A 142,349-nucleotide genomic window follows, 5' to 3' on the forward strand; every position below is an offset into this window, starting at 1 on the left:
TTTGTTTGGAGCAGATTGGCTACCGATCGAATTATGGTTATTTACGACTGATGTTGTATTGTGTTGCGTGTTATGTTTTCTCTCACCAAAATCAGCTGTCGTTAGGAGATTTTTATACACGCGTGGAATGTGTGTTATGTTGCGCTTGTTGTTTTCGCATGTTGCGCGACGTATCCCTCCGTTTTGCGTAGCGCTGTGAGAACGCACGAAAGAAGACGATGATGTTGTACAGGTGCTTTTTTATCCGTCTTTGTGTTGGTGGACGCATTCAAGAGACCTACAGCGAGAGAGAGCGCGTGTGTTTGCATCGTGGAAGAGAAGACATTTTTTTCTCTCTCGCTCTCACCATTAACACACGCAGAAGCATTGGTGCGACTAGTACGGAGCATAGTTGAAAACGATACGACAAAGAGAGAGACAGTCTACGTTCTCCCGATTATCCGTGGAAACGCATCAAGACAGGGGGATGTTTCTCTTCTACAGCATGCAACCGAAACGCGGCTTCGAACGTACCGTCGATCGCGCTGGAAAATGCATTCGAAAATCGACCCTCGAACAACACGGCTCGTCACTCGTTTACGGGGTTGCGGATTCTGGTATTCCGCTGCTTCGCGTCGTGCTTTTGTTGGTGCGTGTTGCTGGTGTGTTGGTATTTGTGGTGTGTAATTTGGTGAATGATGAAAGGTGGCACCGGACCGTCGTCAGGTGTGCTCCGGCACAACAGTTGAGAGAAAACGATCGTTTTGAAAAGCCTTTAAGCTTTGCAGATAGTGTTTTGCGTACTCTTGTTTTCATGTTTGCATGTAAGGCAAATCAGTTAAAGTTAATTTCTGTGTGAATTTTATGTTCTTGTTGCGTGTGTGTTTATTTCTAGAAACTGATTCGCGAATCTTTCAAATTAAGCTTTTTGTTTTAGTGAATTTCTTTATTACTTCTAAAGTTTTCTTCTCACTTTTCGTAAAATGTGACTTTTGTGTTTTATTCAGTTATGCATTGGGTTGAGTTTTTTGTTTGCTGTGTGTTACTTACCAACGGTTCTAAAATCCCATTGGTCGATAGATTGATCCGCCTTTCTTGCGTGTGAAAAAAGCTTTTACAGATGCATTAGCTCCATGGGGTAGGATGCGCCTTTACGAGTGTAAATTTTGCCAAGTAATAAAATGAGTAATTAAAACCAGTTTACGTACGCTGTTTTCTGAAACGAAATTGTTCAGCAGCACGTTGCGAGTGGAGTAAAATATTCATTACGATTTCTCTTGACATTTTTTTTCACCGCGATTTGAGTCCGTATTTCAATGAATTTATTGCCCAGCAGAGTGTGCAGAAAGTAGTTTTTATTAAAGTCATTGTTTTGCAAAAGGAAAAAAAGTTTTGAAACATAAGTTTTCATTGCCATCTTTTTTAAATTCAAAAACCATGAGGTGTTACGTTTTCTTGGATAGGGATGTATAAACTTGAGGCTTGTTTTTTTATGCTGCAGTACATAAAAATTGCTTTAAAAGCATCTACCAGCCTCACACAAACATACAATCATGGCTACCTCCGGGTGTGGTGTGGGTCACTAGCCACGCGGTAAAGAAAATGAAGAACTGTCGAAAACGTCGAAGAAGGCTCCCCAAAAATTAAACAAAAAACGAAAAACGTAAAACGAAAACTATCAAAAAGTAAGCTCCAAAACTGTTGACTCAGGTGAAGAACCGTGCCACATACAGGAAGGCAAGAATGAGAAAGTATGCTTCGCCTGCGAAAGAGGAAACATAAAAAGTGGTTTGCGTGTGCGCGCGCGTTCGCGACGATGACGCGTATTTCAATGCTTAAGCTGTGTTTTGCTTTCCTTCCTTTTTTTTGTATTTTCTTCAATTATTTTTCTTTCTCCCTGTGCCTTTTTTTTGGTATTCTTTTCGCATCTTCTACCTGGTAAGATAGTAGAGAAAAAACCCTCCCCACACGCATCATGCGGCAGGTGTGTGAGAAAGTGTTGCGCGCGTGTGTGTTGCGATGAAAACACCGGTCTACAAAACAACGTGAATAAGAGGAAGAATGCAATAAACATGTTAAAAGAAAGGGAAGGAAAAGAAAACACGAAAGATGATAAAGAAAAGGAACAGAAGCAGTAAATCGAATTCACGGTTAGGCTACGAATTTTTATTTTCAATGCACGCTGCCAAACATGCGGACAGCGCGGCGAAACGCTTTCAGCTTAGAAACAAGTGAAGAAGTTAACAGCATGAGAAAAGTGAGTGGGTGAATGAATTTAAAATCAGGAATCGCTGTGTACAGCGCCATGTTAAAGCGTAAAAATGATGGTTTTGTTCGTGCTTGATAGAATTAAAAAGTGTTTAAATGTATCAAACAGTATTTGATTCATGTGTGTTTGTGTTAACTAAAGTTAAGAAAAATATCCTTCAATTTGAATCTCGTTTAATGTGCATCTTGTGTGTGTTTATTTTTTTAAGCTCCTTGATAGTGTTTGAACAGTGTTCGATTTGAGTCTTTTCTTCGTCTACGATACTGAAACAGGTGAAAAGCAACCATACATAACCCTACGCGTGGAGCAACAGTTTAATCCTTACAAAAAGTGACCAGTGGAAATTAAAAGGGGAAATTGTAAAGAAACAGCAACAAGGATCTGACGGACAACACGCGGCGAAAGAAAACAAAAAAGGATTCCGTTGAAGTAGATCCATTTCATTTCCACCACCAACACTGCCGTACAATCCCAGGGAAAAAGGCGGAAAAACACATCGTTGAAATAATCCTTGCGAGCGAGCGAGAAAGCTGACATACTATTGCCATTCCCTGTTTGTTGCCATTCGGGTTTGGGAAACTCGTGGGAAAACGATGAAAAAGGCGTTCATGCGGATGTGCTAAAGCGGTGGAAACACAACCGAAAAAGGTAACATTTCTTTCACCACATTGTAGCTTATTTTAGTTAAAGCCAGTTTTCTTCACGTATTTTTGGTGATGGTATAAAATAACAGGGAAAACGGGGAGGGGGGTTGGATGAGGAGGATTTCGGTATGCATTTTCCTTGGTACACGAATATTTTCACCCTTGACCCATGGTGTTGGTGTTTTCCACATTGCTCTTGCTCTCGTACTTACTGTACAAGGGAAGTTTTCCCTCGAGTCCTTTTTACTTCTCTTTCTCGCCTACCGCCGTTCTCTTTCCTTTCTAGGTAGTGCAAATATTTTTGAAGGTCGGGATTTTTTTGACCGAGTTTTGCATCGTACAAACTAACTTTATCCATAGCCAAGCTGTTTGCAGCTTTCTGTATACCACTAACACCATCAGATTTTTCCTATTGTTCATTTTTATTTTGCTTTTCCTCTGCTTAGGGTAAGAATTATGTTTTCTGCGGGGTTTGCGCTTTGTTTCTTGTGGAAGTATTTTGATGAAATACAAACCTAACCTCTTCTTCGTTCGGGCTGTATGGCAGCAAAATCAGTCTTCCCGAAGGAAACATGCTGCAAATACTTTTCAAATTCTTTTCGTTTGCGTAAGATGCGTTAGTTTGGCTCCTAAATATATGCAATTTCGGGACATGTGTTCCTAATAGCGTTTCCTTCCTCCTACCAGCCAACGCGAACGTTGTTTTCGATTACATAAACGGCTATGTTTACCATTCGCGCCATCCCATTTAAACAACCCCCGGGGATGCCAATAAAGCAAAGTCTCGTGATGTTTTGCACGGTGTTCAAGTGCCAAAAAATCAAACCAACCATCTGACTCTGGCGTGTATATATGCCTCGTTTCGCCGAAACGAACAGCTGACTTTGTTGGCCTTCGCTTCCACATTTTGCCGTGCTGCCACCCTCAATCGACACAAAGTGAGAAAAAACCCGGAGGGAAAATCCGCTTATTTTCCGATGGTAAAAACTGCACGTCCGGTTTTTTTTTTGGACACCAAGAGAATTTTTATCTGTATGTGTGTGTGTGTGTAGGGGGGTTTGCGAACGAGATTGAGAGCTCGTGTGAGAAAATGATTCTGTATATGTGCACCGTTGTATCGAACCCGGTTGGAAAGGCCGTTTTTCCTGACCGTGAAAAGAAAATTCCCATCTGGCCGCTTGATTGTGGCCGGCTGTTGCGCCGTTTGTATTTCCGTTCGATACGTTCTTGAGGCAACTCAGCTGTTTGTTGAATGGTCGGGGGATGTGAATCTTTTTTTTTGCGTGACGCTGAAATGAAGTATTTTTCGCTGTATTATTTTGCTGTAACTAAGCAAAATCGAAAATAAGTTTACCAAAAAATCGGATAGGGATCGGGGTGGTACGAAATTTGAGAATGAAATTTTGCATCTCTTTTGTACACTTGGATAGATTTTATTAGTGCCCGTTTCCTTCCTACCCTACATTTTACACACGTGCATGAAAGGCTTGGACGGGTTTCGATCCGCGGGCATGATGGAATCGATTGTCGGTGTTATGAAAATTTAATCCAATACTCATCGTATCGATTTTTTGTGACGTTCTGTGGCGAAGGAAAATGAACGATACGGTTTCGTTCTTCACATGCAGCATGAAAATGAAGAAGAAGGAAAAAAGATGTTTTGATAGGAAAATCAAAAACGTAGAGGAAAAAATATTGCTTTGCATTTTGATTGTTCGCCAGATTGGATCTAATATTGGATGGATTAGTTTTGTGTGATGGAATTTTTTTTAACTTTTTTTTGAATTTCCCTGTGTGATGGAAATTCTTGTCAGTGTGTTTTACTCTTCGAAATATTTTCTCTTTTTTAATTGTGAAATTAGATATTTTTGTACTGTAGCATATCTGCTAAACATTAAAATAACCAACATATTGGAAATCTCAAATAACACATAAAAATTCAAAGTATAGAATCGGTTAACAAAATCGCGTTGGTCCTTTCCTATTTTCTTCTATTCTCATTCTGACACTTAACATAAAACACATGGCTAGGGTTTTACGACTTTTCTAAACACATCTTTTTTATCCCTTTCAAGTACCTGAAAGTTGACATAATCGAAGGTCACTCATTACGTTGCCTATGCAATACTTTCTCACGCTGAGAATTGCACTTGAAAAGGTTACCTAAATTTCCATTCCTTAACCCTCCTTCGCAAAGACCAACTCGACGCATGATTTATAGGCTAATGCGCATCAACCGAAAATTACAGAAATGCATTAGGAATTTTTACAAGCAAATAGAAACACAGAAATAGAAACATTCGATACATAAGCCCTTATGTAAAAACCATGTACACCTACACAACTCAGAGTATAAAATAAACCAAAATTGTTAGAACGCGGTCAGTCTCCAGAGATCGATCGTGAGTTGACAGTTGTCAAGGATCAGATTCAAAACTGGGATTCCAAACCAAATTCTTCGTGTTATTATTTCAAGAGCATCGAGAGTCCCCCTACCCAAGGTAAGGCCTCGATGACTCCAACGATTAAGAAAGAAACTTTACAGTGTAAGTAAAGTAAATTACAGTGTAAAGTCGAAGTCCGCTAAGTGGGTAAAAGAAAACTAACTTTGTATATTACAGTACAATAAATTATGTGTGACACACTCGTGTTTAATTGGGAATTTCCCACTGATCACCGGTGGGCTTTTGACAAGCAGTCGGAAAAACCGAAGTATAATTAAAATTTCCCATAATACGTGTACGTATTACAAGCGTACAATTATTTCAATTTCTACGTAGAACCACAAAAATAGTTAATAACTCTTGTAGATTTTATCAGAGGAAAAACTTTGTTTTCATACAGCATACATAGAGAAACTCTGGAAAAAATGGAAAACATCTTAAAATAATGATGTTTAGGAAAAAATCTCATAACATTGCAGAATTTTAATAAAAAATTATTAATCTAATTTCAACTATTTTTTTAAAATTTATTTCGTCTGCTGTTAATTATGTTTTTAAGTAATCATAAGTTGTTCACAAAAAATACTAGATTAATTTCAACTATGATTAAACTGTTGCTTCTTATACGTGGTTTAAATTTATTCGATCTTTTTCAACAAATCCCGACTGATTGCTACAGTGAAAGCAATTTTTAACAATCAAAAGCTCTTTTTCGATCCCATTATTGAGAGCTTATCACGTATTTTGTCTATTCCTTACATCCAGTTTTTTTCTCTTCTGAACCGCTTGTCTTACGCATGCTGGCCACTAACCTGTGATTGGGTCCTGCGATATGCGTTCTAATCTTCAAAGTCCCGAGTGCTACATCGCTAGCGCCAGTAATCCTTCTCAAGCTGATGTCTTTCTTTTCGAGTGTGTAAAAAGACACCCACCAGCAGGATGACTTTTTGGCTTATAATCCTTTTCTTGGGATATTTGTCTATTTTCGTATGTGTTCTTATTAAATTCTAAACCACGAACGGTATCAAGGCTAGAAATGAGCATCCGAAGGGGTGTTGGCGAGTGTACGAAAAAATGTACCATCCATCGATTGGAAATCAAACACCATTACAAATTGAGGGTCAGCTTTTGACTGGTAGAGGCCAGAGCTAGAAAAATATTTAAGCCACATCGAAAGAAGGTCAAGTGTATATTTTTGGCGACAGCGACAATGTCGACATATTCCAATGTCCAAACCGGATGTTGCTGGAGAAAGGATGCAGATGAGTAGTAGCGTCGGTCGATTCTCTCCTTTAGCAGTTTTTCCCCTCTCCATGTGTACGTGTTTATTTTGGTTCTCTTTTTTCCACTAATGGTGGTGGAACGTTGTCGCCAGGAAAAAAAATCTGCCAATGTCGCATTCCATTGGCACGTCCAAAAAAAAAATCTCAGTCTGTTTGATCGATTCAAACGCGGCAAGGTTATGACTTTATTTTCCCAATTTTTTTTTGTTGTTATACGGGATTTTTTCGTTGTTGTTGTCTACTATAAAACTATCTCAACGTGAAATTTATTGCACAACAGATGAAACACTCTCCCAACACACAAGCAAAACTTAATCGAATAATGAAGCTGGTAAATCGTCCCCTTTACCTATCCAGTCGTCGAATTAAGTCGATTTTAACGATCCAACATGATAGCCGACGATGAGGTAACGATGATAAGAACGCGTGTGGAAAAACGTTCCCCATAAACCGGCTGTAGTTGAATAATTTAACCTCACCGTAGCATATTATGAAATGACAAAACGTCACGCAGCGTTGACGTTAAGCTGAAGTTGTCTTTATAACCATAGGCCGTCGGTTAGAATTTCCTTTTGCACCCAGCCTGCGAGTATGCGAGGCTTCTCGATGTAATTGTAAGCGGTTGCGTTTGCGAGAGATTGTGTCACTTGTGTGACGTACGGGTTGACGTTTTTCGGTAGTCAAGAAGCACCAGCTGGATGGATGATTTGGCTTTGGCAGATTAAAAAAGGGCAAAGGTGAATGGGCTATCGTACGTAAATATCAGGCGTGTGTGGGTGGAAAAGTTTCTCCCTCCGGAAACTCATTTGGTTGAAATGGAAATTGCAGACGAAAAGGTCATTAGTTACGTTTGATTGGAGATTTGATGCTTGGAGATAATGAGATCAATGGCAGTATTAGAGTGTCAAGAATTGTTATCAAAACAGTTTAATCAGCTTAACGACATGTTACACCCGAAGGCTTTGATGTAAAGGCGTTCGAAAACCGAAAGACACTAACGACAATTTATTTACCTAGTAATCGATGTAATATCATCAGACAGGACATTAAATATTGTTCAAGATAAAATCGACTTCATTCCTCATTTTAAGAGTTAGCTCAGTAATGCCTTCATGATCAATCGCATCGTCTAGCATAGTTTCCATTTATGGTCATTCAATGTTGATACCGTCGAAGGAAGATTTCTTGCCAATTCGGTTAAACACGTTCTACAAGACCAGACCTTCCTAACATGGACATATCTTTTCGTCTTGCCTTATGTGTATTACTGTGATTTAATACTACACGGTGTACGTCAACCAATAGCCTCATGATCTTCTTGCTATCAGTATAAGGTATAAAATGTTAGCAATTTGCTTCACGTACTGTTCCCATTTTATTTTTTTGCCTGTAGAAGAAAAAAAGCACACTTTGCTCTAGCAATGATTCCTTATTCGGAGGGTGTAAAGCACACTGGGAAGGTGAATCAATGTAATAACGGTTGAAGACGATACTACTTTTGCGTATGCAATTGACAGCAAAGCAAAAGGGTTGGGTGCCTGTTGCAGAGCGCCGGGCTAGCTGTTGATAATTGGGACGTCATGCGCATGAGGATGCAATTGCTGATTTCAATTATTATGCTTATAATTTTGCTGAACCTGCTCTGCTGCAAGTGAAATTGTTAAAAGGGTCTGTACATGAAGATTTGTACATTTTTATTTCAAAAGAAATGGAAAACAAGATCCAATTAATGGAGACAGTAGAAAGGTGGCTTTCAGAGGTGTGTTCACACCTTAAAACTATTATCTCTTGAGGAGGTTAAATTCAATGACTATTTTTTTGCAAACCATTTCACAGGGGAGAATGCTGGAATGTGCTGCTATCGGTGTGAAATCTGGGCAGCTTCCTAATGAGTGCAGTGAGCTCATTAGCATCATTATGAAACGTATCGTTGTATGAACTCTTCCTATTTGTCTAATTCCAAATAACAGAAGAAACGGATTTTTGAGATGTTCGATAAGACGTGCCTTGTTATGCTCTTGTTTATGGTTTGGCTATTGTGTTTTATAGTGAAATTTGATGAGATTTTATCTGATGAAACATATGTTAGGACTCTCTTATCATTTGGTGTCAAAAAATCTTTTTAATGGCCCTTAGAAGCCTCCCAATTCTAATTCTCAAATCTTTCTACCACGCGTAAATATTCCTCTGAAAGTGATTATTAAACCAACATAGAAGTTAGCACCATCTGCATTTGAAACCTGGAAACATTCCGCTTCTCCGAATATCTCAAGATCTGTTATTGATATCTTCATAGTAAATCATATTAAGATCTCCAAAAACGGACTGTAAATTGTTTGAAAGCCTTGAAACATTCAAGAATTCATCATCAACCTGAAAGAAAAGAAAAGCAGGTTAATGAGCTCTAGAACGGACCCAGATCATGGACGTCCTCATGAATCACATGTTTCCAGTGCCGCCAAGACTTAATTTACGTGGGTCGCTAGTTTGTGCTGGTGGCGATTTTCTAAAGGCGATGACTCTGCGTCATAACTTCAAAGAGATGGATGGATACGGTCAGCGGCAGAGATTTCTGTAGAATGTGTTTCTTTTTATTTGCCATCTCCCTTAACAATGGGGACCAAACTTCTGGCCAAATGATTAATGAAAGCTGCCGTGTCCGGAGCGGTGAGGCACAGATATTTCAGTGTTTTATTTTCTCTTCCCTCAAGCACAAGGAGATTGGAATGGGGAGACCACACATCTTCGACGGCTTTCGAACAATTCTAGTAACTTTTCATCAACTTTTTTTCTTTGCTTTTTCATTTCTTGTGCCATTCTTTTGCTCAACGAAATGGATAAATTTGCCAAATCAGTGCACCGCACTCTCGAGCTGGAGTGCGCCGCACGATACAATCACTCCACATCATTGTATCAATTTGTGTAACTGATCGACGAACGACCAAAACCCACACTTGTAATGCTTAATGCCGCGGTCCGGTCACGTTAAGAAAAGCGGCTCGCAACATTATCATCGCGAGCTTTCCTCTTTTGCTACACCATTTCCATTCCCCGACCGGCCGTCAGTTTCGCCAATTATGGCAAGTGAATTGAATGTAGTGCTTCGTCGCAAAGTAAGTAGCGCCACAGTGTTATGGCTGACCAATTAAAGTTAGCATTATCAAACGGAGCTGTAGTTTTTCCGCCACTTCCAGTGTGGAGCAATGCTTTCACTTGGATCGATCACTACTGCTGGAAAGGCACCGTCACGTTTTCTGTTTATCACGAAGTTCTGACAGTAGTTGAAGCGAACTCTTTCGCCTGATTTGAATACTAAGCTGCACGATAAAATTCCTGCCCAACATTTGGACGGGGTGGGTAGTAAAGTTTCACTGCAGACTGCCGACATAAGACAAAAGCAGCTTTCTTGGTGAAGATCTCGCTGAGCCCGGCTTCTGTTATATCGTTACTCGCAAGAGTTGGATTACATTTTACAATCGAATTAGATGACGAGCGTGATCTACCTAACTTTTTTTTTCTCTCTCTCACCGTACATTCGTATCAAACAAACCTCCATTTGCCACATCAGTCTCTCTATCAAAGGCAATCCGAATGCAGAAATTGAGCCACAATTCGACGCGCGAAACATTCACCCTTTCGCTCAAAACGGGAAAGGCGAATAAGGAAGGGGGTTTATTTTCGCTACCCGAAGGTGGCCCCGGCAAAACATTCTTAGCTGAAGCGAATCGTGCTACCATGTTGCGAATCATCAGCGGCAAAAAGGGTGGCTGCAGCCTTTTTGGTCTGCAGAAGCAATCGCCGTTTTCGCGCGGATGGACATTGCGAAAGAAAGGTAATTAGCAAGTTGGGTTCGTTCTGAACGTAGCCTGATATTGAGGGTTGTGTTTGTGGGGCAGAAGTAAAACGAACAAGTTTTTTGTTTTGCTATGCGTTAGGTTTCCTTTATCAAATTTTAGATGTTTTTTTCTGTTGCAATTTTTATTTTCCTTGGTCTTTGTTGGGTAGATTTGGAGAAGATATTAAACACTTGGAAATATTTATTGTTCAGCAATTATCTACACGATAAACCATTAAGTTAGTGGTATAATTACAGAATTAATTAAGAATGAGATTTATTCGCCTTTTTTCACTGTACAAAAGACATGAAACTTCATTATTAATTAAAAAAATTAAATTAAAACATATAAAACAAAGTATAACAAAAAACGTTCAAGTCGTCTCAAAATACTAAAAACGCAGTTATTCTAAGAGTAAAACAGAAACATGAAAATATTTTACTATAACCTGCCAAAGGTTGCGTCTTCCTGTATATCTCGCTCGAATACATTTTAACAGATCTACATTGAAGGAGTAATACACTAGTCAGTAGATGTGTTCCACGGCGTTTAGTTGGCTGTAGCGGGTTAGAATTCATTTATTATTATCACTGTCTTTATCGCTTTGTACTGCTCGACGCCGAGCACTGAATCGTGACGGTTTTTATCTAAGCATATTTATGCTTCATTTGAAAGGATTACCTTATTTGCCTTTTGAAAGGGAAGATATCAGCTACGACAGGGAGATGGAGCAAATAAAGTAGGATCTTGAGTTTTTCTCCAAGTATTGTATTGAAGTTTCTTTGAGGCTACTCAAGACCATTAAGCCTTGCGAGAAGTCTCTAGTGGAGTCTCTGTAATATCTGTAACCGCATCTAAACCGTGTCTTCATGCGTTTCTAGCGGGTTGATGGTAACACCGATGGGTACAATTGTTAACCTCCCCAAAGATGCCTTGTGTCATCGAGTTGGAGGGGAGATCTTTTCAGTTATACACTGCTTGGTCTCTGTTTGATATCGACGCCTGGTATTACCCTCCAGGGTGACACACTAGTGGACTCATAACTCGTTCTAACGTTGCCCCGGGGGTAATAGTTGTGCTGTGAAGGTTCAGCTCATTGCATGTTTATACCAGACGTACAACAGCATCCCAATTCAGTGTCTTAATATGTCCGACACAGCGGCTCCACATCTGGCGAGAACGATCGTTATTATCATCATCATCAGTTTTGGACTCCTTGGACCCGCAGGGTGATCTGAGTGATTGTGGAAAATTTGTATCCTTACGAAAGAAGCTCGGACTAAAAGAAACCACGTAGTAAAGAATGTGACATAGTAGAATTAAAAAAAAAAGTAATCTTCTCTGTCACGAACAACGGTTAACAGAGATGAAGGAATGGAAGGCAGGAAAAAAGGGCCACATAAAAATAATTCCTTCCTTCCAAATGCTCTTGCACAGCCGGGAGCAAAATAAGACCAGACAAGAAACGTACATATTTGAGTGATCTTTGATTCATTTTGTTTTTCTTTGCGTTGCGGTTTCCTTGAGTTGTGCCATTGAACTTGAGACAGGCGGCACGCTTGTCGCCCGGCCGAAGTGTCGTGGAGTGGTGCGATGACACATTCATCATATGGTGAGAGTGGTGAGAAATTCAAGGAAATGAGCATGATATGGTAGTGTAAATTTTCGAAAGTATCTTGGAGATCTGGTGCATCGGCCGATTGATGAATCAGTTGCATATATAAAGTTTTTGTTTGATAGAGAAGGAAGTTGCTACTCGAGATCTCATTTGGAAGGTAACCAACCATTGGACAAAACAGATAAATTCGTACAAGAGGAATAAAACAAACAACATAAGCACCAAACCATCCAGAGGCAGTCACTTTCTGTCGTGACTCAAACACATTTCAGAGGCAAGTTTCTGAAATAGGCTAAAAAAAATTAACACAAAAAGGTTCACCTTATACTTTGATTTTTTTTTTTGGTGACGAAAACCGACAATTTATGTTCCCATGGTGGAGGGACATATAGCATGTACGAGCATCAACATGCAGTCGCACGCAAATTGGATGAAAGTTTTCGTTGCATATGCACTTTTAATTCGGGCATACAAGTAAGACGACTGGGTTATGAAGGGGTGGAAGGGAGTGGTGGAGACTGTCAAGAAGTAAAGGGAAATAAATGTCTACAATGCTGCAAACAAAATCGCTCAATAGAGTTAGCGACTATGGGAGGCTGCTGCTGTATCTTGGTGCCGGTACTGTCGGGCGTTGTCATCTTTGTCGTCTAGAGTGTTGGGGATACATTTTGCTCGTTTTAATTTACTCCCTCCTCGCCCCTCCCTTGTTTGGAGACTTGCGATTGACGTTGCGGATGGTGTCTGGTGTCTGGTGCTTAGATGCTGCCTGTGGCCACAGTGGTGAGAACTGCAAACTGCTCAACGTCTCATGAGTTTGGCCGGAGTTTGGAGCTCGTTGCCGAATGCGTTGTGGTTGTTGTGGGCCGGCAAACGAGGTGAGATGTAATGGTAATTGCGGAGCACCAGGGGCTGATACGGCGGCTCTGCAATGTCAAGTTTGCTGTCTTTGGCTTCATTTAGGCAAGTTGATTTTAGTGGAAGGAAGCGGAGTCACCACGACACAAAAACCCGGGCGCTATTTACGGAGGTCTTGTGAAATATTATGGGAACTTGTTACTTGCCATCCTTGTCGGAGAGGGTAGAGTCAATTTTCAATTTTCTCCCGGGGGAAAGTTTTGTGAAGAAATGGTTTCGAAATTGTGATGAGATTTGGTGATGTCAGGAATGTCTTTTTGGTGACTTAGAAAATGGTTTTGTCAACATCCAGACAATAAAATCTAAGGCATATTGAATTAAGTGTTTTATCATGTTATAGTTCAACCTTCGTATGAGATCTGACGCTTCGATTCTGATCTCTTATAACAGCCTTCCAAGAAATCTGAAGTACATTAGAAGGAAATTATTACAAGGAAGTTGTTAAGTGATACTATAAACACTTACCAGTAACTCGTCGTAACTTCTAAGTAAAATCAATTCCGCACGACTTCTAAAATGCAATGAGACCCTAGTTCAAGAATAACTAATTCCTTCTTTACCGTTGTTTTGCATCCACTTACCCGGAAGGTTAATTGTACAATTTGCCATTCTTGTCCACAAGTCTTCATCCAGGTTGCTGGTCGTATTTAGAATTAGCAAATCAAATTTACAGCAGTAAAACAGCAAACACAGAACGTTGAAACCGCATTTGAACAGAGAAGTATAGGCGAGAAATTATTCCAAAGTCAATCGTAGCTAAGGGTTTGGGTCATCGATTATAGTAACATTTTTGCTCTGCTGCACTCTGAGGTTTTTGTTTATGTGGTACGTAATGGTTCTAGCGTGGGGATGATGGCAACCCCGTGCGGTTGCCCTAATGCTTGTGGTTTATGCATTCCGTCAAATCGATTCTTTCAATCAATTTTCCTGTCTACTGAATTCGCTAAAACTAGTCATCCTTCACTGGCAGAGTTGGGTGTGTAATAGGGAGGTGGGATGAATTATGGAGAAAGGATCTTAACGGAGGAATAATATGTGTGATCTCACCCGCTTCGACATAAGTTCACTGGAATAGATGGAGGTCGATACGCTCATTATAATTCTTGTCGAGACCCATGGAAGATTTCTTCACCCATAAAAACGATCACGCAATAGTGAAAGAGGTTGCTCTTTCTGAAACAAAACTGACACCGAAGGCGGTTCCATTTGGCGTCACGATAATAAAAAACCTTCCCGTACTGAGCTGTCAACGGTTTTGGGAAGGAAAAACAAACACCGTCCGTTCTGGATTAGTTTGTTTGTATTTATTTATGTTAATCCTTACCATTTTCTTCACTCATCGTTACTTGCCTCGGTTCGCACTGTACCGTGGCTATGTGTGCGCTAATGTTTTTGAACATGGGTTTTTGTTGTTTGTGCACAAACTTGTCCGTTTGTTAAACTTTTGCTGCTACCTATGCTAATGCACACGCCGGTGTGGCGCGATTCTTTCTCCCTTCGCGGAATGCTGTGATTGACGTTTTGCTTCCACTTTGAGCAGGTACGCAAGGTGAGTTTTTGTGTGCTAGCGAGCTAAAAAGTTTGCTGATATCCAACGGAATCTTTAGCATTTCAGCCGGTTTTTGTTTGTTTTTTGCTGCCATGACCGAATGGTACGATTGATTGTTGCAAGAGGCAAATCTGCAACGATGCGCTTTTTCTCCATGGAATGGAAATGTAATGCACCTAGCAAGGAAAACGAAAAGAAAAAGAGACACAAAACTTCGTTATAACGAACAGCAATCACGGAGCAAAACTTATTTGTTATTTATGTAGCCCGAGTACGATTGATCGGAATTCGATTTTTTTGTTGGATAGTAAGTGAGGTGCGTGCCAAACGTAAATTGTAGCCAAGGGTTCAATCTGCGCTGTATATAAAATATTGATCTCATCATTTGTAGCGGTTTCGGAAACCGATAACTTTGACTGATTCTTCGATTAACCTTTATGCACTTTACATTTCCCTTCTTGGAACTGATACTGGACTGCTGGAAGCCTCGTAGTTATAGCTCTAACGATTACTTACACAAATTCTATGTAGAATACTATAGCCTGGACTTGGACAGCATCAAATGCACTATAAACACTATGTATCTATTTGGCTTTTGGACGGTATTAAACAATTAGTGAAATATGCATATAAAAATACATTTCTCGTGTGTTTATAAATTTTGCAGGTTGATATAGAAAAACACGTTCTCGTCCCTTCCCCAGTTGCTCCATGATGTGTACCATCGACGATTATTGGACGGCAGGGAACGACACAAGACCTTGCTGACACTGACAAGCAGTGTGTGCACTAATTGTTGGAACTCTCACAACAAAGACGCAAAACAACCAAGAACTCTCGCGATAAAAGACTATATCATGTATGCTAGATAGAGTGGATTGGTGTCTGACTGATTTGTTGATGGTTGTTCTGTTCTATGTATTTTCTGTTGTCTTTGTGTCGTTATGTGTGTTGTAACTAAACCTTCAAGTGGGAAAAGAAAATGTTGGACGATAAATAGAAATCAGCGTGAGGAGTTTCTCGTGAGAATGTTGAAGATCTCCAAACTTTGGAGATAGTGTACAAGATCTAGTAAGTTCTCGGGCACATACAGCAAAGGTACATTGAAGAATCGAACCATTCTCAAACACATCGACCAAGACACTAGCAGACACATAGCTCACAATGCTAGAGGAAGAGCTAGAGATAGCGCTGAAGGTGATCGTAGTCGGGAATGGTGGCGTAGGCAAAACCTCCATGGTTCAGCGATACTGCAAAGGCATCTACACGAAGGACTACAAGAAAACGATCGGGGTGGACTTTCTCGAGCGGCAGATCGAAATCGATGGCGAGGATATACGGATAATGCTGTGGGATACGGCAGGACAGGAGGAGTTCGATGCCATCACGAAGGCGTACTACCGTGGTGCACAAGCGTGCGTACTTACCTTCAGCACCACCGACCGTGCCTCGTTCGAAGCGATCCGCGAATGGAAGCGTAAGGTGGAGAACGAATGCAGCGAAATTCCGACCGTACTAGTCCAGAACAAGATAGACCTGATGGATCAGGCCGTGGTGTCGTTCGAGGAGGCGGAAGCGCTCGCGCACGCACTCGGCTGTCGGTTGATCCGCACGTCCGTCAAGGAGGACGTTAATGTGGCGACTGTGTTCCGATATCTGGCGACCAAGTGTCACCAGATGATGAAGCAACAGTACAGCCAGTCGGCCCCAATCAGCCAGCCGACGATCAGTGCCTTTAGTCCGACGTTTCAGTCGAAAGCTGCCAGCAACACGATCACCCTGACGAGGCCATTGGTGAAGCGCAAACCGTTACAGAAGCGTTGCGGGATATTCTAGCGATCTTGTAGATTTAGTGTATGTTACGTTGTTGTTCGTTTTTAGGTATAGATGAATATTGACTGTGTAGTGGAAGATGTACCTCCAAGCATCGTTGGATGCAGAAGACTAAAAATACTCACATGGAAGACTATATACCAACGAGTGCCTCAAAACATGTACGTGTACGTGCTGTGTACTAACCTTGAGTTGTAGACCCAATAGTTAGAGCTTATTCAACCCTTAGCTTTTCGGCATTCATAAATGAAGGAACTCGTGAAATAATTCACTATCCCGCTTCTACAAGTTCCATTCACAATTTTAATTAATCATCTCAATCTACAAAAAACCGGCTCTGCTTTATATTCTGCTCCGAAATGTATAATTATCTAAAGAAACTATTCCCATGCGGCAAACCGGCTCCCGGGGGAACTAACCCACGAAAGGCCTCGTGAGTTGAAAGCGGGTCGCAGATAATCTTCCAAAATTAGCGGTCTTGCGGATAACGGTCATCATTACATACCATTTTCGCGATGATCCCGATTAGCTAAACAGCCATGCCGGTAGGTTGAAGGTGGTAAAGCTAGCTAAAGCATTACACGAAAGGAGTGATAGGGAAGGAAAAGCGACAAACGCGGTGACAAATTTAATCGAAATAGCAGAAGCGTGTTTTCTTCTGGTGGTGCAGTTTTCTCACACAGAAATAAAGTGAACGGCCTGGAGCGGGTAGGAGTTTGCAATCAAGCGCTGAAGTGTGGTGTGGGTTAATTAAAGGCTCGAAAATGCGACTGTAAAACAATACTCATAATTAGGCGTTTGTATAGGAGGCGGCAGTTGTTGGTGTGCAAAAACATATAAAGGAAAAAGGGGAACTCCATTAATTGTTCGATCGAGCGAACAAGGAAAGTAGTCGAGACGAAGTCAATCATGCTCAAACGTTACGTTACAGCTTAGTTAAAGAAAATAGTAACAGCAGCAGTAGTGAAAAGGTAACCAATTGATAGGGAATTATTATTGTAAGGGTAGTGCGAACGGAGTGGAGCAGAATAATAATGAACATAACGCAACCATATGTCAAACGCAAAAGTTTTCTGTGTGTCGAGCTCTAAAAGGTTTGTACCCTCAAAGGGTTCTTCTGGGACGTGAGAAGAATACAGAAAAAACGTAATATAATGGAAAGAAATATAATAAAAGAAATGAAATCTGAATTTCTGATTACAATAAGTAATCTAAAAGAGAAAAGATAAACAGTAAAGAAGTAGAGCAGCAAAGTGGAAAATAAGAACGGTGGAAAGAATTCAATCAATATAATTATTGTTTGAAAAAGTATGGCATAGCTGAAAGAAATATTTCAAGAAATGAACCGATTTTAAACTCCACAAATAGACAAAACAAGGGTAGGAAAAAGAAGAAATAATATTTCAATATCTTATTAAAATGGACGAATTTCCTTTCCAAAAGAGTCTGAAAAAAGAGATAAAAACAGCTCGAGTGAAGGTTTTTTAATTATGATCTCGTTATCAGACCCATCTGGCAGGAGTAACTCAAAGTAACTCAAATTTCACTCTCAAGCCAATCTCAATGCACTCTCGTTGGGCGAACGCTTGAGAGTGATCCGATCGGTTTATATACCGAACAAACCCGATCGTTACCGAAGCGACCCGATCGTGCGCCTGCAAGATTACAATGATACTTTTCTTTCCAACGTATCGTACAGTCACGTACACAAAATTTTACTCGTATAATATTTTTTTTATTTTATGATTTTTTTTTTCATTATATTTTTTAAATTACAATATTTCATTCGCGCTTTCACTGTTTTTTAACTAGCACAAATATGTGAATAACTCACATTTATCACTAAATAACTTTAAAACACATGCATGACGGAATCATGGCTGTTGGTGATCAACCTTGCTGCACTGTTCACTGGTACACATGCCACTGACGATGCGTTTTTAATCCAGCCTTGAATGGTCTTCTGAAATACTTGAAATCGAAACACAATAACATAATTAGCAACGAATAAATGTGCTGTATATTTTTAAACACTTTTACTTACCTTTCTGGCCAAATTGCGTTCATATTTCACAATTTTAAACCTCCTGAATTCAACACGTCCATTTTGCACTCTCTCGGATCACGAAGTCCGACAACGCGGACTGTGTGCATGTGCGTGTTCTTCGTTTGCTTCTTCCTTTTGTCTTTTTAACTGTTCAAAAATCACTCTCGGGTCGCTCGGTCGGCACGATCAACACCAACACATTGACAAAACCGCTCACCACAGGGCACGAACGGCAAAAATCACTCAAAAATAGCGAGATAGAATGATGAAAAAGGGAGAGGTCAATATGAAATCTTCGGAAAATGTCATGTGGGGAATCGTTTTCTTCCGCTTACGGGTTATTTGCTGTTTCTTTTTTTCTTGTTTTCGTTTTCATGTTTAGCCTGGCAACGTACGTTTCTTTGGATTTACTGGTGTTTTTTTCTGTTTATTACAGTGTTTTCAATGTATTTAATTGTGTATGTTTGATATTTCCTATGTGTTTTTTTGTTTTTTTCCCTTCTTGGAACAATTATCAATTTGTTATGTTTTTCTGTGTTTTCTTTTTTAATTCACATGTTTTTTGTTGACCCTTGTTGTGGTTTTATATTCGTTATTATGCTAGTTTTGGTATTTTTAAAACTTTTTTTCAAATTTCCATTATTGCTTATGCAATTTAAATTTCCCTTTTCTACGCTTACGATAATGATGATCACAATAAATAAAAAAAGACTCTCCCAATAGCCAAACGGTTAGGTGTGAGAGAGATTTACACCCGAACATTAACATCAGTCATTTTCTCACACACCTTCACTTTCCTCGATCTGTTTTACTTGATCGCCGACATGAAAACTCGACCATTCGATGCAAAGCTTCAACACTTTCTCCTTGTGCGGTGGCATCGCGGCACGTCACGGCGAATCGAAAGCATTTTCTTTCCCAATTTACCTTCCCGGCACCCGGTGGGCATGATGATTGGAAAAGTGATCACAAATTCCAACTTTGAGCTGAAGAAGATAAAGAAAAAAACAAAAGCTGGGGGGTAAATGTTTGGGGGGTTGTTTTTTGCCTGGTTTTTTTTTCTCACTTCAAACCCTTTCCAATTGATAGGCAAATTCATTTCCCAAAGGGTGGGGCACTTTTATTTCTTTCAGCATCCCGTTCCCAGGCAGCCACAGCAGGGGCTACCATAAGGAAAAACTATCGATGAAGCGTGTGCGGTCGTGGTTTGGGAATTCGCACGATTTGTTTCGCTTTCCGCCGCTGTGCTATAGTTTTCACGTCTCCGGGTCGCAGGTGCTGAAAGGGAATCAGCGTTTTGCTGATGGGAATGGTTGAGGATGAAAGTAAGAAAATGTATATTGCCAAAGGCTTTTCGCACCGTCCGGTGAGCGCCTTTCTGCTATGGGTGGGAAGGCATCAGGGGCGGATCGCTGATTACTTGCCAAGCTTATTGCCCAACCAGGCACACAGGGAGAAGTGTACGGTAATACGATGGAATCGGCTCGGATCATCATTCCCCCGAACCGTGGGGGAAGAACAACGAAACGGAAATTTCCCGTCCCATCGACGAAACATGGGTGGCGAGCATTGGCAGGTGAAAATGGATTCTTTCTTTCTTCCCACACGGGTTTGTTGGTTTGTTTCGGTTTTTCCTTTCGTCCCATTTATTGCACTGCCACCGTAACCGATCAGATGGATACCATTTTTCGGTGGCAAGGACGGTATGGTGGTGAAGATTCAATCTTGCTCCCATTGTCTGACTGTTTCGATTCCGCTTGGGAACCCCTTGGCTTTTGGGGGACGTACCATGCTGAAGCTTCATTTCATGAAGGCCACCCCGGAGTGCGCTGCGAATTGGGTTCGATTTTCCACTTATTGAATGTGGAATCTGCACGAATGAAAGAATGAATCGGGTGGTAAGAGTCCGAATGCGATTGGCGTTGGGGGGGATGCAATTTGTTGTTGTTTTTATCCCGCACTATCACCACCATTGACTCAGACAGCAGACATGCACCGTGGCAACGGACGTCAATCATAAACATGTTTTATGGCGAATTGGTTTCATGCCGAGTTTCTGTCTGGGTTTGAAGTTTCGTTTTGATTTGTGAGACGTCAGTTTTGAATGTATACAGGGCCGGGCAATCCCTGGGGAAAAGGGAGCAGTTGAAAGATGGATTTTGTAAAGCTTAATGTGTGTGTGTTTTCACTTATAAAAGCTTTATGCACAAGACACTCGACTTGAAGGGAATTGGGTTGGTCCGTGAGTTCTGAAGGTTTTCATGAAGCTAATTTCAAACAAATTTGGGCTAAAGTCTGAAACACGACCCCCCCCACTCACGGTCACTCATCTGCGTGTCAATTTTTCGTACAGGGTGGTTCGGAGACTATGCGATGTGGGCTGAATTTGATTTTTTTTTACAATTACTATTAAATTGTAAGGAGGTTTTCGCATAGTGAAAAGTGATTTATTCATCGAGGAACCATGTTCCATACGCTGTTTGTGAAACCGTAAAATTTTCCTCATTTTTTGGCCCAACTTTGCCCCATAGCTCCGCCGGTATCCAAGATATCGCCAAACTTTCTTCTGGCCATGGCTAGATGGCACTTGTGGCTAGATTTCGTCCATGCACCACTAATCGCTACCATGTCTGTGGCCGGAGCTATTCGCGAAAGCTCCAACGGATCGCCAATCTTTGACCTGTGGTCGATAGATGGCACCAATTGCTACATTTTCTTCTTCGACGGCCATGCCCTCAGGTGTCTGTGTCTCGAAACATAATTAAAAAACACGCAACCGATTTCGAACCACCCTGCACGAAAAAAAGTCACTCAAATGAGTACCCGTGAGTGGGGGGGGTCGTGTTTCAGACTTTAGCCCAAATTTGGGCTAATGTCTGAAATAAGGAGTCCGTCTCTCACGGTCACTCATCAGCGAGTAAATTTTTCGTACTGGGTGGTTCGGAGGCTATGCAATATGGCCTGAATTTGATTTTTTTTTATAATTACAAAAACATTGTAAGAAGGTTTTCACATAGTAAAAGGTGATTTATTAATCGAGGAACCAAGTTCCATACCCTGTTTGAGAAAATGTAAAATTTTCCTCATTTTTCACCAATGTAGCAAAATTTATAATTGTGATATATTTTAATGCGAATTTGTTGCATTAAGTTTCTTTTCACTCAAATAATGCCTTAAATTAAAAAAAGAATAAAAAAATGTAAAAAATCTATAAATTTGTCAGTCTACTGAGGCTCATTTTTGCACCAAGTTTTGCCTATAACTCGGTCGGTATCCAACGGATCGCCAATCTTTAACCTGTGGTCGATAGATGGCAACAATGGTTACATTTTCTTCTTGGACGGCCATGCCCTCAGATGTCTGTGCCTCGAAACATAATTTAAAAAACACGCAACCGATTGCGAACCACCCTGCACGAAAAATAGTCACTCACGTGAGTAACCGAGAGAGGGGTGTCCTTATTTCAGACTTTAGCCCAAATATGGACTTTGTTAAGATTTCAAGAGAGATAATTTTAAATTTGTCGCAAAAATTATGGAAAAAACATTATCTTCACTCTCAATCAATTTTTAGTAATTCAAAGAAAATAAATAAAAATCTTAAAAAAGACTCCAACTTTTGGAAACACTCAATAGAAAGCACAATGCGTACGGTGTTACCATTTAATTCCATCTTCACTTTGTAGCTGGAGCAGAAACAGCGAACAGCGATCCAATAACATTCCCATTTGCTCGTTTGAAAAACCGATTTGAAAACGATATTGCTTTCCCAGGTTTCATTTTCGTTTGCCGTTTGCAATTGACCGCAGCAAACTCGCAAAACGATTCAAACACCATTGCTTTAAATCACAATCGCATGTCCGTCGCTCCTGCTGCATCTTTATCGTTTGATATGAATTGGATCGTTGTGCAAAATTTGCTTTGCGCCAGTTAACACCGTATCATCCGTAATGATGCATGCAACATAATCTTCCCTCAAAAAAAAAACCCGATGGAATTGGGTATTGTGTCGGTTACCATTTTTCGTTAATTACGAATGCATAATTGAATGAAATTGTCCGTTTGTCTTTTGCATAGTGTGTTTGTAACGCGGGACCTTGGATGGGAGGAGTGGATTCTCTTTTTCTCTGTTACATATTCATGTTAAAAGGATGATGCTGAATGAAGTGAACAAACGTCTTGAGACTGTTCGGTGTGTTTTGCTTTGAGCAATTTTGCGTAAGTCACGTACAAAATTGTACCTTGGTTCACGCTTAAGAAAAGTGTTCGGTAATTACCTTCGCTTGGAGACTTTTTGGCTTTTTCGTGGCCAAGCTGTTACCATGCATTGCCATATGTGGTCTCTTCCTACTCGCCAGCAATTATCTTAATCCATATAATTATCTTATGGGAATCGTTTACGCACAGAATAGTGTTTATAATTTTCTTCCAATATGCTTTCTTACTCACACTAAATCGCACCGTATTTCATAAAAAAAACAAAACATATGTCCGTTGTGGAATAATGTAATGATATGGTAGAATAATAAGCTCAATTTTGGAACTGCTTTGAAATCTTTGTCATTAAAAGTTTCGGTCCCAAGTTCCATGATCTCTTAGGGTGGTGATCGTTTCTTTAAATAGCTGTTCTGAAGTCGTACCGAAAAAATAAAAGTAACATAAAAGCACATCCATATGGGCGTTTGAAAGGAACTGCCCATGAAGGTAACATTGGTAGCAAACGTTTGTTTTTCGCATGTTCTCCTACTTCGCATATGAATAACGCTGCCAAAAGTCCACCCAAAGTACCCACCACTACTCTGTAGTTGGAAGAGGCTTCAACATATGTTGCATACACTCACGGTACGGGTGACCTTCGTAAATGGCCACTGTGTTAAAGGGGGGGTCTATCGATAGGAAGAAGGTTCTCGTTTAAATTGGTCTGAAAATTTCATTTTATCGAAACCATTTTGGTTGGCTGTTGTTTTGGTGTGTGCATTTGGAAGGGGGTGCCAGAACCGAAGAGTTGGTTTGGTAATGTTCGGATGGTTATGTTTTTTTTTGCTCACCTGCTTGGGCACACGCAACCCATGAGCCTTCTGTTGGGTCATTTAGAAGCAAGCGAGTGAATGTTGTGTATTTGTGTGTACAATCAACAACTACCCTTATTGAATTTTTCTTTTACGTTTGTAAAGAGAGAGAGAGAGAAACCAAAAAAAAAAACAAAAAGGTTCTATTGCCCTTCTACTTAGTGTGTTTTTTGCCTTTGGTTGAATGAAGACAGAAATATATATAAAAAAAAATGATATTTTATTTAGTAGGCAATTCTTGGGGTAAATTGAATCATGCCACTGTAATGTTCGTGTAATGAAGGTGAAAAGAATGACCGTAACCAGTTTGTATCAATAAACTAACAGATGAACAATCGAGTCAGGATAAAGGTGTTGTACAAAAATATATAAAAATTTGTTACTTGCTTTTCAATTTGAAAAATAAGAAAATATAATGATTACAAGTGACATAAACCGACCATAATTAGCGGTGATAATTGTTGGTGATAAACGCTTGAAAGTATGCAATTACTTTTTTACAATTCAATACAATGTACGGTTAATACACTTTGAGCCGGGATCTAGGACATTCCCAAATTATCTTCGGTTGATTAACGATTTTTTTACACACAATGCATACCTTTAGGCGTTTACAGACGGCTTTTAAAATGTCAGACGAGCTTTAAGGATTTTGAATTTCTTTTATAACAACCATTGCTTATTGCTTGTTTCTTTATTTTATTCACAAAGAACGGCCTGGCCATATTGCTATTGCTTGTTTCTTAACTTTTTATAAAATCTATGCATAGATGCACAAAAGATATTTATGATAGTTTGATTTATATTCGATTTGGCAGAGAAAAAAAATTCTTGTTAACATCATTCATATAATATGTTTTACATCGGACTCCAAGGCATCAGAACGATTTCTTACATGATTATGTAGTTTAGGATGATTTCTTCATATTCATTGTTTCAAACTCTCGTTTATTCACTTAAAGTCTGAAAGATAATTAATTGAAAAGATATCACTTATCGTTATCCACCACTAATGATAATTTAAAATCGATCGAATATTTACATCGTTTTTCAATATTACATACTCAAAGGATAAAGTGCCTAATTTTATTGATCAGTGATCTTGTCCACGAGCATTTGTGGTAATTGAGGATTAAATACCTCCTATGGATAGGTTATCGACAATCATTTCCTTCAACCACTTAAGCAAGGCTCTCAATCGATGAGGGATTAATTGTAGACAGTAATGGTAGATACAGAATAGCAAGAATATCCCACTCTATAATCCACTTTACGATATGCTCTTTTGATCGGTGAAATTGCAACATTCATGGTCATTAGTGTTGTGCTTAAAGAGTCCTGTTTTTTACCCTCCCCATGATGACGATCACCTTCCCCATTGTACATCTTGTGTCTACTCTTTACCGGACGCGATACTTCCAATGCTGATGACCTTCATGCGAACGCGACGGGTTAGCTATGGTTTTGAAATTCTTTTCAACAAGGTTTACAAATCGTTTCGCTTGGACACGTTTGCCGCTGTCTGTATAGAGCAGAGGTAACAAAAGCAAAACCAGAAGAAAGCTCACGATCTGGCCGTCATGCGCCTGTAAGTATAATGTGAGGTTATAAAGAAATCGTGTTTCTTCACGCATCTATAGAACCAGATTATACACCACAAAACTGCTCTGGATGCAGGAAATTAATGCTTCCCCCCCACGGCCATTCGCGGGACGACTCTTAAAAGGTGCGATTTTCTGCACTTCTTGGGTGCCGTTATGAAGCTTCTTCGTCAAACCTGTTGCAGCAGTTAATGTAAAATTGGCAAAGTTCCAAAGAATTTCTTAATTCTTTTCCGAATGATTCTTGGCAACTTTTTTTTCCATTCCAGATGCTTTCAATCGCGAATAAAATGATCTTAAGCCATCTTTTAGAGTGAGTTTTTAACTTTAACTTGATTTCTGTCTTTAATGTCTGTTGAAAGTAGTGTAAAAATGAAGAAAACGTGTAAAAAATAAAACAAATCCAGCTGACTGCCTTCAGAGCTAAAAATTTGCGGTCAAGAGGCATAAAGAACTCATCATATAAATCGCCCATTAACACGCAGTGAAAAAACGACGAATGATCTCGGGAAATGAAGGAAACCAACACCCGCCTTCCTAATGGTGGCCTGCCGTGTAGGTGGTAGTTTAAAAATCGTGTTCTGCGTTACATTACCTTGCGGAACTCTTTTGGGAGGCGGTAGTTTTGTTATATTTTCCACTCCACTGAACAAAAACCCATCTTAAAAAACGTAATCTCCAAGGCTTTAACTGTGGACGCTTACTGGTGCACATCTTCAGCGTCGAAGAGTTCAGTGGCTTTTTCGCGGCCAAGCTTTCCCTCCTCAGGCATTCTACGGAGATAGTGCAATGCACTAAAGGTGCTCGGTCACTTTTCTTTATCTGCCCGCACGCCACCGATTCGGGCTGGAAATCTCTTTCGGTGCCCAAAAATTAACGATCGTAACGCTGCTGGACGAAAACGAAAATTAAGAAGCAACAGGGTAGCTTGATTCGTAAAAGTTGCGATCGAATGGAAGCAAAAGGTACAAATGTCGTTAAATGAGTTGCACTACATGTTTTTTTTTTCTTTTGGATTAGTTCGGCGAGCTGAGCGCGTGATGCGTAATGCTCCCCTCGAGATTGGTTTGATTGGCTAGCTGTTTTTATTAGTGTGTTTATTCGACGAAAAAAGGCCCAGAACGAAAGCTGAAGACATTAGGAATTCATTGTTTTATTGACAGAGCATTAATATTGTTTTTTTTATTGGAGAAAGAAAAGTACGGAGAATCCCAAAACTTCGATATAACTGTACAACATGGTGAGAATGTAATCAGGCAAACCTATTCTTTTGAATATCACAATCTTTAAGATGTACGATCAATAAATGTTTCACCTTTAGTCCAAGTCTTGTCACCGTGTAAAATAAGATCTACTTTCCTTTCCTTTCCTTCACAGGTACGTCCACGGTTGGAAGTTTAACTGATTCTTGCTGGTCAGACAGCTGGAATAATTAAACCTGACGGTAAGTGAAACCCTTTAGGGTATTTTGGGCTCCTTCATCTTTTATCGTTTAGTCCAAGATTTAATTAGACTGAATTTGATTCGTTGTTATCTAAAACCGTTCTTCGTTTTCGATTGCCTTAGCCATCGCGATTGCTTTTAATTACCACAGTAATGGAGATCACAGACAACTGCGTCACTGCTCCAATGATACCCTAGTTTCAGGCATTATGACCACTTGAAGACAAATGTAAATCTGACGTCTAATATTTGGGTCGGAATATTTTACACTTCAGGCTTATTTTACAGCTAAGAAGGGATAACGAGATCGTATCGGTGCCGTTAGAATGATTTCACCAATTTCCCAAGAGGTAACGTGCGAATGATGTGCAATGGAAGTTTCTACACATTACCGCATGGTAAAATAGTTGTGAGTCAAATTAAATACTCGAGTAAGTTTATCTTAAGTGGAAGAAGTACTAAGGACAAAGAAAGATATTCGTCTGACATTAATAGGTCGCTGACATTGTTTATTTATCACTTCTCCACCAGTATTTGTACAACGCGTTCGGAAGCTACCCCATAACGGACTATTTTCTTCGCAACCGAAGTACAAAAGGGCATTCACCCATATGTGTCAATCGATTCGTTTTTATTTGTTTTGGTGACCAGGCAGTGTCCAGCAGGTTCCCAATACATTCCCGCACTGTTTCGACTGGAGATGTTATTTTCTTTACACACCATCACACCACAAACCGGATTATGGCTTGCATGTGTCACGTCAATTGCAAATCAACAGGCACCCTTTTCCCGGTCAAACCGTTTTCAAATGTCACCGAATGATATCGGTTGACAACCCTGATTCTGTACGCTAACGTGAAACCCACGCTATTAACATACATACGCAGTTGTTCAATTGACGACGCTGGGCGATTAATAACTCTCCTGAATTCAACAATCGCGCAACATGACAAATGAATAGTTCGAGGGCGAGTGGTTTAAAAGGGGCGAGACTTCTTAGTTCTTTTCTTCCCCAACAAAGTCTGACAAAGTCTAGCGGTTTGCTATGCTTTATTTATTGTACTCTTATTTGTTGGACTTTTATCAGAGGCGTCGAACTTTGTTGGAAATTTGATTGATTAAGTTATTATTGGGTGTGGAACCTTTGGAGATCGTTATTCTCCAAAGGGTGAAGTCGGAGTTGAAAATCAGCTTGTTCCAATATTCGTCAGGTTTTGATGGACTTGTCTCTTAAAGAAAATGAAAATGGCGCAGCTAATTAAGTGTCATCAGGTCCTTTGAGGACGATAGTCATAACATGCATAGAAATATTGAAGCTATCCTAATTATTTGTATTTGTTCCATAGACAAAGCAGAGAGTTTTGCATCCCTGAATAATGTAAAGCTTAATTCTTCATGAAGAATTAATAGATTCCACTTCATTCGTTTTGTTCCGCCCAGACAAAAGTTCTGATAAGTGCCACTTTGCGAACCGGTTTGAAAAACAGGTGGATTTTTTTTTCAAACACTTATATATAGTTTCATACCCCGATTCGGACTGAAATACGGAACGCACAGTGTCGTTTCGGTTTGGTCATCGGATTAGCGTGAATACGGGAATGGCACGTTCTCTGCCTCTACCGGCAGCGAATGCTTAATTGAGTTATAAAAAGTAAGACTGCATGCGACACCGTTTGTCATAGAATAAAATTAAGTTTTCATTTCACGATTGATGGCGCGCTATGCATGTGCTAATAAATCTAAATGCTAAGCATATCCGTTTGTTGCATTTTGAAAGACATTTTGAATGTGAAACAGGCACGTTGTTATCGTTTTACGAATTTTTATCCATTCCTTCTCGATGTATTTTATGGCAAAATGCTTATTTAGGCTTTTTAAACAATGAAACATCATTTAGAGACTATTGCTTTTTCAGTTTTATCACCCTTCTTCTACAGCACAATCGGCAACTGAATGAGATCAACTTGAAGATCGCTACCGTCAGTAATGCCAAGAATCCTAACACATCTAACGAATGACGCTGCAAGAAGTTCATGTCCGCACCGGGATATCTCAGGTGGTGAGCTCCTTTATGTCGTATGACATACTCTGTCCAGAAAACGGCGGTATCCATGGCACTTTGTGGACGATCCCGGAACAACAGTGACAACCGTTGTACATTCTCCCGGTATCGTGGATCATGCAGTACCTCATTGACTGCTTTCGAAAATGATTCCTGTGTCAGTTCGGTATACTGTAACACGTAGGCCCAGCCTTCCTTTTCCACCTGCGCCAGGTTTACTGGTTGATCACCAAACATTGGAATGCCAACCAGTGGAACACCGTGGAACAATGCTTCAGCAATACCACCCAACCCACCATGTGTGATGAACAGTTGAACGTTTGGATGCGCAAGAATATCGTCCTGAGGTAGCCAATCTGTTAACATCACGTTAGCTGGTTTGTTTGGCATATCCTGTGTGTCCCATTTCCAGATAATCCGTTGCTTAATGTTACGAAACGTTTCCAGAATAGCGCTCAACATTTCTGTCGGTATGGAGGAGCTGAGTAGATTCGTTCCAAGACTAAACAAAATGACTCCGTTCTCTGCTCCTTCGATCCACAGGCGAATTTCTTCGGGTAGTGGAGAAGGCTTGTCTTTAATCTGTAAACCACCAACCTCCACCATCGCTGGCACATACGGCCGGGGAGAACCTTTGGTGAAATGATGATTCAAGAATACGAGCGAAACATTCTGTCGTACCGCATCGTATGAAGGGTATTGACCCGGTGGGAATAGCTCTCTGTAAAAAAAAATCACATCAGACGCTTATCAGTGCCGGTTGATTATGTCCGCCCAATCACTGTTGTCACTTACTCGTAACTTTTCCGCTGATAATACTTCCACATCGTAGCAAAAGCTTCGTCAAACAGAAACCCGGCAAGATTCGCCAACCGTTCCATAAATGTCATCGGGTTTGTTAGACCCAGCATCATGTTCGGGATGGTGGAGATCGGTGTTGGATTGCCAACCAACGAGTTCACAACCGCCATGGGTGCATTCGGGCAAACGATTATGGTGGGACAGTTTAATATATGGCTAACACCAAACACAGCATCACTCATGATACCAGTTATGACTAGATCGTATCTTTCAGGTTCTTTCATCAGGCTCTGGAACTCTGGCGAACGTAGCGTTTTATTGACTGGCACGACGCTAAATCGTAGCATCTCAGGTAAAAGCTGGAGCATTGCCCAGCGTGAGTTCGTGGTTCCGAAGATGGTTTTGGTGAAATCTTAATTTTGGGAGAGGAGGATTATTTTGCATAGCTTTAGATGCGTTAGCGATCGTATCGTACCTGTTGCCCACGGATCCATCGGTACCGTAATCTTCCGATAGTTTGGTACCTGTTCCGACTCCTTATACGGGCTCACCATTGTGACATGATGTCCTCGACGTGCCAGCTCCTTCATTAGTGCATCCTGTACGATCACATGCGATCGGCTAGGGCTAGTGTTGATACCCAATATCTTATAGCAGGTAGCTTGCGTGCACAGGGTTACAAGCAAACACAAGGTCACTAGTTTTACTACACTCTGCCTTGACGCCATCTTGATGAATATGACGCACAGACTTCACAGACGAACAGTAGAAACGAAACTAAATCGCCTGGGTGTTTAAAAGGTACACTTTATAGCGTGTAAAACAAACGGGCAGCTTCTCGATATGCTTTATCAGTAGTACTGATTGTTAGATGCGAAACTGCATATGATTGCTTACCCAGAGGGTAAGGTGTGTATTTTATGTAAGCGTAATTTATTCAATTCGCTACAAAACAGGCCTACCGTAAGTACAGCAGGCACTACCAAGAGTGCTGTGATGACTTGCACGTCGTTTCCTCGTCCGACTGATTGTTACTACTGGAGGTTGTGGAAGTACTACTGGAATGTTATCGGTGCGTCCAGCGTGGTATGCGTTATCTTATCGCCAATGTCTCAGAGGTTAACAGATTGATCATTCTTTCAGCCGGAACAGCTGATCGTGGAAGAGTAGATGAGACGGTAGTTTTTTGAGTGTGAGAAGAATATATGCAAAAGTTTGCCAAACACTTCGGAATATTCAAGCCAATATGATGTGATGTTTGAGGACGTACTATATGTCAATGCCTTTGTCAACGGATACATACCATCGTTGCACATCGGGGAACCCTCATGATGGTGTCAAATTTTCATATTCTATCTTATCCTTGTCTGCAAATATCCAATAACCACGAGGAGGCACTCTGTATTCATCGCGCCATCCAGTCGCCGGCGGAAAAGATTTCATCGATCCATCGGTATGAAAGACGAGAAGCAGAATACCCGGGTATATACGTATGCGGTGGGTAGAGTAATGTTTGCTGCATAAATAGCACCAGTTCCTGCCACATGCAGTATCGATTTCACTTTCCTCATGTTGTTGTGTGTGTCGTTAGAGGGAAGGTGGAGTGTTGAATAGTTTTTTTTCCTAAAAACATAGATCTCACTTCATACCGTCACAATAGTTAAGGCGTCCTGAAGATATTGGGTGACACTTACATTCTTAAGAGCTTCTGGAATTTAGGAATTCTGTCCTTCTGACACTATTGTTTTCAAAGGGTTATGTGTCATAAAAATCCGCCTCTCACGGCCACACAAGGGCAATCTGACACACTCACCTAGCCTGTTCGTACAAAGTAAGTACGTGATTTAATTACCACCCTGTTTCGGATCACGTTTAGCACACTTTAACACGGATGATTTGTGAGCCTTTTTGCCTACATTCAGGGGCCATGATAAATCAGTTCGCTTTCAAATATCCTTTCGCACATCTCCGCCACGTATAGGTAGAACAATTATTCAAACAATCGCGTGATACTTTGTCGGGAAAAGGTTACCGATGTCGATCAAAAAATTTCGTACGAAGCATGAAATCGTGCGCTTAATTACAATAAGCGCAACACCACCACTGCGGGATATTCCCGATAGACTCCCGACCCCGACAATTGAACTCCAAATCACGAAACCTTGCCTTTAATTTGTTTGTCCCGAAACTGTTCATTTTTTCCATGTCCCTGACCTGGCGCATGGTGCTTGGTTTCGATTTCAATCAGCGTATCGTTCCGTACTGCGTGTTCGTCGGTCCAAAGGGCCGAAGTGGGCCGTGTCAATCAACGTCAGTATTGCATTAGCAGGCTTCCCGACCAACCTGGCAAGTCCTAGAAAAAAAAAGCTCTCCCGGGCTTCTGGTAGGAATGAAAATGAAACTTTTGCCGGTGAGTTCTTCTGAGGTATATGACGAGCGCGGGCTGGTCGAACACGTTAATTGGATTACGTGATGCACTTTTGGGGAGTCACCAAAGGGACCACCTGCAGAATGGGTTTCTTTTGAAGGCACTAGAGGAGCAGGATCGCTTTCGCTACGGTGTACGGGCATTGTTGGACTGATAAAATTAGACGAGTCGGTTGGCTTCTTCTATTGCGTCGCGGCCACTATAAATGACCAGACGATGTGGTAACTGAATATTATAGCATTTGACGGGCTGGCCTATTTTTACTACTTAACAAACGTGTACTATTAATAGCTGCTCTTTGTGTGCGTGTGTTCGAGGGTAGGAAAATGTCTGCAATTGATTTATTATTCTAATTAATGCGTAGTTTTTGACGTAAGTACCGTTCTAGCATTGAAGTATTGCGAAGTTGGGGAATCAAATGCTCTCGAGCTTGGATGTTTCTAGACCAAAGCTTCATATCGATAGCAGATAATTCTTTCCTGTGAGTTGCTCCTCTCACTCCACATTGCCACATACCGGTTCTAACGGACTTGTCCAAAATATATCCGGTCGTGTTAAAGCCCTTCCTCTTTACTTATATCTTACACCGCCAAGCCATCGTCCATAGCATGAAGAATTGGGAAGAGCGAAAACCTACCAACCACTTGGTTCCGCGCTTTAGTTTCTTGCATTCTTCATTGCTTCCAAGACGATTTCTGTAGAGGGAGAATGGAAATTAAAAATTCCAATCAATTTCCGAACAATAAACACAACTCATTCACACACTCATACAGGCGTGTATTACAATCCTTTTAGCCGAGTTTGCTTTCCATTTTGTCGAAGATTGAAGCCTCTGGGAAGTTGTCCCGTTAATGAGCGAGTGCCCCGACGGTTCGTTGATCTCATTTCAAGCGGAAAGCAGATTAGCAACACCCGCGGTATAGGGCAGGGTCGTGCAGAAATCTCACTGTCGGCGTCCCCTCTCGGCACATTCTCCAGTAAGATTTGTTGTACGTACGGTTGAGTTTCCCTGCCACAATGCTGGTCTGACACGGTTTCTGTCACCGTTTTGTGTCAACCCCGGTTTGCTGTCAGCCTTGTGTCGCTGTGTCCATCATCTTCACCGCGGAAGTAATGGTTTATTTTTGGAACGCCACCAAGTACCTGTGGTTTGGTTGGGTCGTGCTGTCTATCGTTAAACCGAAAGCTGGTTGAATGACACCTGGCGGTGTAAAGGTGCTCATGGCACGGAGGGAAAATGCCTCCCGGGAATAGGCGGAACCGCTTTGAGGACGTACCCTTTGAGTGCAGCACTGCTGGTCCTTGTGATGTTGCGGTCCAATTAGCATGGAGGCGCTTGTGAGTTATTTGCTGACCATTGTAACTAGTTGTATGTTATCTATTCTTATATTTTATTTTACAGACAATCAAATAAAATTCGTCAAAGCAATAGATTTGGTGTACAAAAGCAGTGCTTCATACACGAGTTAAATTCTTGCTTCCAAATTCTAACTTATTCAATGTCACCTGTTGCGAACAGATATTGCATACATTATTATCCCAACATTCATTAATCATATACATCATCAGACATCGGAAGGAGTCAATGAACATTGCGCAGATAAGTTTTTCAACGCGCTACACCGTCTAAAAATGTGCGTACAGTGAGTAACGCAAATGCACAAACGATTAATTTAAACAATCAACTTAGAATATTTTTTTCAGTTTTTGGTAGATCGTTAATAATAGTAAAAGAACACACGAGATGCGGATCTTCTTACAAAAAGCTTGAAAAAATGTTTTTGGTCCATAATAATATATGGTGTGCCTTTTTCGTGTTACGCACTGTTAATTTAAATGCAAGTAAGCAACACACCCCCTAGAACACCATCAATCAAAATGACTACAGTTGGAAGTTTACGTTGTGGGTTTTTTTTTTGTTATTTTCCTGCCATTAATATACTTTAATTTCACTTCATATAGAACGGTCTTAAAGGCTGTACCACCCACGGGTGTGTTTTTAATCGAACATCCAGTAATCGTGCACACACTGCGTACGGTCGGTCACCATCGCCCACTGCGAGCGAGGCACAATTATGCGTACGTCCTGCTTCGCGGAACATTAATTTTATAACCCTTCAGTGTTTGGAGTGTTTTGTATCATAATCTTGTTTTTTCTTGCCTATTAAAGCTTTTCTAGGTGTGGACGGCTTACTGAGCCTGTTTCGCATCGTAAATTGAATGGTTGACGTGATCCGGCAGTTGGGCGCGTGGATTTGGGAGTATTTGGTGATTTGCGTATTAGCAGCAAAACGATAATGACGGCGTAGAGCTATTGTGGTGGTGATTTGTGCGTTGTAATCGTTAGTGGAATGGTTTGTTAGTAATTCAATCGGCGAAAGAAAAAAAAAGGAAACGGATTAAAATACGTCAAAAAAAGCTGTTGCGCTTACCCGAAATGATCAACAGCAGCTTTTATTTTATTTATTATTTCTCTAATCATGCTGCTACTGCTGGCTAATGGTTCTACGGTAAGAAGAACTTCCACTCCCTGGTTGACGTTGGCAGCGAATTTCAGTGGAAGTTGAAACGTTGCGAAACGCGCTTCTCGGAGACCGGTTCCCAAATCCTATAAGCCTTTCGCATCGATCACGCTAGCGGGCCTGTCTAGGGCCGTCTAGGGTCGCATGAACCGCAAACGAAAGGGCAAGTCTCACACACCGTACCCACATCCCTTCCATATAATTCCCAAATCGGCTCGGCGTATCCGTACGGATACACAAACGTGTTTCTTGGAGAAGCTTTTTCCAACCACTCGTAGGTGGTTGGATTTGGTTTTTATGACCCAGGTCCAATCAACAACCGAACCGGTAAGTGAGAGTGCATTTGCATTTCTTTAACCTAACCATGGTGAGTGGTGGTATATTCAGCTTATGGTTGGGCAGCTGCAGATAAGGCAAAGCAACGAACTGCGTTGTGTAGGTCGGATTAGACTGTGCCGTTTTGGGTGGGAGCTTACCATTTGCATAAAAAGTGTCGAAATTGTTGTCGTGAAGGTTACCGAAGCGAATCGGAAAGATGGAAAATGTTGTTAAATAAATTATAAGAGCATTTAGTTGAGTAACATTTTATCACCTTTATCATGTAGTTTTCTTATTCATAAGCCAATCATTGAAAAGTATTTGATTTTTTTTTGTTTTAATTTTAAATGTTTTTTATTTGTTTTAATTTTTCATGTGTGTAAAATTAAATTATTATGTTTTAAATTATTTTTTACTTTCTTATATTTGTTTCACACTTCAAGTTGTTCTATTACAAGTTTTGAAGCAAATCTGCCAATTTTTGTTTTAATGTCATTTGTTTCTGTTAATTTTCTTCGTTTTTTATAATGTTGAAGCAGTTTTGTATTTCTTTTTTTCATATTTTGTATTATTATACTTTTTTTACATTTTTGGTAAACATTTCAGATTAAAGATTGAATTTTCAACATCGCTTCGACAGAACGCGCCACTCACAACCTGCATGTTTGTGGTGTAGACCTAAGCAATATCTCCATAAACCGTGGCCCTTCAAAAACCAGAACTGTGTCAGAACCGTGTTTGCCCTTCACATATGCTTTGCTTCATCGTCCCTCCTCCCATCGCGTCCTTCCCTCTTTACACCGGACACTTCTGCTCCGGCCAATGGTCTGGATGCGATGTGGTAACGAGGGCCCCCGCGAGTAAGAGAGGGCGTTTAGAGGGCTTGTTGCATCATAAAACAAACATGCTCCCGGTTCAGTTTGGTGAACAAACCGGACCGAAGCCCTTTACCGCGCGCGTAGGTTTACCACGTTGCGCAAAAACCGCGCCCCATTTTCGGGATTCGATCCACCAGCGAAGACAGAACCTTTCCTAAGGTGTGTTTTTTCCCGCCGGTGGACGGTGGTCGTGTATGCTGTGGCCGACGCCGAACATAAGCGGTGTTTTTTCTAAAATTAGCTCATTTACGAGCGGTGTATGTTGCCCAATTTACGGATGCTACGGGCACCATTAGAGAGCAGGAAGATATGTTTGGGTTTTTTTTTGGTTTGCTGCTTGTGGCCACCGTTCCGTAATGCAATTTGGTCGTTTTTTTTAAATTTTTGAATATCGCTTTAATGGTTTTTGGCGTGTCGATGTGTGCGTGTGTATACATCCCGGAATAAATGGAAAATATTCGTCATCTGTTCAACAGAGAGGAATCCCTTTTTCATGAGGTTAGGTAAGACATCTTTCAAAAATAAGTTTAAAGCTTAGGAAACCCACTCTACAAGAAGCGAGCATTAAGGGGAAATGTTGTTAATTAAATTTAATTTTATCGATGTTGGGGTTTTTCCTTCAAACTGTCTATTTGTTTACCGGCGTCTGATGGGGACATTGTGAAAGGGCTCGCTTTATTCTCGCTGCACAATTATCACCCCAGGCCCCCCGCGGTTCGGGGTGGAGTTGAACATTAAATGTCAGCAGCATTATCCACACTCCGTGTGCTCCAGTTGCAAGCCTGCGTTAGCCGGTACTGTGTCGTTTGGGTTTATATTATTTTACAACACTGCTGCCCAGCTTCATGCAATAACACACATCACACTCGTGTGTGACTCGGAACGATCGAAGGGCAATAAACAGAGCAGTAGTGGCATTTTGTGTGGCATTTTGTAGCGTTGCGTTTGTACGTTCATGCACGAAATACCATAACTTTTTGCAATGGAAAAAAATGTTACGAATGTTAGGGAAACTGTAAACTATATAAGGAGTGTTTGGGAACTAAAAAAGATGTTTTATTCTTTTTATAAATTTGTTCCCAAATTTTAAGAAACGACAGAACGAACTATTATTGATACAATTTAACACCTTCTTCGAAGGGCAATAGCAATTGATTTTTTGATGCGTTTTGTAAGAGGGTTTCTTGACCGTTAACTAGCTGTGGGCGAGTGATTGACATAACGTATGTCCCTAAATACCTAAATTTGTCTACAAAATTTACTATCCCACTGGAATTGAGGTCGTTTTAGGTCGTGCGCGTGGAAAATGTTTTAATGTAACTCACCAAAACAACAAAAACCTTGACATGGTACAAAACCATTTCTAAACCAAATCCTCCCCCCTCTCTTCCCAGCTTTCCACTCCTCATCCACCCATTTTCTTCGTTTCCCATTTGGGGGGGAAAAGGGTGAAGTGTTGATTTTGCATTTTGCGTGTGAATCTCAACCGAACCCGTGGGAGTACCGCGAAGTGATGGGTTTAATTACTGCGTTTAGTGCCGAAAGCCGGATGGGGTTTGTTGAAGTTTACAAGCGCCAAACCGAGGGTGGATCTAATTATTGACTTGTACGCAAGATTTGCAAAGGTGTGTGTGTCAGTGTGAAAATGTTGTAAAATGTAGGACGATCAGTGTTATAAACTGGAACGATTAAATGTAGTTTAATTTATTCTGTTAAGTAGGTGATGGTTTTTTTGATTTATGAAAATTTTTTACTTACATACTGAGGATATAAAAATATTGATGTAATGAACTCGAACTAAATTATTTCTTTGGAAAATGTGAAATCTAAAATGGTTTTCATACTTCTTCTAGAAAAATTGAAATGGTTCACTTGGCAACAACTTTTTCGTGCACAAAACAAGAGAAACCGAAAATTACATGTCATTACATAACTATTTTACATACAGTTCGTTCCCTTCCTTACTGTATCGTGTGTCCATACCATGTATTTATAATTTTTTCGCTGCCAAGATCATCAACGATTCGTTCGTTCTGGTGATCGTGGGGCGTTTTTGTTGGTTCATTGCAATCAGCCCATCGCGTGTCTGGGAAACATGGCCACGAGCCCGGATAGAGAAGGGAAAATTCACGATGTCCTAATGTGACCAGAAATAGACTAAAACTCTACCATCGATTCACTTTCGCAATGGTCGTCATGAATGTGTTTTCGTTTACCCGAATGCAATGAAAATTAGATTTGGGCTTGGAAAAATGATGTAAAAGGGATGTCCCTTATTTAGATCCCACAGATTGGATTAGATTTGAAAAAAAACGCGGCAATGGCGCTGAACGGCAGAAACCTTTCAAGGGTAGCATAGGGAGGGAGATGAAACAAATGGAAGCAAATGGAAAGGCAGTTGACTTGTAAAGTGGATCATCGCTGTGTAAACGCACCATAAGCGAATTAAGGACAAAACCAATAGCATGTAAAAAAAAAATGTAAACCAAAACAACGCCAAACAAACGCTGGCAAACTGTGTACGGCCGGCTGTGGCGGCCAATACCAACAAACGGGGGCCCACACATAACCATGTGTGCTTCACCTACATTGGCACTGTATGTACGAAAATAACACACAAATCGCGAAACCGTACAAGCGTTTTGTTTGGTAAACAAAACGGTACGAAAATACACACTCGTGTTGTTGTAGGGTGGTTCTTTTTTACTTCTTTTTTTGTTGTTGTTGTTTGGGGCATATCGCATAAACCGACGACACAACCCCCCGCGTCCCCATCCGTCACCGTTGGGGGATGGTGCAATATGTTTCTTTCTTTATTTTTGGTCTTTGCATAGTTCTCACCTTGGGGAAGTGTGAAAATTTGCTTGGCAAGCGAGAAGAGACTGACTGACGCGCCAGTTGAGGTGTACGGTGTATTATGATGTTGTACAGTCTTATCACTTTATTGGAAAATTTTACTTTTATATATCATGTTTGAATTATCACATTTAAATCATATTTAATACTTTTTCACTTATATCCTTTTCCTTTTTTATACTTTTTTTACATTCTTTTTCTTTTTTATACATCCTTTTTCTCATTCTTTTTTATACTTTTACATCCTACACTAACATCCTTTTTCTATTTTTTGTTACTTTTATTACATTTTGTTTATATATTTATGTTTGTTTTTTTTTGAATTTTTTTACAAATAGTGTAATATTACTCGCAATATAAAATTTAAAATCTATTTTATAATATTCAAAATTTCGCCACTTGTCAACCTATATCATTAAAAACGCATCTTGTCATGTTGTTTTTATTGAATCGTTTGTCCTAATTATCTGACAAAGGGAAGCGATTGTGTTATGGCACAAATTTTAAGGTCAGTGTGTCAGAAGCATCTTTTGTTTTTCATAAACGAAGATGTACAATTTTTCAAACGTTTAAAGCTAAACATCACACGCTACGTATCAAACGTCTTCGATTGACGAGCCCCCATTTTAATGAATGGATTGCGTATTTTCCCCCTACTACAATGCGCCATTTTGTTGTTGTGCGTTCAGAAAAAAATGGAAATCACTTCATTTTCAAAACAAACAAACTCAAAACAAGGTAGCAGAAGCGTAGAATCGTATCAAGCGCATGACCGATTTACAAGGGCGTAAAGGGGAAGAAAAAAGTAATTGAAGGTTATTTGGTTTTGTAATGCAAATTGTGCGACGCACCAAGCTGTGTGCGTCGTTCTTTTTCGTAGAAATGATTAATATTTAGAATTTTGTATATACAACGCACATAGTAAGTAGAAAAGATTAGTGTGCAAGGAAGTCAAAAAATTTTTTTTTATCGTCTGGTTAAAAAATATGTCCCAATACGATCGTCCTCATTTCAGCATCAGGCAGCTGATGTGGGCTTCGATTCAGTACAAGATCACCAACATGCACGAACATGTAGCAGCCTCCTTCATACGTGTTCATTCACGCTATCAAGTCAAGGCCAACGCGTCTTCAATCATCCCCATCGGTGGCCGAGACTCTGCAAGGAAGCGGTGGTAAAGAGGTGAAAAAGCGAGGCAACAACAAAAAACCATAACAAGACAACGCGCCAAACGCAAACATATGTTGCGGAACAGGGCCACATATGGACCCGGCAGATCGCGACACGCAGCTGGCTGCCTCGTAGAAAAAAGAAGGGCATCAGCACACCATGGGGCCGAACGCAATCGTCATTGACCCGTCCAGCATGTGTGTGCATAGCGGTGGTTGTGTTGGTCAAATAATGTGCACACGCGATGTTGCGCTGGGTATTCGTACTCCCCCCACCCGAGGCCGTTATCAGACGCATGTGCGCGACATTACGCGTGGGTCGTCTGTCGTCTTCTATTTTTCGGATGTAAACAAAAAGTGTCCGATGAGAGATGACCCCAAATAAGTGTTCCCTTGGCCAGGAATGGCGGTATGAAGATGACGCTTAGCGAAGGGTCGAAACAGAAACATTATAAAGACCAACAAAGCACGGCTGCGCGCTTAGCTTCCGAGATACGCAGTATACAGTGTACTTAGTCGGCTTTTGTTCGTAATCGGTTTTGAGGTAGACTGATAAGGATGCTTCATGCAATGGAGGAGGGAATGGGAAGAGTACTTCTTCCTGTTTGCTTCATCATGCTCTTTTTTTACGGCGTAAAATGGCAAACCGCACGAGCAGCAGCAGGAAAGCGTAAATAATCTTGTCCAGCGGGAAACGCGGACTGCATTGAGAACAGATGATAACAAGGGCAGGTCGTCGGCGAAAACGTCAAACCCGACATGTCGACATTCATGTCAGACAGTGGAAGAATTGCCTTGTTGATGCCGTGTGGCCCTCTAAGTGGATATTGGTGATGCACCGGGTTGTCCCATTTTTCGTCCAGGAAGTTTTGTTGATCAAAACACCTGTTCCTATCTGTCGCTTCTACCCTATCTCTCCCACATGCACCCACATGTGGAGAAAGATTTCTTAAGATCATGCTCGATCTTCGAAAACAAGGACACATGGGGTAGATGATCTTACACTGCACACAAGGTAAGTAAACATAGCTAGCGCTGTATTTACAACTTCCCCATAAGTACTCCTCTTACAGTGTAACCATCGCCGGGATCTATGCCCTTTACAGTGTTTATTTCGCCGCTAAACTTTGCTCGAGTTTTACTGTTGGGGCGCAGAACACCGTCAAGGGGAAGCTTTGTTGGAGACAAACTAGGGGGTAGACTAATAGCGAGTATGCTCTCCGAGCTCGAACGCAACAGGCGCCACAGCCTGAACAGATAGGGGGTAGTACGATCGCCAGTCGATGTGTCTCTTTGTGTTGCTTTGCTGCAGGGTGTGGATGTAGGGTAGGGTGAGCCACCCTTCCGGTGTGTGGCGGGGTAAGTGGTCGAACCCAAACAACCAATCTTTTCTCGTGTACGCTCTGTCGCTATACCAACAGACCCAGACGCTCACAAAGGGGTTGTTGTGTAGTTGTGTTGGATAAAAGGTAACAGTAGAACGGACGGCCGACCTTGCACTATGGGATGTATTGTATGAAAACGGAATAAAAATATCATGAGCGGCTCGGGTTCAAATCTTGTCTCGAATCGACGTCCTGAAATCTAGAACTGATTCTGTACTTGAATCTGAAATTGAATCTGAATTCTAGAACTATTTAGATGTGAGAAATTGAGGTCATCCTCAATTACTGAGGATTTGAGGATCAATTACTGATATTGAGGATAGGTGGACTTCACCTAACAAAAACTTCACCTAACAGAACTTTGAAAATAAAGAGACCCTGATTAATGCTTAACATCTTAGATCGTGTTGAATTATTTCTTTACTACCCCCGGCCCACTGTGCTGAGCTGATGGATCAAACATCGCGAACATCGCGGAATACAAACAAAAGCCGCGACTCGCACGGGGATGGTGTTGCGTTGTGTGTGAATGCATCCCACCGACGCACTAACACACCCATACCGATGGTTTGCGGTCATTTACAGTGTGTGTGGCGAGAAGTCTGTGTGCTTGGCCCTTCACCAGGCCTCCCCCAAGAAACCAGTCAGCTTGATGCTGCGCATCTAGTCGTGGCACCCTTCTAGTCCCTTCTTCGCCATTGTTGATCGTGGTCGTGGTTGGTCGGTGGTGCAGTGTATTGGTGATGTTTTTGTTTGCAGCAACAGCACAGTGTGCACAGGTCGCGGCATATGCGAGAGACAACTGGTCGAAAGAAGCGGTTTAGGGGTGGCACGCAAACACAGTAACGCCGAGCGAACGAACGTATGGTGGTTCCGATGGTTGAAGCGTACCGTTCTGCTACCATATCAGTTACAACCGTTGCCGTATGAGGTACGCAACACCCGTACGGAAAGCGTTCCTTAGCGTGGCCCCACAGAGCAGAACTCTATTTGCTACGTTAGCAAACAGCAGAAAGAAAGAAAAACCTCAGTATCCGCTTTAGTTCCGCGCAAGTTCTTGTCCAGGCCGAGCTGAATGTATTTCATTGGTGGAGCTTTTCTCTAACCTCAAGCGCGCGTGTGTGTTTGTGCGTCCTATGCCGTGTGTTCTACCCACGAGAGACAGCTGTTTCGCGTCTTTTATTGCGTTGCGGTCGACTGAACTTCCGTTGCGAATCGGATGGAGTATGTGAATGCGTGTTTAGTGCTATCGAAAATATCGAAGTGAAGATTTACGAAAGATCGCACCTCCTCAGTACGTGCTGGAAGTTGTTGTAAACTGAGTATTAATCTCCAAGACTTCCAAGATCTGCAGGCTCTCCAGAACTTCCGCTTGCGAACAGTGGACGATGGTCTTAAAGTGTTGCCGTGAAAAACGTGAATCCACCGGAGTTGTCTGCATTGTCGATGGTGTTCAGCGTTACCTGGCAACGTCCAGTTCCGTAGTGTGGCGTTCCATTGCACCACTGTTCAAATTGCAAACGTTCTTTACAGAAGGTGCGTTTCTGCGTGAAAAGTTCGTCCAAAACTCGTGTGCGGGAAGTTGAGTGGCCGTAATTTTTTTTTCGGGGTCAATATCCGGTGCCGGTGCTGCAGTTCGGTGAAGATCGTTCACCAGAGGTGGTTGGTGTACTTTGCAAAGCCTCGCATAGACATTTCTTCGCTGGATGGATATTCTTGGCCATAACGAATGAGCGAAACACTACGAAACACGAAGAACTGGAGAGAAACAGTAAGAGTAAGTTCTTTGCCTCCTAACGAAGTAGTGTTCGGTACGTCGTCCGCTTCCACCCTTTCCAACATCTTCAACGGGATGGGCTGGGATCGTGCTCCAGGAAAACCACACGGTGGGGATGATCTACCAGATCTGCTTCGTTCGGTCCCTCTTTTTTTGCGAAAAGAGGTTCCGTTGGAGTTTGAGTTTACTGGTCGGGTTCGCATACAGACGAGAAGCTTAGGTTCCCTACGATTCTTATGTCGTCTTTATTTGTGGTGTGAAGCAGTCGAAAACGGAGCATATCGATCTTGTGCTGTTTGTGGTGTGAACGTAACGATCGCCTTAAACGAGGGCTCCACATATTAACCACATTTGGTGGCATTAGACTTACAGAAGGAGAACGGTCTTGTTGGTGAAGAGGTGTCCAAGTTTTTTTTGTGTGTGCGTTGTTGTCTTGTGAACGTTTGCCGTACAAAACCACTCGATTTTATTTCGAATCAAACGTTCGGAGGTAAACCAGTCCTCCTCAGACTCCGGTTAGATCTCGGTGTGTACTCGTTTGTGGGGGGCAAGTTTATTTTTTTGTCTTTCTCGCTAGGCTTCCATCCGACAGGGTTAGAGAGGGTGTAGTGTAGTGGGTTTTCAGTCCGAGGTAGGTCGTCCGGTGGGTATAAGAAAATTGTGTCAGGCCTTCTGCGCGAGGCTCGGTTTTTTGAGCTTAATACGTAATTTCGTAGCGGTTTGTGAGCGTGAGGGCTCGCTAGAAGATAGGGGTCGAGGTTGGTGATGGGGAGACCACCGCACTTTGTGTGAGAGTTCGCGAAAGGCAGCTGTATGCGAACATTATACACGATGGCGCAGCTGATGGTTGTTGTTGATGATGATGATGATGATGCCGATGGTGGTGTTCCGTCGTGTTGCGTCGCGTTGTGTGTTTGTTGTTGTTTGTTGTGATGCGGTGTTTCTTTTTTCTTCTTCTTCTTCTTTCCCTTCATGGTGAAAGTTACACATTGTGGCCGTTGTTAAGGTGACGCCGGGTGTTAGTGTGGAGTGGACGTGTTGTGTTGCTGATTATCGCTGCCTGATATTGTGTCGTAAACGGTAGATCCCGAAGTAGATCGTAGTAGCGCCCTGAGGATAACCCTTCTAGCTCTGTACTGCGTCAATGTTGCGTCGCACGACGACGTCTTAAATAACCTCATTTTCTCTACATACGCCAATGATGGGATATCACTTCCGGTCGGCATGGATTCCCCTCTTCAGCTCAGTTGATTAAAAATTGATCCATGTTTTTGTTGAGCGCGATATCAATAACGTTTTTTTGTGATTGTTTGTCAGGTACTGCGCTATGATGGACAACATCAAGACAACAAGACTCTTTACTTTGTTACATTGTTACAGATTTATTGCGTAGCATTCGTGCAACCGGTCGGTCTGGGCAAGACTTCCCACTGGCTACAGTAACAGCTAGTGTAGACATGAGGCTATTCATGAGAACACCCCACGAAGAGCTACAAATGGTCGTACAGACGACTCAACTCAGTCAACTCTTGCAGAACAGTTATGTAGTACGAATACGTCATGCCGAGTTTGATGAACCCGGTTCTCTGTTCTTGTGGCAATGGGTGGGAAGAATTAGAAATTCATTCCATTTCTGCTTCTGGGGGAAACGAAACTTGAAGCGACAAAACTGGATATCGTTGACAGTTAACATTTTGCATTTTTTTTGCGATTAAAGTATGGTACTGTATAAGTTAGTATTCTGGAGATTTTGTAACAAATGGGTACAATGACTACAATGACACGTACTATATCGTGGTTTAATAACATATCTGGTTTAAGATGTGGTTAATTCTTAAGTTACGGAATTACTTATATACTCTATTCGAATAGTCGTCTAAATTGGAATGTTACTGAGCTGTTAAGTATATTTAAGCCAGAGTTCTATTTGTTAAATTCCACACTCAATTACGTTTGCCGACACACCTTGGACAAGGAAGCACTTTCGTTAACACTCGAAACACTGTTTTCTCAGCATGATAAGTCGTTTTAATCGTTTCCAGCAAATTCTTTTACCATTCGTTGAAGAGATAGATTTAATTGCGCACTCACACCTTTCCCTGTGACATTCACTCTTCCTTCAACCAGTCAGCTAACCTATCTTCTTATTATGTAACGTGATTTAACGTACGAAAGTCTGCAAGTAAATAAAACCTTGACACACAGCACAATTTAGCACATGCGGCGGAGTGTCCTACATAAATCCCTATCGTCCAGCGGTTGTGTGCCAGTGTGGGACGAAAACTTTCCCACAGCTTTCGCTGAAGGAATTGGATATTTTTTCTGTTATTATTGTATGTGTTATTTATGGGCTGAAAGGCAGACGAAATATATACCACAGGCAGGGGAGAGAAAAAAGAAAAGGATTAAAGCTCTACCGTGTCCTTGACGAGCATTGAACACTAGTGACAGTCGATGAATGTGCGATTTGTGGAGAGTGTTTTTGTTGTAGTAATTGAAGCTTAATGAAGAGAACTGCCCATTACAATGTGTTTGCAGTTTATGCCTTATCATTGAGTGTTTATGGTAGCTTGATTGCTTGAAAGATGTTTACCAAAGTCGAGGCAATTGATGTCCGAGGACGCGTGTTTGTATGTAAGCAGAAACAGAAACATTACCAGATTCACGAAATGTGATGTAATAATTCCACCCAAGTGCGTCAATGATAATCCTTCCCAGGCAAACTCGCTTCTAACCAATTCTCTTTGTTTTATTTCTCTTGTTTCTTCCTTGTAGATTTCCAAGCCGGTACAATAATACGGACAAAGACGGCTAGTGAGTTTTCCGTACATTAACTACTAACGCAAACAGTAACAGCAGCCATACAACAGTCGTCGATCGAAGTAGATTAAGTGACAGAAAAAGGAAGCAACCGGTACCATTTAACATTGCGCTCAATCTACTACCATCTACAGTCGACTGTGTGTTTTCGGGGCTCGGAAGGAAAAGGTGTAAAAAGTGAGAAAAAGCGAAGGAAATCTTTCAAAGAAAAGCCACAGAAAAGTAGTAAAACATTTTTAAGAGGTGACTTTGGAGCGTGTATGTGCGCAGTATTATGTCTGTATGATCTGCATGTCGATCGTAGTGTGCACCGGCCGTGCGTTGCCTAGAGACGGATTTATAACCTCAACGTATATCAGCTAGCACTGCGAGCACTTGTACGTCGGGTGGTGCAATTTCAGTGGAGACTGTTTTATTTTACGTGCCCCGTTACCCGTACGCAACACTCTCAAGCAAGGAAAGCGTTCCTAAGACGGACGAAGATCTCTCGGTCGAATCCTGTTGGTACGAGTCCTTCATCCATCCCATTCTAACCTGCCAGGAGTTCAGGCGGCAGGAGACGAATGCGAATAACGTTCCTGTTCGATCTACTATTTCAGGTACGATGCCTTATTCTAGCGCTTAAACTTCCAATACCAATTCGTGTGACTATTCCTAACACCATGCAGAAGTCTTCCTAATCTTACCACCCAAAAAGATCGGTATATTCATCGCTAACGTTTCATCTTCATTCTACTTCATGTAACACGTCCAAATTCTTGACATAACATTCGGCCATTGAAGGAGGATCATCGAGGAAGTTGGCGGTTGTTTTTGGGTTGGTGGTGGTGGTGGTGGAAATCAAGCAAAACATCGATCTGCTGCCCAATATCGACAATTGTCGTCCAGTGCGACAAGCGTCTCCTTTTTCGATTGGTTGCAGTTTTGTATCCGCACCGGTGTCCCCTACCGTTTCCGGCCTGGAATCCAATCAAGAAAACGGTCCTACCCAGGTACAAGCAGTTCCTAATGTGCTCGTTAACGCAGTAGATTCTCTACCGAGTAGCTTTATTAGAGGCTTGAGTTAATTTCGATCAGTAGTTGTAATACCGCATGTGATATCACTATTTTAAGAAGTAGTTTTAGTATTATAGGAGACATTCTAAATAGTGGACATAGTTGTTAACGTCACGTGCTGCTTCCTTTTTTTGCTGCGTTACAGGAGGCGGCCAACGGAGGGCACGCGAACGGGCAATCATCATCGGCGTCCTCTTCGTCGTCCGGAAGTGGCACAATGGTGAAAACGTTCCAAGCCTATCTACCGCCGACGAATCGAACGTACTCCTGTGTCCACTGCCGGGCACACCTAGCTAGTCACGATGAGCTTATATCGAAATCGTTCCAGGGCAGCCAGGGACGAGCATATCTGTTCAATTCGGTGTAAGTAGCTCCTCCTCGTTTTTTCTTGATAGTGTTTTAACGTATGTACCGTCTGATGCCGTGCCAGGGTTAACGTAGCCTGTGGCCAAGCCGAAGAACGTGTCCTACTGACGGGCCTACATGCTGTGGCCGACATTTACTGTGAATGCTGCCGAACACCGCTCGGATGGAAATATGTAAGTGTTTCTCGTTGCTGGTGGGTGAACTAAGAGCGAACATACTAATCTTACACCTACCATTGTTTTAGGAGCACGCGTTCGAATCGAGCCAGAAGTACAAGGAGGGCAAGTACATCATCGAACTGGCGCACATGATCAAGGAGAATGGTTGGGATTGATTTGCGTCGCCGGTGCGGCGCACCCGAACCAGCAGCAACAGCAGCAGCAGTGGTGGCAGCTCATCGGCGATAAACTAACCCGAACAATCCAACCGCGCAGATCGTTTCGTCCTCGCCGTGCTCAAATACCGCCATTACAGCTGGCTGGATACGGCTGGTAAGAGAGCCGAGCGATCGATGTTATGAAACAAGCTCTGATGGACCCCAAAACTGTCTGCGTTAGAATGTCGGATTGTTCGCTAGAATCATAGCGTTTAGTTGAATTCCCTTCAAATGCCCCGCCCCCTCCAACTATAGAAGTCTTGTTAAGCTAGTTTTGTAAACAAAATGCGCGAAAAATGGAACATTCTTTCGTTTTATCCCATCGATATTTTTCATCGACACTCCCGGAACGTGTAGCTGTAGGGGGAACATTTGAAAGCTCGGTAGGATTTTAAAAGTGGTTTCCAGAAGAAAAAAAAACAAAACAAAAATTTCTGTCAATACTGCCCTTGCGTTTTTTGGAAGGTCGGATATAACCCCCCCGTGATAACCAATACAACTCCTGCCTTTTGTTTTTCGTTTGTCTTACGGAAGTGACTTTTAGTTCCGGTTCGTGCGTGTATGTGCATGTGTGCCCGGACCTTATGCAGATGAAGATGATCCCAAACAGGGGAAGCGGATTTCCTTTTTTACTACTAGAATAAGGTTGGAAAATGATTAACAGACGAACAAACCATACAGCGAGAAGGAGAGAGAGAGAGAGCATGTAAGGAAAAATAATGTGAGCTTTTGAAGAGATCGTTTTAGAAATGTGCGTATGCATGGTATGTCTGAGATATGTAAGAAATAAGAGTACGGAAGCGAGAGTGATATTAGATTTAGCAAACACGACAAAGGAAAGCAGAACGGCATGGGAGAAAAAGAAATCATGTAACATTTGAAACATTGAACAAAAACTCATCAGATATGCATCAATCTTTGAAATCAATCGTAAAACCTCCGCCCACGACGGAAAAACACCAGAGGAAAAGAGGTTGGGATTGATGCACCATTCGTATTTTAGTCGAAATATACAACAGCAAAAAATCTAATCAACATCGCGATTTAAAGGTTAAGGCTTTAGTTTTTTTTTAAAACAGATATAACTCCTTTATGCAACACAACAACCGGCAACCGGATTTTGCTGTGTGCAATAAGCGTAACCGGAAGGGCAAGGAATGAAAGTGCGAATGATCGTGATAGATAATAAGGACTCAAACACTGTGACATTCGGTCGGAGACAAAAAAAAATCAAAAAAATAACAACAGGAGAAATAATGCAAACCAACACTTCCTCCCCAGAAAACCCTGTTACCATCGGGTACCGAGTTAGCACTGGTAGGAAATCGAAAAGATATAAAAACAATATCGCAAAAAAACCAACAACCAAAACCACAAATCAATCGACAGGACTGGGCAGAAAGGTGGAATACTTTCCGAGTGAATGTGTTTAGCGGGTGTGAAAGAATATATGTGTGAATAGTGTGCGTGATACAACTAACCACCGTTTCGGCGAAGAAAATTTCGGCTTGTGTGCAATCTTTAAAAACTTTTCCCTTTTACCCACAAATATCCTCCCTAAACATCCTTTACAACTGTGAATGTGATCTAAATAGTTATAGGATTTTTTTTTATGTTTTCTTCGTATGTGTTAAAAACGTCAAGCGCAGAGAAATCAATCGAAATGTGAGTAGAATGTAAATGTTTATAAATAGAATGCATAACATACGTGAAAGTGCATCGTACGTGCCCGGTGAAACAATAGAACACGAAGAAATGAACCATACGAGGCGAAACTAAACTAAACGAAGCCACAGAATCTGTCCACAAGAGCAGCTGTAGCAAGTTGTTAAAAGAAGTGATACTGCCCATCGAGAAGATCGGTCACATCATTACCAATAGGTTCTACAATATCAAAGAACAGTAGTATAAAACGAACTATTTTCAATGCAAAACGCAAAGCAAAACAACAATATGGCATGGTTCGGGGGAAAACCATGAACAGGAAAAAAAGAAACAAACAAACAACTACTGCCAATAGAACCAATTCAATATACGGGAAATATGTGTTAGCTTAAAAGCAAACACAGAAACAAAAAACACTTGGTAATCAGATATAAACAGCATAAACGAACATAATCGCCTAAACATTAAGACACATCGTTCTCGTCCTTCTCCAGAGGGTTGATCAATCGATTCGATCGAATCTCTGGTGCATGCGATGCGATGTTCGCTGTTAAAAGAAAATCGTGTCATGTAGCTTGGTCGCTGTTTTCTTTTTCCTGTGCCTAGTGTTAGGGCACAGTTCTTGAAGCGAAAACAAAATTTGTTGAATTTCATAGCGAAGTTACAAACCCCAAAATGATCTCCTATCGTTCTGATGCCTTCTTGTTCCATTTTTCTTGTTTAATCTTTATCGTTGTGTTTTGATTTTCTTCAACACAACTTTAATGGATACGTGTTTTCGTTTCATTTGTGTTCTCCTTTGTTGTCTTCTACTTAGTGACAAACTTTAAGGCGTGAAGTGTAATTTCTATTAAAAAACGCATATAATTTCTTCTGTTTTTGATAAGTGATTTGAATAATGTGATGTGAGCGTGAATCGGTGTGTGATGCTGAATGGTGGCTGTATGCGAGTGAAAACATGACGATGTTGAGCAAAGTAGACGAAAGGAAACGAGCAGCAAGCTCAATACAATTCCTATGTTTGTTTTTCTTCTTTTGTATTAGTTCCAGATTTTATACGTATCAATATGTTTCTGTGTACAATACATTAAAGTACTTTATCATTTAAGCTTAGCCGAAAGTTGCAAAAGAAACGGATTAACGGATAAGCCGATGAGCGAAAAATTGCATCGAAAAATATCGTTTAATTTCGCACTTAATAACGATTGCACCCGATTGTGATCTGGTGTGGTTTTCTTCCCTTCTTTGGTCTTGCTCTGTGCGCAAGGTCGATCATTTTGCACTTTTAAACAGAAGAAAACAAAACTCCTTTCGGTTCCCCAACCACACACACCACCGCCGCCGCGTAGAGGCATGAGATTGAAAGAGAAACAGTGTGAAAGATCGATAGATCGATCTTGCAAACAACTCCGTTGGAGAAATTTTTACTTGCATCGGTTTCAGATTTGTTCTATATCCTGCCTGGTTTTCGGTATTGAGTGCAATGAAGCCGGAAGGTAAAACAGTGAAATGCTAATTTGTAATTTTAAGCCGATATAGCAAACAAAAAAAAGGAAAAGTGATCGAAACTATACGCTAAAGAGGAAAAGGAAACATGAAAGAAGTAGAGTAAGGAAGTGGATATAAAAACGAAAAGAAAATCGAAAAAAATCACCAACACACCTACACATACATGGGAGGAAAACAAGAGAGAGAGAGAGAGAGAAAGAGAGAGAAAAAACAACTACAGAATAATTACTTTATACACTTTGTAGGCTGTAAGAGATATATACAAACGAGGTAAAATTACTAGATAATATGTTGATAGGCTGCGATAAGCGGAACCCCGAATAGATCGATAGAAAACAGGAAAAGGAAAGAAAAAAAGGAGGATGCGCGAGAAATAGTAGAAGTATGTGAGTAAACTATAAAAAAGCACGGAAAATGCAAAATAAGCAAGAAAAAAAAATCTTTAAAAAACTATCAAATAAAACACTTAAATGTTTCAGTATATTTCGTCTTATAAGTTTTTCTATTCTTTATTCCCATCTGCTTGATTGTTGGTGGTTTCTTGTTTTATCTCTTGTTGTTTTGTGATCTTCTTCAACTGTATTATAATTTTATTGAAATCTTCATCGTTCATTCTGGTTTGTTTCTTTCTCGCGTTTACTTTTGTATTGTTTTTTTTATATTTTTCTAAACACTTACAATTACTTTTATCGTGTTGACATAAAAATCTAACGAATTGAAAATAAAACTCATAAACACATTTCATATCGTGCAGTAGAAAACACAACCCAACACATTACCAATAGCTATCGCCTCATTAACACGTGCGTGTGGAGTAGTTTTTAATCACGGTCACACGGTTCTACTCGTCCATACGTGCATATAAATCTCGCCGTTGTACGTCGTACCGTTCGTCGTCGTCGTTGTCGTCGCCATGTTTATCATAATCATTCTCATCATCACCGTCGTCGTCGTAGTGTTGTGCTTGATTGTGTCCCGAAACAGCAGCCATGTATCGTATTCATGTCGCAAAATATGGTAGTTTAATCGAATTGATTAGTGAGAGGTGTAGCAAAAGCTAAACGGGCAAGTAGAACCAAATCAGTCAACGTTAAAAAAATCGTTTATATAGATACAAATGGGTGAATGCCGTACGGTCGCCCATGTCCTTAGCAGGGTGTGTTACGTTTTGTTCTTTTGATAATATTGCTCATAAACGATACGAGCGTATTAGTGAACCAAATAAACCTAACCGATATAGCTTTCACGAACGAAGATAGGCTAGCGATAAATATAACTTTTAATGTGAATATAATGAAAATAATGAAAGTGGCTGAGGCAACCATTGACAAGTGATATTAATTTCTAGATCTTCAACATTTGTTTCCAAACAGCTTTCACCATAATCATCCCACTTGACTGATTATTCTCACTGATTTGCAAAACGTATGTTACGTTAAAGAAAAAATAGTAGCACAAAGGAAACAACTTATTGATTAATTCGTTTATTGCCTAAAACAACAGTGCAGTATAAAACAGATATAAGTATTAGGAAAGGAGAGAAAGTCAGCTAAAAATTGTGATATTTCTAAGACACGATAAAGGAACGAAAAGTAGAAGTGTAGCAAAAGGAGAGAAATTAACAGATTAATACACTTTGATTAATTTAAATAGAGCAAAAGCAAACAAGCAAACGAATCAATAGTTGGTGCTGAAAATAATATGCAAAACGACATCATAAACGTGTTACAGAGACACAGAGAAAGAGAGAGAGAGAGAGAGAGAGAGAGAGAGAGAGAAAGAGGGAGAAAAGATATTGTGTTAGGAGGTCCGTTGTATTATCGGGCCTTAGGAAACACTGTGTGCAGCCATTCTGTGTCGTTTTCGTAAAAGGATAATAATATTACTACTTTACAGCTAGCTTGTAGCGATTTAAAGCGTCATGATTGTGTTTGTGTATGTACTTGTGTATGTATGTATGACAGTAAGAGTTTCTTGGTCTTATTTCCGGTCCAGGGAGGGCATGATTGCAAAAGGATAACGATCGATCGATATTCCAGTAGCCAGTGTGGATGTGAGTTTTCCGGCAGGTTATTATTTATGTTTTTTTCTTGAATCATGCCAGTTTGGAAAGTGAAACAGTGAAAAAGTGAAAAGTGAAAAGGGAAAATGAAGATGGATTGGAAGCTGAGAGTGCTGGTGCCTGGAATGGGTGTGTACTGCGGAAAATTCAAATTTATTTCTATTTTATTTTTCACACACAACAATTATTCTGGACGTGTCAATTGTGGTTACATGGAAGCATTAGATGTTTGAAGAAAAAAAACATTCAAAAGACGAAGGAAAATAAATGAAAAATAAAAGAAATTTTATATAATTTACACTATTTTCGAACATCGAAAAGCAAGTGAAAAGTGGCACAAGTGAACTATAATAGAAGGAATGCAAAGGATTGAGAAGCAAGTGATAAAAAAATGAAACACAAAATTTAATTTTCTCACAACCGATACATGTTAAGCAAACCGACCAAACAAGTAGCAAAACACAGGACATCAGCATCAGTGATGGAAAAAAAAATTAAAGGCATGTTTATAAAGTCATTCGGCAAAATTGCAATAGAAAATGAAGATAACGAGAAATAGTAGCAAAGAAAGATATTTACACGCTAACAGACGAAACATATACCGATGGATTGAATAAAACAAAAAATAAAGAAGAAAAATAAGCAATGAGTGAGCAAACTTAACAGGCAGGAAGGATGCAAACAAAATAGTACACAGTATATCTTTACAAATCACCATAACAAAAAAGTCAGGTTTTAAAATTATATTTTTCTATAAATAATTTCTATTTTCAAACAAAATCACACCGACAGAATGGCAATAGGAGGGCCGGAGTAAAATGAAACGAGGCACTAAATAAATACTCAATAACATGCAAACGGTTGCGAATGGAGCGGAAAGCGTGGAAAGAAATGAACGTATGGAAGTGGACAAAATTACAATCTGACTGCTGGAATCGTTGGAATTTTTGAATGCAGGACAAATCACGTTTATTGTGGAATGTGGGATAATAGGACCAGCATAAAAGAAACCTACTAAAACGGATCGATTGGGTAAAACAATAGTTTTGTAGCTACAAGATGTATTACGAGTTGTTCCGAAATAAAAAAAAATTCTTCAAACTATGGTGAAGGTAGCAAAACTGACCTAAATAAATGGCTTAAACATTTTTCCAAAGGTGGATAGAACAGGGATGGATTTAAATTGTGAATTCCACTCACTTGTGGCAAGCACGTTCGACAAGTGGGATGTGCATTTGTGGTGAAAAAAAAAACGTTTCAAACTCGTCCTATATTAGCAATTCAAGCTTTGAAAGAGATAGTAAGAAGCAAAAAAGTGACAAAAACAGAAGTATTATCTCAACGGACGAGAGGAAAAAGCGATTATAACACTCACGAAACAATAGAACCTTTGTGTTAAAAAAATAGTTAGAAGAACAAACAAATGCGATCAAAAGTACGGTGGAAGTAGAGAATGGTGATGATGTCACTAGCAAATGAAAACAGGCCGAAATAACAAGGCATAAATTAGCACAAGAAACATAAGAATATGAAAAGCAGCCGTTTAGAAATGATACCATTTCCGCCACCGATCAATAAAGCACGGATACAGAAAACCGAGAGAAAATGAAAGAAAACGAAAAGAGGCCCAGACTATTAAGAAACAACATAAACAACGTTTACTTACATTAAACCTAATCAATTTAATGCAAACATGATAATAACATAAAAAGAAAAATAAAGAAAAGGTAATGACAAGACAACACTTAATTTACAAAAAAAAAAACGCTTTTTAGTTGTGTTTTAAAATACTGTTTCCCTTCCAAATTTTTGTGAGCGAAAGAAAAGTAATGCAAAAAAGCATGCAACATGTTTATGTTTATGTTTACAAACATAACTCTACATCGTTGTGTGCGTGCAATCGTGCGTCGATCGAACTGTCAGTTCGGTCGTTATGGCAACCTGCGCTACCACCACAAAACAGGTCACAAACAACGGGAGTTTTTTTTTCACTTGGCACAGTTCCAGACAGGTGGGCTACCGCTTCGATTAATTTTGGGTGGAAAAACTGAGAAAAAATCAGCAAAGACACGTGAAATTAATGATTTAAAAGGTATCTGTAGTGTTTGAATGTCACCGGAACGCAACGTAATCGTGCAAAATGTTTATTTACCTGAGTAAAAAGGTAAGTTTGTCGGAAAAGTGGTTTGTATTCGGAAGCTCACTCTGCTTCCGGGCGCCATGTTTGATTGTCTGATAATCGTAGATTGCCATCCCGAACAACACACGGCTGAACTGTATCGCGTGGAACAAGGATCAAGGATACGTTGCAGTAGGCGGTGAGGATGGATTGTTGAAGGTGTTGAAGTTGGAACAGGCCAGCAGTACGGCGGTGTCAGCCCAGCCGGGAAAAGCACTGCAGGCGAGCAATCTTTCCATGAACCAAACACTCGAGGGTCACAAGTCGGCCATACAGGTGGTAACGTGGAACGAGTCCCAGCAGAAGCTGACGTCCTCCGACAAGGATGGCGTGATTATGGTGTGGATGCTCTACAAGGTTTGTTGTTTAATTCCGAGGCATTCAGGGCGCAATTGTTATACTCACCGCTATTCGTTTTAGGGCTCCTGGTACGAGGAGATGACGAACGATCGCAAAAAGTCAACCGTGAAGGGCATGGCATGGACAAGCGATGGGCAGAAGATTTGCATCGTGTACGAGGATGGTACGGTGATAGTCGGTTCGGTCGACGGCAACCGTATCTGGGGAAAGGATCTGAAGAATGTCTCACTGACCGGTGTTCAGTGGAGTCCGGACGGAAGATTGCTACTGTTTAGCATCAAGAATGGTGAAGTACATTTGTACGATAATCAAGGCATCTTCGTGATGAAGCTTCACATACAATGTGTGTATTTAACGCCGGCCAAGAGTGTTACCGTGGTGGGATTGTGTTGGTTTCACAAAGGTACATCACCCAGCAGACCAGTGTTGGCGATCTGCTACGAGAATGGACGCATGCAGCTGATGCGCAATGAGAATGATGATGCACCGGTGGTGGTGGATACGGGATTGCAAGCTATATCGTGCATGTGGAACCATGACGGTACGATACTGGCCTTGTGCGGCATGAAGACCAACCTGAACAGTGACAAGGACAGCAGTCAGGTGTTGTTCTACACTCCGTACGGTGTGGTAAGTCATCTTCATCGAAACGGTTTATCTCCTATCACCAGTAAATGACCTTTACTTCTCTCCACAGCACATTCGTACTCTGAAAATACCTGGCAAAGAAATAACATCCCTCTCCTGGGAAGGAAAATCACTACGAATAGCACTGTCGGTTGATTCGTTCATTTACTTTGCTAACATTCGGCCGGATTATAACTGGTGCTACTTTAATCGAACCGTTTGCTACCAGGAAGCGGTGGCAAATGGGAGCGGCGATGAGGTGGACACGGTGACATTTTGGGACACGAACTCGAACCAGTGCTATGCGAAGCAGATAGACGCACTGATGTCGATGGCAGCCACGGTAGATCATTGTGTGCTGGCCGTTGAGACGCGCATGACCGGGAAGGAGTTCAGTATTGTGAGCGAAGGCAAAGGAAAGGATCAGATGTATCAGCTGCTGGTGTGCAATTCTATCAGCACAACGGTTGATTGTAAGTATGGGAAAGGGTTTACATATTTGGGGAATTATTTAAACTATGTTTTATGCGTGTTACAGCAAAATATATCGATATACGACCAGAGTTTATTACGATGAACACGACACATGTGATCGTAGCATCGAAGGATCATTTTCTCCTTTGGCATTATCATACACCGAAGGTAATTATTCATTTGCTTCCTCGTCGAAGAACATTTAAAATTTATTTCAGTGCTGATTTCATCGTTATTTGTTAAATGTAAAACTATGTCTCTTATTCGTATACTCACAGGGAGCTTCAACGTTACATGCTAACCTGAAAAGTAAGCGTGATCGTAAATATCACATTGACGATACACCAGCGCTCGAGGTGCTGAACGATCTCGACTCGAAAACGGCCAACGAAATCCCGCCCAAAATCGACCCAAGCCAGGATCCGATCTGCTGTGTAGCTTCCTCGGAGAATCTGTTACTGATTGGACGCGAAAGTGGTCTTATTCATGAGTACACGCTACCGCACCTAGTACTGCGCAATCGACATTATTTGCAGGCACGCAGTTATAAACTCGCGATCAACTGTAACTCCACTCGGGCGGCCATGATCGATTGCAATGGTGTACTGACGACCTTGACGCTGCGTGACGATACGAGTGAATCGGAACCAGCCTCCTCGACACCGCACATTGAGCGGAAAGATGTGTGGGCTATCTGTTGGGCACGGGACAACCCTCAGCTGTTGGCGATAATGGAGAAGACACGCATGTACATCCTGCGCGGTGCCGACCCCGAAGAACCGATCACATGTTCAGGATACATTTGCAACTTTGAGGAGCTCGAAATCACTGGAGTGTTGTTAGACGACATTGTGAAGGGTGGCGCAACACCGAACGTAAAGGAACACTTACTACAGCTGCGAGTGAAGTCGCTTAGGGACACGGAAGATCTACTCGCACATGTCGGCATTGCAGAAGCGAAACAGTTCATTGAGGATAACGCACATCCACGCTTGTGGCGCCTGCTGGCGGAAGCATCACTGAAAAAGCTCGATCTCGAAACGGCGGAAGCAGCATTCGTTCGGTGTAGCAACTATCCGGGCATTCAGCTCATTAAGCGTTTGAAAACGATACAACTCGAGGCACTGCAGCGGGCAGAGATCTGTGCGTTTTTTGGCGAGTTCGATGAAGCGGAGAAACTGTACATGGACGTTGACAGGCGTGATTGTGCGATCCGGCTGCGGCAAACACTGTGCGATTGGTTTCGCACGGTGCAGCTGTATCGGCTCGGGCCGGGAATCTCCGACCAGCAGATGGAGAACGCGTGGCGTGAGATCGGACACCATTACATGAGTATGCGTGCGTGGGACAATGCGAAGGAGTACTACGAGAAAGCCCATCATACCGAAGGGCTGATGGATGCACTGTACGCGTTAGAGCAGTACGACGAGCTGGTGGGCTGTATGCATCGTCTGCCGGAAAAGAGTCCGCAGCTGGCAAAGCTCGGACAGCAGCTAGCCACGGTCGGGATGTGTGAGCAGTCAGTTGCAGCCTATCTAAAGCTTGGTGATGTCAAGTCGGCTGTTTCGACGTGCATTAGCCTGAGGCAGTGGGGTCTCGCGGTGGAGCTGGCACAGAAGTACCGCATGCCGCAGATCAATACGCTGCTTAGCAAGCATGCGGCACAGCTGCTCCAAGAGGGCAAGCTACCGGAAGCGATCGAATTGCAGCGCAAAGCGGGTAGATATCTGGATGCAGCACGTCTGCTCGTCAAGATGGCCGAAGCGGAAGCAGAGAAGCGGTCGGATTACGTGAGGATAAAGCAGTTATATGTGCTCTCCGGATTGCTAGCTGAAGAACATGTCGAAAAGCAGCTGACTGTACAAGCGGCTGGAAGTAGGGCGGTGGTTTTATCGCAGCTAAGTCCAGAAGATGCGGTACTGATTGAGCAAATCTGGCATCACGCGGAGGCATATCATTACATGCTGTTGGCACAACGTCAGCTGCGAACAGGTCTGTTGCATAGTGCCGTCGTAACAGCCCTGCGACTACGCGATTACGAGGATGTGCTGGAGGTGGAGTCACTGTACGCACTGCTTGCCCTTGCTAGTTGTGCTGATCGATCGTTCGGTACGTGTTCGAAGGCGTTCATCAAGCTGGAATCGATTGAAACGATTTCGGAAGCTCGCCGCCAGCAGTACGAAGAGCTGGCTATTGAGATTTTCTCCAGGTACGACCCACAGGACGGAAAGATGAAGCACATCAGTTGCTTTACCTGTGAAACACCGATTGCCGATTGTAGTACGCTTTGTCCGAGCTGTGGCAGTCGGTTCCCACCGTGTGTCGCTTCAGGGCAACCGCTAACGAACCCGACCGGAGCGTGGCAGTGCACCGGATGCTATCATCTGGCGAGCCCACTTGAAATCAGTACCCGCAAAACGTGTCCCCTGTGTCACCGAGTAATAGCACCGACAAAGGCTGCTATCGAGATTTAAAAATCTATCCAAATGCGCGTGTTTGTGTGAGATCCTTACAAATTATATTTGGTAATTGTCTTTTCAAAGTTTACACAGCTTTAATTTGATTTAAAACAAATTATATCATAATGTATCGGTTGACGTAGCTGCTGTAAAACGTACTCTGAGCCTGCGTACTATCGAAGTCCATCCGAAACTTAAACCCATTGATTAGGAAATTTAACCGCTGCAGTTCACGTTTGCTTTTGCGCATACGCATCGGTACTCCACGGCCTTGAAATCGGTCGAAAAATAAAACCCGCACGAATCGTTCGACCTGCTGATCGTCCTCAGGAACATCCTGAACCTTAACGCAGATGGCCGCCTTTTCACACACGAATAAACGACAAGGGCCGGTATCGGCAGCGACTGGTGGATTGATAAGCGTCACACGTTCGCTGTGGCACACCATTCCACAAGCCGGTGCGTTTTCATCGATCAGGAACAGCTCATAATTGACGGCGAGATTATTTCGGTAGGTATTTAGATGTACTAGCACGTACGCTAACCGTTGGAAAAGCTCCGTGTCAATGGGAATGTTGAGCGTACTGTTCTCCGAGTATTTGACGATGAGTACCTCGAAGTAGCGGCTATACTCCTGCATATGTTCGATGCAAAGGAAGGTGAACTGCTTTACCGTGGAGGCGACACGATTGTTGAAGTTCTGTGAAGAATCAAGGTAAGTGATGAGAAAATAGTTCAATATTATTGTATGCTCTGGGTGCACGTTGCTTACCGAAGGCGTTTGGCTATGCTGGATCCATTTTGTAGCCTTCCGAAACTCACGAAGGTAATCGTAGTACGGATCGAAAACATCAGTCTGAAAGGCACGGTAACGTTAGCACTGGTATAATGAAAACGTGTTAAATTTAAAGCAAACCTTTAAGTAACGGTCGAAACATTGACACACTTTATCAGGATCCGCATGTGGTTGGGCAAGATCTTGCAAGATCCCTTGATGAAGTTCCATGATCGCTTCGAAGGCACTTATGAAAGATGTCAACTTCGACTTTACATCCACGCTGAGTGTGTCCAGATAGAAGCGTTGATTTGCTTTTAAGACCTCAAGAAATTGCTGTTGAGCGTCGATCAATGAAGACGTTAGCTTATGCTCGTCCCTGAAATTGTTTTTAATTGTAGGATGAAAACTATGCTGAGCAGTGGCGGATCAAACGATAGGCCGAGTAGGAAGTTGCCTGGGGTAGGATGGGGAAGGGGGTTGCAGAAGAAAAGCTTTTTTCTAGCCACGGTACACTCGTCAGCGCGGAAGTATCCTTTTCCCGCTTTTTAAAATAGTATAAGGGGAATCCTTTTCTAACTAATTCTTTGTCGCATGATCGAACCAATGCCCATTTAAAACATTTTTCTACTAATCACATCAAAAGTGTTTTATGATATTAAAAAGTATTTATCTGCCTACATTTTTAATACCGCAAATGTAAGAACAGAATTGAACGAGAGGAGCGAAGCGTTGTTCTTTTTGCACTGCTTTTTTACGAGGCTTTTTACATTCGTCTCCCGAAGCAGGATCGAAGTGCGTGCGAATGAGATGCGAGAGATGAGTTCGGGCGGCGCAGCTTCGCCAATCATGGTTGTGTAGGTGTGTCGCGTGATAACGAAGCAGAAGAGATCACGATAATGAGAGAAGGAGAAACAGGGATCAGTAGTGATCGGACCGCGATAGATTATAGTTATTAGTGCTTTCGGTAGTTCGGCGTCCTTCCTTTGTGCTTAATAAAAAAATGGCAAAAGTTGTTTCTCGTTGCCAAAAAGATGATTTTCTAGGATATTATTCCATAAAAACAATCGTTAGAACATTAATTCGTGTGCTAATGTTGAATATTAAAGATTCTTTTGCACGTGTTCAAATTCTTCATGGCGTCGGCTTGGGTTTGTGTCGGCGTGTGTGCGTGTCGCGTGTGTGCTCTAGTGATGCCCTGCTCCTTTTTAACTAGTGTGGTAATTTCTATACACCAAGGCGTAAGTGAAAGAAGGATGCTGTGTGCCAGGAAAAGATTGTAAAAAAACAGTAACGCTTGATAAATGATTAATTTGCTCTTTATCAAATCGTTTGATGTTTCATAAGCCATGATGTATCCAGTTTCGGATCTAACGGTACCTTGATGATTGTGGTAAAGCGATAAGAAGATTTTTATTTCTATCTCGCTCTAACCTACGCTGGCAATGTACGCTCGGGCGTTCGCGCGTTTTTACTCCAACGCTAAGATCAGTGCAGCTTGCTGTACGCTAATGCCGGTCGGTACGAGTGTGTGTGAGAGTGATCAAATTAATAATCAGTGCGTGTACTATGCGTCCACTAAGCTTGCAAATTATTTGCATTTGTGTTTGTGAAGTGCGTTATGAAAAGGTGTTTTTTCAATCGTGTGGTGCTTGTTCTTTTTTCTCTACTTTCGTGCTAGCTTCGGCTAGTTAATAAAATTTAAAATTAATAAAAAAAGGGCACAGGCCTTTGTGGCCAGAAAAAAATTAAGGTGTTGGTTTTTTTGTGCCAAAAAGTTATGTAAATTCTTTGAGGAGCTTTTTGCGTACAATGCGCAATCTGTGCATTGTTTTAATTTGTGCATAGAAAAATGTAGCAATTGCGGGCGAGGGTTTTTTATGTGTTTTTAAAATGTGCCAAAGTGCATTTAAGTGTGGGTGGGGAAAAATTGTGAAGTGCAAAAGTGAAGGGTCGTTAGAAAGCAGTATTGTCTTCCGAGGCGTCCTGCGTATAAATCGGGTAAGTTAACCAAATTAAATTAGAAATATTAGAATTAAAATGGAAGCAATTGATAGGATAGTTTTTGGCAGCCGTTTATGGCTAATTATGACATTAAAAAGTGTTTATCTGCCTACATTTTTGATGCCATAAATGTAACATAAATGTAAGAACAGAACAGAAGAGGAGCGAAGCGTTGTTCTTGTTGTACTGCTTTTTTACGAGGCTTTTTTTTATTCGTTTCCGAAGCATGATCGAAGTGCGTGCGAACGAATGAGATGCGAGAGATGAGTTCGGGCGGCGCAGCTTCGCCAATCATGATTGTGTAGGTGTGTCGCGTGATAACGAAGCAGAAGAGATCACGATAATGAGAGAAGGAGAAATAGGGATCAGTAGTGATCGGACCGCGATAGATTATAGTTATTAGTGCTTTCGGTAGTTCGGCGTCCTTCCTTTGTGCTTAAAAAAACATGGCAAAAATTGTTTTATGGTGCCAAAAAGATGATTTTCTAGGATATTATTCCATAAAAACAATCGTTAGAACATTAATTCGTGTGCTAATGTTGAATATTAAAGGTTCTTTTGCACGTGTTCAAATTCTTCATGGCGTCGGCTTGGGTTTGCGTCGGCTTGGGTTTGTGTCGTCGTGTGTGCGTGTCGCGTGTGTGCTCTAGTGATACCTGTGGTATCGTGATACTTGAACGCGTAAAGCGTGTAAGTAAAAGAAGGATGCTGTGTGCAAGGAAAAGATTGTAAAAAAAAAACAGTAAAGCGTGATAAATCATTAATTTGCCTCCTTATAAAATCTTTTAATGTTTCATCTGACATGATGTATCCAGTTTCGGATCTAATGGTACCTTGATGATTGTGGTAAAGCGATAAGAAGATTTTATTTCCCGCCTCGCTCTAACCTACGCTGGCAATGTACGCTCGGGCGTTCGCGCGTTTTTACTCCAACGCTAAGATCGCGTGTGTGTGAGAGTGATAAAATTAATAATCAGTGCGTGTACTATGCGTCCACTAAGCTTGCAAATTATTTGCATTTGTGTTTGTGAAGTGCGTTATGAAAAGGTGTTTTTTCAATCGTGTGGTGCTTGTTCTTTTTTCTCTTCTTTTTTGCTAGCTTCGGCTAGTTAATAAAATTTTAAATTAATAAAAAAAAAGGGCACAGGCCTTTGTGGCCAGAAAAAAATTTAAGTGTTGGTTTTTTTGTGGCAAAAAGTTATGTAAATTCTTTGAGCTTTTTGCGTACAATGCACATGTTGTGCGTTGTTTGAATTTGTGCATAGAAAAATGTAGCAATTGCGGGCGAGGGTTTTTTTATGTGTTTTTAAATGTGCCAAAGCGCATCGAAGTGTGGGTGGGGAAAAATGGTGAAGTGCAAAAGTGGAGGGTCGTTAGAAAGCAGTATTGTCTTCAGAAGTGTCCTGCGTATAAATGGTAGTTTACTCGGGTAAGTTAACAAAATTCAATCAGAAATATTAGAAGTAAAATGGAAACAATTGATAGGATAGTTTCTGGCAGCCGTTTATGTCAAATTATGATATTAAAAAGTTTTTATCTGTCTACATTTTTGATGCCATAAATGTTAGAACAGAATTGAACGAGAGGAGCGAAGCGTTGTTTCTTGTTGCACTGCTTTTTTACGAGGCTTTTTACATTCGTTTCCGAAGCAGGATCGAAGTGCGTGCGAATGAGATACGAGAGATGAAATCGGGCGGCGCAGCTTCGCCAATTATGGTTGTGTAGGTGTGTCGCGTGATAACGAAGCAGAAGAGATCACGATAATGAGAGAAGGAGAAGCAGGGATCAGTAGTGATCGGACCGCGATAGATTATAGTTATTAGTGCTTTCGGTAGTTCGGCGTCCTTCCTTTGTGCTTAATAAAAAATGGCAAAAATTGTTTTTTGTTGCCAAAAAGATGATTTTCTAGGATATTATTCCATAAAAACAATCGTTAGAACATTAATTCGTGTGCTAATGTTGAATAATAAAGCTTCTTTTGCACGTGTTCAAATTCTACATGGCGTCGGCTTGGATTTGTGTAGTGCGTGTGTGCGTGTCGCGTGTATGCTCTAGTGATGCCCTACTCCTTTTTAACTAGTGTGGTAATTTCTATACACCAAGGCGTAAGTGAAAGAAGGATGCTGTGTGCAAGGAAAAGATTGTAAAAAAACAGTAACGCTTGATAAATGATTAATTTGCTCTTTATCAAATCGTTTGATGTTTCATAAGCCATGATGTATCCAGTTTCGGATCTAACGGTACCTTGATGATTGTGGTAAAGCGATAAGAAGATTTTATTTTCCGCCTCGCTCTAACCTACGCTGGCAATGTACGCTCGGGCGTTCGCGCGTTTTTACTCCAACGCTAAGATCAGTGCAGCTTGCTGTACGCTAATGCCGGTCGGTACGCGTGTGTGTGAGAGTGATCAAATTAATAATCAGTGCGTGTACTATGCGTCCACTAAGCTTGCAAATTATTTGCATTTGTGTTTGTGAAGTGCGTTATGAAAAGGTGTTTTTTCAATCGTGTGGTGCTTGTTCCTTTTTTTTCGTGCTAGCTTCGGCTAGTTAATAAAATTTAAAATTAATAAAAAAATGGGCACAGGCCTTTGTGGTCAGAAAAAAAATTAAGTTTTGTTTTTTTATGTGCCACAAAGTTATGTAAATTTTTCGAGAAGCTTGTTGCTTTTTGCGTACAATGCGCAATCTGTGCATTGTTTGAATTTGTGCATTGAAAAATGTAGCAATTGCGGGTGAGGGTTTTTTATGTGTTTTCAAAATGTGCCAAAGCGCATTGAAGTGTGAGTGTGGGAAAAAAATGGGATGTGTAAAAGTGAAGGGTTGTTAAAAAGACAATACTGCGTCTTCCGAAGCGTCCTGCGATCGTTTACTCGGGTAAGTTAACAAAATTTAATCAGAAATCTTAGAAGTAAAATTAGAAGGCATTGATAGGATAGTTTCTGGCGGCCGTTAATGGCTAAAAAAATCCCCCCTTTCCGCCTTTTCTCCTCTCGGTCAGGAATTTTGTATTAATAAGGATCTCCCATAACTATTCTTCCTAGGGACTCCTCTCCAAGGCGCTTGATCCGCCACCAATGCTGTGTGTTTCAAGTTCAAACACTTACCAATTATTATCTGCCTCACTGGGTGTTGGATCCTGGCCATCCTGGTCATCTTCCACTTCCTCCACTATATTCGAAGGTGTACGATCATCAATCTCTACCGAATCGTATATCACAGCCTTTGCCATCGTGTACACTAATGCTACCAGTGGTTGAAGTTCCGTGTTGGTGTCCGATTGTACGATGATTTCTTGTGTACCGCGAGGACCAGCATACAGGATAAGTCGGTTTTTGCCTTCCTCAAGATAGCACACCTCACTATCACTGAAGTGGCCCCGATACTCCAACCGGTCACGCTGTATCTCAACGTAGAGAAGTAGTTTTTCGAATGCAAACAACTTTCCACTGTACTTCCGGCGCACGTTTGTGTCGTAGATGTCGACTAAGAAGAGACGCTGGAACTTTCCATGGTAGAGAAGATTTATCTGTAAGACAACGAGATAGTTGGTTTGAGTAACTGAAAAATGCGTCATTGATTGTTTCGTATTAATCTCTTTCTTACGGGAGTATCTCGTGCCGGATTCCGATTCCCTTCCGGTTGAAGAATTAATGTCAGCGGAATATCCTGCTTTAGACTTGAGTTTGTTGCCAGTTGGCTACCTCCACACTGCCGGATGTCATGTATATTGATGGCTTGATTAACGCGATCGATCAATAAGCTAAGCCGTTTGTCAACTTTACACAGTAAAGCCGTCCTTCGGCTCAACGTGCGCTTTCCATCTCCTTCCGTTAGTAAATTCTTTACCATCTCGTTCAGCAGTAGCTTATATCGCGGTAATCGTTGTATCGGTTGCAGCAACAAACTGTTCAATCCCAGCTTATCATCAAGATCGTGCTGGATCTTGAGGAAGTAATCGTGGTATCGCAATCGCAATGATTCCGAATCAGCCTGATGCATTGCAAACTGTACGTAGCAGTAGAACCGTTCATTCTCGATGTAGCTCAGAAACACTTCAGCAATCTTTGCCGCCATTTGGACACTATTCTCTGACGCCGTTGCTGATGAGTTGGCAGCACGCTCCAGATCGGGCAGAAGGTCATCCCGATGGAGGCGCAGTATTTGTTCCAGATTGATGAAAATAATATTACGCAACCCACGCAGTGCCGCGGGCAGTGTTTGTGCGTACATCGCGGGGACATAGTTACGAATGCCCTGATCAAGCGTTTCAATGTACTTTTGCTCCTTTTCAATCAGTTCGGCGATCACTTTCCGGATGTGATCTACGGGGACGATTGTATCGTACTCGGGTGCTTCCAGCTCAGGAGTTATCGAGTAGTAGTAGTTGTTCTTAATGTTTTGTCCTTCGCCTATGACATCTTCCTCATCGGTGCTACAGAAAGAAGAAAACGATTAATAATATGTATAGCCGAACGAATAGCAAATACATTGGGACATACAACGAGACAACGCAACAAGCAGAACCGATCCAATCACTACTGAGTGTACAAAAGCATTTGAGGGTGTATAGCATAAAAAACAGATGGGGGACAAAGCGAACTACAACGTGTTTAAAGCTGTTACTCACGACGACTCAAACGAAGAATAGCCATCGGTTAAGGTTGGATCATCTAACTCTTCGTAGACTACCTCAGGAGGTTCGTGTTTATGATGTCCCGTATGGTCTCTGTGCAAATAGGGACGCGAAAGGATAATCATAAGAGAGACTTATGGATATACTGGTCTTATTCTGTTTTGTTGGGAAAGCCATGTGTATAGCAATCTGAGGAGTTCAGGTTTAGACGAGGTACCAGAAGCTCTAGCTGATGACGGCATAACATGACTAGTATCGGCTATCAGTTTCATATTTTTATCAAACACTTGATAACGATCGATAAAGAAGCTTCTTCGTGGATGTGGACTTTATATTGCTCCAACCAAAGGATACAAAGACTCCGGAACGTGATAAAGTTGTCGGATTCGATTCAAAAATTGATCTTTGGTGGAATTAAATCGAAAATTGTTGGGGAGCGACCCAGCACAAAGATCAGTAGCTATGGCTTGATAGAAACCTCCACAATCTGTTTGATCACCATAAGCAACTGTGAATAGAAGATTTTTTCCATAGGTCGAGATAACATGCCCATTCTTTATGGAATAAATTGATATCTTGGCCAAGTCAGTACGATGTACTCAAGTTTGAGTGAGGTGACTAAAGGCGAAAAAGATTTTTCACCTTCAGTACTAACATACATACGCATCTGAAAGTGTCAAATCAAAGTCCAATTATTCGCGATGAAGATAAACAATTCATTCTTGGGCTAATGTGTATCAATGAACAATGGAGAGTGGATTAGACATTAGACCAAGGTTTTGATATGACGGTTTATTGGATTTCCAACTCAAGGGATGTTAGTACATAAATGACGTCATATTTATTCAAAAATGGATTCCCCGATCGTCGCGATGAGTCACTTCTAAAAAAAGTCTGAAGAACGATCAGAGAATGCTATTTCTTCCGACATGCTCCAACGTAATCCGTTCTGTTAACTATTCTAATCTCTCTTGAACTAAAATAGAACCGACAAACCGTCTAGCACTCGTCAACTATAACGACCACGCACGCAAACTCTCCCCAAAACAGATTGCAAAATGATTCACCGGGATTTTTAAAACCGCGGAAAAGGGTTTTAAATGGAAAATAAATCCATCGATTGTAAATTTCCTCCCTCGTTGGTGTACGGCAGCGTTATCATAGCGAACCATCAGCTTATCAGCTAGCAGAAGGTCGTACCGGTGTTATGTTTATATAGACAGTGACTCACGGTCACTTCGGAGTGGACGATCTTACCTCTCGTACACGGTATCGTATATCCTTTCGGCAATGGCGCTCGCCCGACGTGAAAGCTTCGTTCGATCGTGCGACGAAGGTAGGGTTGGAAGGGAGTGCGGCTTTGGCGCAACCATCAGTGTATGTTCGATTTTCGTTCGAAGTTCCTGCATTTGCACTGTGGTGGATGGTTTCCGTGGCACTGGTGGGCTTTTACTTCTATCATCGATCGATCGCTGTATATTTGGGTTACTGAGACGCGCGATCGTTTCAAACTGACTTGCTAATTGACGCACGGCACTCGGTGTGGCGGGTGTGGAGACCGTATCGAAGGTGTTAATCGTTCGCTTGAGCGAATCCGTCGATGCGGTACGGTCGTCCGAAATGGAAATACCACTGTCACGGAAATCCCGGATGTGTGCCACACCGGGTAGCCTCGGTTTCGGTGGAATCGGTGGACGAATCGGATGCATTTTTGTTGTGAGCTATTAAACTGACACTTTGGTGGAGCACAAGGAACGAAGTTAAGAACAAACACTTCATACGGAACACTCCGTTAAGATGAAAGTGAGCAGGCAAATGTCCAGCCGATTGATTAGATAACGCATTCACGCTTTGAGGAGTAAGCTCCAACACTAGTGAAACGACGAACTCTTCAATGTTTTATGGTACACACGCCTGTACGCGTGAACACCATCCGTCCAGTCGAAAGGTACATAGCGAACTGTCCATTATCGATCATATCGACGTCCAAGACTAGTAGAATGGGGAAGTTGCTTATCTCGCTTGGCACAGGAATGTCTACCGACGGCCTATCTGCCCGTGTGCGCGTGCTATCAGAAGTTGCGAATAATGGATTTCGATCCGATACCGATGTGTGGACACATCGGCAAACAGACGGTGGGCGCTTATTTATTTGCGTTACGGATTTAGCGTGATGTTGACAGAACTGCTTTGTGGTCAATTGTTAGTTTGATATCTTCCAGAAAGGTACCTCAAAAGCCGTGTAGTTCCGTGGAGAAAGTAAAAATTTCGGGGAACCCCGGGAATTTTTGTTGGGACGAATTTTTAGAGCGATCATTGAAAAGCTAGAACTTTATTATGCACTTCGTAAAGGTGTTAAAAGAGAGGTTTTTGACTACAGATTAGTTCGCACAAGTTTTTTTGTTTTTTCCGTTCTAAGTGTGTTTTGCGTGTACCGCACAGTACTGGCCGTAGAATTTGTCCCGGTTAGCCGTGTTACCGAAGTCAATCGGATGTTTCGCCTCGTTCTGCATCACATTCAGCCGCACCTCGGACTTCTTGCTGATCCGTACGTTGGGCATTTTTCCATCGCGCCCAAAACGATCGATAAACGCGAAGCCAGTGTATTTTTCCGTTTGGCGTCCAAATTCCTTAAAACAGTATTAACGTGAGTATCGGGTGTAAATTTTTAAAATTAAAAAAAGTGAATTTTCTCAGTCTTTACCCGCACGAAATGGAATTTAACACACACGACTGCTCGCTCACAGAGCAGCACACGGTGGGAGCTGATCGTTTCGCTGTCGTACCGGACACGATCGGAGTACAGCACCAGGCCCAGCTTTGTCGGGCTTATTTTCTCGTCCATGTTAAACAGCCGGTAGTTTTGGAAGAGCAATTTACGGAAACCGGCCACCTGCACCTCGACGTACGCCAGCTTACGGAACAGATCCTGGTGCTCCATGTGGCCCGAGTTCATCTGTTCGGATATCTGTACGACCAGCGCCTGAAGGAAGTGTTCCAACTTGTTCCAGTGCTGTATGCACAGGAAGGTAAACTCATCCATCGTCGGCGCGACCATACTGTCGGTGATACTGGAGCGCTGTAATTAAAAGTGTCAGTTCTGGTTTTAATTGCTGCTGATAGAAAAGAAGAAGCGGAGGAAAGGTTGAAAGCGATACTGAACCAGTAATGGGGTGTAATCTGTTGTTTAAGTTTTGATAGATGGCATTTTGCTTTATCGATTGATTGCTTATCAGTAGTGGGTTAAATTGAGTTAGATTTGTTGAGGGGGTGGGGGATACGTGTAGCAAAAAAGCGTAAACCGTTCGATTGCAGTCCTAGGTTTAATGAACAGAATTCTATCGTCTTTTTGATATTTTTTTGGAGAAATAAAATTGTGTGATTGTAGACTATTCGCATGCCTTAAATTATTATCCAATTTAATTATCTAATTTAATTTCAAAATTTAATCTTATCTTGGTTAGAACAACTCTTATATTGGCCCTAAATTTCATTCAAGTCACTAATAAAAAGAGGGATGATTATTTAATAATGAGAAAACAGTCAAGCGTTATTTGTCCGCAATATTTCATGAAAAAAGTCCATAGTGATTCAACCCCTTGCGACTGTTATATCATTTCACCAGAGAAGTTATACAAATCGTAATCTTTCATGAAACGTTTCACATGGTACGTTGAAACTATAGGTTGCAATATTCACAGTTTTTCAATTTTGTGAACATCGTTACGAGATGGATGTTTTTATAAAGAAAGTTTAGATCAAATTTGAACAAAAAATTCACTCACCGTTGCTTTATGGATGTTCTTAAGCACTTCCGCTGCCGGTTTGAACAGGCGAATGTATTCGTTGTATACATCGAGCGCTCCTTCCTGTAAAAGTTACAAATCACATTTTTGTACTATTATTTTTTTTAACTATATCACCAACTCACCTTCAAGTATCCGATGAACATTTCACAAATTTCATCGATTCCCGTGTCCGGCCGTGAAAGGTCCTCATACAAACGTTTGGCATGGAAATGCAGTATACGGTCATACACGCGCATAAAGTCAGCCACGCGGGACGCCAACTCGTTGGGCAGCTCGTTGAAGTAGTAACGTCTATTTGCAGCCAGTATTCTGCAGAAGTTCTTCTGCATGGTGGCAAGCTGTGCTATAGGTTTGTCCGTACTCCTGCAGGAAGATACTTGTTAAACTGTGTTAAGAAAAGGGGACCCGGACGATATACGTCCAACACCAGACGACGATTATACTACCACCAGCACCAACAATGTAACATTCCTGTCTTCCAAACAGAGCATGGCACCAAAGGCGAATATGAGATACATGAACATGTGCAACGCAACGAAACAAAAAGAGCGAGATTCATTTTCCCAATTACACATAGCAATAACGTCCTGTTGCTTTCCAATCTATGGTATTAATTTTATTATCAAACCACATCAAACGAGGGGTTTGAAATGAGTCGGGCGTCGGACTTATAGCTAAAACGTTGGTGATATGTACAGAGATGATTTGTGGGAACAAAACAGGGGAATTGAGGGATTAAGACGAGCACACAGTACAGAGGCCTCCCGATATTGCTGAAGCCACATAGAAACCACCTACAGGCTAACATACCACGTAGTTTGGGAGGTGGATTCGTAGCTTTCTCCTGAAAGGAAGAAGAATCATGGTTCAAACCCATTCCTTTAGGAAGAGAATGAAAAGAGAATTCAACGACTTACGCATACTATTGGCAGCACTGTTGTTAGACATCATACTGGTAACGCTGCGCCGGTTAATTGTCATTACGCTAGGTATCCGAGGGCGGACAAGCGTATTGATCCGATCGCGCTCATTTACCGCAAAGTCTTGCATCATTTTTTCTATGTGCGTGGATACACGCTGTGCCTCGTTCATGTCACTGCAGGTTACCTCGATCTCCTGGATGCCACGCTTCCTTGCGTAGAGGTACACCTTGTTCCGGTTCTCATTGTGGATGCCTATTTCCGACTCATCGTACCGCCCACGGTACTCGAGGTGGGTTTTCACCTTCTCCGTGTAAATGGCACTACGTTCGAAGAGGAACAGCTTTGCCGGATAGCGTCTTCGGTGGTCCCAATCGTAGATGTCTACTTCGAACATCTTCCGGAACTTACCCTGACTGAACAGGTTAATCTGGAAGAAGGAATTGCGTAGTTTAATTAGAGATTTAGTATTACTCTTCGTTGTATTGTTCCCCACGCTGTCCACCTGGTTAGTGTAGATAGAAGACCATAGAACAAAAAAAAATCTATAATCCCTCGTATAACGTGTAACTGTTTGTTAGTATCCCCAACAATCCGTCACCTTCCATAACCTCTGAACTGGTATGTTAGTGTGGTGGACCTTAATGTGCCTTAAAGTGTTCGAGATCAAGTGTCTAGGAAAATGCCCAATCAGTAATGGCGGTAAGACCAGTGCCAGTGTTCTCCTGTTCCTCACTCACGGATTCTCGTTTGGCCGGATTATGATCCTGATGGGGGCGCAGTATCAACACCATCGGTGCGTGTAGCGGACTGCTGAAGAGATCGGATATCGCAAGGCACTGATTCATGAGTTCCAGCCGCACACTGTTCGGACCCTGAGTTGTATACAATCGAGGTAAAAACGTGCCAATTTCAAACACACACACACATGTACACACACACGCAATGAACACGGTCACACAAACAATAATTTGGGTGTGATTTGTAACAGTCTGCGGATGAAAAACTTGATTTGTTTTGTCGCTCACAAAACTCGAGCAGGTCAGTGTGTACTGTCACACGGATACGCACCTCGTAGCACTCCTGAATGTCGTTAATGCTCATCGCTTCGTTCACGATGTCGATGAAGCGTTCGAGACGCTTTTCGGCCTTGCACAGGATGCCGATCTCGTCCTTGACCGATTCGAGTAGTGTGTCTTCCATCTGCTTCAGGATTTCCTTGTTAATCTCAGCAAGCAGAAGCTTGTACCGGGGGAGTCGTTGAATCGGTTGCAGAAGGAAACTGTTTAGTCCGAGCTTATCGTCTACCTCCTGCTGACGACGCTACAAATCGAGAAGAAGATGTATTAAAACTACTACTACTAACAATACTAAGCCGAAGCCGTTCTACCTACCTGAAAGAAGTCCAAATTTCTATTACATATCCGTTCCGACTTTGGGCGATTGAGGGCAAACATAATGTAGCAGTAGAACTTGTCATTCTCCAGGAACCAGATGAAGGTTTCTGCGATCCCGGCAATGCTTGCCCGGTTACTCTCCAGCATCGGTAGAAACTGGTTCTGGTGCAGGTTATGTATCTTCTCGATGTTACCGAAGATGTGATACTTCTGACCGCGCAGCGCCGGTGGAAGATCTTTCCCACTCATAATGCTGACATAGTTTTCGATACCTCGCCCAAGCGTTTGTACGTAGTTTGCCTCATTTTCCAACAGCTCCTGTAGAATGCTTGTTACGCGACTGTTGATGAAAGAAGTGATGTGAGAAGTCACTGTGAGTGTTATAGGTCCCAACATCACCAGCGCAGGCAGTACTTACGCCGTTTTGAGGGAACTGTTCGAATCGGGTCGTACTGCGAATGGTTCTCCGTCCTCCGAGTCACTATCGAACGAACTGCTGCTAAACTCGTCATGCTCTTCGTAGTGTGGAGTACCATGATCGATCACCGGTACGTGCATATTGTGAGCTTCTGAAATCTCTGGCGGTGCTGCCCCTTCGCCGAATTCGCCCTCACTGCAAACACAAAGCATTAGGAGCGGATTATGAGCAGTTCTTTTCAGCTCAGTTGACTTTTAGGTGGCACGCTTGATAAGAAGTTTAAGGGGATTTTCCCATGTATCGTTAAACAAGTAAACATAAACTCTACAAACGATAACTACAAACGTTAGTTATCGAGGATAAACTGGAGCAGCTATTTCTAAGCAAATTTGCTTGCGTTCACTTGAAGCGACATTTCGGCACTGATGGAACTCTTCACAATTTTGAGAACATGATAAGAGAAATTCAAAAATGAGTTAATTTCGTACTAGCGTGATTACAATGGACATTCCAATCAAGCGACGCTTCTCTGTTTACCATTCAGTTCGTTGTTTTGGACATTCGTAACAGCACAGGCGTAAGTGACTCTTGTGTGCGGTTTCGATGACTCAGTCGCTATGGTTCGCAAATGGTTTAAAGTTCTTCCGCAAATCGGGTTGGAGGTGCGTGCTTTCGCGCTAGAATCGCGATGCGCAAACCGATTTAATTCCACTTTGATCGTTTGACCTCAGTGAGCTGTTTGTTCCTGCGCTCTCTGTTGTCTCATTTGTCATTAAATGTGATTTCTTTGTGGTGTGGTGCTCCACTGCTCGGATTTGAATTTGTGCGACGTCTGCGAGAGTTGAATTTCCGAGAATCTGGCACTAGTGATTATGCATTATTCATGCTGGCGCTGATAGAACGTATTACCGCAATTGCATAACTGCTGCAAGTGCATGGAACGTTCTTCTTCCCTTCGCTTTCCAGCATGGTTGGAGGTCAAGAAAGAGTAGAATGTGTAGGAGCGTCCATTGCGCTACTTCCTGACCGGTAGAATGTTTTGATAGATATCATAAATTTTATTCCAAACTTTATTTTAAGTCAACATGGGAGTCTTTAGTAGTAAAAACAAGTTAAATTTAAATTTAAAGATTTCCGAGAAGAAATAGACTTCAAGAAATTCAAGAAAAGTTGAGAACTTAATCAACCAAAGCGAACATAGTGCAAGCCTTATTACTGATGATATTTGAAGCTAACTTTCTGTGAGAAAGAACAGCAAAATAACTATTTTACATATTTCCATTATTTCTTTGCCATTAGCTGTTGCCCTGTACGATGTCGTCTGTGTAACATCTTCAAGTACCACTTGACCAAAGTGAAGATAAAAAATGTAATATTTATTTTAAACACATTCTACGTTTGCAGTTTTCTTTGTAGATTTCAAATGCTCCTTTTAAATGCCTTCATTGAACTGTGTTTTTAAACACTTTATCACATCAATAAAAAAATAGCTGCTCAGCAGACTTCACCTTCAGTAGCCTTGGTAAAGGAAACTTCCAAATCGAATGCTTTTGTTATACACCTTGAAAATAAAACCCCCTTTTTGTCTGATAACTACATCTACAAGATCTGCGACCTCGATACGAGGTGATGATCGGTACCGGCAAAAAACGATAAGCATGTTATCGTAGATATTTGGATTTTGTTTTGTGGTTTGTTTGTATTTGTGTCTTTACTCATACTCAACCCTTAAATGGGGGGTGCAGTGTATGGTATTTACCATTCGAAAGTGAAACATACCTTCCACCAACCCTGTGTGGCTCCGACTTCTCGGCCAACGTTTCCTCTTCCTCCTCGCTGGTATCGAACTCATCGTCGTCGTACATGTAGTCGTAGTAGTGCTCACCACCATCCATCTTATCACCCTGCTCAGTGGAGTAGCTGAATGCTCGCGGACCACCACCCCCAACCCCACCACCACCACCACCAACGTTTTCCTCCGCCATCTGTTGAGTCGTTCGACGACGGCGACTTAACCGTTTCTTGCCCACCGCACTCGCACGTGCACTACCACTCGCTCGTCGTACACTCATCGACATAACACGATCTTCCGCACTGGCCTCTAAATTGGGCATCCGCGAACGAGCCACAACTGGCAGCGGCGCTAATGCGTCTTGTGCAATTTCCGCATCGTTTGAACCATCACTCGTGGGGCGATTTTCACTTTCCACCGTACCACTAACGACCGCAACACTTTCCACGATTGTGCTCGATATCACTTGGCACGGCACTGCCCGTAGTATGGGTGATGGGGTAGGATTGGTTGGGGATTCTTCGGTCACTTCCGGTGTGGATGGTTCTTCGGTTACCTGCTGCAGTTCGCACGGTGTCCGGATCGTGCGATCCACGGCGTTCGAGGACATTGTTGAGCACTGTTCCTGACGTTCCTGCTCCTGGCGCAGTTCGTCGTGTGTCAGGTTCTCGAATAGTTGGGTCAACCGTCGGACGTACGACGCACCATTACCACCCTTCGCACGACGCACCACGTTGGGCGGTGGGTTGGCTGGGTGGGTGGTGATTAACGATGGATCCTCCAGTGAAATGCCACTGTCACACGAAATGCGATCGGCAGCGGGTTTCAAATGCGTCTGCCTCTTCGGCCGGGCGAATGACTGATGGATCGACTCCTCAACATCGTCGTCGTTGGTCGTACCACTACCACAACTATTACCATGGCTGTACATGTTGTTTTCCCACCCACTATTTTGATATCTTGCGCAAACAGAGCCGTGTGAGTTCGGTACGGTTCCGTTTCGTTGCCAGCTCACTTCTCACGCGGTGAAGATGATCCCCGGGTGGGGGCAAAGACAGTGGCCAAAGGAAACTGAATCAACACTTGATGAAAGCGAGATGAGAAGACGTCTCAAGCCAATGGGAGGTTTCTTTTCTACTGAGTCCGTGGAGATTTTTTTTATCGCGTATTACACACAGTATGTTTTTCCTCTTCTATTTACGCTATCTCGCGGTTATCGTCGTGTTTTCGCGGGTCCCACTTACACTCACGCTCGTGCTCCCCACAAACACTTTGAAGGTCTGATACACACACAAACACAAGCGCTTTGTTCGCAGGAAGGGGTTGGAAGGGTGAAACGATGACTTTTTCTTCTCACTTGCTGTATGCGGAAATTTAAACTTCACAACACACGGCCCCCGCACACAGTACGACCAGGCGATAATCACCCGCTAAGGCGATGTCTGTAACTTTACTTTAGTTCCAGCCACACACGCACACACAACTCAAAACGTCGTCAAACAGATCGTTCTGAAAGCAAATCCTCTTTTCCTCTTCGGCTGGTGCTTCTCATCAAGTGATCGATACCGGTTTTTCCTTTGGCGAATTTTCCCGACCCAAGTTGCTCGCACTAAGCCGCCCGGTGACCAGCGAAACCAACCGTCACTTGTAATCAGCGAAAAGATACTGCACTTACGCGTAGTGCGACACTGGACACACTGCGGAATTCCGTGACTCAGTTGAATGGCCGCGTCCGCTCACTGTGCTAACGGTGTGTGTTGGTTACCGATTGGAACGAGTGTTGGTAGCCCGCGGGACAGTTTTTCCTTACCCCTTTTCACTTGCTTGCTCGTACCTTCACGTGTCACTGCTGGCAAACAGGTGTGTGGAAGTTAAGTCGATCGTTATCAGAGGTGTGCGTCGTTGTCTGTGGTTCGCTATTGCCCGAATGCTGGAAGATAACACAATGCATTGTTTATTTTTCCCAACACAAAACCGACTACATACGGTATACATATGCGTTGCGTGTTGTGTCTGTAGATGAGCTTGAAATAGATTATACTGCTGGTAATGACGTAGCTTGAATTTTATTCTCAGATCGTGAATGCTCAGCTCAGTGAGCTGAATGCATCTTTCGTTGGTGAGATGGAGCCATTATCGTAGAGTAAACTTAGTCAGACGTGCCTGTGTGGAGTGATGTGATGGCCAACAATCGAAGTAGTAACTGAGATTTAGTTAAAAGTTTTTATTGTCCATTTTGTTTACTCTTCTATAAAAGGTTAAGGGATTACAACATTCCTATATTAATTATAGTGTCATTATAATATTTACTTTTTACCCTATTTCTGGAGATCCTGAAAATAGTCCACATCAAAATTGAATTCGACCAGATCTTATTGAGTCTTGTCATACAGAAAACGGAATTTTGGTGTTTCATTGTTATTTATTGACACATTTATTTATTTTTGTCAAAAACCCGTCTGTTGTTATCTAAACGTAACGTATAGTAGAATATGTCACATCATTTTGTGAACATTAAAAAAAAAAACATTTCAATAAATCAAATGCATTGTTACAGCTCACGATTCGGGACGTATGTTATTCCACGCGATAATTCCAACACGGCATTGCGAAGATAACACACTCGCCCATCCATTCCAATCCAACCCCCTTTCCCGTACAAACCGTACCCGATTCAGTTCTTTCCAAATTAACGCTTAATGGTGTGGTTCCGTTTTAGTTGAATTTTCCTCACACTTTCATTCGCTTCACGCAAGCCCGAAGAATGCGTTAGCCGAACAATGCGATCGAAAATCACACGTTATGTTCATGTGCGCGTGTGTGGGTTGCATTTTTCAGATCATAGCTTGTGGACTTTTCCTCCTAACAATGCGTGTTATCGGGGATAGATAACACGCTTCTTACGCTTTGGTCGCTGTATCGATAGTGATGACTCAGCGCGACCTTATAGGTTTTCGAAACATTTGCGCTATCAGCAAATCATTTCGGTTACAGGTATGAAATTCCTGGAAGTACTTCTATCCACCCTAACATTGGAAAAATGCATTAAGCACGTTTGAAGCTGGGACTCCCCCGTAGTATGTGAAATGAAGGAATAATTTATTGCTGACTATCGATTACATCACCGTACGGCACTGCCGTTCACTCACACTAGTATCACGAGTTCCATGTGTCAGGTGTCCTGTTACAACTGAACCTTCAAAAACCATGATCAGGTCACGTAGAAAAATGATCGCCGCTTTTCGCGCTCCTTCGCCTTCATCTGGGTGGACAGGGTGTTGTACTGTTCGACCGTGAGGTAACGCAGGTGGCGCGAAGGAAAGATCAGTGTCGTTTTCCGACTGTCCAAATAAACGTACCAGACGGTACCGTTCCGCTTACTCGTCCGGGCCGACAGTTTCGTGTAGGGACAGTAGAACGTGACACTGCTATACGTTTCGACTTTATGCTATGGAGAGTGTCAGAAAAAAATGCTTATTAAACATTTCGTCAGACTCGCTATACTACTTCTCAAATCCCCGCAATTACCTGTTCAGCGTTGATCTTCATGCACAGAAGGCCAGTTTTTGTGAGCAGTAAACGAAACAGTGCGTACGATCCTTCCAACTTTACGATCTCGGAGTGCTTTACCAATCCAATCTCGTTGAGAAACTGTACATCCATAATCAGCTGACGAATTTGATAATTCTCGTTCACACGCCGCTGGATAAGTGCCATCTGATCGTGTACGTACCGCAGCTCAGCATGCTTAAGCCCGGAATTATCTTTTCGATCGTCTTCCTTTTGCGTCCACACAACGCTTAAAAATTGATGACACCGATTAATGTACTTGATCGGAAGGTAGAGAAAGGCATCAATCGAGAGAGATGTCCCCGAACCAGCTGTGCCTCCTTTCGACTGACTATTAGAGTACTGCTCGAAGCTCATCAGCATCGATTCGACCGTCTTGGTGTGTTCAATGTATCGGAGAAAAACATCGAACTCGCTGCGCCGTAAACAGTCCTGAAATACGCTACAAAAGTATTGTAGATCACTATCGAAACTAAGTCGTTCGTATTCCTCCTCAAACAACCGGTGATTAATGGCCCGCTGCATGGTCAACATTTCGTCCAGTATCTCCACCATCTCCTCCAGCTGTCCTGCCACATCGTCCGGTAGCGTGCGAATGTACAGATTCGTACACTCCTCCAGGGTACGCTCAAAGTGTTGTTGAAAGTGAAGCATCGTTTCGATGGAGCCACAGTCCGATAGGACGCTTCCGGTACGTTGTGAAGCTGCGGTAACATCCTCATCCTCTGGGATGCCACTGTTCGCAGGGCTACTGAATACGCTGAAGAAACTAGAATCACTGGTCGTGCTGGAGATGCTACTGCGGAAGCTTGAATTCCGACAGGCAAAGGTGTCCCGCACTGCGGCCAGCGCATCACCACTGCAATCGATTGCAAAGCTTTCCCGCTGATCTCTTCGATCGATGATCGTCTTGATCGCCATCATGATGTCCGGTAGATGCGTTTTACCCGGGTTCTGTATGTTAATCTTCACCTCAATCTCTAACCGATCGTGACGCCTGGAGGAGAGCTTTAAGATCTGTCGGTTGCTAAAGTCAAACTCAATCTCCTGATGGGTGTAGTGACCCCGGTACATGAGAGACTTCATTTCGAGCTGTTCGGCGTAGATCACACAACGTTCGAAAACGAACAGGCGGCCCTGATACTGTCGTTTTAGTCGAGGGTCGTTAATAAACACGGGGAAAGCACTTCGGAATTTTCCTTGATGAAGGATATTGATCTGAAAAGAAGCAAAGTTACAGAAAATTACCTTAGGTACTAATGTAATTAGTAGAGATACTTACAGGCTTATTGTGGTCAACATTTTCATTGTCTTTAGGATACAGAAACAGCACCTGATTGTCGTGGTTCTGATTCTTGAGCACGATAGCCGGCTTGGGAACTCCAAAACCCAGTTCCACTTCATCATCCTCTGCCTAGAATAGGTGCGCAAGTTTAATTAGCAATGCACAAGATCTCCCAACCGATTAAATGTCTCACCTTTTCACACTGCAGAATATCGTTGATCGTAACCGACTCATTCATGATGCCTATTAGCGTCTGAAGACGCTTCTCCGCCACGCAAACCTTATGCAGCTGGGTGTTTCTACTGATTGCGCCCGGTTTCTTTACCAGCTGCTTGAACAAGTTGGTCAGCAGAAGTTGATACCGAGGCAACCGTTGAATCGGCTGTAGTATCAAACTCTTCACACCCAGCTTATCACCGTGCAGCTGCTGATGTTCGCGGAAAAACTCGATGTGCTGTTCGCATAGTCGCTGCGACTTGGGGTGATACATCGAGTACAGTATGTAGCCGTAAAAGCTTTCATTGTCGAGAAAGTGCACGAATGTGTCGGCGATGTGCTCCACATCGTTGCCCGCCGTCAGCAGCTTCGGTAGGAATACGTTCCGATGAAACCGGTAGATGTACTGTAGGTTCCCAAACAGGTGATACTTTTTCCCACTCAGCTCCGGTAGCGTGTGATCGTTAAACACACCGTCGATGTAGGTAGCGATACCTTTCTCGAGCGTGTTGATATAGTTCCGCTCCGTGTCGAGCAGTTCTTCGATGAGGAACGAGATTTTACTGCAATAGAAAACCCAAAATCAATATGGCTATCGCGCATGATAACGGGCTGCGGCTGATAGTGAAGTGCTAAAACAAAGATGGAATGTGGTGTATTGAGTAATACGTTACATGTCAATATCACTTGGCAGTAGATGCGGCTCTGGCGATTCCACCGGGCTGTCTCGAAAAGCAATGCCTTCGTCGAGGGAATCTACCGAAGGGGTTGTGCGTGGATCGGTAAACGCTTGTAGACGAGCATCGGCAAACACACAGTCCGAACTTGCCGAAGTGTGCGAGGAATGGGACTGGATGTCATCCTCATCCTCACTTTCGTCTGTCAGATCGTGTCCGTGGAGTATCCGATGTAGCTCGTACGGTGTGAACCGTAATGAGATGATCGTGTTCGACGCTTCCGCTGGTTGATAGAACTCATCGAATGGTGTTGCTTCAAAGTCACTGGAAATAGAAGATCTCCACTATATTTCCATTCATTTACAATAATGGTAGGCTAGATATACTTACGGGCTGTAGGAGTTTAAATGTCTAATGTTGTCTTCAGATAGTCTGAGATAGATGAACTCATTCCAAGTATCACACACGTCTTCCACGTCCGGTAGAGAATCTTTTTCAAAGTCACTAGAATTTAAGACACCGTTAAGAATCTCGCCTAACTCTGGAAGGCAGACGATTTCATTACTTACGAACAAATGCTCCACCGACCGGAATCTTCCCGATCAATGCTGGGTGTGCCTGGTGCAGTTTTCATGTCTCGATTATTGTCTGCTATCTCGTCATTCGGCAATCTGCAATAAAATAAAGTCGAATAGCACACACTTAGGATTTGACTAGTAGGTATTTCGCTTTGTCGTTGCTGCAATGTGTAATCCCGATTGGCGCATTTTTCTTTACTGTGGTCCCCTCCTCCCCAATCCATTTTGCCAAGATAAGCAAACATGAAATCAATGCGACACGAATGCTCCCGGAACTAGACTTTGGGTCTCAGAAATATACGAATCATATGTTCTTCTTCGTTGATCGTTCGATCAAATCCAGGTGGTTTCCCGGACCATGAGCCACAGGGGCGTTTGCAACTGTTTTGTTTTCTTTTTTTTTGAGAATTCACTTCCGGAGTTCTGAGTGATTGATATTCGTAAGGCGCGAACACACCCTTTTGGGGCTCACATTCGTAATGACTTGTTGCGTGACGCAAACGAAATGGATGGTTTGGTATATTTTAAGAGTCATGCGGAAGTGACGCGTACTTTGCCCCTTAAACACGTTTGTTTCTTTAGTTGCTTCAGGGGTCGTGTTTGTCACTGTTTAGGACTTCACTTGCTCTGATGTTTCACGTGTAAGTTCTCAGATGTTTTGGTTACGTTTGTGAAACACTACATAAAACACTTGTTAAGATTGTTGATAACTGATCAAAGTTCTTTATCAGTTACTTTTGTTTCTTAATCATCAACTGTCGGATAATTCAACTATTCACACTTACAGCTCACAGAAATCTGTTCCCACTTTGTAACGCACCAAAAACACGTCTTCATCAATCTGGACATTCCTCGAGTTCATTAAACTGCTCCGAGACCTTCGCCACATTCACGATCACTGGTATAACTACTATTCCACTATCAAAGCTTGATTAAGTAACGATAAAATGGCTCGCTCGCTCGGTTTAACACCTCCACCGGAGCTAATCAGCTGTCAGGGAAGTTGTGCGGATTTCGACTGTTGCAAACTGAAACGCTTGCTTCCTATGGTACGGGTTTACCAATCAATCGATGCTTAAATGTAGTTCAGCTGTATCTATCGTTCCTTCCCCATTGGAGGAGGGCCCTCCTGTACGTCCTGCCGTACGTGCATCATAATAAACATTTCCCTTACCGATGGCTAAATTCAGCACTATCTGCGCTTATCTTATCGCACCCGATAACGCCCTGCTGGACGTCGTCGTCGCCGTTGTTGTCGTTGTCCTCGTCCGTAGCCATGCTGGAGGTGAGTGAGAGAGCCGAAGCCGTACCATCCGAAAGATTGGATCGTTTTTCAGGCGTCAGGTGCACCATGTACCAGGACCGTGCCGATGAGCTGGTGGGATTTTCTGCTGCTGATTGTACCGCACCCGAACCGGACGCGGTTGAAGGAAATTCGTCCGGTTGCTTCTCTTTCCGAAGCCGGCCTGAAAACCGTCCGCCGAAATTGCGCTCCAACGTTTCGACGGCACGGGTTTCTATTTTGCTCACCAGATGGCGTACACTGATCTTGCGAAGGCTATCTGTTGGGAGGGTAATTGAGGAAAACCGGAAGATAAAGACGGGTTGGTAGAAAGAAAACACCTCTCGATACTGACCTCTTTTACGCGTTCTTCTTATTGGTGCTGTCGGTTCAGCTGGTTCCGGTAGTACTTCAATTTCCATCGGGGATGCTGCGCTGCTGCCACTGTGTTCGCCGAACCCTAGCAGCCCGCTAATTGTGCTGTACCGTGCGCTCATGTTGCTGACGTCGTGTATGTGTATCACTTTGCACCCATGCACATGGTCCCGTTTTGGGTATGAAATTACGCCGAACCAATGTACGGAGATGTCCGACAGCACGTTAGTCTTCTCACCTTCGCTGTAAAACGATATCTGACCAGGCGCTTAACCGAGGCGCATGTAAAGGTCCCTCTTGCGTGTTACAATCCCCCTAGAGATAGAGATAGGAGAAGGAGAACGGTATTTGCTGCGAAATTGTTATCGTTCGCAACTTCCATTGCCCTTGCCGAAGATGTGGCAAAAGTATGACAGCTGTTTTCCTTACATGGGTGAACTACAATAAGGTAAATTGTGATATCTTTTTTTATCGTAGTATAACTGCTCTTTGATAAGATGGTATCACTTGGGACCTTTAATGGCGTATGGCTCGGTGTAGAAAGAATGCTACCAGATTGTAACACGAAAGCAAACACTACGAGGAGAGACTGTATAGGCTATAAAGTATAGCTTAAAGTCATGAGTAATTGCAGCTCGCCAAAGCCATGAGAAGCTAGCTAATTTTCACTCTGTTTCCTATTGTGATACACGTCCATAGGTATGTGTAGGGTGTTAAATAGGCTAATTGCTCGGTCACGCTCAATTCTGATCGATAAGAGGAAAAAAATTAAATAGCTTCTCATCGCCCTTTGCTACAGTTAGCTAGTAGTTTAAGCTATTGCTCAATAGATGGCGCCACTGTATTTCACTCACAGTACGGCGTTCGGAATTTTTATTTGAAATGAGATAAAAATGTGTACACGGGCATAAGTTTTTGTTGTTTATTGAACAGCGTGTGTGGGTATGTAAGCTCCGTCCGTTTGTGTACTATCAATTTGAACGCAAATTGGATCGTGCATGTAGATAAGCTGTGAAGATGGGGGAATAACCACGGCTTCGGACGCTTTTGTCCACTCTCGGCAAGATAAGTAAATTCTGGTATAATCATAGCAATACAATTAGCTTCATGAAAGCAATAGTCTTGTTTGATTGTTTTTTTTTATTTTTGGGATAACTTACTGACTCATCTTACGCTTTCTGTACGTATCTAGTATCATTCGTTAAACCTTTACCAGTACAAGATTTAAGGTCCTTTTAAGAATCACCTACGCACTGGTGTTTTAAGAACAATCAAGTTCCGAGAAGGAAAGCACACGAAATGCTCCTTCCCATTAAGATGCTATTAAACCCGAATAAATCTTTTCCACAAACTAATTTTCTTCGCACGGCATCGGCAGGAGGGGAAAACAAATTCTCACTTAATTATTCATTAAAAGGATTAGGACACTTCTCGGTGGCTTTCTTTCCCTGTTTCTTTGAAGCATCACTGTCCGGATGGGTATCCTGGAAGCATAGCGAACCTCCAGAGAAATTCAAAGCCATCCGAAGAGTGGGACAGTCGGTTAAGTGTGAGGTTATGTTATCCGTTTTTGGAAAGTAAACACCGAGAAGCTACTAGCGGGAACGGGTTACCCTGCTGTGCGAAAGCCGTGTATGCTGGTGTAGTGTGGATTAGATCTTCCTAATGAGATATAACCTTGTTTGATAGCCGTAAGGGTTAGTTGCCGGTGGGTGCATACAAAGACACTTATCGATTCCGGTCACATTTGTGTGTCTAATTTTCGGACAGTCCAGCTACGGGATCTGCAATAGGAAAAAGGGTTAGTTTGACGTTTGCGTGAAGATGATTAAAGGTCTTCACAAGAGCCGTAACAACAGAGGCGAAAGATACGTGGTTTTAAGGAAGGAAACTTTCCCGTTTATGGCTAACAAATGGGCCGGTAATGAGCGTATAAGGAATAGTGCATTGTTTTATATGCCGACAGTGTTGAGAATTAGGGTCGAGTAGTTTGACAAACCGAGATTTGATAAAATTCGTTTAGATACCGGCTTAAGGGTATCACGCATGAACCGAATATTAAGTGTAATTAAGCATAGTGTCCAAGCGATGTTAATACTCAGCTGTGCTCACCTTGGATCTCTTGTAGAGCTAAGCTTTTAATGGAAAATAACAACATTTGAAGTGTAGCAAATTACGATTGAATTCTATTCCCATTCAATTAGTTTTATTGAAACTAAAGAATGAGCCTAAAGGCATGTTTTTTGCTGCCGTGACTGGGATCAAAATTTCATTTACAGTATTGGGCATGTAATTTTATCGTTAGCCAGGGTACGAACTGCACAATTGGAAAATTACGACTGCAAAAAACTTCGTTTCGGTCTATCCATTTTTACGGTGAAATGTGTAACGAAATCGAAACAACTGTTTAAAAAAACTAACAACAAAAAACCTAATAGAATTAATATTCAACCAGCAAAATTTCGTTAGCGAAAAACCCAAAACGAAGCAAAAACAAAACGAAATGTGTGTTCACATGTATTAAGGAAATGGCCAAAAAATTCCACTTCACTTTCATCGGGTAAAGTATGGCGTGGGGGGTTTTTTTTCTCGTGCCTCGCTTGGTTGCTGCTGCCGCTCAATTCAGTCTTGGCTTAGCCACTGTTCGTCGTGAGGAAGACAAGATAAAACAAGGTTCTACATTTGGAATGGTGAACATACAATCAACTTGTTACCCTCGGTAAAAAAATATTAAACAAAAGTAAGGAAACATAACAACGGTTGCGGATGGATGGACAGAACGATGGATGGTCATTGGTAGTTGGCGTTTTTCGATGCAATGCTGTTCGCGACGCGTTTTGTCTTGCTTGTCTGGCGAAGGATTTCGTACTGCCAACCCCCGGTGGTGTGTTGATATGATGATGTTTGTTGTTTTTTTACCACTGGCAACATCTTCGTTCGCTCATGCAAATGCAAATTGGAAAAATCACAGTACGAAAATTAAATTTCCCAAACCCCACGGATCGGTGTGATTCCTTGTCTTCTTCCGTGGTGAAACTTGGTCGACAAAAAGAGAGCTCGAAACGCATTTCGTACCGTGTTACAGAAGAATGACACTTTCACTAGTTAGAGGGATTAGTAGGACAGATTTTTGATGTCAAAAATAGAGTCAGAATCGGTTTGATAATTTATAAATCATCCTAAATGTAGTATGAAATGATTTTGTTATCTAATTTGCTTTTGTACTCTTTTAATTTCTTTTTCGTCTTGTAGAGTTATTGTTTTTTATTTTAATTTTATTTGATACGTATTCTGTTTTTTATGTGTTTTCTTTTTATCTATACAGCTTAGAATACTTTTTTCATATCCACTTTTTTCTATATTCGTTATAATTTCCTTTTTTACTGTATTTATTCGTTTGTATTTGTTGCTTTCTGTTTTTAATTATTATCTCTTCTACCTATTTGCCTTTTTTAAATTTTTATAAAACGAAAAATAACCTTATAAAACCAAAAAGGATAAATTTGCTTACACAGTGTTTCGTTTGCTTTATCTTACCGCTGTATCGCACTTTCACGCAAACTGACACAGACTTTCCTAATTCCGTTGACAGTTGATTTTAATTTGATAATTTGTTTCCCAGTTATCCTAGTGGGGCGGCCTAGCAGGATTCCCATGTGGATGTATTTAGTCGTTGCACGTACAACCGCGTCACTGTCACCCCGTGGTATGGGATTCTTCGTACGGTGAAGATGGAAAATTAATGAATTTGAATGATATCAAGGGATGGTTTAAAAAAACAAACAAACACCATGGCCCATTTCCATAATCCCCTATCCGGTACGGGATCCGTGCGGGGAGCGCCAAAATCCGGAGAAAAAAATCACCCAGATCTGGGTATCTTGCCAACCAAGGTAAGCCCATGGTTCGGTAATCACCGTATAATCAATATCCATTTCATGTTCAATCAAAACAATCTGTTGAAAGGCAAAAAGTCGCGACTGGAAATGGTGGAATGATGGCTGAACCATCGTGTTTCAAGTCAGATACGTTCCGATCGTGGTCGCATAATCAAAAAGGTAAACGTGACAAACTTAATAAGAGTCAACGGACAAGACACTAAGGGAAGGCAATACACGAAGGAAAGACAAGCGAAAAAAAAAACAGGACAAACCTTATGGAAGCTTGAGCCAATGTTATTACATTGCCAACTCATCTTCATTTGCAGTCGAACCGGAAGGCTGTATTCGGTATCAAACAGGAGAAAAAAAAACAGGATGCCCCGTGTTCAGCATCATATCTGGGTGTAGACTCGATAAATGACGAACGGATGTTCGTCAAATTGTTCAGTTTTGTGCCACGATTCACCCTCACTCCATTCGATGTCTGTCAAGCCGAGATGGGTCTCGGCTGCTACTTGTTACATTTTTGTCACAGTTTTGTACTGTGCCGTCTTCCTTTTTTGCTGCAGTGTAACGATGTACAATGGGAAGGATGTAACGAATCGTTTCGTGCTGGCCTTTCGATGGAATCCCGATGAAGCAGTCACTCGGAGGCAATTTCCTCCGAATTAATACCGGCGGAGAAAGTTTTACGATGAGATTTTCCCCATTTTTCCTGTTCCGCTTGCGGGAGATGTTTTCTGCGGGGCGTTTTTTTCTTGCTTCTTGCCGCAAAAGCAAACACCAATAAATAGGAAACTTTCAACACTTATACCCGGTGGTTTGGCCAAAATTAAGCGCCCATGAAAATGGTAACGGTTACACCGGATTACCGCCATGCACCGTATCAGAGGTTTAATTGGTTAATTAGACAACCGGCGGAAGGGGCTGGAGGGAGAGGGCGAGTGGAAAGGGGCTGAGGTCAGATGAAGCTAAATTCTTATTAAAGGTTAGCTAAACTTTTTGGTGACATTTCCCGTAACGATGCGGAGGGGAATGGACAATCGTCTTATCAATGTTATGACGTTCACATTAGCTGCAGATGCGTATGAAATGTCATCTTTATCCATTCGTCGACAACCACAATTGAACGTCTTTCGCTTTCCTCCAGGCTAGCTCCCTAAACAAGCTACCGGACTGATGGTTTTAAACACCGAATACAAATACCAAACGTCCGAAAAACTAAATTTCCAACCCCATTTTGTGCGTAATTTTCCAAACGCAAACGTGCAAGTGCACATAAAATTTTACGACAGTACTTTTTACAGTTTTTAACGCTAAACTTTTCCCAATTATCAAAGCCTGAGCGTGGGGTTAAGCGTTAAAGGAAATGATGCTGCTGCTTTTTAATATTTCTTCCATCTGTTTTTGATAGATTCGAATCATCTGCTATTTCGATGGTTTAACCGATTTTTTGGTTGTTAGACCATAATTTGAAGCATTTTTTAAGAGCAAAGATTTGGAAAAAGAATTGTAAAAATTAGTACAGAAAAACTAAAAAATCCTATAAATTTAAGCCAATTTTTGATCTTCCAATTTACCATTTCAACAAATTAATTCTAATGAAAGAATTTATTTGATTTGTTACTACATCAGACCATCCGTTTTATTATAGCTAATCTAACGTCGCACTTAATTTGATTCCATCTTAAACAAAGCACAATAAAGCAGAAAAATTACAGCTCATTTGTTCCAATCTAATGAAAACCAGCCACCCCTTTTCATTTCGAGTCGCCTTTCTTGTTATTTTTTTGTTTGTTGCGCAAATAATGTAAAGGGGTTTCCTTTTTTTCATTTGCTCTTTTTTATTGAATTCGCTTAAACGTTTCATCAAATTGTAGTTTATGAGAAGAGCGACGAAACGCTGCAAACAACAAAGGGTGGAAAAATTTAATTGACTTAAGAGTTTTCTCAACAACCGAAAGATTCCTTCACGACAGCAACCCAATCATCTGGCTCATTGTCCGTATGGCTTCGATTGTAGATGGAAGAGAAAATTGTCCCCAATCTAGCCGTGGATCACTTCCGGGGTTTTCTTTACCATCTTCATTTTCACTCGCCGTAAACAACATCATTTACTCGCCAGCATGAAAGGGTTTTGTAGTAGGAGAAAAACCCGGCAGCGCCTTCAACGAAGTATATTTTGCCGAAAAGCAATAACCGGCAATGACTTACTGCAAGAACTCGACGACCGCCGAAAAGACACTTCGTCATTCGTTTAGGGTGGTTCGGAAACAGAATGGCACACTGAAGGACAACAAGATTCGGGTTTTGCAGACAATTGAGGGATGTATTGTTTTCCTGTTTTTATATCGTTGGATGTAGAAGAAACGGGAATGTAAATGATGGTGTTGATTATTATGATAGTTGTCGAAAACAGAACGGAAGTAGATGGAAGAAAAAAAACAGTGAGAAAAAAGCAAGCAAAAGGAACAGGCACCAAACGAGAAGGGAGACGATGGACAGCAGTTGGGCACATATTTACTTCATGCACTTTATGAAAATCGAATTAAGATTTAGAGAAAGGAGACAAGACTGAAGCAGATAGATGCGACAGATAGAAGTTTTGTTTATTTAGTGGTTGGTGAAGTTTTCTATGCATATTTTATATATTTTTTACCCAGGACACGCGATAATAATCTAGTGTCGAGTAAGCCAGACGATCAAATTGAACAGATAGCGCGTTGTTGAAGAAGAAGTCGAGGACGATCAATAAATATAGTTTCCTTACAAGGGCAAGGATCTCTTACAGACGAGATTTATTTTTTCTCAATTTAGTAGATAGTAGTAGTAGATTGATGTAAGGCAAAATATCCCTTATTAGGCATGTATATCAAAGTAATTGCATACTTTTAGGCGTAGATAAAACTACTTTTTTCAGAAATAGCTTTCACTGATTTTAAGCACATTTTCACCATGTAATCCAAGGATTATTTGAAGCATTCAACATTCTTGTTTCAATGCCCAATTTATCGTTCAGAATATCTTTCTCCTGTTGCTTCCTTATTATATCTATAAGTAGAAGTTACGAGTCATCCTTGTGTGCGTGTAAGACACACTAATCTCAATATTTGCATTTATCAAAGAAAAGCATTCTATCACACTTTTAATTTCCCTTAGGTATTTTTGTCACACGAGCCTTCGGGTGTGCAATGAATCTTTCCTACTTTTCTATTCGGTAACGTCTTCTATCTCTCGCTTCCAAACCGGGAGATAAAACGTCGAAGGAATTTCAAAAGATCATCCATCCATCCATCCCGGGAACCGGTATCCCGATGCCCGATGGGTTTGTCAATGGTGTGTGAGTGAATTTAATTCATTCTTCCTTTCTACTGAGGGTGGAGGGTGGAGTGTATTATCTGCATATGAAGGCAACATTAAAACATGGCCTGAGCCCGACCCGAGTTCAACATCTTCGCCAGCAGGATAATAATTACCATATTTATTACAATATCTGTTGACGTGTAAAATACTTTCCTTTCATATTCGAAGAATCTCTTCCCGTCATCTTGACGATGATGATGGTGATGATGCTGCAGGAAGGATTCTGGAGAATTTTCTTCCTCATTGGATGGTGGATGTTGTTTGCTAAGTACTTCCGTTCTTTGCATTTTATGTGGCGCCAGGAATGATTCCGTAGCGCGTTTGGTTTAGTAGTTTGGTGTCTGATGATGAGCTAGTGTGACTCGTCAGTATTTTTCCATTTTTATTGGAATTGTTTAGCTGATCTCAAGATTGTGTGGTACATTTAAAGATGCATGCAAAATATCTTAAATGACTCAATCAAATTTCCCATCTTAAGCTATTGGTGTAAGGAATCTAATTCCCCATTTATAAGAAACACGGTCCGTAGGGAATAATCATGGTCATCCTTCGATAGCAGTGCAAATAACCTTCGAGAGTTGGGAAAACCCTCAAAACCGATAGCCTTTCCACTTATGTTATGAACGGTGGCCTGTTGCTCATCACCGCCAACATATAGAACGAGCTCGACTTGGTAAGATTGTATGATTTCCCTTATCAACAAATCACTTATCACTGTTTGCCACCTTCAGTTCGTGCCTCTTTCTCCATGTGGGAAGCGAGCCGGGCATACCGAGTGTGGCAGGATCGATTTCTCTGCAGAAAGCAAACAGTGGTTGGATGGGGCGGAAAAGTAAGCTTGATTATTCTTCCATATTGGTCACTTGACACGTCTTGAAACCAGGGCCCTAAGGGAGAATAAAAAAGATGAAAAGTAACCAAAGGGCAGCCGGTCATATTCAGTCGCACACACACACTACGTCATTGTATAGAGAAAAGTTATTTTCCATCTTGATGAAAAAAAAAATTAAAAAAACCAACAAAAAATATGTCTCAATCAGATAATATATTCGAAATATTTAAGTGATTTCGTGCATCGAAAAACATTGGTTCTACCCCAATTTTTTTTTTAATTTAGCCCCTATGGTCGGAAATGGAGGCGCCCGGTTTTTTGTATCATTTTGTTAGTCATCGCGATTTGGTCGCGATGGTCATAAATCATGTTTTTCATTTGCACTCACCTTTCCTTTTTTTTCATTCTTTCCACAGAAACCGCCGCCAGTACGCTGAAGGTAATTTAACTAATTGCCCAGGTATTAGCCGAATGGAAAAAAGGTACGATTTGAGTTCGCATCCGGACAGACATGGATTTTTAATACCAGTTCAAGGCATATTATTTCCTTTTTTTTATTTTCCTCTTTGCAAACGCATCGAATAAGCTGAGCACAAACAGAGGAGGGGGGCAGCATTTTAGCCCGGTGCAGTTATAAAGCATAAAAGTGCACAGGGACACGTTTGTCCCTCGCTCGGTTTAAAACAGCCATTTACCAAGCGGACCACAGAAGTGTGCTTTGTCATTCGGTTGGGGTTCGTTGTACTGGGACAAAAAGTACCAACCACTCAGGTTAAGCTGGCGTCCAGCTGACCAGTCTCGTTGGCGGCCGTACGATTCAATTAGAGCGGTACGCACGTATCGAGTCTAAATGTGTTCTTTCGGGAAAGTGATTTTTTTCTCTCTCTCCCTTTGTACATTCCCACTAGTTTGGGAAGGCAAGGAAGAGACAGAGAGAAAAAGAGGGTTCAAATTATGCGAATGCAACTACTGAAAGCAATTATCGGTATGCATTTGTCCGGTGACATCATGTAAGTCAGAGACCCCAGGCAGGCTCAGCATTACAATTCATGTGCTCAAAACTTTTTACCGAACGGTTGGTCACAATTTGGATTCAATTACAATAAATAAATTGGATCGTGTTTTGTTAGTGGTTTTGGGTTGGATAAGGAATTAAATGTTATTGGGTTGTAAGTCGTATATCGCTAATGGTCAAAATAGAAAAAATCAATTCCGATGATTCGAAACACTCTCTTATGATACTACTATTCGTTGTTATCCTCAACTCTATCTATTTTGATTGAAACAATCTATCGTAGATCGCCATAAAGTCGTTGTGATCACTGTGATCTTAGAATCTTGCCATGTCTAAGAGGATAAATCTCTGGTGAAGGACTCGAGACTACTTCCGGAGAGATCCTATCTGGAGACATTCATGATCTTCCTCATTCTGTCTGCCTCTTTGGTGATATGGTATAGGAATTCAGCTTCCTTTTTTTCCAGCCCCAGAATCCAGCTTCTATTTCTTTCTTATTGGGCTTCTGCTTCAAGACCTCAAGGTTTTTGAGATCGGCAAGTATGTCCAGGTTTTCATGATCAACCATGATACATAGTAGGGAATTGACAACTTGGAGCTTTCTGCTACAATTCGAGTGTTTGGTAATTGACTTTTTACATTTCACCTTTATGATGATCGTGATCAGCTTAAATTAAGCTGAATGATGACGAATAGATCAGTAATTCTGGTTGTTTGTTTAGTATAAGGCATTGTAATGCTTTGGAATTTATAACTTCCTATACAAATGATATCAGGAAGAATCCATTCGAGACTTTTCATAACTATCATTACATTTGTAAAGTCCATCATTAAATGGATATTTTATAAGCTCACAAAAGTAACGTTTCCATTCGGATTCTCCCCATAAGAAACAATCTTCAAGCATGTAGAACAAAAATGAAACGGCTTATTACCATCGCTGGTGGTACCGGTTGCCCCAGTTGGCATTCGAGTGTGTGTATATTTTTTTCCGCTCAATTGAATTTACTGCTTCGAAGGCTTTGAAGGCAGAAAAACGAATTTTCACCCCGAACACCTTCCGCCAACCACCATCATCCTCCATTTTTTCCCCCAAAGAAGGAGATCTCGTTTGTGCGAGCCAAGAATGACATGCATATTTGGCAAATTTGGACGAAATTCTTCCCATCTCCAACGCATGGACTCATGTTTAACATTATTGTTGTTGCTCCTACGGACAGCCGTAGTCAGGGCAGAGGTTTTAGGCATCGGGTCCATTGTCATGCACGTCGACGTACAGTGTCTCATCTGGCATTGGGCGAAACATGTGAATTTTTCTTTCACTGCAAACACGTATGCGTACCACCTAATGCGTGCCATAATGCAATAAGTCAATGGTAGTAAACGCTTCCCAACGCGTACACACACACAATGCGAAAATCTTCCACAAAGAAAAAAAACAGGGGAGTCAATTCGCGATAGAAAGAAAACGGAACTCGAACGCACGCAACATGGTACGTGCCCGGTTGAAATTGGCACCCCGACGTGTGACGTCGTTTGTCAATTTGGGTGAAATAACATCGTTAAGTGAATATTTTGACACGTGAAGAAAAATTTCTTACCCAGGGCAAATGGGGCTGGAACCAATTTTGCAAAACGGACAAGATGCTGTTGGTAAAAACGCATTAGGTTTTGCTAATGGAATGGTGTTTCTATGGAAACGAGCATAGAGATAGACAGATGATAGCAAGCCAATACAGACGACATCATTGCATCAATTGTCATTGTACCGCAAAGCAAAATTGATGGGTAATTTAACTATATTGGGTTTTTGGGTAATGTAAGGTTCGATGTGATGAATGCTGATGATTGCCATGCGAATGGGAGATCCGAATGTTGCTTTTTGGAGACGTTTTCCTTAATATAAGGTAAACAAAGTCGGTTATTTTTTTTACTAAACGAGCAAGGTTTTTTTAAACTATTTGCCATGTTTGGTAGTACAATTTTCAAATTTCACCTACAATCCTAATATCGAACCAAATATAAAAAAAAACAAAACTATCAATTAAGTTAATTTCTTATGTTGGTTTTGAAAAAGTTCTTTTCGATTATTGATAATGCTAATACTTAGTCGCTTTTAGATAAAGATCTGTCGGTGATCTTAAAAGACCACAAAACTATCTTTAAAAAATAAATATTGCATACATCTAGGCGCGAAACATGACTAATCCAGTAAAAGCACAATTTTATGCTAATTTATTTTCTATTTACAAACTAAATTCAATATTAACAAAAGAATATGTATAACATCAAATGAAATCATCGTCTAAAAAGATCGGAGCGATCGAAAAAAAATATTTTAAAATCATCGAAAAGTTGATAGAATTTTAAGATCTATCTTCCTTTATAATTTGATATGCAAGACTCAGCCATAACCGTATTTGAAATGAAAGTGAAATTGTTCGCTAGAATAAACTTTAAAAACAAAACTTAAAATTTGTTTACTTTGCAAGTAATCGTAAGTTCCTATCACGTCCTTTTGGCAAAACTTTTCTTCTAATCTTTGCACGAGATATGGCACCCTTTATGAAGCATCGTCACATGAAAATCAACCTCCAATTGGTTGATCAATGGCCGGTTTTGGGGAGGATGAGATTTTCCTACAGGTAGGGAAATAAACAAAAAAGCATCCAACCAGGGCGTTGCCATCAATTCTTCACTTTCATTTGAAATGTCAAGCCCGAGGTGAAACATGCAACAGTCCGCAAGGTTTTCCCACCATTATTCACCACAACAACCCACCCAGACAGTTCGTCGCCAGGATTCATCAAAAGCCAAGCCAACCGCGTGTTATCAGTGATTCACCTATGTAATAATTAAAGGAAACGCCTTTTCCAACCGTCCTTTGATGCGTATGTATGTGAGAGGCGATTCAGCGGTGTATCGCCCGCATCGGACGAGTTTTCCTCCCCCCGAAAATGATACGAGAAAAAAAGATAAGGTAAAATAATTTATCTCAAAAGTAGAAAAAATAACAAAATACATGTCGGTACAGGTGAGAAAGAGCACGATTGTGTGTGTTAAAATGAGTTAGCGTTGCTAGGGAAAAAGTAGGCGGAAACCTGCACTGTCAGATTTTATGTACATTGGGTCTTCATCCCTTCCGAAAAATGTTTTATGTAATACAAAAAGCATCGCATACTTTCCTTCTCTCAAAAGCGTAGCATAAAAAGGTGGTCTCTCTCTCTCTCGCTCTTGCTTCGTATTGCTTTCGGTACGATTTTCCGTGGAAAATGAAAAAAGTTTCTCAGCCCGTTTGTGTTCTCTCTGGAAGACGATCTCACTTTTATGCTTTCCCAGGATCGGAGCTGTGCTCCATTCGCCAGGACGCATGTTTTATGCTCTTCGGGTTATTTTTCTTTTATGTATGGTTGCCCAGCTGTTTTTACGATCGCTTGTGACCCTGTCCAAGCAGCAGGTTGTTTTTACTTCTATTTTCGACATCAACCGAAAAGGATGGTCGCTCTTGTTTTCTTTCCCATTTTGGTAGATAGCTTTGCAAGGATGTAAATAAAACCCTTGATGCTGAGTCGCACACAAAACAGCCAAACCCGTTTTAGGCTTATTTAAAAAAGAATAGAAGGGCCACTTTATGACATTTACAATTTACGCTGTACATAAAGCATAAAACCACGCACGTACGCATAATTATGCTCACTCTACCAAAGCCTCCTACAAGTGCTTCTACCATGTATGCGGGTGAATCGACGGTGAATCTCAGTAATGGAGCTCGCGCCTTCACTATTTATTTCCCTAATGTGGCGGCCAAAAACGGGAACACATTTCCCATTCCGCGTGAACGATTTTATGTGTCACGTTTATGTTTTCCAGCAGGACGCTTTTCGTGATGGCGGCGGTTTTTGCGTCGCTTTTCAAGCGCGTTGGAAAAGCGGGAAAAAAGGAGTCGTGGCTATCACGCACCGTACGCGTGCTTTATGTACACACTTTGTTATGGAGGAAAACTGCGTAAAACGCGATCGTTCCCGATGGGTGTTTTTTGGTGATTCCAATGCCGGTTAGAAGGTCTATCGGTGTTGAAAGTGGAATTGTTTATCGTGCCCTGAATCGGATTGGTTGCTTTTGGTTGGGTGACATTCTTTTTGTTTTTATTTTGGTCCATTAAGCTTCATCATAGTTGTAATTACTGTGTATAAAAGTCGTATGTGAAAATGTCCTTGATCCTACGATCGTTTATGAGAAAGCGTTTACTTAACGATGTAGTATATTTTGATTACTACACCTATCAATGAGTATTCTGAAGCATCTTTCTTTTTGGGTATTTTCTACTTATCTTGATTTGTTGATTAAATCGTTTTAGTGATATTTTTGTATTTATATATTTAAAACATTGTAAGTATATATTTTTGCTTTATTTTCATGAAATTTATTTAAATTGATTCTAAGAATAATAAATGTATTAAAAACCCACACAGACTAAAAATATTTGTTAGCAGTTTGTTGTTTGAAAATTGCTTAGTTATTTTAAAATTAAGAATAAGACATTATTAGAGACATCTCTTATTATTATAAGAGTTTAATTAAAATCACAAGCTTTGTTCAACAAACAGTCTAAAAATCCCAAATATAAAGAAGTTGAATTACAAATGCAAATGAAAAGCATTAAAATTTTTAAAAACTAATATTTATGATATTTTATTCTAACTTATAAACGTCAGGATCAATTCTTTAAATCCCGATAGAACTTTTTAAAATTTGAGCCTAAAAGTATGTGAAATGAATACACATTCATACGGACGATCGAGCTTAAGAAGATTAACACCACACAACTACAGCAGCGTATACAAATCTCTTTAGTCAAATACGGTAATGAATTGTACTCTGTCTGCTAACCAGTTTACCAACAACCAAATAGCCAGGAAGTTTAACACGATTTTGCAGGAAATTACTACGGCACGGCAGCGTTCCGGGTAAACGGTTCGATTTGCCCTGTTTGCATTTACAAAAGCAAAACCCTAAAATCAATGTAGATACCGATTCTTGGTGCACTTGCGTGATTGGAATTGGGTCGGTGCAAGTAAAACCTCCGGTACGTACGTACTAATTTCCGATAAATTAGTTTCGATCTTACGAGCGGCACCCGGAGCGGATGTTTCCGGCTGATGCAAGTAAGAGTAATCAAATTATCTCCACTGTACAGCTGTAATTAGCCCACGGGCACTATCGTTGTAAGAGATTACAACGGTCGAAGAAGAGTTGTACCGTTGTGCTTGTTCAGTACAGCATTGTCTTAAAAACGGCGGGGCAAAATGGGGCTGGTGGGATGGTGGTTAGGATGTTCCATTTCACGCGGACTGGATGCGTTCTGCCCATCCTTCACGATCCTTCCCTCCACGTCTTCATCCGCATCCAGAATTTTGCCGTACTCGGGCAAAACTTGCAACCAAATGCACGGAAAACAATGGTACCGGTCAGTGCTAGACACTGGCAAAACCTTAGCAGAATGATTAAAAATGCATGCCGCATTTTGATTATTTCTCGCACGTTTTCACTTTTTCCCCTCACTCCACACACTCCAAGGATTCGTTGGATGGATTCCATTTTGGTGGAAGAACAATCTTCCAACGAGCAGTGAAGCTCGCCAGAATAACAAAAAAAACCGAGTCTCCTTCCAACTTCACCGGTTTTCGCTTCGACTGTACCCAACCGAAAATGGAGCGAAAATTACTTCTTTTCCGGGATAATAATTTTCAAATTAGTTTTCATTTCGAGCGTGTTGTAGAACCCGGCATCAATGTATGTAGGTGCGAATCACGGTATGTGTGAACGTGAGCTTTCAACGGGGTTGTGCTCGTGATTTTGTCGACCAAATGATTAAATCGAGATTTACGTAGGGTTTGCATTAAAGATGTCCTTAAAGAACAAAATGGCATTAAAATAAAATCCGTATTCGCATAGGAAGAAATGCAAAATTAAAAATTAAAAAAACTTTATAAAAGCTTATTTTTATTATGATTAATTTATTATTAAGTCAACGAACAATTATAAAAAAAGGTTTTTTTAACAAATTTGTTCAGTTGGAATATTTTTCTTTTTTCTTTTGTTCAGTCATCTAAATCTCACCCCTAATAAAACTTTATGTTGAAATGGAACTGACAATATTATTCCTTCTTAGAAGTGATACCAACAACAACAAAATAAATAAATAAATAAGAAAAGTTTCATCAGCTTTTACTTAACGAAACCGACAGAACAACTGTGCGTGCAACTGCGACGTGACAGACCATATTGGCCAATACGTCTTACGCAATCAAGCATTTCGCAGCACTACGTTGTGTAAACATTGTGTGGAGAGCAAAGAAAAAAAATGATCAAAACACCAAACCAGTCGGGTTGAGGCCGATTGTGAGAATAAAATAAATTACGCAAACTTATTAAATTACATCTTACGTGGTAGAGAGAAAAAATCGCCGGACTGCGTCCGTGTGTCACGTGTTGCCTGATTCAGCACGAAGCCCCGATGGCACGGCCAGATGATACGGTTCGGTGTACCGGATTGAGCCAAAACTGGCAAAGTCTTAATCATTGGAACAACATCTTAATCGTTCACCGGAAGAAGCCAACTTTCCCGGACATCGGGTAGTGCGTGTGTGTGTGTTTGTAGTTTGATTTATGCGTTTTTGCTACATATGTATCGTATGCGAATCAGCTTCACGTGCGTCTCTGACGCAAGGCTGCTTTCTTGGACCAACTTTTCCACCTCTAACTAGGCTCTAATCAGCTAGGGTCATCTTCACCCGAAACGAAAGTCAAACCTCATGATTTGCTCCGTAAGCGACCGCTTCAAGTGAGTTTGGCGATGAGCCAAACCATGCCGACGACTAAGGCGGCTGAGGCTAAGTGCAAAATGAGCTGAAATGCGTCACGTTGCCACGAAGGAGGAGGCCAAAGCCAATGCAGCAATAAATGAGACTATAAATAATTGGATTTATCAACGAAGCAAGACATCAGGGAGGCCGGGACAATTAGTCCGAGGACAAGACTTGCCTGCTTGCTTTGCCCGGTTGACCTCACTTCGCAGTGAAGTTAATGATTGATATTTACTTAAAGGACGACCTTTTGCAGATGTGGTATCAGTGCTTAGAGGGCACAAACACTCGTCCCTAGCTATCGAGCTAGAATTATGACACACATGCAACGCTTGGCATCAGGAAGCTTCGGTGCGCCTGGTAGGTAGGCTAGCCGCAGCACACGAACGGTTGGTTTGAAAAGTCAGCTCTACACCGTTGATGACCGGTCATTTGTTAGGAGAATTATGTGATTCAGCAACATTCCTTCCTAGGGTTATACTTGTTTGTGCGTAATTCGTGTAATTAATCACTACGCACCGTACACGCCACCTTTGGCAATCAGCAATCGAATTGGTGGGCCATCGATTTGTTAAGTTGCCATGTTGCTCTGTATGCTGTTAATAGGCGTTTATTGATGAAGAAGCCGTGCAAGGTGCGTACCCTGTAACACGGTTTTGTTGTGCTCTGTGTTTGGTGAAATGATATGATTAATGCATTAGAGTGATCCGTTGCTTTGCTGTTGGGGGAGATACAAAGCTTGATATGGCTCGATAGAGGGTTGGAGAGCAAAATTTCTTACAATAATTGAGAGGGATTTATTTTGCTGCTAGAAATTTGTAATCCTTCCGAAAGGAGGGTTATAAGCTGATAAATTAGCTGTAAACAAAGCTATTTGCTTGTGATCGCATCATGAAGCAAGTGTATTTTGCATGTTTTTGAGCAATGAGTAAAACAAATGAAATGACACACACAACACTCGGAAAAAGTCTTTGCAAGATTTTCCCTATTTTTCAACTTTCATTCAAACAGTTCCACTGTGGCTGAAAAATAACAACATAATTCTCAAGTCATCTGTAAAATCTCTTCATGGCTTAACGACCTGTAAAGGTCATGCCGGCCATTTCTGGCTTACTATAGTTAGTTTACCTCGTAGCCGGATAGTCAGTCCTTGCTACAGGGTGTCGTGTGGAACCGACGCTATTTATCACATAGAGCACCAGGCGCCTCCATTTAATAATATCGTTTGTAAAATAACGATCAGTAAAAATGCTTAAAACTTTTGCTCCTATAGTGTATTTTTATACACTCCTATAGTGCATTTACTCGTATAGTGTATTTTTAGTTCCTCATAAGATATTGTTCACGCCGGAATGTATGCAATCAATTGTTTTCTTTTCCTTTTTGGTGCTCTTAAAGATTTTTTTTATACAGTCTTTAAATTTATTGGACTTTTTTATAAAGTACATTGAAATTGTAGGTAATTTGTTTTATAACTTAAAGAAAGGTTAATTTCTTCTTCTTCTTCTTCTTATCTACAACTTATTTGAAGCTGCAAACTATTTTTTGCTAGCTAGCTTTGAGGCTAGCTTTGAGGGCGGAAAAAAGTGCAAATCTCATGTTATAGTCCTCGTAACTTTTGTTTTGTTGTTGCAACAGTGTAGTGAGCCTTTTGTGAAAAACGAAAAACAAAATGTGTAAAACTCTCCGACAGACAGCAAATGGCTTTCAAAACGCTACCGGCAAGCAGCGACGCTAATTCATTCAAATGGTTAAGATTACGATCGTAAAAAACTGCAACATGGCTCATCCAAACGAGTTGTGATCGTTATCCATCTTTACGGTACGGAACCCATTTCATGCTGTACCGTTTGGATCCTTTTATGGCCACCGAGCATGCCATGCCACTTATTGCAGTAGGCGTAATTTTTCGTCAATAACTTTATCCTAATGAATAACCATGGTGGAAATGGCGACAGAATGTGTTGTATTTTTTTTAAGGAAGGGAAGGAAGAGATAGAGAGAGGGAGAGAGAGGGATAAAATAGATGCTAAACTGTCAACTAAAACTGAAAGACCTCAGCTCATACTAACGGCACGGTATGATGCGTGGGTTATTCCAAGGTGGAAGCAAGAATCGTATAATTTTCATGCGAATATGCATTGATGGATGAGATGGATTGAGAGGTGAGGAAGTAGAGAGGGGAAGGGGGAAGGTTCGGACACATGAGTCATAAATTTATCTTCCCCGGTTGGCCCCTGTCAGACCACCAAAAAAAGGGACGCGGATGGATACATTTTTACTGTCATTTACCCATAATCCAGACATTGAGCACTCATTGTGAGACTTCCCTTAGAATGATCGAGTCAACCCAGCACGTTGGCTGGTTCCATAAATGGAAGAAGAAGCAGCAAAAAAACTCCTCCGTGTAAAGCTTTAAGATGCCATAAAACCACGCTTTTTGTCGTTGGGCTAATGTGAAGTAAAGGGGCCACGGCGCGACGCGGGCAGACGACATAATTTTTCGCACATCAATCCACCGACCTGCGGGGAGGCTTCAAGTTTTTGCAAAAACTTTAGCACAGCCGAACAAAGACGTATTTATGTTGCGCTATTTTGTTGCCATTTGGTGCTCATTTCGTTTATCCTTCCGAGTGGGTGGGAAATGGTTAAGTACGGTGTGCTATTGTTATGGCAAGACAATTTTGGTATGACTTTTTTTTACGAGTCACTGCGTTTGCTAATGCTGTTGCTAGTACGATTCCATTGCTCATCCCTCTCTCCCTCTGTACGCTGTTACCGAGTGGAGGAAAAATTTTATGCTTACGATTATTTTCAAATTTGAAACTAATTTTTCCCCCACACTGATAGCGATCCGAATGGGCATACCCCTTGGAAAGCACGATTGTCCGGAGTTATCTCTCACTCTCTTGGGGTCTTCCCCGTAATAGGTTAGTGTCCAATTTTTTCCCTCCAACTCCCACCATATCCCGTAAATTGAAATGTTTGGTTACGGGAGCTTGGTGCCTTCGTCCCGGAGGCAATTATCGAAGGCACGTAGCCGGTGGATACGTCGGTCAAATTAGTTGCAGGTTTTTGTTGTGTGGTTGCACCCAGGAAGTCGAAACCTCGGTCTCGGCGCCATCAGCTAAAACACGCTACACCCAAACCAGCAATCACTGGACCCGGTTTGGTGTTGTAGGAATTCTTCCCAAGGAGTCGAATGAAAATGGGGGAAAACAAGGAAAGCAAAGAACAGAACAAAAAAAAAAATTGGAAAGAAACGGAACTCACTGTTGTCCGCATTTCCTTCGGCGTGGAGTCTGGCGCCACACTGGCAAACACTGCAGTTAGCAGGTGCATGTCAAGAGGTAGTTTGCGCAGTTTTACCTTTCGCGTTGTATGATACATTGAAGGATGGTTTTCTATTGTGCCGGAGCCAGGATGAGACGTAGCTGGTTTTTAGTTTATTCCTGGTGCCGCCCTGGTGCCAGGCTTTGGTAATCATTTCTCATTTGGATCTCCCACGTCCCAAAACGGATTTAGTGTGCTACGATGCTTGTTGGTGCCGGTCGGCTAACCGGTGATGATGATTGCAAACTTTAAGTACAACTTTCCTTTAACAGGTGCTACGCGTTTAGAGCCGTTAAACGAACATACAAGAGGCAAAGATGTTTTAAGACGTTTAAGGAGATATTCGAACGTATAGATTGCTTCAAACTTTATTTTATTCGGTTTTTCATTTCTTTATAATTACGCTATTATTTACAATCAATGTTGGGGTTTAATTAAAGACGTAAAAATATCTTAAATAGGTGAAAAGAAGAGCTTATTTAATGTTTTCACTTTGATTTATTAATATGAAGTCTTTCCAGTAGTTTTCTCCGCAAGAACGAACTGTGTGCAAGCCTTATTGATTAAGACAATTTAAGATTTTACTTGAAATCTCCCTCATTGGATGTTGGTAAAACCTTGTTCAAACAATCGACCTATCGGCTACCTGCACTGATCTATCGATAAGTGACAAACGACCCCCGGGTGAAGGTGAAAATAAATCTTCCCCCCGAAGCTGATCGTTACAGGATTTCGTAGGCAAACAAATCACCCTCTTATTAGCCAGCCGAAGAAACAACAACCAAACCGGAACCGATAGTTTGTAAAATCTGCCCTTCCTTGCCGTAAACTCTAGTCCAAAGCAGTGTTAGATGTCGAGTGAAGAAATCTTCACCATCACCCAAATGGCACGTTCCACCCGTTCCGCCCGTTGTAAGTGGATTTACATTACCAGTTCTGTTGCAAATCACACCGAGCTCCGAGGACGATAACAAGAGATGAAAAACAAGAAGAAAAAACGTACAATATTGAATGTTTTGTGTCTTTTTGTTGTTTGGTGAAAAGTTTCCATCACTTGCACTTGCACACGTAAGTCTCCGTGCACAAACACACGTGCACACAATGTGAGGGGCTCAAGTGTGGGCGTCTTACGATGGTACGGGACCGATTCCATTAAGTACCGGCAAGTTTTTCTTTTGCTTAGGGATGTAAAGTTTTGCTTTCAATTGTTTGCAAAAAACGTGTGCAAAACTTTTATCTTCACAAAACCGTCGAAATGCGTTCTGTGGTGATATTTTTTTTTGTTTGATAATTTGTTTTTCATGTGTTTTTCCTCCCAACGGCCGGGTATAAAAACGAAAAGGGAAGATCAGAATGTTTCTAATCTGATGCATTTCATGTGGATTTTTTTTGTTTTCGGTTACAGTGTTTTTTCTTTAATACCACCTCTCAAAAAGTGAAACGAGCGTGGAAATGGATGAGGCTTCATTCCGTAATTCCTTGCCACTTCAGCATCCAACATCACCTTACCGTACTGTGTTGCGCAAATTGCGTTATGCAATTTAGATTTTTGGCTCCTAAGTGAATTTTCACCCTAAAAAAAAAACGCGTTTCCATCTGCGTGCGAATGGTTCAAAGGGCAAAGTGGTTGGGAGAATCGTTTTTCAACTGTCCCACTGTTCCACCACCAGGTTCGGTGCATTATCCAACCGGCAACCGAACGATTCCTGGATCCTTTCAAGATGACAAATTTGGACACATTCCGGCCACTGAAATGGGGGAAGCTGGAAATGGATGCGTAAAATTGAATCATGGCTGTTACAGCCCTCATTGTGGCCCGTTGGAACACTTATACCCCATACGAAAATCCAAACGATAAGGTGCGTAACGTTTCGGTAGAAAAGAAAAGTTTAGTAAATTGACACCCTACGAATGGATACGGATCTTGATCTTCTTGAGCTGAAACGAGTGCTGGCGGTAGTTGGATCAATTTGCACTTTTCACAACTTTTCCGTTTTATGTCCTTATTTTTGAAGGAAGTTGCTTCTGTTCGCATATCTTGTTTCCGTAAATTAGTTTAATTGCATTTTGTAGAGAGTGAACTTCTTTTATCAATTTTCAGCTATTGCTAATTTGTTTGCAAACGAAGATCGCGTGTTAGGAATTTTGGAAAAAAATGAAATTAATTTAAGACTGTAGAGATCTGTTTCTACAAATACGAAATTCAAAGTCACGTTTTCCTTGTGGCTCTTTAAATTAATGGATATTTTTAATGGCTGTTTCGATCCACCAACAGACCGAAAATATACATATAACAGTGAAAAGAAAATTGAGAAAAACAAAAACAAAAGTTCCCCCACGTATAGTTCTTGAACTTAATAATAACAGCAATACCCAAAGATTAATTATTGATTAGCTTTCCATTACACAAACATTTTCAAAAAATCGCATCACTTCACCATTCTTGCTGATCCGAAACACATTAACGCACTCGGCAAACCCCTAAACCCATTTTGGGAAAAGATCACTTTTCCCATCGTATTTTATCAATCCACCCCGTCTTTGTAAGACAGAAAACGTGTTTAGAAATCGTAAGAAATAATTACCACTCAAAAACGGAAAGCAATAAAACAAAAAACATCTTTCAACGATGGGCAGACATGCAATATTTCACATTTTCCACGCTTTTCCCACTCGGGAAACGCTTACGCAACATCGGCTCTAATAGTAGTTCCCTTTATTTCCCTCAGTCAATTAGTGGAAAAAAGAAGGATAACAAACAGGGGGATCCTTTCGCACAAACAAATAGCACCAAAATAAAGTAGAAAAAACGTTGCAACCGTCAGCAAAAAGTGAATTGTTTGAATTAATAAGCCTAAATTTAGAGAAGAAGAGAAGAAGCGAACGTGGTGGCCGGGGGAGAGAAAAAGGATACCAACGTGGTGCAGTTTGCTTTGGTATGCAAATTCTTTGCTTCCGTTTGGGCGAAAGGAAAGCGAAATGCTGCCCGAAAACCCATAAATAATATTGCTCGTTGAGGGCATGCTTCATGGAAAAACCGTAACGGGGTGAAATCGCGAACTGTCGCCCTCGTTTGCGGGGAGGCGACAGTGATGTGTTTGTCCTGGTTGTTTTCTTTTTTAATTCTTCTCTCTCTCTCCCTGCCAGTGGGGTGGGTGTTCTCCATGTTAGAAGGGTTAAATGTGCAACCGAGCAGAACCACCGCAACCACGTGCGGTTTTCCCCGGGAAATGGAGAAAGAAGCAAAAAAATAATAATGGACACAGGAATTCCGAATGTGGACCTGAGAGGAGAAATAAATTCGAACCTGCTTAGCGTCGGTGGACAGCTTCAGCAGGGAGAACATGGCAAAAAAAAAAAACCCCGAAACGAAACACTTTTGAACCTTTTCCTTCTTAAAAGAAGGGTTGAAGACTGTGCCGGGGAGGTTTTTTTTAACGTTCGCTACTAAAACTCGGGTCCCAACAGAAATAACTTCCATCCTTATGAAGTACCAAGTCACCAAAGCCAAATGGATCGTTTGGATGGTTGTTTTTCTTCCATTTCCCTGGTTGGTAAGAAAACAGGGTACGATTGTGTGGATCTTCATCCACTGAGGGGCGAAACTTCACGGAAGGTAGGATTTACGTGTGTCGTTTTTAAGGCCGTCTACAGCGGCGACATTCCTTCGACGGGTGCAACCAAATATTGCGACGATGCCGTACGCAGGAACAGGAGGAAGTTTTCGGACAGAGAGACCGGAAGTTAGGAATCCACCCCTGCACGAAGCAACCATACTATTCTTCACCGGACATAAACCAGCGGCCATAAAGGAGGCAGAAGTCTGTACAGCTGGGACCATGCAGAGCTTACCTTTCGGACTTTTCCGGCGGACCGCTTTTTAGCTGATTCACAATGGGAAAAAGTGGTGGACATTTTTTTTGTATTTTTAGTTTTTTTTTATTTAGTTCTGTAATATAGCTTGTTAGTCTGTCTTTTTTTGGCTATTTTGTTTCAATATATTCCAACCGAACCCTTTATCTGCATAAGTATAATATAATAATAATTATAGTTTTAAAAATTAAAATTGTGATGAAATAATGAGCAGTTATAATATGGAAAAAGATTTTTTAATAGGTAAAGATGATAACATTTAACATAAATCATGTATTCAGACTTTTACCATAATGTTTTTAATATCAAGGGAAATTATCGATAATTCTGTTGTTATTTCGCTTTTAGCCTAATGTCCACTATTTTTCTCACTGTGTTGCGATCCTTCGTTGGCAGGTTCGCGTTCCCATTGCACCAAAAACCTGTCGCTTTGAAGGACTCTGCATCGTATCCCGTTTACTGTTCCACTCCTTCAACCTGATGGATGTTAAGGGTAGAACTGGTGAGGGTGAAGCCATTCGAGAGACACAAATTTGCCACACATACGAACCAAGAAAGGCTATGCAGATGAACTTTCCACCGCCCGGTATCAGCAAAACGTTGAAAAACCTGGCTAAGGTGGACGACATATTTATGTCGCATGTCCTTCAAGAAGCGTGTCGGTTTTATTTGTCCCCCCATTCGCCTCATAATACCAACCCCCGCACCCCTGGTACACATATGTGCATATGTCCTCACAGTCTTGGGTCGAAACCTCCTCACACCGGGAACAGTCCGTTTCCTTCAAAGACACGAAACCTAATGATGTTTTCCTCCGGCCGTTTGGGTGGTTGGGCGGTTCGAGCGGGCGAAAGAAAAATGCCAACTTCGAGCCAACGAGCAGTTGGTGTGCGCTGCATGCAAATACTAAGACGGTCACAGTGACACGCGCTCTGCAGAAAGGAACCCGGGTAGACTTTTGCTGTAAATGTGCTTAGAATAAATTAAGTGGTTTTATTGAAGTGTACGCGCCCGGGTCGGTTTTCTCCAGTTGCCGTTGGATGTGTTTTTTTTTTCTTTGCGAGGGAAGCACGTGAACAGAAATGGCCGACACTTCGGTAGCAGGAAGTCGACCGAACGCCGTTGACCATCATCACTCGGTCATTTCGGGTCCTACGCTAAGCTCCCCGTTCACGGATAGTCACGGTCGCAGCAATCAGCTAGTTTGACAATTTATTGAAGAACTTTCACACTGCAGTTTAATGCAGTTTAATCGATACGGGGTTGGCATTTCGCTGCCGTGGCCACTGCTACGGCCCGAATCCGGTTAGTGCCGGTGGCACTAGTTTATGATTTCCTGCCGGGGGTTTGCATTGGCTGTTTGATAATTAGTTTTTGTGTGCGGGAGGTAAGTTTAGTCACAAATAAACGAACGCGACGCTAGTAAAAGTTGGAAAGTTTGGCAATTAAGCAAGGCTTTTGGGAGAGCGCTTAGTAGTTTGATAAGCTTCGTCAAAGTTTTCGTGTGAAGTATTTAAAGAAAGTGGTTTCAAAATTAGAGCGTGAAAATTGGCGCAATGAGAGGATACAAACGAAGGGGGGATAAGTGTAAGGATTATTTCAATATTTATTATAGAAAATTTTAAAGTTTTTTTTATATTGAAAATATTTATTTCACGTATTCCTCGGCCACATCATATTTTATACACCAAACAAGCTCGAATTTATTTAGTTTCTATGTATGATATGGACCACAAGCAACAAAAAAAAACAAATTTGGAAAAATAATCTTCAGCTACAAACTACGCTGCACTACGTAAAATAAGCATAATCCGCTGCAGATATCTTATGCCGGGGAGCAGCACATCGGAATAAACGATCCTCTTCATAAAACGGCTACTGCAATTTTCATGCACTCTCGTGCATAGCAACGATCCTGTTGTACTTCCCCCACCGCATCCATGGTTTGTACAGCTGCGAATACATAAATGAGGTGCAACGGATCAGAACGGCGAGATAAAAATGTGACCAATTGCAGTCACGCTACTGGTGAGTTGGTGGAAAGAAGCTCGTATCCTAAACGACACGTTTCGATCGGGAACTGGGCAACGAGCGTCATCTATACATGTGCAGAAAGAGCTATTGGAGGTTTGGGGTGTTTTGAGGGATTTCCCGTGAACATCCCAGCCAAAGCACATCCGGAAGTGGATAATTTCAAAAAACACCCGGACGTACGTTTGGTGGTGGTCCGCATCTTGAAGATGGCTAGTTTCGGTGAAGGCACTGAGCCAGGGTCGTAAATTTTTGCTAGTTTATGTTTATATCCCTCAACATAAATCCATAGATACGAGGGATGTACCGAAGCACATTTGCTACGCTACGCCACGCTCTCCAAAACGGGTAAAACATCCCCATTCCAAATGGGGTAAAAGTTCGCTGGACATCCTTACGATATGTGTCCCTGGAAGCGCATATGTGTGTGTGTGTGTTGGGTGTGAGGAATCGTGGGTGAAAATTGGTTCTTCTTCATCTTCAGCCTAAGAAGAAGCTGATGTCGAAAAAAGAATCACCCATTTCCATCCCACTAGCGCCATGGATCTGGGTGTATGTGCAGAAAATCGACGTCCAGAAGACATTCTGCCCGTTGCCCTCGATGACATGCGGTGCACCGTGCAAAAGTCAAACTCCTTCGGGAGTTTCTCTCCCTACTTGAAGGGGGGGGAGAGGACTAGGAAGAGAAAAGTGTGTAGTGCACAAGAAGCGGAAGGAAATAAAACACAATTTAATATAATTTTACAATCCAGTTAAACTTCCATTAAATATGTTTTATGTGTGGCAAATTTCGTTACGTCCCTTTCTAGTGGTTGGTTGGCGGAGATACACAGGAAGGAATCCTTTTTCCCTGCTGAAGCTATCTCCCGGATGAGTCCGGGGCTTTTGGTTGATGGGGCGCGTTGTGTGAGAGAAATATAAAACATGTCCTGGAATGTGTTTTTTTTTCTTTACTTCTTGAGCACAAGAAGGTTTGCGTTGTTGGTCAAGACTTTATGTTGTTCGATCCTGGACACTTTGGAGCATCTTTGAAGATGCTCCGAGGTTTCCGACAGCAACCATGGAAGACTTGTTGTTTGTTGAGATGGGTTTAGCTCCAGTTCGACCGCAACCAAGAGTTTGTGGTCGTGGGCGTACGTCTCCGGGAAGTCTTATCCATGAAAAATACAATGCAACATGGTGAACCTCCACAAAACAAGCTTCCGGATGTCCGGAGCAACCAAATTAAGATATTCTACGCCCGGGAAGGTAGTTTACCTTTTGGAATCGAAAATAATTAAATATTTAGCGAATGGTGGACTGGAAAATTGGTGTTTGAAGGTTTTTTTTTAGGTGTTTTTGGGTTGAGTTCTATTTTTTTAAACCTTCGTGGTTTTCTCCTCAACCATTCGGGAGTGTATTTTGAGGGAGGGAGCAGTGCTAAATAAAACAGTAACTATGCAGGAAGGAGAACATTGGAATTGCTGTGTTGAATTAACCTGGCATGCTGTAAGACACGGTGTCCATTGCTGACTTGGTGGACTTTAAACGCTGGTGGAGAGTAACGCTCAACCAGACTAGTTTGTTCCTGGTTTTGCTGGTTCCCAAACATTTCATCTCAATTTGTTATGAGACGACCACGTTGTTCGGAATTGTTGCAGAAATGGGGATATTTTATTCCGGGTTCGCTTGCGATGAATTTTATTTGCCTTTGCGCTAACGATGGACTTTGGACACATTTCCTTGGAGACTCATATCAACTACACGCTGGAAGATATCTTACCCGGTACCGGCGCAGTGTTCCATTTTTACGACGATCTTCTCCACCCGCGCTACCTTCAAACAACCGGGAAGGGACGACACATATCGCCGTCGTGTCTTCAAGGATGGTGCTCATCTTGCATGTGGTTGGATAATATTCGCATCGCTCACACTCGAGAACTCCTGCTCGAAAACTCAACGACATGCATGTATGGTCCGCGAAAAGTGGCCGGTAAGGATGAGTGTGAGCTGAGATGGGCATAAATTTTCCACGACTCTTTTTTTTTTGTCAGTCTCTTATGTGCCAGTAAGCGGAAACGGAAAGAGAAGATGCTCAAGGAATACCTTAAGTGAAGGGATAAAAACCGACCAACGAAACGATGCACTTTATGAGATGCAATAATTTATTTATGCGCCTCCTCGTTTCATCGGTGTTCTTTTTTTCTTCCCTAGTGCCCACTCTGTGCCCTTCTCCTAGGCACGGTGTAATGCCTTCTTTAATCTACACCATCTCTTTTGGATGGACGATGGCGAAGAGACTGACGGATGAAAATAAAGGCTTCACACCTAATGTAAGAATGACTAAAGGCGTTACAAATTGGTACAAGTAATCGCCTTTGGTCGTAACGAGTGGGGAGACTAGCAAATTATCTGGGAATTAGCAGAGTTCTTTTGTGTCCTGCAGAATTCATATATTGGGTATACTATTAGTACTAGATTCCAATGACCGCTTCAGTTGCTACTATCTTCCTAAGTGTTCTAAACCCCTAAAATTATGCAATTCATAACTTTAGTTGTAATTATCATAAGAATGTTGGGCCCAGGAAGGTATAAGTCTCGTCCCGTGATTGTATATTTTACTTAAACCTCAAATATTTAAATTCTTTAAACGTCCAAAACATTTATGTTGTTACTAAAATAACGCTCAAGAACAACCTAAGCCAAACCTTTGCTTTATTTTACTGTTTTTAATTATAATTTTCACAGCAATTGTGTTCTCTTGCAGCTCTTATCGATAGTCGCATTTTGCTGTATGAATCATTTTATGAGAAAATCCTTAAAAAAAAGTTTGCTTGCGCTTCAAACCATCATTAAGCCTCCCGATACAAAACCAATGTCATCCAATAACTGTTATTAAAAAGGGGGTTTGGTCTACAATTAGCTGCATGCAATGCAGATATTCCCTTCTCGTCCTTCCTTTCGCAAAAACGTGTTCTTTTTAGCTGCCATTTCTTCCCGGTCGTGTATTGCTTCCAGTTGTTTTTTGTTTTCTTTACTGCAGTTGATTGCAAGCGGAATAGGCGCCAATTTATTTTGTGAGTCTGTTGCTTGCACTGTTTTTGTACGGCACAATTATGGAAGCTCGAAACTTTCTCCATACATACATTAGTGAATTCAAAAAACGAAACCCACTGCTAATTGTTATACGTGGGAAAAGGATATCAGGGCATAACAGAAAAAAAACATAATCTGTAATGGAAAATGTATTTATAAAGTTGCTTTCGTCCATTTACCAATTTTCGAATGTGAACCGAATTCGGTTCGAGAGATAGGAAAACAAATTATAACTTTCCCATTGCATCGCACATCCTTGAACCACTTGAAGGTGACTATCGGTGTACTTTTTTTCTCCTTTTTTGTTTGCGACTTGAAACTACAAGGATAACAGCTGATGTGGGACACTTTTGCTACAATGTTTCATAACAAGTTGAATAACTTGTAGGTTGCACTTTGTCCGTTTGCTTCGTGCTTTTTTTATTATTATTTTCCCTGCAACGACGGGCAAAGGACGAGTAATGGAAAGTAATTCGTAAGTAGTTTTTGGTAGAAATCTTTCAACGTATTTTCTGCAGAAAAATCTCTCCCTGTTTGCATTATACCCATAATCAATTGAAATGATAATTTCGCTTTCGAACTTTCCTCACCATATGACCTCAAAACAAACGCCACCCCGACATCGCATTGCTGGCGAAAAGTGAATGCAAGGATTTTTTTATCAGCAAAAAGAAAGCCAAAGAAAGCAAAAGAAAACAAACATAGCAAAAAAAAATAGACCAAAAAGACGAAAAATGCGTTAGTCGTTTTGGAGCAAGATTTATGGTGCTTCGGGAGCCAAAGTTTCGGAGCTCATGCGACAGATTCAAGACAGTGGAACGCAACGAATGATGGCCAAAGCGATAGAGAGAGAGAGAGAAAGAGTGGAATGAAATGGGACAAGGAAGAAGAAAGGGTTTATTAGCTAGTGAAGGGCCCTATGCTGTCTGCGAGTGCCCAACAAAGATCCGCTATTGGGTGTATGCCAAAGTTTCTATTGATTTGTTGATGAGGCATTGGAGAAACGCTTAAAAAGATGTTAATATATTTAATTTAAAACGTGGTGATTAATCAATTTTTTTCAGTAAGTGATAAAACGAATTTCCAACCTTTTTCTTTAAACATTTCGAATCGAACTATAAAAAATTGGTGAAAAGATATACATTAGCTATATTAAATTGAATTATTTTATCACCTTATTGTTTTTATATTTAAATGTTTGTTTTAAAATTTGGTTACGAATCCTAACAAACTCGCTTGTTTACCTAATTTAGTGCTATCTTCTAGACGAACGGAACAAAATGAAAACGTACACAAGGAGTGAATATTGGTTCCCATCCAGTACGCACTAAAAATTGCCTAAAAATGCCATGCGAATATAAAAACACACAAGGACGTTGTAGTTTCAGTTGCCAGTCGTACGAAACGAGACCCCAAAAAAGAACATGCAAACCGTGTCGAAATGGGCCGTCTATTACAGCGTCTCGTATGTAAGTGGAAATCTCATCGCAACGGTCTCCAATTCGCACATGTTAATCAACAGGGGCTGGCCGACGAAAACGGGTAGAGCGAGGATGGGGGAAACCCTTCGGGCCTCCCCGAACATGGAGCATGTTGTGCAAGGAAACGCGTTCCGGGGTTTCAGGGAAAACTGGTTCCGGATTTTCCGGCGCCAACGGGTCGACCGGTCGGACCAGACGCGTCCGTCTGGCGCCATCGGCACCGGTTTGGTAGATTTCAGTGAGCGTCAAACAGTTTTTCCCCTCGTGAGCACTCACAGTCGAGAGAATCGCTTGCAACTCGCAGTTCGGTGAGATCTTCCCCAACAATTCATCGTATAATTTGGAGAGAAGTTTTCGTCCAGATCTGTTGCGGAGGATCGTGACGAAGGCATGTTGGAAATGTTGGAAAGATACCCACAGAAGTAATCGAAAGAAAATCGTCACCTCTGTCCCACCCGGAAACGGTCTCGATTTCTCGACCTCGAGGAAGCGTTGCCCATGCTTTCTCGGTGCTGTTCCTTATTTCTATCCCACCAGCTTGTGTCCTCAGGGAGTAGCATCATACAAAAAAAAAATAATATGTCGACGATCATTCGTTCGAAATATTAGCTAGGATGGGTATGGGGCGACAATAGTCGCTAAGGCAGCGAGTTTCGAATCATCCAGACGGAGGACAACTGTTGCAAAGGCAATGATGTCCGTTTTGGGTGGGTGTGGAACAGTCGCTTCCTCTTGCGTACTTCCTTCATCGCAGAGGTTGGTGACATTTGGTGACTAGCTGATGGATAGCAGGAAAGGGAACAGGGACAAATAGTAACGCGCCGCGAAAGGATCCCAAGCGCGAAACCATGCCAGATTCGTTATGGTTATGAGGTTTCTTTGTTTTTCTAGCATCCACAAACTAGGAAGAGGAATGGGACGTATCATCGTAGCATCCGAGAACAACGGACTGACACTGGCACACATGCTTCTGCCATTAGCGATTGAAAAGTTTAATTTATCGTGGTGAACTATTGGCAAAATGTTGCTGGTTTAATGTGGCACACAAATGGATGTGACAAAAGAGAAACAAATATGGTCACATGGGGTTGTGTTACGGAGGGAAAATTAATATGATTATAATTGAAGATAAGTTTTATTTAGGAAATAATAAATCGAGTTTTCTGTAAGGATTATTCAGCCTTTTATAGTAAGCACCTGGATGAATGCAATTGCAGAGACTCACTGCAAAACTGTTGATCAAAAGGACTGTAATTTATCCCATCAACATTTAAATGATCTTTTCATGCCGCTGATGTTTTCGATAAAGAAATAAAACGTTCTGTAAACGTCATATAATTTACATAGGTCTGTCCGGCTAACGGGACAATAAACATCTTACCCTGAAGTACTCATACGATTTATCCTCTATTAGCCTTCATGAATATTTGCCACAGCAATTACAGCTAATTCGTATCCTCGCATACTGCCCACACGTGGACCTGCTTTGGAGTGAAGCTGTTTATTATAGCGGACAGCACTTTCACCAGTGTATATGTGTGTGGATACAGGGGACAATCTAATACACCACATTGCGCAGTAACTGACGTACGCTATCGACAACGATATGTGTACCGTACGGCAACATTCAGGACGATCTAGGAAAACTTTATCAATAACAAATTTAATTATCATAAAGTCGTCTTAATTATGCCCGTTTTTCCCTATTTAAGCGCAGCGATGGGCAACAACATTCGTAACATTTGTCCTGCTGGCCCTTTCCACCCCTGAACAACCGAGAGGGTCAGTTTGGGTTGCGACCCATTAGCTGGCGAGAGTCGATGAGTTTGGCGGCAATTTTCCGCGAGCCCTTGGGTGTGGGCTTTGTCGCAGAAACCGGAGAGGGCAGTCAAACTTTCCCCATTCGGTGAATATTTTCCGGCATGACAGTAAGGAACAGTATTTTAGCACTGTTCGAAGTAAGGAAACTGGCCCGCTTTCGCCATGTCCGGAATGCAATCGAACCGTGACGGGCACGATATGAGTCAGCTGGAGTATAGGAGAAAAGCAACAAGAAAAACAGGGAACTCACCCCAGAGTGCACACACACACACAAATTCCGTGCTTCCCTTTCGGCAATGCGGCAGTATCAGTAGTGGCAGTACGGAAGTTTCCCATTTAATTTCGCAGATGAAAGTTTTGCTTCCTTGTCTGCTAAAAAAAAAATAGGGGGGAAATGAAAAACTACTGTTGCAAAGTTCGAACTACGCGCTGCTGACGTTATTGTGGGACGTGATTAGAATGATCGATGATAAGTGTTATTGGCGAATCTTTCAAACGCCCCATTCCACCAGCCATTCGCATGCTGACGCATCCTGTTTTCATCCGTGTGCGCTTTTGTTTTTGTGTCTGTGTGTATTTCGCTCGCCAAAAGACGTGAAAATTGGAAAGAAAAATTCGATTGCAGGTTTGTTATTTTTTTGCAACACGAATGGCATGTTTTACAGATCGCGTCTGAGGTGAAGGTGCTGGTTTTGCGACCAGTTCTTCCTGTGCTTGATGAGTTTTCACCCGTCTGAAGTGTGTGGCGCAAGAAAAGTTTTTCACCGCTTTCGGTATTTATTAATCCATTTACTGGTTTCATCGCATCCGGGATGGATCGATCAGTTTTCCACCACGAGTGACAATTTTGGAAAGTTGAAAATTGCTACTGCAGTTTAATGCTTTTTTTTTGCGAAAGTGATTTTTTGTACTTAAGAAAAAACACAAATTGTAAAACGATTTCTGGGAATTAAAATTGAAAAAGTTACACTTCTTTTGTCTATGTGGAATTTTTTACATACGTCTATTATTTCACTTGTTTGGGGAAACTTTTACGTTAGGAACACAATACTCAAAAAGTGATAATAAAATTGCAAAATATAAACTAGTAAACCTTTGGCTAAATTCTTGTGAATACTAGCATTAACGATATTTTCAAAAATTAGCAGTATATACCGTCGAGTTAAAGTGTCAACTGAGATGCGGATTTATAAACAAGCTCGTTTTTTCGTGAGGAATCTTTGTTAGGCTTTTTATTTCGTTTTTGTGAAGCTGTTTTTGATTAGAGTTTGTTATACAAAATACAAAAAAAAACCTTTTAAAAAACTGGGTAATTGCTTCCAATATTTTATTTTTACTCTTCATTGCTGGACCGTCTCTTGTTTTCGGCAGAATGAGTTTATCTGTCATCAGTAACCAAAGTGGGTAAAGAGACTAGGTGGGCTTATAGCTTTGACGCGGTAGACATATTGAAAACCATTTAGAAGTTTGTGGGTTCGATTGTGATACATATATTTTCACTCACACACATAGCACGTTTCAAAGGATTCACACACATACATTGACAAAAAATCGAACCCATAAACGTCAAATTTTAATTCATTTTTCTATAGCGCAGCTGTCAAATCGTTAGGGATAAGCCCACCTGGTATCTATACCCACTTTGTCAGTAACCATCAATACTGTCATCAGTAAAAATCGGTACTGTGAAACTTTCAATTGTGCTACATCATCAAAGTTGACTACACGTGCCGAACTGCATGAAGTGATTTGCCGAATCCAGATAACGAAACTTATAGCAAGAATGGCTGAAAACCTTGCCGCTGTGGAGTCCAACGTGGAGAACATCGATATTCCTGAGTATGACGAGATTGTATCAACATTGTCAACGGAAGAACTGATATCATTAAGTCACCAAATGGACCAAGAGATCGTCTCAATGAAGCAAGAAATCGTGAAAGGTGTGCAGCGTTCTCTGCAGTTAAACGATATGATAACGAAAAACAATGAATTTATCAAACGAAGCTCTAAGCTGCCGTATCTTGTGGCGAACGTTATGGAGGTGCTGGATATGGATCCACTAGAGGACGAGAAGGAGCAAGTGGACGGAATGGTGATGCAGGATTCCCAACGAAAGTGCAAAAGTGCGGTGATTAAAACCTCCACGCGGCACATCTGCTATCTTCCTTTGGCTGGGCTCGTGGATGCGGATAAACTGACCCCGGGAGATATGGTTGCAGTGCATCGGGACACTTACTTGATGATGGACGTCCTACCGAAGGAGCATGATCCGCGCGTACAGGCAATGGAGGTGATCGACCGTCCAACGGAGCAGTACACCGATATCGGTGGATTGGACAACCAAATCAAGGAGCTGATCGAAGCGATCGTGCTGCCGCTGACGCACTCGGATAAATTCGCACGTTTGGGCATTCGGCCACCGAAAGGTGTGCTGATGTATGGACCGCCGGGCACGGGAAAAACATTACTAGCGCGTGCCTGTGCTGCTCAAACACGTGCCACCTTCATAAAGCTTGCCGGTCCACAGCTGGTACAGAAGTTTATCGGTGATGGTGCCAAGCTGGTACGGGATGCATTTGCGCTGGCGAAGGAAAAATCACCGACCATCATCTTTATCGATGAGCTGGATGCGATCGGTACGAAGCGTTTCGATTCGACCAGATCGGGCGATCGGGAGGTACAGCGCACAATGCTTGAGCTGCTGAATCAGCTGGATGGGTTCGGGTCGACGGACAACATCAAGGTGATCGGAGCGACCAACCGGATCGACATCCTCGATCCGGCCCTGCTACGTTCTGGTCGTATTGATAGGAAAATTGAGTTTCCACACCCGACCGATGAAGCACGGGCACGCATCATGCAGATCCATTCGCGCCGGATGAACCTCAGTGCCGATGTAAACTTTGAGGAGCTTGCCCGTTGCACGGACAACTTTAACGGAGCTCAGTGTAAGGCGGTTTGCGTGGAAGCCGGCATGATTGCGATTAGTCGGTCGGCAGTCGAAGTTCGGCACGAGGACTTTATGGAGGCGATCATTGAAGTGCAAGCGAAGAAGAAAGTGAACTTGAATTATTTCACATAGACCATGACGATTGTTTTATTTTACGCCGTTTTGTTAAATGCTTACCAGTTTGGTTTATTAGAAACGAAAAATAATTGATGTTCTGAAGTAAGGTATGTTCTCGTTCCTTGGACGCTAATGTGCGGTCACTTATTAGGTTTTATAGGAGAGATTATTTTCTTTTTGTCATGTGTTACAATTATGCGATTATTGCACCAGAACTTTTTAAGCATTCAAAGGAGAATTCGAAACAAATAATTTGTAATGGAAAAAAGTCGTGAAATCAGGGAAAGGATAGCGAATGTTAGTATCTGAGAGTAAGTCTTATACACCAGTCTCTTAAATCGTCGTCGGTTTAGATACTTATCGAACAATTAATAATAGGTATGAAAAGAATACGATCAAAGAGGTAGAGTTTCTGATATCCCTTAAAAGAGCTATCGTTAAAGATTAGTGGTTCTTGTTGAGTTCTTACTTGAGTGCTACTTACTCTAAACATCAACAATGTAGCAGAATCTCCAATACTTTCTGTAAGAGGCCCAGTCTAGATTATTGCATGAATTTTTGTAAAACCGAATGCCGAAGCATGACACTATGAGCATCAGCCTTTCTTTCACAAGCAGCTAAGAAGAAATAAAAGTTATCCTCAAAACCTGATCCCCAACCCCTAGTGACATTTTGATGTCTTTATTGCGTAATCTTACACCACTGATGTGCCACGTGCTGCAGCATTTGCAACTCAAGTACAATAAGAAAAAGAACCCCCCGAAATGGAAAACTAAAATAGCACACGCTAGCCAGAAATTCGATCAGTTTGCTTATACATATTCAATCGCTTTCCTTCCACGGCGGAGAGAAAGTAAGTGAATAGAGGTGTGCTGGCCATCGTTTCCGTCTAGAAACACGTGTTTCACAATCGTAACCCTTAACCGCAACCGGTCGCAAAAGTCGTATTTGTGTGTTCACATTGGTTTTTATTGAATTTTTAATTCATGGATTTGAATTTATTGCCGTTTTTGCTGCTTCTCCTCACCGGAAGCGAACACTTTCCCGCACAGGCCCAACACTTTCCGATGTGTGTGTTCCGAGGGTGTCGTCCAGCCGGTATCACCCTCAACTGGTCGTATGCTCAACGCAACGAACATCTCCCTCCGTATGGGAAAACCATGCATTCCGGTGGGTAGAATTTTCTCACTTGCGTTGCGTATTTCCATCTTCATGATTCGTTGCGTGTCATTTTACTACCTTCGCACGTTTCCGATCTCCCAATTGCTTTCACTAATTCCATCATTTTCCGCAACATATGTAGGATTCCGGTTTTTTTCTCTTCTCTATTTTCTTTTGGGTTAAATCTTACACCCCTCGTTAAATTTGTTCAGCCGGTGGAGTTAGGAAGTGGAATGGTCTTTGATGTGGTAACATGTTCCCTATCCATTATGTGACTTCCACGACATTTCCAATATTGGATGATTTTGGATGTTTTTTTTCCTCTCCGTTTCTTTCCCATCCTGTAGAGCTAAGATGCTGGATGTTATGATTTCTGTAAGTTTTTATTGCACCTTCATAAATTACTTGCCGCCTTTAATGCCGAAGCTACCTTTTATAAAGAATCGCGGTGCGATGCGGTGTTTTATTTAGCCTCGAAACCGTTTCGATTCGTACCTTTGCACGATTTTCATCGGTACTCTGTCATAAACTGGGAGTCCGTGTTAGACTTTCGTTTCAAAGCAGGAAAAAAAGTAAACAAATACACATACAAGCAGGAAGTTGCTTCCATCGCGTTCTCAACGATGTCCCGGAAAAGGAGTCCCGGAGAAAAGATGGCTAGTAAATCACTCGTTACTTATGTTTTACGTGTTTAGACACCATCTTCGGTAGGACTAAGGAGGGAAGAAATAATCCCGAAACGTGTGTAATTTTGTCCAGTCACTTTTATGCATTCACCTTTCGAAATATCCCGGTTTCACCGGTGGTGGCCATTTTTATGATGTCGAAACCAGGGAAGGTAATCGAAACGATGTCCTGTGATGCAACTTGAGTTGTTGGCACGTTTTATGACACTCGCTGCATGCAGTTCCGTGCAGCTTCTCCAGCCGAATGATGGAGTCCAATTGGAGTGTGCCCTGGCAAAATTATGTACATCCCCGTTTACCGGGTTTTATTGGTGGGATAAGATGTCTCTCATCCCATACAGTACAGTATACTGGTGGGCAACTTGCTCATAGGTTAAGTTATTAAAAAGGAACAAAATACAACTGCATCAGCTAAATAGAAAGAGGAATAGGAGATATAAAAAACGGGGGAAAAAATACCTCCCACCAGAAAACACGTACTTCCGGTGCAGTAATATCGGGTCGGGAAATCCTTCCAGGTGCCGGAATGGATTAGGTACCGATCGTAACTCCTGACGTCCACTGGGAATGGACCTGGGGACGCGTCATCATCAAACGTCCAGAGACACATGGTGAAGAAGTGACCCGTTTTACGACCAGCTTCCAGCGGCACTGGATTAAGATCGGTTTGTAATAAAAAAAAGGACGTCCATCTTACTGCACGGTCCATCAACTGTGTACATCGGCTGGCCGTAGACTCGACTAGCCCCATTACAAGCATTCGTAATGGATCGGATGGTCAGGAAAGGTGTAGTTTCACGCTAATCACGTTAGGACCATAAACAATCCATTTAGTGTCACAATTTGCGCGTATATGTCGCCGGCAAATGACTGTATTCCGTTTGTATATTCCGTGCGTGTCGTTGCAGTCTTTGCTGCGATAAAACACCAAAACCGGTGCGGGCCCGATCTCTTAACGGCATGTGTTTAAGGACCTCCAAACATGGCCTTTTTGGTGGTGAATTTATGTACTGCAGCTATTTGATTTTAGCGATCTATTAGGTAGATGATGCCTGATGATTTGTTGGGTAATGTTTGCCGAGTTTGGTTGATTTAGGCCTTTGGAGGTGTGTTGATTGCGTATGTGTGCAGAAGTTGGGATTTATTTTATTACTATTATTCCAATCTCGAATTAGTGAGTTCCATTTCCTGGAAAGAAGTATTAAACGTATGGCTTTCAATTCGCTGTGGTGGAGAAGATGAATAAACGTGATATCAGCTTAACATGAGTAGTACATTTTGGGTAAGTCAATCAACTTTGTTGGAGAAATTGAGAGGTTTCAACTGTTAAAAGAAGCGATATGCAAGATTACTATATCAAAAACAAATTTTATCTGCGATATTCGCCTAAGTACTTTGTAGCACCACTAACCACATATGACTTCATCGAAATTCTATCATAACATCTTTTGAAGATTGATAACTCTCTCAGGAGAATAGTTTTTCCATTCGAAACATAATGTTTATATAAATCTAAAACAGTAAAAACCATTTTCCCATGTGCGTTGGATCCCTAATGTACTCCAAAAGACACTACGATCCTTCAACATACTTAAACTATCTTGATCAAAGCAATGTGGTTGGTTTGTACTGACGTTTTCCTTCCATAAGGCAGCTTATACTTCACGAATCTACTGAATACCCACTACTAATCCGCCTGTATGTTAGGAAGAGTCGTCTGTCCAAAGGTTCCACAAAACCCCCAAAGGGCTATCCCAAACTGCTGAACAGATGGAATATCGACTGCATAATAAATCAGAGCAAGTGATGTGCATGTACACGTTTATGATGCTCCCATTTCGGTGCACTCAATTCCAAAAGGACACACCGAAGCGATGACGATGATGATGGCAATTCTCTGGAGACCGTCCCAATTTTTTTTTTGGGTATGAAGCAAGCAAGTTATTGTGCCGGTCCGTCAAGGATAATGATATTGGTTTTGCGCCTGGATACGATTTGGAAGTTATTTCTTGGGTTTTGCTTTAGTAGCGCGACACAGTACACGTGGGGGAGGTTAAACCTCATTTACGTCCCTCAAAGACGTATGTGTCTTATTTCTGATGAACCTCTTGGTCTCCCCAAACCAAAAGAAATGAAACAAATTCACATATACACAGATGTTCTTTCTAAAAAAAATTGATAACAAAAACTACAAACATTTTGTTAAGTTATTCAGTACGGTCAAGGTGCAGCAGACGCCATCGTGGCATGCAGCAATACAAATGATGCTTTGCTTTTACGATTTGCAACCATGGTGTCGTGTGTGATTTTGTTGTGTCTATTTAGTGTGCATGTGTACCGTAAGCAATCGCTCAAGAATCACGGACAACGAGAAGGATGATGATGATGCTGGTGAGGACGATTACGATTGATGCTGACGGTGAATGGCTTAGGCAGGAAATAACCCTCAAAGTAAAGCTCTGCAGTGCGACATTCGTTCGAAAAGGACATTCGACTAAACCTTCCGAAACGTCAGAAATAGGGGATGGAAATAAAAATTCAATCAATCATAACTGGGCACATAAATCAGGGTAGTTTCAAGGTGGTACGTGCGAATGTTGCTCGATTTGTGAGCCGGTTTGCTCTTTCTCCGGGTTCCACTTTACCTCGACGGTAGATGAAACATGACGAGATGAGTATAACCTCCAACTCTTTTGCAGTATAGAGCAAGCAGAAAAGAAAAGAAATGTGAGTTCTTTTGTGAAAAATTTTCAAACCCGATTTGCTGTTAACATTAACACATCATTAAGAACAATTCTCTACTGAATTATTCATCAAAAATGTTTTTTTTTGTTTTTTGTTTTAAAGATGTCCACTTCGGGCACCAAACCGTACACCGGTTACAAAACCATAAACGCTTTGGATGGTCATTGGAAAATAATCACCGCCCAGCGTCCCATCCAATTCCCGTGAGTGCTTTCGACAAAACAATTAAACAAGCGGTGCGAACTGTCTGCCCGATATCATCAGTTATGTGCCATCGGCACAACGCTTCCCGGCACTCCTCGTTCGGTGCTTTGGAATGGGGTTTTAAAAATTTCACCTCCCCTTTCTAGTGCCTTTTTGTGATGTCCTCGAATGAGGATTTTTTTTTTTGGGTTCGCTCTCCTCATTCATTCATTTTGCAAACAGTTCCCAACCCCATAAAAGCCGGGGTAGGAAATGAAATCGAATGATCGTGTGCCCTTAAGGTTTTTGCGCTACCGAGCGATGGATGGAGTTGCAGTGCCATTCTCCGTTCGGCTTAACTTGTTTCTGGCTAGTTAAGCACGGTGAGCATCAAACCTGGCACCGGGCCAACAGCAGTGAAAAGGCTACAAAGTGGTTCATTTACCAAGGCCCTGCGGTGGTTTTCGAGTGACTTCCGATTTTCTTTAGGAACAGTGGTAGGTTCTAGTTTTTGGGGACCAGATTCGTTGCTTCTTTACAAGTGTGAAGTAAAGAGGAGTGACAAAAATAACAGAAAGGAGAAAATCACCAACGTCGTTTTGCATCGTCGGTATGGTTTATTGATGGGAAATTGGGAAATTTTTTGTTTGCCATTCTAACTGCATAGAGGACAGTCGAGTGCTTTTTGTTCAAGCTGACAAATGCTTGACTCTTGCGGTCAAAAGTCAAAGTGCATCCGTGGAAAAGCGTAGACAAAGTGTATGCTGTGTAGAAGAAAATTAGTTGGGATTTATTGATTCGCGTTAGGACGGTGAAACAGATAATGAGAAACGGAACGTTTGCTAGCTCAAGAAGAATCTTCTGTGTGCTTTTTTTGGTACTACTTCCAAAAAGTTAAAACAAATTCGTTTCTAGAGTGGAGTAGGCAAAAGTATGAAAGAAAAATTATGTAGGAAAAGGTTTTGAGTGCCAAAAAACAACCGAACCTTTGGCCCGCTCTTCTTTACCACCCTTGAAGTCGATTCGATTAGCCAAGTACCGTCCGCGTAGACGTCCTAAAGTCGTAGAATTTATGGGACCCTGTTGCGAGTGTCTTCGTAAGCTAATTTTTCTTCCGCTGGCTTTGGTTACGATTTGGTGCTTATAGCGTTTCAAAAATCGTTTCCAGTTTTTATTACAACCAGCCGTAAGCTCCCGATGCAGGAAGCATCCCTGATTCTTGGAAAGCCTTGAAATGGAACCGTTCCAGGGCCGTATGGTGGTAATGATTTATTAAAATGCAGTAGTATAATTTAAGCCCACCGAAAGCAAACCCGTACGCGAAGGGAAAGGTCACCAAACAGTGAGATAAAAATGTAAACGTTATGACAAAACCTGTACCCAAAAATCAACAGACAGGCCACGAGCACAGGCGAGTTTCGGAAGCGTTAAATTAAATCATCAGCTTGTGCGGATCCACCCTTTCCCGGATCCACCAAGTTGTAGCTCTGTTGCGCGGTTTTTACTTGTGATATTTGGAAATAATGTTGCTAGGTTTTTGCTTCCTTTTGCTTAGCTTTGCCAGCTAACTACACACCTGTTCGGACACGCAACACGGTTATAATCTGATGCTCTACGCGCCCAGACCACAAAAAAGGATTATTTATGACCCGGATCTCTGAACGATCTCTGAACATTGGTAGTGAAAATATTTACAAACTCTTCTTTCCCCAATTTTGACTTTCTTTCAAGTGTTCGCTAACAGGGTGGCAACATTCCAATGGCTAATGTGCCGCAGAAATGGTTTGATTTATAGTGGCGAATGAGTCAATTCACAGCCAATGCCTGGATGTGAAGGACATCTTCGCCTATCATTAGCAGGTGTATTTTTAAAGTGTGAATCAAATAATGTTTTGGAAATGATTGGAGGTTAAACTGATGTTTGCTTTGAAAGATATTTGCTCTTAGTTTATGAAGTAATTTTAAATATCTAAGCGATTTGTTTTTTTTTTCGGGAGATCTGATCTTCAACATAATGTGCTAATGTATGACCATTTATAAACATTAGCTACACCGATCATCCGATCAAATTGTAATACAAAGCAACTCATCGCCACAATGTAATTGTTATTAATGTCACATTATGCCCGCATTGGCTAATGTACGTGCGTTCTATAAATTTTCTTCGAGCCTTTAGGTGGAGATTCGTGAATGATGTGTGTGAAAGATTATTCGCTAACGAAATGCAAATTGAGCATCACTTTTGTCACCCCGCAAACCATCCTTTCAATGCAGTAACGAACGTTTTAGCTAAAAAAAAAACGGACTTAACATAGTTTCGTTTACATCCCACAGAAGAATTCATCTACAAAAGGGCGGACTTTATGTGTCCTTCTTGTACAAACCATTTTTAGCTATACATCGCTCTGTCTTCCTCAGTGTTTTTCGGTTCGGCGTACTCGGTACTTGGGTGATAGTGGCAGTCAAAAAGCATCCGGCAAGTAATATGAAAAAAGTACCGAATTTTTACCACTTGCGCGCCATGAATAAAATATGAAGCGGATCGCGTGTTTTTTTCTTCTTCTCTCCCTTCCAACGGTGGATGAATTTTTGGGGAGGATTTTCCTTTTTCCTTACACGCTGGACTGCGTGTAAAAAAGGCGCATACGGTTGAGCCTTCCGTTAGGGGGGAGGTTGGTTTCATTTTAAATGATTTTCAATTCCGTAGACATCCAATTTGTCAGCAGGCCAGTAGGATAAGAAGCAGCAGCAGCAGCAGCACAGGAATGCTTGCATCGGTACCATTTCGAAGGTTCAATGGGAAAAAATAAAGATTAATCGTGTTTCCGGCGCAACCAGCGGAGTAAGGATTTGTGGCCGATCTTCGTGCCCTTCGAAAGGGAGCAGCCAAAAAAAATGGATCATTTTGCAGTTTATCATAACATTAGCAAAACGCAAACGCAAACATGGATTTAAATGGGAAGGATACACGGATCGTATTGGTGATTTTGTGGGCCGTGTAGGGGGTGATTTGAGATGATTAGAAGAGATTTGAAGGGATAGACAGTACGCTTTACAGTAGGGAAAAAAGTAGGGAGAACTTTCCATCTACAGCTTACAGGAGAAAACATTATTCTTCGTTATCTTGAGATGTAACATTTAGCGGAAGTCCCATCCAAATCTTGTTTGATTCTTGGAAAAGGCTTTTGCAAGAAATTTTACACGATGTAACTCGCTTATTCTGGTGGACACTTTGCCACGCTTTTCAGCAAGGAAATGTCATCAAACGTTAACGCCCAATTCCCGTGACACCAATATCCCGCCGCCGAAATCAACGCCTGCATACGCAAAAACCTGCATTCCCAGCTGATTCTCTTACCTCACGCTTATTAAACGCTTCCCGCACCCCGGGAAGGGGTAAAGTTTTGTAATTAAAAGTTGAGATAAAATCCTACCGGAGTTGTGCCGGGTCGGTTTTGCCAGTTCGGATGGAAGGGAAATAATTATTCTTCCCAGGTGACCGAAGTGCGTTAAATGGGTGACAGGTCGGTTGGACAGTTGTTCCTTTTCGGATGTTTCACGAAGATGAGGATTTAATTAACTTATCGGAATTGCGGACAAGGAAGCCGTTGTGCGTATTTTTTGTGTGCCGTCATTTAGTGTTCCATTGTGGAGTACACGAGGGTACCGTCATCATCGTTTTCATTCTATGAATAATGATATTTATTGTGTTTTGATATTTGTTGTGCCATTATGACTAAATACCGGAATATCTTACATTGATTAGAACAATTTGTTGATGTTCTGTATTTCGCTAAGCATCTGTTTTTGAGTATGGTTGAGTTGGATGATTTGATAAGTGCTGGGGAAGATCATAGAATATCTAGTGGAAGATTAAACAAAAATGTGACTTTAATAATTATATTTAACATTTCACAAAGAAAATGTTTTATTTATTGATCGTTTCGATTTTTATATAATATTCAAATAGCAAACAAAAAATATATAAAAATTACACAAGAGTATGTCAAACTTACGACTTTTAAAATTTTCATAACATATTAGAGATTCCTCAAAAATTCCTCTAATTTCTCTCTTGATTCTATTCAACTTTTGTTTTGTAATTTTAATCAAAGCCATTGTGAAATCTGTCTGAAATGAAACATTTATTTCCTCCTACCTAACGTGCAGATTTGGATAAAATCTCACCTTTGCAGTACTTAACCTTTCAATTGTTGTACTTGAATGCATCTCAATCTTTCTCGCGCATTCAAAACCACTCGTCCATGAGGGTGTGAGAAAACAAAATCCCACCGTCAACCCATCGTCACTGTTCCCTGCACACAAGGAACAAGCCACAGCATACGTTAACCGATATGCCAGGGCTGTAGAAAGGCCACTGCTGGAGGGTAAAAATGAGATAATCAGGATCCTGCCCACCGTACACCGCCCATGCTTTCATCATCACACGCACCGTTGTCCTTTTTTTGTTTCGCTTCCTGTTGTGTGTTTGCACGGGTTTTCCCCTTGTTGTTTTCCCGCAACGCTCAATTATGTCCCTTTTTCCTGGTGTCCTGGAGGTGGGCGAACCGTTGAAGGAGAAACACGAAAAAATACTTGTCACTGCACTCATCTGAACACCAACCGTAGTGGGTGGACTGGGAAAACTAAACGGAAAAAGACCGTTTGTTTGCTATGCAATGGAGGGGGCTTGGGATAAGGTAACATTATGCATGGTCGGGAAGGGATGGTCGGGTTTAATACCGTGCAGGGGAGGTTGTTGCACACACACACGTAGCATATCGGGAACTGGAAACCATGAGTGTGTGTTTGCACAAGCTGATGAAAAATTTATGTTTGAGAAAATAAAACCGAATAAATAGAAACGGTGAAACGGCATTCCCGAAACGCTGGGATTGCATGGAGGGTAGAAACAATAAAAAAAGACCAAACCAACTGACGACATGTGTGCGTGTAGCTTTTGCATTCGTTCGTTGAACGCACGATAGAAGGAGGGAAGTCAAGGGCCAAATCAAGAATCCAATGAATGCCTTGTAGAAGTTTTGGGGATGGTCGTAGAATGGCACAAAAACGACTTCCCCATGGTAAGAGCTCTTGGTGGCGCTTGGAAGAATTACTGATAGGCATACAGGTGGGGCGGGTTGTGGTGTTTTGGTCCACAGCAAGACGTTTTTGGGAAGGTGGCCTTCCCGTACAAGATCGTAAAACAAGAGGATCTTCTTGGTTATGCTGCAAGAATGAAGTTTGGGGGCACTAAAACTAGCATGCGAGAAATTTGTAGGTAGACGTCAGTCTAGGGGACGTTCTTGTTAGTGGTAGAACCATTGCTGGAATCTGGAGCTTGATGAGTGAACAAACACACTTGAGCTGGAAATGCGGAAAATGAAGTACCGGGCTACAATCCGCTCGGTGGACGTTTTCGGCACGTACCGTGATCGGTCGTTGTCTGCGTGTGGATGTACGTGAATTTGAATCGGACGTTAAAAAACCTGTGGAAGTTCAATAGCACAACATTCGGATCACGGATGCACGCAATACGAGAGATCTTTTCTCGGTCATTCTCATTGTGCTTAAAATTTCCGTTTTCCACCCAAGAATCCTTTAGATGCTCGGGGTAGAAAGAAAGTGTGTGTGTGATGCTTCTGTCGCTTCAAACATGCTATCACATTACCATAGAAATGGGTCCGATGGTCTGGTACGGTGCAGGAACCAGTTGTCGAACCAGGAGGAAATAAACATAACCCGAACTGCTCGGTTTATGGTCAATGTGATTGCGCTAGTTGGATTTTATTTTATTTCCACCGGCACTCTAGCACACTTTGGGTTCAACTTCCTCGGACTCGGCTTTCGTAGACCGATGGTTTTGTTGGTGAGTGATAGGAAGTCACCTTGAGATCTTCGGCTCAAACACATTAGATACTCATACAATTCTGACAAATTAATGAGAAATTAAGGATAAATAGTATTGTTTGTCGGGGTGGCCCGGAATGGCTCAGGTTCCACACGACAGGACCAAGGACTGACTATCCGGCTACGGCTAGTCTTGAAAGCCGGTCGTTGCTGAAAACCCAAAAAAAATTGTTTTTTAGAAAGGCCTCGGACATGTTTGCTGCCATTGGCTGTAACTGGTCTGGGAATTACAAAAGATTGAGAGATAGACTTATGACTCGTTAAAACATAGCTCATGGAGTAACTTCAATTCTGATTTGAAAAGAAAAGTATTTCAGCAATTGAATTCCCCCCAGGTTTCGTACCACGTGAGCAGCAGTTTAGTACAATCTGTTTGTATCACGTCGAACGTCTTGAGTTTTTAGTACAAGTGACGTCATCGATGTACACTGTAAAATTTTGTTTGATCCTTGTTCACCAGGAGAATCGAGCATCAGGAGAATTCCCGAAATTGCCACCAGTAGACCAACTCTTCCAATGATTCACCCAATTTGAGACATGCGCAATAGAGGGAAGAACACATTTATTTTAACTCTGACGAACAAAACATTACGATGAAACATTGTTGTCGAAAGCGAATTATCAGATAAAAATCATTTTTAGAGCAATTTAGTTCCTTCAGACGAATGAAGCTTGTATTGGAGTATGTGCGTAAACTATTGGAAGGAATGTACAGGTGGAAACTCTGGACGGAGAGTTTGTGGTTATGTCCTCAAGTGACGTCATTGTTTTGTATGACGTTTCGGACAGTTTGTAGCTGTACTTAAATAATCATAATGTTGAAATTCTTGGCAAACTATTCAAAATCGCGTATTTAAGACCACATTTTAACTATTTTGATATTAAAATTGAAAGCAATTACACTCCTCGTTATTATCACGGACACTTCCACTTCAGCACCTGGTGTGTGTCTTCGCTAAGCGCCCGTGTCTCGGCTGCACATAAATTTCCCGGAATTGGCGAGATTTCCTTTGTTGAAGGGTTCTAGTACATACGGACGATGAGCAAACGGTGCGTGTGCCCTACCGAAGCACTCACGCACACCACCGCAAACACCGTTACTCACTCACACAGATGGTGTTGCACCTTCATTTGACAGCTTCTCGGTGTACGCAAGTTTGACACCGTCGGCGGTACCTTTTCGCTCTGCTCGTGCTACTGTTTGCCTGCTGTTAGTTGTGCTCTCCGCTTTCAGTGTTCTTGTGTTTTGCGTTTGCCCGCGTTTACCCTACCTTTCCCACCGCCAAGCACACGCGTAAGGTGTCCTGCTGGCCATATTGTTCCAGGCGCGTCCCGTACCGCGTGAAAGTGTAAAATTCCGGTGTTTAAAATTCCGTGCGTGCACGGTGTGATTCGGTGCAGTGAAAGGTGTTGAACCTTTGGGTCCCCCGGCAACGGGGAGAAAAGGTCGTGTGTGTCCGCTCACGTGTGGTGTGCGCCTGCCTGTCACGTCACAGCACGGGGAGTTTAGTGTGTTTGTTTGTGTCCCGCTTTTCTTTACGTCCACGTCCCGCATCATTCCCGGCCCAGCGCGATCGAGCGTCACGACCGTGGTTGAAGGTGAAATCTTGGTACGCGCATACAGGACACGTATAGAAGCACAAATACAAAACGCTGTCAAAGTACGGTTGAAAATTTTTCCACGGCATCCCATCGCTTATTTGTCGCTGGAGAAAATCAGCTCATTGCAAAAACTACTCACCAAGCATTCCTTTGCAAAAACAAAAAAAAATAGTACGATTCCGGAACCATGCGCTTGCCGTCAAGTAGCGTGGAGATAGTGCTTTAGTGTTCGTGTAGCGTTGTATGCAGGAGAGCAAATTACACTGAGCGTGTGTTTGTGTATCGGTGTAGTAGCATCCCTCGTACGCACCGTGCTGGAAAACACTCTCACTTCTCAGCACTACTACACTTGCAAACAAAAAAGTGTGTATTTTCGATTGGCATTTTCCTCGCTGGTCAAATCATCTGTGCTGCCTAGACTATAACCACTACCAGCAACGGGCCGTGTTGTAAGCCGTGTTTACGATAAAACGTCGCGGAAACTCCATAAACAGCTTTTCCTGCAAAGAGTAAGAACGAAGGGGACGAAATTTACATGGGAAAAACATTTACTTGAGAGAACGTAAAACCGTCCAAAAAACCGAGCACAAATTTGTTAGTGGGAAAAAGGACACAAAAAGAAAAACATTACGCGTATTAAAAGGAAAAGTGCCGAAATTCATTCTTTTCATTAGAAAAAAAAGAAAACACCAGTGTTGCGCGCCCAGCAACGAGCCCTTGCTTTCCGGCACCGTAGATTTAGAGCGACCAGTTTTTCATTATATAAGATAAAATATATTAAAAAATTATTGTTGCTTCCAACACTAAATTTCTGCTGTCAATCGCTGGACCCGTTGTTAATAAAAAAACAACAAACAGCAGGTACGTTGATGGACAATTCCTACGCTGGAAAATTAGCTCACTGTCCTTGGTGGAGTAATGCTTTCCCTCTAGTCAAAGCCTACCCAATTAAAACCGTTAGATGTGTTGCCGTGTCTAGCCTGTATGTTTGCGTGTATGTGTGTACGGTGTATGGTGATAGCTTTTCGCGGGAAAATTCCTCTACCACAGCTAGTTGAATGTAATTAATGCGGCATTGGTGCTTACTGTGGAGCGTTGAAATCAAGAGAACGAAGTAAAAGGTATGTTTGGGAAAAGGGATTAAAATGCATGGCAGTTGTTAAGGACCTGACACTAAATAATTAAAGAAATGAATAATCGATCGTCGGTCTGATTTAATTCAAGTCAGATCGGAGGCTTCGTCTGTTATTGTCCGGGAAATTTCTTGCATAAATCTATCTCATGGCGGAAGCTTTCGCAGCTTTAGGGCTTAAATTTTCATTTTATGTTTTTCTACAAAATATTTTGCTAAAAGCAGTATAAATATTCAGCACCCAGAAAGTGTTTAATACCCTCATAATCAACATCTATAATCGAAAAAACCTCCGAGAAGTGTAAGGCATGTCTTCATAACGATGTAACCTCAGTTGGCAAGAGTGAGCCTTTTCTTTTTCCGTTTAATGTAACTTAAATTTAAATTCATGATCGGTTCTATATCCTCAGTTAGTTAAGAAACTCATAAATAAAGAGACTTACAAATAACAATTAAAGTTCATTGTCTCCTGTTACGATGAATAATCGTTTAATCCCTTGTAAAGCAAGAACCTTCACTAGACTGTAATTTTAGTTACAATGTTCAATCAATGTTATACCATGCTTTTTCTAAAAAAACACCTTTTAAAGTGTCATTTTGTTTGTAGTGTTATAGTTGCATTATTTTAACGCCTAGCCACACACACACCTAAATGCAAAAACTACCTCAGTGTAAAGTTTTCCACTCAGGGAAAGGGGGTATAGCATGGTAAATCCCAATTAGTGTTCTCGGATGCATTCATTGAGCGTTCTCATTCTGCGTTGCCAATCTATTGAATAGCCTAATAAAATGTCACTGCGGGTGCACTATTCTCGGTACCCGGGTCGATCAGTGGGAACACTGGGAAATTAGTTTTAATAAAAGGCATGCAAGTGGACCGTTTGTGAAGCGCGGTTGTTGTCAACTCACACTAGCGGCAGCGGCCCAATAATTACCACTCAAAATTGGCAACATTCGATTGCAATTATAACATAATTAACCCTAAATAATAGCCTTATTACAAGCGCATACATGCACGTACGGGTACCGGCCTTGCGAGTAGAAGTTTTCCACGAAAAACGTGAAACTCATGTGTGTGTAGGGGGTTCGTTTCATGTGCTTGGGTTGTAATTTTATGTGCATGCAAAATATTCCCCATTTTTTTTTGTTTGGTTTGTTTGCCATAAAGGTAAACCCCCTTTTGCCAAAACGATCCATCCGTACCATATGGTTTCTTTATGGAAAGGGGGTTCTTCTTGCCTTCCATACCCTTCCACCCCACCTTTCCCCCTTGTTAGTGCATTAAGACGCAATGCACCGCTTCTGTTCGACGTTGATTACATCGGCCGCCCGGCGCAATGCATTTGTGCCGGATGTCGGAAACGCGGACGTTAGCAGGTCGAAACTGCAGCAAATCTGCATCGGATGGCCTCCGTTTCCCTTAACCTGGTGCTACGGTCCTGGTCCTGGCTGCGAGATACGATCGCAAGTGCATTAACAAAATGAGAGGGTTTTCACCAGACCAGGAGGGAATGTTACAATTATGTTGTTTTTTTTTGCGCTATGGAAAGCTATCGTTACGTTTCTTAGGAAGTAGTGAAATAGTGTAGAAGGTGGTGTACGGAACACCGGAAATGACCCACCTGAAATGGGAGGGCAGAGACACACAAACCCACACACACAAAGCCGGGGAGGTTAGTGTCACATTTGGTGCAAGTAGTACGGTGCGGTGTGCGCAAGAGAAAGGACTCGTGATATTAATCTAGTTAGGTCTGGTTTGCTTTAAATTATGTACTTTTTTATCATAATGCATGTTGAAGGGATGGCAAAAAAAACTGTACCCCGCCATAATTTATCCCTGTGCAAAAGCAACATAAAAAGGATACAGCTTTGTTGGTAAAACATTCTCCTTTGGTGGTGGAACTAATGCAAAAGGGGTAGGACATTTGAGGGAAGGACATTATGTGGCAGTAAGAGCGCGTTACTCATTATTTCTTTGTTTGGTCTGCTAACATGGTGAAAATATGGAGACTAGTAAATGTGTTAACTTTAGTTTTTGTCCGCCGGCGCCTAAATGTAGGCAATTTGTTGTTTGTGGTTCTGAAATTTTCGTATTCTGATTGAAACAATTGCAATTGAGAAGAATTAATGAAGAAAGATTAGATTATTTAGTTATTTAGTAAACATTCATAGAATTTTTCTGTATCTGTAAAATATTTACAATCGAATTTACCAACCTCGAAACAAACATTACAATAACAAGGAAAAATGTTTTATGTTGCCTTTAAACCTCGGGGAACACATATTCCCTTTGGCACGAACTTTACCGCCCAAGGCATCTGGTTCGTACAACGGTGAGTTGTATTATTATTCCCGAGAAAGTGATTAAGTGTAATTTTAAAGTAAATATCAACCCTTTTAACTGTGTATCCCTTTCCTAGAGGTCAGGAATATAGTCTTTGTGTCGCCCCAATCACCACGGCGAGCTTGATTGATTGAATTCGACATAATAACATGAGAAAAGGGGGTTTTAAAGGGGAAAACCGAAGAAGAAAAAAGTACCGCAGCCTTTTTGCTGGGAATTTGTAATGATCCAATTGTCGAGGGTTTTTTTCTGTTTTTTGTTTTTTACTTTGAACAGGGTGTGAGTTGTTGGTTTATTGAAAGGAACCACAGCGTGGCCACCGGAGTATGGCGCGTTGCTGAATTTTAAAATGAAACGTTGCGTTGTGTATTGGGTAAAAAAGTGGGTTTCTGGAAAGACAAAAAAACGCCTGAAATTATGCAATCAATAATTGTGCTGTCAATTAACCTACGACCGAACAGTGTACAGTGCGCGGTTTTAATGTTTGTCAGGTTTCCAGGAATCGCAAAACGTGAATCATCACCATGTCAAGTGCAGCTAATAATAGGACGAAATACGCAGCTGGACACGGGATACTGATGGCGCTGTATTATATTAGTTAGCAGGAAGTTGGAGTGCGACCGTACCGTAGCCGTTTTGATTTCCCCAATTTAAGCGCGACCTCCGGCGTTTGATTTTAACGGATCGAATTTCCTGCGCTTTGGCATCGAACTCCCAACATTCCACCATGTGTGTAGGACGGTGCCTGTTCGTCATCAGCAGCTGAAATGGATTGCAATGCATACAGTGTTGTGAGTAAACAAGTTGTCCCATGGACTGGCAGGGGAGTAGAACAAAAAATTGGAATGCGAAAATGTTTGTGAAAATGTGTAATCCGATACGGTTGCATGGATGCAATAATATTGCAGTTTTGTGCATGATGTGTACGCTTTGGGGTACGTTCGATTCTTGGTGGTGGAAGCTTTAGCCGGGAAAGGCATCTATTTCCAGTCACCCAGCCAATAATGGTGAACGGACGACCGGACGGACGATTTGACAGCAGCGTGATGCAACCTGATGAATTGTCAGCCGTCAGTGGGATTTCCAGAGTCTGGAACTAAATCGGTTAGCGGTTCATGCTTGGTGGTGATAGAGCGAGTGTGCAGAGACAGGAAAACATGACACAATGGTTTGATGGATTTCCAACTCGATCCCGGCTAGATCACACCCCGGAACATTGTAGCTTCGGTGAAGGAAATTAGAAATGCCTATCAATTAACCAACTTCGGGACGATTGGACGTTTTTGGGGCGGAGTGGAGGATGAACTCGGATGAAGCTTATGTTGTTAAGCCACATGATTAGATTACGCTTTGTTTCGTGTGGCACCATTTAATATGACCCCCAGGAAGATCCAGAAGATACTTAAAATTAAGCTCTGCAATAGATTCTCGTTTGGTGAGTATCTGGATACATACGTTTCTTGGGGAAAACGCAATAACGCTTCCGTATCAGTTCTGCCAAGGGCAAGGACTTTTGAACAATTTGTACACAGTTTGTTTGTATGGTTTGAGAATCTGTGGGTAGTAGGTACAACCTTCTCAAGTTGCCATTTCTACGAAGATGCTTACGATTCGTACAAAACAAGGTAGTACTCGTGCGGGTTCTTGCTAAGGAAGATGCGATTTCTCAGAATTCATCCTCCGGACACCCTCCACGGATGTTGTCGTCTATTTGATTCGATTTTGTGATGCTATCAAAATGTTTTGTCACGATTTACATAAATACCACAAATCGATACCCGCGTCGGCAAAGCACTCTCCCGTCGGCCGAGATCCTGATGATGACGATTTGCACTGGAGTAGAACGGACCAATATGATGGACACACGGACAGGGTACAGACGTACTAAGAAGAGGAGTAAAAAAATAATACACCGACGCGTGCAGCCTTAGGAAATTATGTTCTTTTTGAGTGTTTTTGTTGTCCTCTCTCTCTTAAAGTTATCATTGCTTCTATCTGTAACGAAAATGATTGAAAGTATCTGACGAAGGGAAAGTGTACGCGGCAAGGATACGCTTGCTTGAGGATGTTGACTTGTGGGTTCGGTGCGCCGTCTGGCACGCTTACATTCATAGAACTTATTACTGCCGGACAGCGTGGGGGAGTCTATTGGATTAGCATTCATAATTTATTGGCTTCCCTTGATTTTTTTGTTGTTGCGATTTTTGTTGGTGTTTTTATTTCCAGTTTTATTGCACTGCTGCTGTTAAGAAGTGTGTCGTACTTTTGGCAAGCGCCAGCTATCATGTTTCTTGTTTTGAGATGTTGCTTTTGTAATGATTTATTGTATGTAAATGATGTAGCTGTGGGTGTATTGTTCTCTCTTTGCTGTAGCTATTATTATTTAAAGTTTTGAACTCATCTAAGCAAGTTTTTTATTATATTTTGGGCTGTAATATTGAATTGAACTTCTTTGCTGTAGTTGATAAATGTCAATAATTGTTATCATGATTTCAAAATTTCATTATCAAACATTTATGTTATCTGTGTCTTAGCCATCGGTTTTTATGTGTTTGCTGTTTAAAATAAAGCCAAAAACTTCAAAGTCTAGCGATAGTTTGATGTTCGTGTTTGAATTTTCCCCCCGATGCGCCACCGTCATTGGTGGTTGTGTCATTTTTTTAACCTAAATGAGTTTTTTTCGTTTTAGGATCTCGGTACCTTTGCTCTGGGTCGATCAGTTAGTTTGTTGACATGTTTGTTTTTTGGTGTGTTGGATTGTGTTATTTTTTCCTTTTTTTGGTCTTCTTCACTATGCTTTATTATTACTCAAGCACTCATGTTTTCAGCCACCTTTTGCACTACCGCTACACGAAAGGCCTCCTGTCGCTAAGTCGGTAGGACAACAACTTTTATGTTTTGGCGTTGAGTTTTAGCTTTTTACGATTTGCCCGCGTTCATAAAACCGAATGGTAAAAAGGTTCGGCGCTGGTGTGGAGACACGGTGAGCGGTTGGGTTTCCGTTGGTGTCCACAAAACGTGAAGGGAATCGATGGGAAGACACGGTGAATTTCCGGTATATCTTTCCCTTAGCCGGGTTCGTTTCGTGCACCAGTACGTCCTAATGGGTCTTGATCTATCTTGATTCGGAATGAAGGGAGGTAGAACAAAAAACGGACGACCAGAAACAGACACTCTGCATATATTCCGTAGTACGGTTGACGATGCGGCCGACGAAGTACATGGCAGCGTCGTAGCGCAGTCGCTTATTGCCGTTTGTCACGTGAGCATTAGATAATGGACCGTAGTTTGGTTAGGTTTCACGTCCGCTCCCACCATCCCACGGTTGCCTATTTGCCTTGGGTGAGCTTTTCTTTTTGTGTCCTTTGGATTTTGGAGCATTGTTTTGAGCGTTTGGAGGGGGTGGGCAATGTGGAGGGAACAAACTCTATCGAACTCACGACTCGGTCCTGCTTTTTTGTGATCTCATTGCAACACGTTCGTCACGTTGACTTTGGTGACATTTTTATGTGTAGTATTATAGTATACTTGTTTGCTAAATGTAGCCCATGTAAGCGTTTGCGTTTGTGCGGGTTTGGCTGAGCTTAAAATACAATAGTGCTGCGTTGTTTGCATGCGTTTGGGTGTGTGATCCCTTCCGTAGACAAAGGACCTCGACGTTTGTTTTACTAATAATACTCTATCTATTGATTTTAAAATTGTTTTGAATTTACAACTGTACCTCGAAGGTTTCCATCAAAAGAAAATTTAAACAAATAAAATAGTAAATTGCGGTTATTTCTTATAATTATTTGCAAAATTGTTGAAAAACATCTAAAAACATTAAAGTTTTACGATAAAATGCAATTTAAACTAATAGAATAAAAACTTCTGATCAAAATAGCACTAGTAGAATAAATTGTAAGAGCGTAGAATAAAATAACAATAACAAAACAAAGAAGAATAAAACTAAATCGAAACTAATCCAAGCATTACATGATTTGGTGAAGATGAAAATGAAAAATTGAAACGAATTTAATTATCTTTTTTTATATTATGTTTTTCAATTATTGTTTTGTTTTACTATTTTTTATTTTCTTTTCTTGTGTTTATTTTCATCTAGTGTGTTTTATTAGTTTCTTATATATTCTTATATTCTACTTATGTTCTTATATTTTGCAGAACTATTTGTTTGTTGCTTAAATGTGCAGCTTGTTTTCATCGAGTCGTTGCATGGATATAGTGGCATAAACTTTTACACGAAACTTGCATATTAAATGGTAAGTGTTTCATTATTACAACAAATGCTCATCATATTTCTTTCGGCAACAAAAGTTCCCTTTCTTAGCATGGTCATGTACAATATTGGCATGTCGTTTAAAGCATCCCATATATTTTTTATTATCCATCCAGCTCCGCGCTTCCGGGTTTAATGCCGCTGTTAAAAGCGACCAAACTTTTCGATTACATGGCAACCGGTTTCGGTGTGTGGGTTTTCTTTTTTGTTGGGAGGAAAAATTACAAGTAACATCCCCCACAGTAAACCGCGGGCAATGAGGTGGTTGTCGTTTAATTTTGAATCGCAAGTACCATGCATATCCTTGTCTCTTCTTGTCACATAATGACGCCTGTTTTTTCGGCTTTTCCTCTGGGGTGTTCGAGAGCAGCGCACAACTATTTTGGAAGTTAAGGTAGGAAGGTGACCTCCGTGGCATTGTCGCGATAAAGGAGCATCTTTTTTTATATTGCACCTAACGCCGAAAGAACACTCACAAGTGCTCATAAGCATTCATAATCTGGGTTAGTGGTTTTTGGTCGTGGTTCAATACCATTAACGATTCGTGTTCGCCGTTTTGGAGGTGAACTGTTCTTCATCTTTTGCTTACCTCCCAGCATACCGGTTGCCATTGGGCCTACACACCGGTAGTTGTTGGCTTGGGAAAAGTTGTGTAGATTCTTTGACCTCGTTGCCACCCGGAGCGAAGGATGGGGTTTGAGGAGCGATATTTTTTTGCCTTTTTCCCTTAGTATGTTACCGCAACAGAACAGCAGCAAAATCGGCATGCCTCGGCAATATGAAGTCGACGATCAACATACACACAAACACACGGACACTGCGCAAGAGGATGCGCCTTTGAATGGTCTTCCGCTGGCGCCTGGCCAAGGCCCAGGACGTGTAGAAACGCTTATTTCAAAACAGGGAAAAGGGAAAAAGTGCAATCTAGCAGCCGTTCACAAGACGGCTCGGCACGTACCTTCTGTGGAGGCATTTTTTAAGTAGGTCTTTTCGGGTGTTCATGTTACTTATTTTTTTTGCTTTTCTGCTGCTTCTGTTGAACATTTTCGAACAAGGATTTGTGGCGTTTGTCTCTTTTGCAAGAAATGGAATAAGAAGCTTCTTTTCACTCTAGTAAAAAAAAAAGAAATGCTGAAACTTCTCTGCATGACGACGGGAGTCGTTGTTCTCGCAGCATTAACAACAGCAGAATGGAAATAAAATAAATGCTTAAACAAATTTGCCTGCACCACACACACACACCAGATACACACCAGAACACTGGTTTATTGGAACTTTTGAAAAATAAAACATTATTGAATGATGTAGAAAAAAACGGGCTGGTTCTTCTTGCTGCGCGAATGGCGACGAATTGAAAACAACGTCAATCGTACGTGCCCGGTTGATAATGATTCGAGTAACTTTGAGTTGAGGTTTTTTGGGAAATGGGCCACGTACCACTGCAGGAAAGTCAGCAGCCGCAACCAGCATAAAATGGGTTTTGGAAGGCGATGGAAAAAGGTGAAACCCCGGGGGAGGTGTCGTGTGAAAACCGAGGAGTAAAAGGATGTACACTGCTTGAGTATCGCTATGTCGTCAATATCTTAATATTTTCCTACGGTGAAGCAATGCGTGAATATTCTTGGGGAAGCTTTTGCTTTTTGGTATGTGATGTATTTGCCTGCTTTTTAGCGTATTTTGACTTCAATAGTGGTAATGATACGTGTTTTTATTTCACATTATTTGGTAGACATGACTCGGATGTATATCCTCCGTTTCACATGTTTTTATGTTGAATTATCTTTCTCGTTTTAATTGTTTTTATTTTTAAAACATTTTCCTCCAAGATTATACTACTTATTTTGTTGAAATCTATTTCTTTATCTTCCCTTTACAACCTTTTATTTGAGTATGATTCAGAACTGATTTAGAATTTCATATTTTCAGCACAGACAGAACTTTCCCATAGCTGTTGACGCCTGAAAGTATGCAAAATTCTGTGTGCAGTGTCTGATTTAACAATTCGACATTAATAAGCGATTTTGTTGGTTTTTTAATATAAAATTTTCACATTTTATGCTTCATGTAAGACTACGTAGTTGTAAAACTTTACCGGACCTTTTGCTAAACAAAGAAAACAAGTGAAAATAATAGCATTATTCAATCGCAACTTGCGTATGAAAACGGTTTGTTAAGTTTTACATTGAAAAAACCGTAAAATCATACCAAGCAAACGTGACTTTGGTTTATATTTCTTTTAAATTGCAACACCTGTGTGAAATAAATGAGCCTCCCGGCGATAAGGTGTCATCAAAAGTCGATCGAATGATTTTTCCATTCCATTGTCCATTTAGGGCTCTTTTGTTGGGTTACAATTCCCATTTGTTGCACCCGCGGTCACATTTGGTTTGATTGTGTTTTTTCTTCTTCTATTTTGGGTAGATGAGAAGAATGTAAATTTGGCAGCGTTTACTAAGAAGTATTTGTTTTATTTACTATAACTTGTTTTCTTTTATGTTTTTAGATTTATGTATGATGTTATTTTTTAACAATTCTGAGTTTATTTTAAGGTTAAATAAAGGTTTCTTTTTGTAAAGAATTTGATACAATATGTATTACAATGTTAGGCGCTTTCTAACAGCGTACAGTGTCTTCCAGTGGAAAATCATATTACTTATGAATAAGCGAAGCTAACGAAGACCAGGAACATTGGATACATTTGTTAAGGTGAGAAAAAAGAGGAAAAACACGAGTATATAAAAACGCAAAAAAAAAGTTCGACCGAGAAGCGCACTCCGAACGATGCCACCGGGTGTTATTGGATATTTTTAGAAATTCCAAATCACCTACAACTACCTAACCGCGCTCGTTGCGGTCGAATTGAGTTGAAATTTAGCGGGCAAAAACCTACATTCCAGCCCTTTCTTGTATGCTCGCGCATAAACAGGAAACCATCTTCAACGGGCGGGGAAAAAAAGGTGTCGGTTATGCTGGAGCACATTTGCAATCCGCGTATTTAGAATGGCCCAACCATAGGGATGGTCGGTTGTGGAAGGGCGCAAAATAAGACGCAAGGGTGTAAGGGGGAGTTTAACCCGTTCTCTGTGTGATCGTAAGACAAGTTAGGTACGGGTTTTTTGGAAGGAAACAAACGGTGAAAGGAAAGGCTTGGGAAAGAATAACCGGGTGGCACAAGCGTTCACTTTGCCCAGAACGTCAAGCGGTGGCAAGTTCTGGTGGGCGCCGTTGTTGCCGAGTGAATATAAAATTAATGCAGTCATATCAAGCCGCGTATCCTGAACCCTGGGACACAATATGTGTGCACAAAATTCATGCTACCATTCGGTTGTGTAGGAAGCGAATACACAAGCGAGAGAGGGAGAGAAAAGAAAAAAAAACGAAAGACTTCCACCACTAACCCATCTGTGTTGGGAGGGAGTTGATTTCGATGAAACAAGGTTTAACCCGATCAAAAACTGTGTCCTTTTTGTGCGAAATATAAACGTGGCAAGACAGCAGGCAAGGGGGTGCCCAAGAGAAGGGACACGCTCCTGGTACGGTTGGAAATGGCGCTCGTGGAATGCAAAAATACAAATTATATGCAAATGTACATATTGGAAAATCAACTACCGTTGGCATCAGCTGTCAACGTAGGGTGGCAGAGAAAATCTCTCTCTCTCTGTCTCTCTTAGATTGTGTGATTTTATAGTCCTTTATGGTGAGTTAGAATATAGGGAATGCTGCATACAGAAGGTGGCGAGGATGCATGTGATACAACCACGTGGTCTTGTGGTTCGTTTGGATCGTCTAGTTGTCGAACAGAGTATCACTGTTTTTTTTTCGCTATCCATTCGTCTAATGCCCTTTGTTGTTGATCCTTGTTTTTCTTTATACGAGTTTAAAGAAGAATAAATTAAAATTAACCTCCTGTATTGAGGCTATCGTCAGAATGTCCCGTTTTTTTCGCATGACACTGAATGTTAAGAAATTTAAACGTTACTTGGAAGATCAGCAGTAGAAATAGTTTCCCACGAGATGCTGTTGAAATTCCTGAATTGTTGAAGTTTGAAGCAACCAGCATCCTAGTTAGAAAACAGGAATATCAGCTTTGTATCGGATGGAATCTCACAATTTAAAATTCATCTTCTAGGCTCTAAGATACAACTATTCTTACTCTAAAGGATACGCTGGTCAGCTCAGCTGCTTGTACAATTCGAGGAAGGGTCCTGGAAAGAGTTGTGGCAGGTTAAACTGGTTTTAAATGTGACGGTAAGAATTTTTTGTTGTTGCTCCTGTTGTGACCCTAAAGGCATTTTTTTTAAAGTCTCCTTTGAGTTGTTTTTGTTTTTTTTTGGAACTCCTCAATAAAAATAATTCCCCTAAAGCTGTAATTAAAGGAAAAAAATACATTAATATTGCATTTCTTTAAATGGGACACTGGCAAAACCTCCTGAAAGGATCTTCTTACGAATCCTGCACGCAGGTGCCCCTAACTTGGCAAATTAAATGTGTTAATCGGACCCATCCCATTTGCATGCCACCGTAGCACTTGTGGAATAACCCTGTTGGGGCAATTTAAAAGGCAGATTACTGTATAATTGAAGCTAAACAGAATAGAACTGGAATAGGCAAAAAAAGGAAAACAAGTCAACATCATACCAGGACGCTTCACCTGTGGAACCCAGGATATTCCACTACGGAGCAAGTTATCAACCCCTAGTTTTGCATTTTCTTGGTGGACGCTAACCCCTTCATTGGTTGGCACGAGTCGGGAGAATAAAAATGGGACAAAGTGTGCAATGCAGCCGTTAGCATTTTGCAAAGGTAAATATCTTCCGGGTACGGGTACACAACAAACGCCTCGCACACATCTTCTGTCCTGGGCGCGTGTCCATCTTGAAGTGTTTTTGGCCGGTTCCATAAACGTAAAGAATGCTTTTTTAAATCTCCTTTTTAGCGGTGGTTGTATTTTTTATTCATTTTATGGTTAATTTTTGTGCACAAACAAATGTGTCCCAGGGTGGAAAAACTCTGTCTGTGAAGGTTTAGTTCCATGGATTGCTTGGGAGTGTGAGAGTGCTAAATACTTGCGGTACTTTATGTTTGTCAAAGCAAAAGTTGGTATTTTGTTAATAAAGTTGACTCTTTAAAAAGTGAAGTAAGAGGACATTGAAATGTTGCAATTTTTTTTTTAAATTTAGTAAAGAAAAAGAACATTTATTTTCACGTAAATCATTGCTCTGTTGTGGAAGCATTCTAATATTACGCCTAAATGTATGTAA

At 41.6% G+C, this 142,349-nt stretch overlaps 9 protein-coding genes and 1 long non-coding RNA gene across 20 annotated transcripts in view; 5 read left to right on the forward strand and 5 right to left on the reverse strand.

The window, feature by feature from the left end:
- The first annotated feature begins 2,780 nt into the window (after positions 1-2,780).
- Positions 2,781-50,998, forward strand: LOC125768069 (protein yippee-like). Of its 4 annotated transcripts, none has more exons than XM_049435253.1 (5): positions 2,781-2,896; positions 45,501-46,144; positions 46,747-46,964; positions 47,032-47,140; positions 47,212-50,998. In XM_049435253.1, the coding sequence occupies exons 2-5, from the start codon at positions 46,109-46,111 to the stop codon at positions 47,299-47,301; spliced, it is 453 nt and encodes a 150-aa protein (XP_049291210.1). In that variant the 5' UTR covers positions 2,781-2,896; positions 45,501-46,108; the 3' UTR covers positions 47,302-50,998. The 4 variants fall into 4 exon arrangements, with proteins under 4 accessions (XP_049291210.1, XP_049291209.1, XP_049291211.1 ...); XM_049435252.1 differs by lacking the exon at positions 2,781-2,896 and adding an exon at positions 41,555-42,725; XM_049435254.1 differs by lacking the exon at positions 2,781-2,896 and adding an exon at positions 42,777-45,418.
- LOC125768067 (ras-related protein Rab-23) lies at positions 2,802-17,560 on the forward strand. Of its 2 annotated transcripts, none has more exons than XM_049435247.1 (2): positions 2,802-2,896; positions 15,205-17,560. In XM_049435247.1, exon 2 carries the CDS (start codon positions 15,702-15,704, stop codon positions 16,371-16,373), a length of 672 nt encoding a protein of 223 aa, XP_049291204.1. In that variant the 5' UTR covers positions 2,802-2,896; positions 15,205-15,701; the 3' UTR covers positions 16,374-17,560. The 2 variants fall into 2 exon arrangements, with proteins under 2 accessions (XP_049291204.1, XP_049291205.1); XM_049435248.1 differs by having other exon boundaries at positions 2,808-2,896; positions 15,242-17,560.
- LOC125768073 (uncharacterized) lies at positions 18,084-18,727 on the reverse strand. The gene is made up of 2 exons (XR_007418846.1): positions 18,415-18,727; positions 18,084-18,341 (listed from the first exon to the last, which is right to left on the reverse strand). It is a non-coding gene; the product is annotated as an uncharacterized LOC125768073 (long non-coding RNA).
- On the reverse strand, positions 28,202-32,527 carry LOC125768060 (UDP-glycosyltransferase UGT5-like). Its single transcript, XM_049435229.1, has 3 exons — positions 29,868-32,527; positions 29,387-29,804; positions 28,202-29,312 (listed from the first exon to the last, which is right to left on the reverse strand). The coding sequence occupies exons 1-3, from the start codon at positions 30,118-30,120 to the stop codon at positions 28,430-28,432; spliced, it is 1,554 nt and encodes a 517-aa protein (XP_049291186.1). The 5' UTR covers positions 30,121-32,527; the 3' UTR covers positions 28,202-28,429.
- A 3,443-nt stretch (positions 50,999-54,441) lies between the features above and the next one.
- On the forward strand, positions 54,442-58,832 carry LOC125768045 (WD repeat-containing protein 35). The gene is made up of 6 exons (XM_049435172.1): positions 54,442-54,743; positions 54,825-55,115; positions 55,179-55,748; positions 55,816-56,218; positions 56,284-56,387; positions 56,498-58,832. The coding sequence occupies exons 1-6, from the start codon at positions 54,720-54,722 to the stop codon at positions 58,691-58,693; spliced, it is 3,588 nt and encodes a 1,195-aa protein (XP_049291129.1). The 5' UTR covers positions 54,442-54,719; the 3' UTR covers positions 58,694-58,832.
- LOC125768052 (uncharacterized) lies at positions 58,717-68,285 on the reverse strand. Of its 2 annotated transcripts, XM_049435200.1 has the most exons (7): positions 67,350-68,285; positions 66,087-66,185; positions 65,063-65,891; positions 64,564-64,985; positions 59,595-59,832; positions 59,451-59,534; positions 58,717-59,378 (listed from the first exon to the last, which is right to left on the reverse strand). In XM_049435200.1, exons 1-7 carry the CDS (start codon positions 67,799-67,801, stop codon positions 58,794-58,796), a joined length of 2,709 nt encoding a protein of 902 aa, XP_049291157.1. In that variant the 5' UTR covers positions 67,802-68,285; the 3' UTR covers positions 58,717-58,793. The 2 variants fall into 2 exon arrangements, with proteins under 2 accessions (XP_049291157.1, XP_049291158.1); XM_049435201.1 differs by lacking the exon at positions 66,087-66,185.
- A 108-nt stretch (positions 68,286-68,393) lies between these two features.
- Positions 68,394-76,602, reverse strand: LOC125768048 (uncharacterized). Of its 2 annotated transcripts, XM_049435176.1 has the most exons (11): positions 74,416-76,602; positions 72,637-72,831; positions 72,216-72,558; positions 71,893-72,144; positions 71,562-71,696; positions 70,819-71,251; positions 70,712-70,745; positions 70,024-70,264; positions 69,878-69,961; positions 68,797-69,171; positions 68,394-68,722 (listed from the first exon to the last, which is right to left on the reverse strand). In XM_049435176.1, exons 1-11 carry the CDS (start codon positions 75,357-75,359, stop codon positions 68,507-68,509), a joined length of 3,252 nt encoding a protein of 1,083 aa, XP_049291133.1. In that variant the 5' UTR covers positions 75,360-76,602; the 3' UTR covers positions 68,394-68,506. The 2 variants fall into 2 exon arrangements, with proteins under 2 accessions (XP_049291133.1, XP_049291134.1); XM_049435177.1 differs by lacking the exon at positions 71,562-71,696 and having other exon boundaries at positions 74,416-76,599.
- Positions 76,603-77,503: 901 nt separating this feature from the next.
- On the reverse strand, positions 77,504-84,299 carry LOC125768046 (uncharacterized). 3 transcript variants are annotated; one of them, XM_049435174.1, is made up of 10 exons: positions 82,841-84,299; positions 82,392-82,726; positions 81,929-82,316; positions 80,746-80,847; positions 80,567-80,680; positions 80,174-80,500; positions 79,477-80,062; positions 79,281-79,412; positions 77,957-79,216; positions 77,504-77,876 (listed from the first exon to the last, which is right to left on the reverse strand). In XM_049435174.1, exons 2-10 carry the CDS (start codon positions 82,531-82,533, stop codon positions 77,640-77,642), a joined length of 3,288 nt encoding a protein of 1,095 aa, XP_049291131.1. In that variant the 5' UTR covers positions 82,534-82,726; positions 82,841-84,299; the 3' UTR covers positions 77,504-77,639. The 3 variants fall into 3 exon arrangements, with proteins under 3 accessions (XP_049291131.1, XP_049291130.1, XP_049291132.1); XM_049435173.1 differs by having other exon boundaries at positions 82,392-84,299; XM_049435175.1 differs by lacking the exons at positions 81,929-82,316; positions 82,392-82,726; positions 82,841-84,299 and adding an exon at positions 81,540-81,903.
- A 31,466-nt stretch (positions 84,300-115,765) lies between these two features.
- LOC125769576 (26S proteasome regulatory subunit 6A-B-like) lies at positions 115,766-117,350 on the forward strand. Its single transcript, XM_049438307.1, has one exon. The coding sequence runs from the start codon at positions 115,766-115,768 to the stop codon at positions 117,062-117,064; it is 1,299 nt and encodes a 432-aa protein (XP_049294264.1). The 3' UTR covers positions 117,065-117,350.
- Positions 117,351-128,897: 11,547 nt separating this feature from the next.
- The window catches only part of LOC125768057 (protein muscleblind), a 333,799-nt gene continuing 320,347 nt past the window's right edge, over positions 128,898-142,349 (forward strand). For 2 of the 3 annotated variants that reach the window (XM_049435216.1, XM_049435217.1), the window contains exon 1: positions 128,898-130,457. The gene's annotated coding sequence lies outside the window, so the exon portion shown is untranslated. Of the gene's footprint in view, positions 130,458-136,973; positions 137,072-142,349 lie in introns of those variants that run through there. The other variant, XM_049435215.1, reaches the window with a different exon arrangement.

This window comes from Anopheles funestus, chromosome 3RL (assembly GCF_943734845.2).
Source record: "Anopheles funestus chromosome 3RL, idAnoFuneDA-416_04, whole genome shotgun sequence".
Classification (NCBI taxonomy): Eukaryota; Metazoa; Arthropoda; class Insecta; order Diptera; family Culicidae; genus Anopheles; species Anopheles funestus.

What these genes read in the sequence shown, in the direction of transcription:
- LOC125768052 (XM_049435200.1), bottom strand. Translation starts at nt 67,801, where the DNA reads ATGCATCCGATTCGTCCACCGATTCCACCGAAACCGAGGCTACCCGGT. An exon ending in AGTGAGGCAGATAATAATTG is followed by an intron (nt 59,833 to 64,563) that starts GTAAGTGTTTGA and finishes AAACAATTTCAG; the next exon opens with GGACGAGCATAAGCTAACGT. An exon ending in AGCATAGCCAAACGCCTTCG is followed by an intron (nt 59,379 to 59,450) that starts GTAAGCAACGTG and finishes GATTCTTCACAG; the next exon opens with AACTTCAACAATCGTGTCGC.
- LOC125768069 (XM_049435253.1), top strand. Translation starts at nt 46,109, where the DNA reads ATGCGAATAACGTTCCTGTTCGATCTACTATTTCAG. An exon ending in GCATATCTGTTCAATTCGGT is followed by an intron (nt 46,965 to 47,031) that starts GTAAGTAGCTCC and finishes ATGCCGTGCCAG; the next exon opens with GGTTAACGTAGCCTGTGGCC. An exon ending in CACCGCTCGGATGGAAATAT is followed by an intron (nt 47,141 to 47,211) that starts GTAAGTGTTTCT and finishes CCATTGTTTTAG; the next exon opens with GAGCACGCGTTCGAATCGAG.
- LOC125769576 (XM_049438307.1), top strand. Translation starts at nt 115,766, where the DNA reads ATGGCTGAAAACCTTGCCGCTGTGGAGTCCAACGTGGAGAACATCGAT.
- LOC125768060 (XM_049435229.1), bottom strand. Translation starts at nt 30,120, where the DNA reads ATGGCGTCAAGGCAGAGTGTAGTAAAACTAGTGACCTTGTGTTTGCTT. An exon ending in GATGGATCCGTGGGCAACAG is followed by an intron (nt 29,805 to 29,867) that starts GTACGATACGAT and finishes CCCAAAATTAAG; the next exon opens with ATTTCACCAAAACCATCTTC. An exon ending in TATCAGCGGAAAAGTTACGA is followed by an intron (nt 29,313 to 29,386) that starts GTAAGTGACAAC and finishes TTTTTTTTACAG; the next exon opens with AGAGCTATTCCCACCGGGTC.
- LOC125768067 (XM_049435247.1), top strand. Translation starts at nt 15,702, where the DNA reads ATGCTAGAGGAAGAGCTAGAGATAGCGCTGAAGGTGATCGTAGTCGGG.
- LOC125768046 (XM_049435174.1), bottom strand. Translation starts at nt 82,533, where the DNA reads ATGAGCGCACGGTACAGCACAATTAGCGGGCTGCTAGGGTTCGGCGAA. An exon ending in GGTCGGTGGAGCATTTGTTC is followed by an intron (nt 80,681 to 80,745) that starts GTAAGTAATGAA and finishes CTTAAATTCTAG; the next exon opens with TGACTTTGAAAAAGATTCTC. An exon ending in CATTTAAACTCCTACAGCCC is followed by an intron (nt 80,501 to 80,566) that starts GTAAGTATATCT and finishes TTCTATTTCCAG; the next exon opens with TGACTTTGAAGCAACACCAT.
- LOC125768045 (XM_049435172.1), top strand. Translation starts at nt 54,720, where the DNA reads ATGTTTATTTACCTGAGTAAAAAG. An exon ending in TTATTTACCTGAGTAAAAAG is followed by an intron (nt 54,744 to 54,824) that starts GTAAGTTTGTCG and finishes TGATAATCGTAG; the next exon opens with ATTGCCATCCCGAACAACAC. An exon ending in TATCAGCACAACGGTTGATT is followed by an intron (nt 56,219 to 56,283) that starts GTAAGTATGGGA and finishes TGCGTGTTACAG; the next exon opens with CAAAATATATCGATATACGA.
- LOC125768048 (XM_049435176.1), bottom strand. Translation starts at nt 75,359, where the DNA reads ATGTACAGCCATGGTAATAGTTGTGGTAGTGGTACGACCAACGACGAC. An exon ending in ACATTCAGGAGTGCTACGAG is followed by an intron (nt 71,697 to 71,892) that starts GTGCGTATCCGT and finishes TATACAACTCAG; the next exon opens with GGTCCGAACAGTGTGCGGCT. An exon ending in ATCCGGCCAAACGAGAATCC is followed by an intron (nt 71,252 to 71,561) that starts GTGAGTGAGGAA and finishes TCCTTCTTCCAG; the next exon opens with ATTAACCTGTTCAGTCAGGG.